The sequence below is a fragment of the Hypanus sabinus genome, chromosome 18 (assembly GCF_030144855.1).
Source record: "Hypanus sabinus isolate sHypSab1 chromosome 18, sHypSab1.hap1, whole genome shotgun sequence".
Taxonomy (NCBI): domain Eukaryota; kingdom Metazoa; phylum Chordata; class Chondrichthyes; order Myliobatiformes; family Dasyatidae; genus Hypanus; species Hypanus sabinus.
Genome location: NC_082723.1, coordinates 35,956,008 through 36,087,509, shown reverse-complemented (window position 1 = coordinate 36,087,509; position 131,502 = coordinate 35,956,008). Strand labels below are relative to the sequence as shown.

Genomic DNA, 131,502 nt, shown 5'->3' with positions numbered 1-131,502 from the left:
CAGTCAACCCCCATCTCCCTCTATCTCAGTCACAGCAATGTGCTGCAAACACTTTAAACCATTGTCTATACATTAATCTCTAACTTATTTTTATATAATTCTTCATTCTTTATGATTGTTAAATGTTGTTGGCTTTGTTACATGCCGTGCAGTATTCCTGATACAAGTACATGTGTAAAATAAATTGATCATTCATAGAATAACTAGGAGGATATCCATAGATTTACCTGTCCATCAGTGGCTGTTTGGTAAAGGTAAGCCCTGGCCTTTGTTTTTCACAGTGTCACAACCAACAATGGCCAAAATTGTTAAGCTAGTTATGGATATATGTAGATACGGAAATAGACTATTCTGTAAAATGAACCCCACTGCACTTTCCCACTCTATCCTTGCATCCCTTGATACGTATTCTGCCCAGAGTTCTAAGTTCTTCTGGGATAGAAAATTCCAGACACCCAGCCCACAGTGAGGAGTTTTCACCCAATCTCAACACTGAACACCTGATACTTTATGGGGAAATTGTGACTGTGTATGAATGCAAGAGTAAAGATATCCCGAGGTGAAATGTGGATTTGTAATATAAAGTTTCTTCCCCCCCACCCATTTTCATCTGTAATAAACTAATAGCACACAAAGCAGGTGCCACTGATCTGGTCCCCCTCAGAATTTGGAGGAGCTAAAATTAACCTTGGCTTCAGAACTGGTCTCAACATGCATCCCAGCTGTAAGCTAATTTTGGAAGTGAAATGTCTCCCTGGCCTATTGCTTGTCCTTGGGAACAGAGCCACCGTATACTAGGAATTTGTTACACACAGATCCCTAATGTGCAAGTGCAGCAAGGGCACTATTAGATGTTAGCTGATCGCAACGTTCCAGAGACACTATCTTCAGAGAGGTCCAGCAGAGGGAATCAGACACAGAGATTCTTCCACTGTCATGGTTTCAAGTTAGTGAATAGAATTAGGTCAGATTTGATTATATCAGTTTGAAATACACGTAGTAAATGAGGGCATTGGGTAACTTTATGAATTTGTGTGTCAGCTCTTTTGAGGTGCTTAAAAAAGCACAATATGCAGCAGATTTAAGAAGGTTATTTAACCAACTAAGTTCTTGCCTGGTCTTTCGAAGTTAATCACACAGCTCTCCGTGCTCGTCATGACCACCTCTGTTTCAACTTGTTATGCACATTATTTTTCATTCATGATGGTCTGTTCCTCAAAGTATCAGTAGAATATTGCAAGAACACAATATGAATATACTTCATCTCCACTCAGTTTAGCCATATTTTAAATAGATAATTCTTTATCCTAGATTTACCACGCCAAATTCCAAAATTCTAAAGCCCCATCACTGAACATTTCTTTCTGAACCAGCAACTCGTTATTTTACTTTTCTCTCTGGAGTTGCCAGTGTTGTGATCCCAAATCCAGGGACTGATTGTGGATAGGACTTATGAGTCCAGTCCTCCCAGTCTTGGCCTGAAACATTAACTGTTTATTCCTCTCATAGATGCTGCCTGACCTGCTGAATTCCTCCAGCATCTTGAGTTTGTTGTTCAAGATTTCCAGCATCTGCAGAATCTCTTGTGTTTAGGACTTATGGGTAAGGTTTAACCTCGATAAATCCTGTCAATTTATCCAATGCACATTTTTTTTTGTTCGGCTTCAGAGGATTATTTTGTATGTTTAGTGTTTCACTCATCACCAGAACTATCTGAGATTAAAACTGGGTGTTGCTCTGTCTGGCCACTTCTCCAGACTGCTGAGAACCCAGTTGTTCACTTGCAGTATTTTGGTCTGGGAAATTTGGTCCTTGGATCCGTTTTTTATAAAAGCTTGCACATGAGTTGGCCAGTAACTCCCAAACCTTTCAATTTACTATGTCCCAGCATCTCATCTCCCCTTTCTTCTTCTTTCTGCCATCCTCCTCCTTACACTGTTGTCACTCCTCAAGTCTATCTACCTGTCACAAGAATTTCTGCCATCCCCTAGATCAGATGGCAGCATCATAGCATCCACCTCTAAATGGCACACCTCTTGCTTTTTCCGGTGGATACTGCACATGACTATCATGATGCCACCAACCTTTCTATGAGCTACTGGAAAAAGAACAGAATATTTCTTAACTAATTAATTAAAACATAGTTATCAATGAAAGAGTCTTTTACTGCACATCACAATTCCAATGTTTTTAAACATTTGGTCAAAAGTGTAAGTATGCAAATTCATTTTTCATTTACTCTTTGACCTTTACTAACTAAAGAATGATTTTTTTGGAGAATTCTATTGCTGAGAATTGGGAGGCGATTCTCCAGCAAAAAGGGCATAGTATTGCAACTGTTCCATTTGTTAATCAATTGTCACAGACTATGTGCAACTTTGATTGCTCCCTTCTTGTTCTCTTCTGTCCATTCTGGAGAATTCTACCCAAGGAATTTCTGCAGGAAACTTACAGAGCAGGACTACTTACAGCTGACTTAGAACTTTTGTTTCTCTGTGCCCTTGGGATGAAATGAGTGTCTGACAAGGCTAACTTTCATTGCCTTTTCTCCTGCCACTGCACACCTGCCCCTGGTTCCCCTTGAGAAGCTAGAAGTGAAAGTCATGCAAGAAACTGCTTCCCCAAGTGGTGTTGGAGCAGAGGTTCCAAGACTCTTTTTTAGCAATGCTGCTGTGAAGCACTTTGAATCAGTTTACTACAATCAATGACCCTATTTAATAATAATATTAATAACTTTATTTTATAGAGTACATACAACAATATAGTTCAAAGTGCTTTACAATGTGATAAAATGCAAACATGAAAATAAGGTAAGTTGTCATTTGACTAGAGATCGTGGCTAGTATACACTCTGTGGCCACTTTATTAGATCTTTCGCTGCTATAGTCCATCCACTTCAAGGTTTGACATGTTGTGCATCAGAGATGCTATTCTGCACACCACTGTTGCAATTCATGGTTATTTGAGTTGCTCTCACCTGGCTGTCAGCTTGAACCAGTCTGGCCATTCTCCTCTGGCCTCTCTCATTAACAAGGCATTTTCGTCTACAGAACTGAGGCTCACTAGGTGTTCTTTTTTGCTTCTTGCACCATTCTCTACAAACCCTAGAGACAGTTGTGTGTAAAAATCCCAGGAGATCAGCAGTTTCTCAGAGATCAGATACTCATACCACCTTGTCTGGCACCGACAATCATTCTGCCGTCAAAGTCATTTAGGTTATATTTCTTCCCCATTCTGATGTTTGGTCTGAACAACAGCAAACCTCTGAACCATGTCTGCATTGATTTGCTGCCACATTATTGGCTGGTTAGATATTTGCATTGACAAGCAGGTGTATAAATGTACCAAATAAAGTGGCCACTGACTATAATGTACATATGTCAGTTTGATTGTTTCTGTCACTTGGAAAGGAACATCGTTTTTTACCATCCGCTTGCTTATGTTGCACTTCTAAGTAGAGAAGGTTGCAAATCTGTGAAGTGCCTTGACACGTTTCTCCAGTGGACCTGTGAATAGAACACAGTGGATCTATTGAAAAACTAAGTTCTTCACAACATCAAGTAGCTTTTCTGGAAATCTGTGAAAATTTGATGGAAACCTGAAGGTGCTGTGGTCTTTGAGCCTTCTGTTCCTGCAACTTTGTTTTTCCACTGGAGTCTGGGTTACAGTTATCAGACTGGAAAGGGGTGACACAGTGGCCCAACTAGTAGAGCTGCTGTCTTAACACTCCAGTGACCTGGGTTCAGTCCTGATCCCCAGGGCTTTCTGTGTGGAGCATGTCCTCTCAGAGATCAGCTGAGCTTCCTCTGAATACTAGGTTTTCTTCCCACAGCTCATAGACATACAGGTTGATAGGATTAAATGCCCATTGTAAGTTGCCCCTTGTGGCCATGTAAGTGGGAGAAATTGAGGGTGGTTCATGGGAATGTGAGGATGTGTTTATTGTAGGATTAATATGACTGGGTGCTTAATGGTCAATCTAAACACAATGTTGTTCCACTGTTTAAGAAAGGCTCTGAGAATAAATCAGGAAGTTTTAGGCTGGTGAACCTGATATCTGTATTGGGAAAGTTATTGGAAGGTAGTCTAAGAGACCAGATGTGAGTGTTTGAATAGAGAGGGATTGACTGGGGATAGCATGCCCTTGTGCATGGTAGGTTGTGTCTAACCAATCCTACAGAGCTTGTCAAAGATGCTATCAGGAAAGTTGATGAAGGCAATGTAGTGGATGTTGTCTACATTGCCTTTAGCAAGGTATTTTGACAAGGTCTGGCATGGTCAAGAGCTTTAATCGCTTGGTATTCAAGATGAGGTAGTAAATTGGATTAGACATTGGCTCAGCAGGAGAAGCCAGACATGATTGCCTCACTGACTGGAGGTCTGTGACTAGAGGACTTCTGCAGGGATTGATGCTGTATCCATTATTGTTCATCATCTATATCAACGATCTCGATGATAATGTGGTCAACTGGATCAGCAAGGTTGGGAGTGCTGTGGACAGGGAGGAAGACCATCAAAACTTGCAGCAGAACCTGGACCAATTGGAAAAATGGGCTTAAAAATGGCAGATGGGATTTAATGCAGACAAGCACTTTGGGAGGACCAACCAGGGTAGATTTTACTGAGTGAGAAGCAGGGCACTGAGGAATACAGTAGAACAAAGGGATCCGGGAATACAGGTTCATAATACATTGAAAGTGGCATCCCAGGTAGATAGGGTCATAAAGAAAGTTTTTGGAACATTGGTCTTCATAGATAAAAGTACTGAGTACTGGAGTTAGAAAGTTACATTGAAATTGTATGGGACGTTGGTGAAGCCTAATTTGGAGTATTATGTGCAGTTTTGGTCATCTACCAATAGGAAAAATGTAAATAAGATTGAAAGAGTGCAAAGAAAATTTACAAGGATGTTGCTGTGTCTGGAGGAATGACTTAATAGTAGAAGATTGAGGGGAAATTTAATAGAGGTATGCAAAATAATGAGGGGTATAGCTAGTGTGAATGCAAACAAGCTTTTTCCACTGAGGTTGGGCGAGACAGCATCTTAGAGTTCATGGGTTAGGGGTGAAAGGTGAAATATCTAGGCGGAACACGAGGGAGAACTTCATTCAGAGGGTGGTGAGAGTATGGGCAGTACAGCCAGTGCAGGTTTAAATGTCAACGTGTAAGAGAAGTTTGAATTGATACATGGATGGGAGAGGTATGGAGGACTAGGTAGGTCAATGGGACTCGTCGTCATTTGGTCGCATCTGGAATTTCCAGTTGGCAGACGATTTCCCTCCACACCACTCTGACATATTGGGAAATCATACACGCAGCAGGTTACAGCAGTGGTTTAAAGAGATCACCAGGACATCTAAGTGCCTTGTCATGCTCTTAGTGCTCCACTAACGCCTGTTAGCCTGCCTTCTAGACCATTGGACCATTAATCAGTCTCCTCCGCTCTATCTGCCGGGGTCAGACTTCACACAGTGGGATAGGCAGATCCCCTACCTCATCGAGGGCCGAAGACCCGTCAGCTATCCTCACCTGGTTTGGCCTGTCTGCTGAGATGAATTTACTGGGGTGTGGCTGCTGCGCGTGTTACAGCTGCTTAGAGCCACAGGTGAGAGCTGAGTGCCAGGTGGGGACCAAAGGTGGACGAGCTGTCCTAAAAAGAGTATAAATGGTATAGCACTGATTAGATGGGCCAAAGGGCCTGTTTCTGTGCTATAGTTTTCTATGGCTGGAGGACCTGTTTCCATGCTCTAAAAACCATCTTATGGTGTCCTGCTGACTCCACCCAACCCAGCAGTCACCTGTTCACCAATCTGCCCTCAGGGGACACGACAGATCCATTGGCTGCACATCATCTCTGAAGCTTCTTTCCTGTAGCTATCCAGCTTCTTAACAAAATTCACTCTGATGTAATACCCTAACTGTCCCTGCACAACATCCTTTAACGGTCTTCCCTGCTCTCCTTGTTCTGTTGATAATTATTGAGTCTTCATATGTTCACATTTATTTAAGTTTGATTATTGACATCTGTGCACGTGACTGTTCTGCTGATTGTTGATTGCTTGTGGCTATTTACACGATTGTCTTGTAGAATTGTTGGTTGTTATTGTGTTGTCCTTTATGGTATTGTCCTGTTTTATGCTTGGCACCAAATCACAATTTGCCAGTTTCACATACTGGCAATAAAGTGATTCTGATTATGGGTGAATGAAATGAATGTACACTCCAGTGCGAGTTCTGACTGGCACAGAGTAGAAAGTGAATGTAAACTTCCCTCCAGTACTAATATGTGACTGCACCCAATTCCTTTGTCCTACAATATTCAGAAGTATTTCATTGGCCATAAAATATTTTGAAATGCTTAGCAACACACACACAATGCTGGAGGAACTCAACAGGTCAGACAGCATCTATGGAAAATGAAATGTTTCCAGATCATGAGAAGAACTATAGAAAAAAATTTGAGCTGCATTTTCTATAGTACAGTAATTACATGATGCAAGTTGTTAAATTGAATATCGATCGGATATGCCGGAACTATTAATTTGCTACTAAACAGGGTGGCCTGTTCAAGGTTGGGTTTATAGTTTAGTGTCCGAATGAATATTAAATTGGAAATGTGTCACAAACCAGAAAAAGAGGGAAGAATTCCACTCTCACTTTGAGCATTAGAAATGGTTACATCTCCAAAAGATAATAAAGGCAGAATTGGGGGGAGGTGTGCGGGTGGAGATGGTGGCGTTGTGAATCTGTGATTACACATTCTTGGGAAATGTTATAGATTTGTCTTGGAATAAAGGATCTTTCATTCCCGTTGTATTTTTCACAATTCGAGGTCATTCCCCTGTCCTACACAATGACATGTTTCTGAAGTGTAATCAGGGCAAGAAAGGAGGATGCACAATTAAAGTATTGCCCACTCAGTATCAGTATTTTTCAGAGTTGAACATTGTCCAGGACACCTTGGAGAATGTCTCTGGTTTTCTTTGAATTCCTAAAAGTCTACCTGAGTAGGCAGCGTGGATGTCACCTGACCTAATAGTCTACCTGAGTAGGCAGCGTGGATGTCACGTTCTCCTGACAGTCCAGCATCCCTGGTTTGTTTGGTGTATCAGTGGATAAGCCTCTGGCATAAGACACGAACACAACCTTGTGATTCAGAAATGGGAAAGAAACTTGTTTGGCTACCAACTGACTGAATCTGTGATGACAAATGGATAATTCCTTCCCTTGACAACAGACTGATCAGTCACTTTATTTCTTGCTCAGCAGCTGCCAGTGATAATTAAAAGCATGATGTTTGATCAGTTTTCTGTAATCTCTTACCATCTTTCATTTTGGTGCCATATGCCCTCTTTCAGCTGATTTCAGCTACACAATACTGCAATTAACCAATTCAGCAATTAATATAATTATGATTTAGGATGTGGATAATCATTAATTGGCAGTGTTCTTTACAGTTGTATGAAATGTTTTCAGAATTATTCTCCAATATTACTCATTAAAGATGAAATGTTTGACAGCACTTGGATATCCCTGCTTTTCATTGAATTGAAGTGAATGCAACTGACAGAAATTAATAGTCAAGTTCTCAGAAGGATGTTGTTATTCACCAAAAAAAACATTGATAGCATTTCAATATAATCATATCATAAGCCATTTCGGGGTAGCACAGTAGCATAACACTATCTCGGCCCGAAACATTGACTGTACTCTTTACCATAGATGCTGCCTGGCCTGCTGAGTTCCTCCAGCATTTTGTGTGTGTTGCTTGGATTTCCAGCATCTGTAGATTTTCTCTTGCCTGTGACTATTCCAATGCCATCTTTCACCTATTACAGAGCCCGGCTTCACCTGTCACCCACCTCCCTGTACGTCTGCCTCCCCTCGCCTCCACCTTCTCCCTCCCCTTGCCCCCACTTTCTCCCTGCCCCTGCCCCCACTTTCTGACTTCTCCCCTTCCTTCCCAGTCCTGATGAAGGTTCTTGGCCTGAAACGTTGACTGTGTACTCTTCCTCATAGATGCTGACTGGCCTGCTGAGTTCCTCCAGCATTTTGTGTGTGTTACAGTGCCAGCGACCTGGGTTCAATTCCCGTTCTGTCTGTAAGGAGTTTGTACATTCTCATCATAACCGCATGGCTTTGCTCTGGGTCCCCGGGTTTCCTTTCACATTCCAAAGACGTGGGGGGGGGCGGGGGGAGGTGGGGTTAGTAGGCTAATTGGTCACGTGGTGTAATTGGGTAGCAGGGGCTTGTGGACCAGAAAGACCTGATGCTGTGCTGAATCCCTACATAAATGAGTGAATACGCCCTTGTACGAAGGTGGTGCACTCCTTCAAGATTATTGCAATTGAAATTAAAGCAGATCAGTACCAATTTTTCATGCGTCTACCTTCATAACTGTTGTTCTGAAGGTGGATTTGAGAGGAGTGGGCTGTGGCTGGATTTGTTGAGTGATGCTCTATGAAGAATTCCTCACTTTAGATGCTGTTACTTTGTATTCCTTTGAGCTGGTAAAAATGTCCAAGGGTGCAATGTGGGAGCATTAGTAGACAAACTTCTAGCAAGCCAAAGTGGTTGTAATTGATAACCAATTGAAGGGGTGGGGGGGGGGGTAGTGTAGAATCTTAATGGCATGTTGCAAGATTCTATGGGCAGTGGAGGGTGATTAGAAGAAGCAGCTAATTAAATTTTTCTTGATCTATGAAGACTGATTGTTGATTAAGATACCAGGAAAACATCCATACACTTAAAAAATACACTGGGAATTTTAATATCTGCCTGAAAAATATTTTTATACATGGATTTACACCTCCAACTATGCAGCACTTCAGTTTTCTTTTGGTTTTCAACCAGTTCTGTGTGCTCAGGATTCCAGTATGAATCCAAACCCACGGCTTTCTGACTCGGGGAAATCCGCTTCCCTTTGTGCTACAGCTGTGTATGAGAATGAGAACTTGAATGACATCATTAATACCCTTCTGCACATACCCTTCTGTTTTCTGACCCATTTTAACCTGTACTCCAACAATACTTATTTTTAAAGTTCTCATCTTGAAACCTCTCTGCATTCTAGCTGTCTCCAGCTGTATAACCCACAAATTTCTCCACTTCTCCAGTTTGCCTGCCTGAACATCCTCTAGTTCATTGCTTCATTTATTGGTGACTGTGTCTTCAACTTTGTGACCTGAAATTCAGGTGTTTCCTCTTTCAACTTAGCCATCTCTCTTCTCTGTATAACAGTTTTTAAAACTATCACTACTAATTAAGTTTTTGGTTATTGGCAACAGTGCAATTTTGTTTGATAACTCCTCTATGAAAAGCCTTTGGACATTTTATAATGTTAAAGGGGCTTCATAAATACAAGACACAGTGGCTCAGTTGGACAAGGCTCCTCCAGGTTACAAACGCCTGGGTTAAGGACAAGTCCAATGTACAAACAAGCTCCCATTATGTAAAATTCAAGAGTCTGACATACTATACATAGGTATGTTCTCTTCCCCCCCCCCCCCCCATTAGTCCTATGTGTCATGTTTTGTAACTCCAAAATGAATCGAAAGACACAGGAGCCTGAGGATCGTGTATGCTTTTTGTTTTTAACTTTTGGTGAAGCGTGCGCCTATGACATGGTGGCATGATGTCATATGCCATTCCTATACTTTTACAGGAAACCCATTATGAATTATGTACAATAAACAATGCTTAATCAAACAGTATATTTACAATATTACTCAAATATTAAATGCACACCACTCTTTCCTACTTGGAAATAAATCCAACTCAATGCATCTCAACTCAAATATGTAACATTGCTTTCTAGTCATCTAATATATACACACAGTATACTGTACAATACAACTATTACATAGCTGTCCACAGTATAGTAAATTTTAAATTGTCCCATTTAGGCCTAAAGGTGTAATTGCTGTGGAGGATTTCTTCCTTTTGTGGGATAATGTCTTCCTTGACCAGGGAGGTCACACTGCTTGGCAGGTGAGGCTTGTGTCTGTGAACTAGTCTTAGGTTTTGGGACCTGCTCCATGGTGGTTCTGGGACTGCAGGAAGTGGTTCTGACAGTTCTGAATACCTTTCTTCTGGACATGTTGGCGTCCCCAACAGTGCTTTGAGCCAATGCTTTCATCTGGACCACACCTACTTGACCGAGATGTAGCTCCTCCAACACTTTAGCTCTCAGCTTGGGTGGTAAGGCTCTCAATCCCCACATAAGACAACCTCCATCAAGGGCAAGTTCACCCCAGCACTGGTAAAAATAGGGGAACTGGAAGTTCTGCTGCACATTCCAGCCACGTTGAGTTGCTATGAAGACCTGGACAGTGTGAGATCTTTTGTGGTTTCCCTTTGGATCATCTCCCTATGGGGAGACTTTCGATTTGTGTTAGGAAGAATACATCAAGAGCAGTGTCCTCTTTTGTTAATTTTTCATGTATTTCCTTTTCCAAGGATAAATGGGACAATCCATCAGCATTTTCATGATTCATTGTCCTCTTGAATTCGACCTTGTACTTGTACCCTCCAAGAAACAGAGCCCTTCTCTGCATTTGTGCCGCGCCGCTGCGGTTAGTGGAACACCCTTCTATAGACTGAAAATGAACACCAGTGGTTAATGGTCAGTAATGAGGGTATAAACTTTCTCTCATACAATTCTGGTTAAAATGTTGTATGTCCCAAGCAAGACTCAAGGCCTCTCTGTCAGTCTGAGTGTAATTTTTCTCTGCACCGGTAAGGGAACATGATGCAGAGTTGTTACTACTAGTATTATCATCATCATCATCATCATCCGGTGCTCACTGTTTATGAACTGGTGAATTTCATCTGTTTTCTGTCTTTTTTTAAAAAAACTATCTCGCTGTGCTTCTGAAGGGGGAGAAAACCATGCTGCGCTTCAACAGGTAGGTAGTCATCTTGGATTTGTTTTAAAGCTTGCTCATCACTACTGTTAAGTTCTGAACTCCGAAACTAATTGAAAGAAAAACACGGGAGCCCAGGAATTGCGTGTGTACTTTGTTTTACTTTTAGTGAGGCGTGCACCAATGACTTGGTGGCTTAATGACGTTTGCCATTCACATACTTTTACATATAACCCGTAATGAATTATGTAAACAATGAAGAATACTTAATCAAATAATATTTACTATGTTACTCAAATATTAAATACACAGCACTGTGTACTTTTGATTCCATTCACTAACATACCTTGGAGGTATGGTTCCCAGATCGTGTGTATTTTCAATCTGAAGGACATTTGTAGAAGTAAACCCATTTGTTACCCAGGAACAGCCTATAGTTAATCCTAACTCCTCATTTCCACACAAGGGTGTAAATGCAGAGAATAATGGGGACAACAAGTTGAGAGGACAAGTACACAATTTCACTTTTTTAATTGTATTTTTCAAGCTTTTTTTCTTTTGTAGCCTTCACAACTTCAGCAAAAAAAAACAGATCCATTTTAGATTCAGTTGTCAGGGTGCAAATGTTGCAATGTTTCACAATAATAGCAACATCATCAAGTTTACATAATTTCCAAAAACCTTACAGCCGAGTAGTTCAATAAATTAACATTGCAGGCTTGGTTGCCCTTAACACGTTCTCTTTCATGCTGATTAATAAGTTAAGGGGCACATAGTCTTAACGTACTAAATTATTATCGGCACCTCAGTCTGACATAGAGGATGCCACCATTTTCTAAACAAATACCCTGATTGTCATATGGATTACATCAAACCATTTTACAGCTATTCCCCTGTGATCTGAGAGATGGCTTTAACATGTTGATAAAGTTCAATGTGGAGACACTGTTTCACGTGATGCAGGAGGCAGAATGACGCAAAACTACAGGCAATGAACATAAAATTGTCACTAATAAATCTACTGTGGTGTTCAGGAGAAATGCAGGTTTTCCCAGAGTGATGAAAATGCAAAGCTCAGTAGCTCATGGACTGATTCAACAACAAAGATATATTTAAGGGTAAACTAGAAAAACCTATGAGACTGGAAGAAGTAGAAGGGTATAGTAAAAGTGTTGGATAAAGTCCTACAAAGGGGACTTAAACATTATCACAAACCAGTTAGATTCAAATGGGTTTCTGTGTTGTAAATTCTCTACAGTTCTGTGATAGGAGTTGTTGAAAAGGAAATACAAACACATGAACAACTGTAATAACCCTTGTGGTAAACACATCAGAAACCCATCTTACTGTATGATCACCTACCTAGTGCTGGAAGGTTTAGTCTTTCAGGTCTTCACAACAAACATTAACATAGGATTTGAAGCAGCCTATTCAAGCCTGACCCTGTTGATCCATGGTACTAGATTAATAATATGCATTGGATCTACATTGTCTATGAAATCTTTTCCATGAAAATTGAAAGAATGGTATAAAACATCTTGGTAATCTACCGAGATATTGGTGGTTCTCAGGGTCTTGGATATTGGAATATTGTGGTCTACTTCGGTTTGTTCTAAGTTGACCATTACTTGAAATCACCCCATTCTGGACAGTACCACATCCCCATTCATATTCTTGACTATCAATGAATAGACTTTAAGGTTGGTTAATTAGATCCCACTTGAAAATTCACTTTCAGGGCCTCACCACAAAATGAAACGTGTTATTTATGAAGAAACATTATTCACAGATCAAGAGCAGGCTGGTTTACAATCGCATATTGCAGTCATAATGAAACAGCATTCAGTTTGACATTTTAAGGCAAATACTTGCAATGAGATGCTTTTGCTAACTTAAGGCAGCATGGTCAGGAGATAGTTTTTTTTCTAGTACAAAAACAAAATTTTGCAAAAATTGTTCATTGTGCAATTGCATTCCAGTTTTGACCAACATTCAATAAAATTTCTTTGACTTGTGCGATGCGTCAACAGAGGACCAGAAGCCAAAGCTAAAGTCTTTAAGATGAGATGATCCCACAGTGTGATGGCCTTTAGCTCAGCAAACAAATCAGATTTCAGCACAGTGATGTTGTTCTCTACTGTTTTGGTTTAAGGTAGAGCAGTTGTTATATGATTAGTGCACAGGTTGGTTTTGAACATCCAGTGCTGTGTTGTATTTCAGGAGCATCAACACATTGCTAGTGATTTTGTTCTTTCAGTTCTTCGGAGGGATGACTACCTGCGATTCCCCAAAAGTCGGCCGCCACATCAGCACCTGAGCATCATTTGCGTTGGGTTTTTTTAACACATTTTGTGGAATTGGCTCGTTCTTGGTGAGAATCACAGGATGTTCTTGACTGATGGGCTCCATCAGAACAGCACGCCGTCCCAGGCTTTCTGTCGGATCCACAGCAATGTGAAGCTTCATTCTCCATTTGATTGTTTGCAAGATGATTATCTCACCTGTATCTTGATTGGCGGCGACCAGCCAAGTGGTGAAGCTTTGGTCTCTCTTTATACTGGATAGTTGGGGTATGTTGGACTTGCTGACAGGGATGGCCCAGGTGACGCTTGGGTAGAAGTTGTCATTCATGCTGACGGTAAAGCGCACTTCCCTTCTGGTGGGCCCCACTATTGTGTGGGTTTCGGTTGTGTTACCGTACCAAGGATAATTCACTCCATCAGAGTCACTTATTGCACTGATCTTTCCATCTCTGAGATCCGGCAGCTCCCAGCTGGACCTATGTTTTTAAGAGAAATAGTCATAAAATTCAGTCACATTCAAAACCAATTCTCAATGAACAGAAATCTAATTTCAATTCCTTTCCCGCTTTTATTATTACTATTAAAATATATTTTTAATTAAAATGGTTATTAAAAAATAATTAAACAGAATATAACAATCCTCTCTTTGGTTCAAGATGCCTAACATCCTCATCAACAACTCATCAACTCAGCTAAGTTCAAATGACACCTCTGCTAACAGGATGCTTACTAACCACAAACTGCTTAACTGTAATGCAAATGAAATTGTGTTGGCTGTTAAACTGCTGAAGGGTCAAAGAAGATCATGGAAACATTTCTTTGATATATTTGGCGACCTGCAGTTTCAATGGTTTGATAATTTTTCCGGTTGTGAGCTGTAAACGTAGATGAAGAACAGGAGCAAAGAACAAAAAATTTCAAAAATGGATAGACATTCGTTAAAGAATCTTTATTGCTTGTAATATGAGTACATCGATCACACTATAATAGAGTGTCTTGCTGAATATATCTGCAGACTAAAGCTGTTTCTGATGTCTGCCAGTGTTCTTACCAGCCTCCAGAAGGGGGATTGCTAGAGGATAGAATGAATAGAGGGGAGTGGTTGGGATGTCTAAAGTACCCATTAGTACAGCTCCACTTTTGACTTGATTTGTCTGGAGAAGAACGATGGCAATGATATTTATACTTCTAAAGTATTTAATTGGCGATAAGGAGTTTTTAAACAATCTGAGCCCATGAAAAGTTCTGTAAAATGCATCTGGATCGATAGTTGGAAACAAGAGAAACACCAACAATACGAGTAGGAGAAGTGCAGTCATTTATGTGGCCACACCTTTAGCTGTTTAAGCCCAAAGTTATTCAATTTCTTCTCAATCACAGTAGCACTAATATCTCCTCGAAGATCAAACTATTGAACTGTTAAATAAATTATTCTGAGCAAGCATGCATTTTAGTTAATTTTTCCAAACTCTAACAATCTAAATACGTTTGAGATGCTCTACAAATGAAGTGTTGCAATGTGTGGTTGAGGATGAGAATGGGATCAGTGCTTGAGCTCTGTAAGGGTACAGGAGGAACCATTGAAATTTGAGTGGTGAGTCCAATGGGCTAGTACCCTGCTGAGCTACGGCTATATAACTGTGCAAAAGTGTTAGGCACATATACTGTATAGCTCGGGTGACTAAACTACTCTTGCACAGTACTGTATTTGTCGACGTGGAGCGGAGACCACATTTGTAAATCTTGCTGGAGCAAAGGATGTTGGGAATGGTGAGGGAGGAGCACCATGGGAGGGGTATGGGTTAGGTGGCAGAGAAGGACTGCCAGTGGTGGAGGGTGGTGCAGATGCAAACACTTCTCACCCTGAGACACCCAGCAAGGTCTTTGATTCCAAACAACAAGTTTATTGATCGTTATAGAATATCTCTCTGGTGCTTCCCACTCCCTTCCCTCACTCTTCCCCCATTCCCAACTATGATTCCCTTCTCCCTGCTCCCTTCCCGCTCCCAGTCACAATAGAGACCCATATCAGAACCAGGTTTATCATCATTGACATATGTCATGAAATCTTTTTTATTGTGGCAGCAGTACAGTGCAATACATAAAATGACTACAGTAATGTGCGAAAGGTCTAGCTATATATGTGCACTTAAGCCTTCAGCACCTCAGCTATTTTGCACAGTACAGATGGATGACAATACTTAAGGTGGGAAAAGAATGGCCAAGGAGAATGAAAAGTGACAGAAAATCCTGGGACTTCCTCGCATCAGATGTTACCAGTGACCTGATCAAATTAATCCCCAGTGCACGAAAAGGCACCAGAAAAGGTGCAAATGAAGGTATGGAATGATGCCTACAATCAGAGGTGGAAACTAAAAGGAGAGATTGAACAGGCTGCAACTCTTCTCCAAGGAAAGTAAAAACAAAATGATGTGACAGAGGGCTTAGAAAATTAGGAAAGCTTTTGCAAGTTGTTGTTTCACATGTGGGGGAGACAAAGTACTTGTAAAGTTATGGACAACTTGTTGCCCCGTGGTGCCTCGTCAACTCAGTGGCTATTAGGAATAGGCAAAAAATTCCATCAAAAATTGTACCCTGTGAATAAAGCAAGAAATGTAGATGTTAGTCAATAGTATAATGAGAAGCTTGATGAATTTGCATGGGAAAAGGGAAGAAAATTTGTGCTGATAGGACATAAAGAAGCAGAGAGAGCAAGAAGTGCTTGTGAGTAGCGTAAATTAGCTGGTCAGAATGGCATGATCCTGAGTTTTACAGTTTACATAATTCTACTTCTGCGTTGAGAATTGGGTGGTAACTGAATGACAAAGAACTCAGTGTGTCAGAGGATGTCACTAAGAATCTGTCACAGTCAAAGACAGGTCTCTATTTTCATAAGCCTGTCAGAAAATTGTGGCTACAAGTCTTAATCCAGGGATTTAACCACAAAAATCTAGGCTGACAAGCTATTCAGCACTAAGGTAAATAAATATGTGAAATGAGAAGTTAATTTGAGGCCTCTCTGGTAATAAAAGGGACCCCGTAGCATCGTTTTGAAAAAGATCATGGACTTATGACCAATAACTTGGCCAATTTCATCTCTCAATCTGCATATTCACATATGATCTAGTCATTGATATACTTGTGTTCAGGAAAATGAGCCCGGCCAGGTAGAGCAAGAATAATTTAGGAAATAACGATCATAAGACTTAAGCTTTACAGATCTTATACAAAAGATAGAGCAGAGAAAAGAGCAAACAGAGACTATTAATTTGTACAAGTGGGAACCAGGCTGAATACAGTAAGTTCGGGTGTGGCAGGGAAAGGGGAAATAATTAAGTTGAAGGCTGGCAACAAACATTAAAGGAAACCCAAAAAATACCTTCTGGGCAGATAAACAGAAAAAAGGTTGGAAGAGGAGAGGTGGGGCTGATCAGAACTAAACGGGAAAGTTTATTCAGGGAGACTCGGGGTTTGGCTGAGTGCTTTCTATCAAAGCTCAAAGTACATGTATTATCAATGCATGTATACATTTTACAATCTTGAGATTCATTTCCTAACAGGCAGCCACAAAACACAGAAACCCAAAAGAACCCATTAAAAAATAGAAGACAAATGTGCAGAAGAGAAAAAAAAGCAGATCATGCAAACAATAAACACAAGCAAGCAGCATTCTGAACTGAAATTCGCGATCCGTCCATGGTTCAGCGCAGAGTGGAGCAGCGAGCTGAACTGGCCCATCCCTCACCTCAGGGACCTTTTCAGGACTCATCAAGGAAAATGCTGCTGTTAAAGTCTCAGAAAGGGCAAGTGCAGTTTCTGAAAGGGGTAAAAAGGAAGTGCAAGAGGGGTTATCTATACAAAGAGGATAAATCACCCGGATCCAGAGGGCGGTGTTCTTGGTTGTTGAGGGTTGGGGATTGCACAGATCCTGGCTATTGTCTTCCTAACACCTATAGATTCATCAATGGTGTTTGAGGATTAGAAAACTACAAATGTAACAACCTCAGGCAAAGAACCTGCAGAAACAAACCCAGCAACCACAAACCCGTATGCTTGGTAAAGTTCCAGGTGGGGGGGGGGGGGTTGGTATTAGCAGTCATTTGGTTAAGCATGGATTTGTTAAAAGCAAATTGTGACTAATGAACTTCATGAAGATTTTTGATTAAGTTACAGAGGGTTGATAAGAGGACTAGAGTTTATATAATATGGCTGATCTTCCGGAAAGTATTTGATGGAATAATACACTCATCATGCATCAGATTTCCAAATGGACATTGACCCCATGAATACTACCTCATTTTGAAAAAGGATCTGGTGCTTTCCCAGCATATATGACGAATAAACTCTTGTCGGGCTTCCAACTGGGTATGGGTATTGATTTTAACCAATATTTCGATGACAAACTCTGATGAAGATGACAGTTGTCATTGAAACGTCAGTTAAAATCAATACCCATACCCAGCTGGAAGCATGAGAAGTTTATTTGACTACCTCACTTTTAGTTATTATTTCTTATTTTGCACTGCCATTTTTAATTTAACTATTTAATATACATATATACATACTGTAATTCATTTTTTAATGTTTTTATATACTGCTGCTGCTAAGTTAACAGGTTTCATGACATATGCCAGTGATAGTAAACCTGATTCTGATTCTGACATTGGATTGAAGGCCGTTGAATAAGAGACATATAGTGTAGTCACCTGGATAGAAAGTAGTCTAAATAATGGAAAAGAGGGTAATAGTGACAGGTTGTTTAGACTGAATAGAAATGAAGAATAAAGTTTCCAATGTCTCATACTGGGACCACTGTTTTTAGAGAGAGAGAGAGAGAGAGAGAGAGACACACACACACACACACACACACACACACACATTTTGAACTTGGGCCTACAGTTTCCAAATTTGCAGGTGACACTTGGAGGTGCAATGGAACTGTGAGGAATGTAATAATAGACGTCAATATGTTGACAGATTGGTGGAAGTGACAGATGAATATTAATGGTGAGAAATGTTACCTGGGAGGAATGTTAAGAAATAATATAAATAAGAGGACACTTTCTATTAGCAGTTTTAAAAAAATGTATGAAGGGAATTACCATTTATAATTTTCTTTGTTTTAAAAGCACTGGGAAATTATCGATAGACCACGAAACAGGTGAGTGACATTCAGTCTGTTGTGCTCATGCTGGCTCTTTGTAGTACAAACTAATTTGCTACATTGCCCCCACCCTCTGGCCATAGCTGCAGTGTTTCCTGTTTTACAACACTGACTACACTTGGAAAGTATTTCATTAGTTTGAAACAGAACAGGACATTCTAAATTGGAAATCAACAAATAAGAATGTTAAGTTCTTTCTCTGTGCCTTCATAGTACTTGGCTTCTTGGCTTTAAAATATCCCACTATGTTAAGTAAATGTTATTGTCATAAATTTATGGAACCTGATAATTACAGTATTGTAGAGTAACTGAAGATGTATATCTTAAGATGGTATTTTCTTTTTTCTCCAGTGAAAATTTTAAAAACCATCTTTTTCGGAAACTGAATTACTAAAACTCATGGGCTTGGCAAAACTACAAAGAAAGACTGACTTCTAATGTGTTTTCTTTCTGATGTGAAGAGACACTGCAGCTCTTTGCTGCCCTGTTAATTTTAGAGGCCAGGTTTTTACTCATAGTTTTGGCCCAGAAATAGAAAAGTAAACTCCTTAAAGCACAACCCACAACTTTAATTGGAGCCTTTGTGCAGGCTGGTTACCTCATACCGCTTTATATTAACAAACAGCAGACAAAGAAAGGATTGCATTGCTGCAACATCTTTCACAGCATAAAGGCATCTCAAATCCAACACCCATTTTGTGCACTGCAGCCTCCCACAAGCAACAAAGCAATTCATTGATATTTGTCCATTTGTAGATGTTCGTCTCTCCTGTTAGCACTTCTGTGGGGCAAATACTACCTCCCACTTAGAGTATCTTTTCAAATGTTTCATGGATTTGCTATACTCAGGTGTGGTCTACCTATTTTACTGAAAAGTTGAGAATGGAATTCAGCATATTGCATTTGTCAGCGAACATATCCCTCCCTCTTAATCTAATGACAGAAGGAAGGCTATTCACAATGCAGCTGAAGACTGATGGACCTAGGACACAGCTTGGAAAACCTCCAGCAGGGTGTCCTGAGCTGGGATGGATGACCTCCAAAATCTATCTTCCTTTGTGCAAATGTGTTTTCTCCCAGATGACCGTTGATTTCAGTTTTACCGGGGCTCCTCGATGCCACACTCAGTCAAATGCTAGCTGGACACCTCACCTCAATTTCGGAGTTCAGATCTTGGCCCGAAGGAATTGGTCGTTGGCGAACAAATTATTAATGAGTATGTTCCAAGTAATTGAAATGTTGTTATATTCCATCACTTCAGTGACTGAGGAATCAGAATTAGTCAGATTGGTATGTCAGGCTTTTTTGTGAAGGGGATGAATTTAGGCAGCCTTCGGCATGGCTGAGCGTCTGTGAACATTTTGGCTAAAATCAAGTCTAGTTCTGGAGCATGTTTCTGTCTGGTCCCATGCCCTTTGCCACATCCAGTGCTTTATATTGAGTAAAGTGCACTGAAATAGCAACAGATTGTCTTCCCTGAAGGTGGGGATTTCAGCAGGAAGCTGAGGTGGATCACCTGCTCCCTTCTTCCTACCACCAAGATGTGGTTGAACATGATTGCCTTTTGCACTCACTTGTTGGGACTGGGAACAAGGATGGGAAGGCACTTGGAGCCAGCACCTTCTTTTGGCTGTTTAATCGTCTACAGCTAATGTGATACACCTCTGCAGCTTTGATCTGGCCTACTCTTTCTGCCTCAGCTGTCATGCCAAACAGCATAATAGAGGATTTCAGTGGGAAGAAGACTTTGTTTTCATAAGCCTGTGAAGTGGTCAATACACGGGACCTTTACAGGCCTGACAAACTGTTGTTCCATTTGAGCAAGACACTTGATGCCAGATGTTTGAAACAGATGTGAATTATGTTCATTGTGGCTGCATTCTTTATTCAACTCAGTAGAGTGGTGATTTGAACACACTACCGTACAAACTCACAGCCAAGCATGCTAACCCACTGAGCTATGACTCACGCATAAAGCTTTGGAGGAAGTCCAGATTGCTGAATTAAAAGTGTCCTGAATTTAACCCGCAGGTTAAATGATAAAATGGCAATCAGCTCAACAACTCTGGGGCAATAAAGCATCAAAGTACAGGGATTTTAGAAAGTTTGGGAATGGAAATTGCATCTTTCTTCAGATTAAAATAAAATTAGAAGGGTAAAGGGTAATTCTATCTCCTTTACCATAGCATTGGAGAGGGATAGGAATAGACAAATTAAGGAAACGTTTAATTGGAGTAAGGAGAACTATGTGGCTGTCAGGCAGGAATATGGAAGCATAAACTGGAAACAGATGTTCTCAGGGAAACATACCGAAGAAATGTGGCAAATATTCAGGGGATATTTGTGTGGAGTTCTGCATAGGTACATTCCAATGAGACATGGAAAGGATGGTAAGGTACAGGAACCATGGTGTACAAAGGCTGTTATAAATCTAATCAAGGAGAAAAGAAGAGCTTCCGAAAGGTTCAAAAAACTAGGTAATGATAGGAATCTAGAAGATTATAAGGCTAGCAGGAAGGAGCTTAAGAATGAAATTAGGAGAGCCAGAAGGGGCCATGAGAAGGCCTCGGCAGACAGGATGAAAGAAAACCCCAAGGCTTTCTACAAATATGTGAAGAACAAAAGGATAAGACATGAGAGAATAGGACCAATCAAGTGTGACAGTGGAAAAGTGTGTATGGAACCAGAGGAAATAGCGGAGGTACTTGATGAATACTTTGCTTCAGTATTAACTACAGAAAAGGATCTTGGCAATTGTAGAAGTGACTTTGATGCTTTAATGGACTGAAAAGCTTGAGAAAGTAGATATTAAGAAAGAGGATGTGCTGGAGCTTTTGGAAAGCAACAAGTTGGATAAATCACTGGGACCGGACAGGATTTACCCCAGGCTACTGTGGGAAGTGAGGGAGGAGATTACTGAGCCTCTGGCAATGATCTTTGTATCATCAATGAGGACAAAAGAGGTTCTGGAGGATTAGAGGGTTGTGAATGTTGTTCCTTTATTCAAGAAAGGGAATAGGGATATCCCAGGAAATTATAGACCAGTGAGTCTTACTTCAGTGGTTGGCAAGTTGATGGAGAAGATCCTGAGAGGCAGGATTTATGAACATTTGGAGAGGCATAATATGATTAGGAATAGTCAACATGGCTTTGTCAAAGGCAGGTCATTCCTTATGAGACTGATTGAATTTTTTTGAGGATGTGACTAAGCACATTGAGAGCCGTAGATGTTGTGTATATGGATTTCAGCAAGGCATTTGATAAGGTACCCCATGCAAGGCTTATTGAGAAAGTAAGGAGGCATGGGATCCAAGGGGACATTGCTTTGTGGATCCAGAACTGGCTTGCCCACAGAAGACAAAGAGTGGTTGTAGACGGGTCATATTCTGCATGGAGGTCGGTGACCAGTGGTGTGCCTCAGGGATCTGTTTTGGGAGCCCTGCTCTTTGTAATTTTTATAAATGACATGGATGAGGAAGTGGAGGGATGGGTTAGTAAATTTGCTGATGGCACAAAGGTTGGGTGTGTTGTGGATAGTGTGGAAGGCTGTTAGAGGTTATAACAGGACAGTGATAGGATGCAAAATGGATTGAGAAGTGGCTGATGGAGTTCAGAAGCCATACGGTGCACTGGCCTTCATCAATCATGGAACTGAATTTAGGAGCCGAGAAGTAATGTTGCAGCTATACAGGACCCTGGTCAGACCCCACTTGGAGTACTGTGCTCAATTCTGGTTGCCTCACTATAGGAAGGACGTGGAAACTATTGAAAGGGTGCAGAGGAGATTTACAAGGATGTTGCCTGGATTGGGGAGCATGCCTTATGAGAATAGGTTGAGTGCACTCAGCTTTTTCTCCTTGGAGCGACGGAGGATGAGAGGTGATTTAATAGAGGTGTACAAGATAATGAAAGTCATTGATCATGTAGATAGTCAGAGGCTTTTCCCCAGGGCTGAAAAGGCTAGCCGAGAGGGCATAGTTTTAAGGTGATTGGAAGTAGGTACAGAAGGGATATCAGGGGTAAGTTTTTTACGCAGAGAGTGGTGAGAGCATGGAATGGGCTGCCAGCAGCAGTGGTGGAGGCAGAAACGATAGATCTTTTAAGAGACTCCTGGATGGCTACATAGAGGGCTATGGGTAAAGCCTAGGTAGTTCTAAGGTAGAGACTTGTTCAGCACAACTTTGTGGGCCAAAGGGCCTGGATTGTGCTGTATATGGTTCTGTGTTTCTTTCTGTGTAAATTGTTCACAGAAGCTAAGGATAACCTTTCTTAAAAAATTAAATAATAATGAAGGCAGGTGACAAAATATCAAGCAGCTATAATCAGCAAACAAGTTTGCTGCAATATTTCCTAATAGAACATGGGATGAAATGGTTAAAATTGTTTGGGCTATTAAGCACACTTTTTGTGTAATGCTAATGCAGTCGTGTACTCTTTCTCCATTCTTCCCACAAGCAAGACCTGGACCAGAGCTCTATATGAATCACGCCAATACACTTCCTTTCTCTTTTAGTCCTTGCTTAAAGCTTGCTTGAATTCTGTAATGTTCAGGTGTGGATTCTTCTTCAAGAAGAATTTGACTAAATTGATCTCTCTGCTCATCTTAAGTGTAATGGAATTTCTCAGTGTACTGTCATTAATTGTGCAAACTGTACTGAAGAGACAACATTCAAACTCAGCACACATGATTTGAGAGTTGCTATGAAATGTGACACCCGTTAAGTTGATTGATCTGCTCCCTAAATCTTCTCTAATCAAAGAGACTACAAATAGAAAATAGATCCTGTAGGGAACTGGGAGAATTATTTTTCACAACACAAAGCAGTTGAGGCCAATTGCAGGGGTATTCAAAGTGAAGCCTAATAATGCCAGTTGGAGGGAATGCATAGAAAAGTACAGCACAGGAACAGGCCAGGCCTACAAGCCACAATAATTAATAATCAAATGCCCAATTGAACTAATCACTTCTGCCTACACAATATCCATATCCTTCTATTTGGTATGCATTCATGTGCACCTAGAATGCCCCTATTGTATTTGCTGTGTAGTCCAGGCATCCACCACTTTCTGTAAAACAAACTTGCCCTGCCCATCTCCTTTGAACTTCCCCTTCTCATCTTAAAAGCACGCCCTAGGGAAAAGGTAGTGGTTGTCTACTCTCTATGCTTCTGATAACCTCTATCAGATCTTCTCTCAGCTTCTGCCACTCCAGAGAAAGCAACCCTCTAATCCAGGCAGCATCCCAGGAAACTTCTGCAACCTGCACCCTCTACAAAACCTCAACATCCTTTTTATAATGGAGCAAGTGGAACTGAATGTAATAACCCAGATATGGCCTAACTAGAGTTTTATAAAGTTGCAACATAGCTTTCTGATTCTTGAACGCAATTCTTCGACTACTAAAGGCAAGCTTGCCTTTTTCTTTAACCATTTCATCAACCTGCGTTACCACGTTGAGGGAACTATGGACTTGGACCTCAAGAGCCTCCTTCTCATCAGCTCTTTTAAAGGTCTTGCCATTTCTTTACATTTGATCTTCCAAGATGCAAAACTTCACATGCCATTTCTCCACCAATTTCTGCATCTGATCTATATCCTACTGTATCCTTTGCTCGCTCTGTGCTACCCTCAACACCAATCTTTGTATCCATCTGTAAACTTAGTAACCCACCCATCTGCATTTTCATCCAGATCATCGATATTTATAACAACAAAGATCCCAGATTAGTCACAGACTTCCAGCCAGACTGAGGTCCATCAACCACTACCCTCATTTCTATAGACAAGACAATTCTGAATTCTTAATCTTCTGGATGAGCCACCCATGAGGGACCATTTCACTAAAATCCATGTAAACAACATCCACAGCACTATCTTCATCAGATTCCTTCATAACCTCCTCAAAAAACACAAGTTAGTGAGACATGACTTGCCTCACATGAAGTCAAGTTGATTGTCCTGGCCATAGTTTTCCAATTGTTCATGAGTTCCATTCCTAAGAATCCTCTCCAGTAACTTCCCTGCCAATGACGTGAGATTCACTGGTCTATAGTTTCCAGGATTACCTTGTTTCTCTCTTTGAATAATGCAATAACATTAGCTACTCACCAGTCCTCTGTCTGTGGCTAAAGAGGACACTGAGGATAAAGAGGATACTGGTCAAGGCCCCAGCAATGCCTCTCTGAAGTGGTTAACATAAAACTATTACAGAGCCAACAACCCCGGATTTAATTTCGCTGCTGTCAGTAAGGAGTTTGTATGTTCTCTCCATGACTATGTGAGGTTTCCTCTGGATGCTCTGGTGTCCTCCCATTTTCCAAGGATGTTTGGGTTACTAGGTCCACGGACAGCATGGGCTTGTATGGCCAGATGTGCCTGTTGCTGAGCTGTAACCTAAGTAAGTTAGTAAATAAATAAATAAAGTTTACCCTGTGGGCAATAAGTCTTTTGCACATGGTAGTTCAAAGATATAACATAGGATATAGAAACTTACAGTGCATCACAGGCCCTTCGGCTCACAACATTGTGCTGACCACGTAACCTACTCAAGAGACTGCCTAAAATTTCCCTAATGCATAGCTATCTATTTTTCTAAGATCCATGTACCTATCTAACAGGCTCTTAAAAGACCCTATTGTATCCACTTCCATCACTACCACCGAAAGTGCATTCCATGCACCCACCACTCTCTGTGTGAAAAACGTATCCCTGACTTCTCCTCTGTCCCCATTTCCAAATACCTTAAACTATGCCCCCTTATGTTAGCCACTTCAGCCCTGGGAAAAAGGTTTTGGCTGTCCACACGATCAACGTCCCTTATTATCTTACACACCTCTATCAGGTCACCTCTTCTCCTCTGTCGCTCTAAGGAGAAAAGGCCAAGTACACATAACGTATTCTCATAAGGTACGCCCTCCAATCCAGGCAACATCCTTGTAAGTGTCCTCTGCGCTCTCTCTATAATATCCACATCCTTCCTGTAGTGAGGTGACCAGAACTGAACACAGTATCCAAATGAGGTCTGACCAAGGTCTTATATAGGCGTAACATTACCTCACTGCTCTTGAACTCAATCCCATGGTTGATGAACGCCAGCACACCATATGTCTTCTTAGCGACACTGTCAATCTGCGCAGCAGCTTTGAGTGTCCTATAGACACAGAACCCAAGATCTCTCAGATCCTCCACACTGCCAAGAGTCTTACCATTTATATTATATTCTGTCTTCAAATTTGACCTACCAAAATAAACCACTTCATACTTGTCAGGGTTGAAGTCCATCTGCCACTTCTCAGCCCAGTTCTGCATCCTATTGATGTCACGCTGTGACCTCTGACAACCCTCCACACTATCCACAACATCCCCAACCTTTGTGTCATCAGCAAACTTACTAACCCATCCTTCTACTTATTCATACAGGACATTTATAAAAATCACAAAGAGGAAGTGTCCCAGAACAGATCCCTGCAGAACACCACTGGTCATTGACCTCCGTGCAGAATATGAACCATCTACAACACCACCCTTTACCTTCTGTGAGCAAGCCAATTCTGGATCCACAAAGCAAGATCTCCTTGGATCCCATGCCTCCTTACTTTCTGAAGGAGCCTTGCATGGGGAAATCCTGAAATCCATATATCCTACATCCACTGCTCTACCTTCATCAATGTGTTTGTTACTTCCTCAAAGAATTCAATCAGGATTGTAAAGCACAACCTGTCCTCGACAAAGCCATGCCGACTATCCCTAATCAGATTATGTCTCTCCAAATGCTCATAAATCTTGCCTGTCGGGATCTTCTCCAACAACTTGCCCACCACTGACTTGCTAGTCTATAATTTCCTGGGTTAACTCCCTTTCTTGAACAAGGGAACAACATTTGCAACCCTCCAATCCTCCATACCTCTCCCATCCTTATTGATGATGCAAAGATCATTGCAAGAGGCTCAGCAATCTCCTCCCTTGCTTCCCACAGCAGCCTGGGGTACATCTCATCTGGTCTCAATGACTTATCTAACTTAAAGCTTTTCAAAAGCTCCAGCACATCCTCCTTCTTAATATCTATATGCTCAAGTGCTTCAGTCCATTGTAAGTCATCTCCACAATTGCCAAGGTATTTTTCCCTGGTGAATTCTAAAGCAAAGTTTTCATTAAGTACCTCCACTACCTTCTCCAATTCTATGCACACATTTCCACTATCGCACCTAATTGGTACTATTCTCACATGGCTCATCCTATTGATCTTTACATATTCTTAAGCTCCTCCCTAGCAACCTTATAATTTCCTAGAGCTCTGACAGAACCTATTTTCTTGAATCTTTTGTAAGCTTTTCTTTTCTTCTTAACTAGATTTTCTACGAACTGTGTACACCATGGTTCTTTTACTCTTCCATCCTTTCCCTGCTTCAATGGAACATACCAATGACATTTCAAAAGAAACAGGGCGTTAGATCAAACAAGAGAAACTCTGCAGATGCTGGAAATCAAAGTAATACACACAAAATGCTAGTGGAACTTAGCAGGCCAAGCAGGATCTATGGAAAAACGTAAACAGCTGACGTTTCGGGCTGAGACCCTTCTTCAGCAATCCAAGTCCTGATGAAGGATCTCAGTCAGAAACATGGACTGTTTACTCCTGTTTACTCTTTTCCATAGATGCTGCCAGGCCTGCTGAGCTCCTCCAGCACTCTGTACGTGTGATGTTACATCAAAGCCAATATTCTCAACATGGGCCAATTTCAGAGCAAATTGGAACAATTAAATCATTTTTTTAATCATCTGAAGTTGACTGCTGGACTGTTTTATCATAAAGCCTTTAAAAAAAAGTTGATTTAAAATCCTTCGACGTGACATGCAATTCAACAGTACTTCAATAACGAAGGATAATGTGTACTAATAGAATTGAGCAATGTGCCAGGGACACTGCCCCACACTTGAAACGTGATAATAATTATCTCTGTAGCACTCCCAGAATCTGATTGAACCAGTGCCAGTGGAGGCTCTGGTTAGAATCACTACTTGTTTGTGAGCAATTCTTGTTCATAAACGAGCGCTGTAATGTGTGTGACTCGCACACCCCTGGTTAACTTCACAGAGCCCACACATAACCTGTTCCTGGTTTTCATATCTTTCAAAGTGTAGAACCTCCCACTGTAACTAACTCACATTTTAGGTCTTCTCCCATCTTCCATCCTATTTTTTTTTCTCTTCGCACATAGCTATTGTGCTGAGAACGGATCAGGAGGTAGTGGCATGTTCTTTGTGTGGCATGTGGGAACTCTGGGAGACCTCCAGTCTCCTTGATAACTACATCTGCGTGAAGTACGTCAAGCTGCAGCTCCTCTGGTATAATGAGAAGGTGACACATCGGAGCTACTGAGAGTAAGTCACTCCAAAGTTGCAGGAGTCAGGTACCCTGGTAACCGTCAGGAAACAGAAAGGGAACAGCCAGCCTGTGCAGGACTACCCCTGTGGCTGTTGCCCTCAATAATGTGCACCGCATTGGGTACTGTTGGAGGAGATGGCCTACCAAGAGGAAGCCGCAGCAAGCCCATCTCTTGCACGGAGTCTGGCTGTGTGGCTCAGAAGGGGAGGGGGGAGAAGAAGAGTGCGGTAGTGATAGGGGATTCTATAATCGGAGGAGCAGAAAGCAGATTCTGTGGATGTGAAAGAGACACCCGGATGGTATACACGAGGAAATCTGCAGATGCTGGAGATCCAAACACACACAAAATGCTGATGGAACGCAGCAGGCCAGGCAGCATCTATAAGGAGAAGCACTGTCGACGTTTCGGGCCGAGACCCTTCGTCAGGATAGTATGCTGCCTCCCAGGTGCCAGGATCAGTGTTGTCTCGGATCAATACCATGGTATTCTAAAGCAGGAAGGTGAAAGAAGTTGTGATACCAATGACATAGGTAGAAAAAGGGAGGAGGTCCTGAAGCGAGAATACAGGGAGTGAGGCAGAAAGTTGAAAAGCAGATGTCCAAGGTAGTAATCTCTGGATTGCTGTCTGTGCCATGCACCAGTGTGGGTAAGAAGAGGATGAACGCTTGGTTGAAGAATTGGTGCAGGGGGCAGGGTTTCAGATTTCCAGATCTTTGGCCTTTCTTTTGGGGAAGGTATGACCTGTACGAAGGGATGAGTCCCAGAGGATGCAAATATCCTTGTGGGCAGGTTTGCTCGAGCAGTGAAGGAGGGTTTAAGCTAATTTGGCAGGGTGATGGGAACTGGAGTGATCGGCCTGAGGATGGATGTGTAGATGCAGTGTGTCAAGAGACTGTGAAGAAGGACTGGCAGATGGTAGGGCAAATTTGCAGTCAGTGGGATTGTTAGAGTGTAACAGGGGGCCAAAATATAAAGAGTGATGATATATTGTTGAAATATGATCATAGTTGTGAGCTTCACTTCAAAGGATACACATTGTATCGAAAGTTCAGACAAATAGGCAGAGGAAGTGGGGTGTTTCTGTTGGTAAAAAATGAAATCAAATCATTAGAAAGAAGTGACATAGGATTGGAAGAGTTAAGAAACTACAATGGTAAAAAGACCCTGATGGGAGTTGTATATAGGCCTTCAAACAGTAGCCATGATATGAGCTACAAATTACAATAGGAGACAGAAATGGCATTTAAAAGCACAATGTTATGATAGGCATGAGGGATTTCAATATACAGGTAGATTGGGAAAATCAGGTTGGTGCTGAATACCAAGAGAGGGAATTTGTAGAATGCCTACGAGATGTCTTTTTTTAGAGCATTGTGTGGTTGAGCCCACCAAAGGAACAACAATTCTAGATTGGGTACTATGTAATAACCCAGTTATGATTAAGGAAAAGGAACCTTTAGAGGACAGTGATCATAATACATTAGAATTCACCCTGTGGTTTGAAAAGGAGAAGCTAAAATCAGATGCATCAGTATCACAGTGGAGTAAAGGGAATTACAGAGACATGAGAGAGGAGTTGGCAAAGGTTGATTGGAAGGGGACACCGACAGGGATGATGGCAGAACAGCAACAGCTGGTGTTTATGGGGGAAATCTGGAAGGTGCAGGAAAAATACATCCCAAAGATGAATGTATTCTGAAGGGAGACTGAGGCAACCATGGCTGACGAGGGAAGTGAAAAACAGCATAAAAGCAAAACAGAAGGCAAAGATTAGAGGGAAGTTAGAGGATTGGAAAGCTTTTAACAACCAACAAAAGGCAACTAAAAAAAAAACATAAAGGGAGAAAAGATGAAATATGAAGGTAAGCTAGCCAATAATATAAAAGAGGATACGAAAAGTTTTTTCCCAGATATATAATGAGTAAAAGAGAGCTGAGCGTGAATAACAGACCACTGGAAAGTGATGCTGGGGAAGTAGTAATGGGGGACAAATAAATGTAGACAAACTTAATAAGTATTTTGTGTCAGTGTTCACTGTGGAAGACACTAGCAGAATGGCAGAAATTTGAGAGTGCCATTGCTGTTACTGATGCGAAGGTGTTTGGGAAGCTGAAAGGTCAGAGGTCACCTGAACCAGATGGACTACACTCCAAGGTACTGAAAGAGGTAATTGAAGAGATTGTGGAGGTATTAAAAATAATCTTTCAAGAATCACTAGATTCTGGAATAGTCCCTCAGGACTGGAAAATTGCAAATACCATTCCACTCTTTAATAATAGAGGGAGGCAGAAGAAATTGTAGGCCAGTTAGCCTACCTTCAGTGGTTGAGAAGATGCTGAATTAGTTTAATGTTTTTGAGTTATTAAACATAGCAGGTACAAAAATAGTGGAGGGGCAGGTTGTGTTGAGGGAGCAAAGTGTCTGCAGAAGGACTTGGACAGATTGGGGGAAGTGGCCAATGGAATATAGAGCAGCAAAGTGTATGGTCATGCACTTGGGCAGAAGGAATAAAGGGGAGAAAATTCAAAACTCAGGTGCAAAGGGACTCAGGAGGTCCTCATGCAAGATTCACTAAAGGTTAACTTGCAGGTTGAGTCGGTGGTGAGGAAGGCAAATGCAACGTTAGCATTCATTTCGAGAGGACTAGAATACGAAGCAAGGATGTAATGCTGAGGCTGTATAAGGCATTGGAGAAGGTTCAGAGGGGCTTAAGGAGAATGGTCCCAGGAAAGCAAGGGTTAACATATAAGGAGTTTTTGATGGCTCTGGGCCTGTACTTGCTGGAGTTTAGAATGGGCGGGGGGGGGGGGGGTGGAATCTCATTGAAACCTATCAAATACTGAAAGGCCGAGATGTGGAGAGGATGTTTCCTATACTGGAGGAGCCTAGAACCAGAGGGTGCAGCCTCAGGATACACTTAGAACAGAGATGTGAAGGATTTTCTGTAACCAGAGGGTAGTGAATCTTTGAAATTCATTGCCAAAGACGGCTGTGAGGGCTAAACCATTGGGCATATTTAAGGTGGAGGTTGATAGTTTCTTCATTAATAGGGCATGGAAGATGGAGTTGAGAGGGATAATAAATCAGCCATGATGGAATTGGAGAGCAGACTCGATGCTCCAAATGGCTTAATTCTGCTCAAGTGTCTTATGGTCTTAATTCTGTGAGATAATGACACATGTTCAAAAGGGAAGTTTAGTTGTATGACAAAATGAAGAAGTTAAAGAATGATGATATCCGATAACATGAGCAGAACAAGGAGGAAGAGGCTAAGTAGCATTGACTACCCTGTTATCAGATGTTCCTGTAAAGACTTGCAAGAAGCTGTTGATAAGTCCTCTCGGTTTTCATTGCAGCCTTGAGCCAACCGGACATGAACCGGAAATTGTGGGGGCAGGTGTGACTGTCTCAACAACAAGTAAATGTGGCAGCAAAGAGCTTTGGGCAAGCCAAAGTCAGTTTGGCTATTTGAAAACAGTAACTGAAATCAGACATGTTAATGCGACAACTGGACAGGGGTTAAACCTTCTGCTGCAAATTACTCATTTCTTGACTTGCCAAAGCCTCACCGGTATGACTGAAATGATACATTACTCGATTAGTTCATGTATACCCTGGGCAGGGTTGGCATGAGTGTTGGCCTTAAAAACAAATCCTCTCCATCACTGATATACAGTGGGTGCAGATGGTATTCTCTGTTGCCCAGGGATTCACAGAATGTCAGAATTTGTGAAAAATCCTGGAGTCCCTGTCATTATTTACAGAGGTCAGTGAGAGGGTGTCAGTATTTACAGACTCTCTCCAAAAACATGCGTGAGCATATGGGATTTGGAATGGTTGGAATAAAGCAGATGCCTGAAAGGTGGCCAGAATTTCTAAGGAGTTCCTCAGAATTTATTAATATTCCTAGAAATACTCCTGCAGAGAGAAACGAGCTGGTGTAATTGATGTTTTGCTGGCCTTGAATCAGTTGTTGTAAATGTTTTGATGCAGTATTTATTATTGATACAGTATTTTGTCAGGAGATAACCAAAGGGCAATCATTATTGAACTTAAGGCGCTACACAGAAGATCACATTGACTGTGGCTATTTCCAGTGCTTCAGCATCGTTCCAGTTTCAACAGAGCTTCCAAAAGGTAGATTGAACTTTGAGAGGCTGAGCTATCTCACATTAGCTGTGTAAATGTAATATTATATCTTGGAATCATTGCCAAAGACCAAATTGAATCTCAGCTCCTCCACCGCTATTTAACTGATTGTAGACAACCTTGAGCAGCAGTAACAGTGGAACGCCGTGACTGTGTGGAAGACCTTTTGAATTGGTCAGCTCAGCACTCTACAACTGGTGGATATTCTACACCTGGATCACTGTCAGATGTCGCTCAGTGGGCAGAATTATCACCTCAGTGTCAGCAGGTTGTTTGTTTTCCACCTCCGGAGACTCAAGGACAGAACTGAGGCTGATATTTTTTCTTGGATCCGAAGGTATTAGGAATACACATTAAACCATTGCCCTATCTGCTGCTGGATTGGTCTGTTTAATTCTTAGATTAGACTTTAATTGTCATTATCATTGCATTTTAACAATTTATTCCTGCTAGTATTTTTATTTGTCTACTAGTATACACGTAACTGTTTAGTATGTTTCCCAGTGATCATAGTATGTATGTATGTATGTATATGTACTGTAGTTGTTCAGTGTGTGCCCTTGTAGTTACAGTTTTTGTGTCATTATGGAAAGCTCTGGAAGTTTCTCTGGTGCTGTGTTATTGGAATAGGAGCTACCTGATTGGTTAACTCTTATCTGCAACTTTAAATGGAATGCTTCTTTTCTGTGGAATATAAGAGCTGACCACACAGTGATGCCATCTTTTTCTTCTTTTGCTTCTTCTCTACCTTCTGCTACTAGCCTCTATTACTGTCCACTTTTCAATAGTCTTTGTTCTGTTAGTGCTTAATAAAGCAATCGTAAAGCAACAGGTTTTGTGCCTCTTTCCTGACTTCCGAAAGAAGCCCGGATTAAAAACATCAGAATCTAACATTGCCCTCAAGGCACCGTTTTGACAAAGATCAAGTGTATCCTCTCTTATTTATCCTTCCACCAATATAGTCTTATCCGTCACTATCATGCTACTGTTTGCTTAAGCTTGCCTTGTGGAAAGTGACACACAGAAAATGCTGGAGGAACTCAGCAGGCCGGGCAGCATCTATGGAAAAGAGTGAACTGTTCATCAGGACTGGGGATAAAAAGAGAAGTCGGTGTAAGAAAACGGCTGGAGGGGAAGAAGAATTACACGGTCTCAGATGATAGATGAAACTGGGAGGGAGGAGGGAATGAAGTAAGGAGCTGGGAAATAGATAAAGGTCTGGAGAAGGGATAATCTGATAGAAGAGGAGAGAAGACCTTGGAAGGGGAGGAGCATCAGAGGGAGCTGAAGGGCAGGTAAGGAGATGAGGTGAGAGAGGGAAACAGGAATGGGGAATGAAGGAGTTGGGGGGGGGGGGCGGACATTACCAGAATTTCAAGAAATACATATTCATGCCATCTGGTTGGAGGCTACCCAGATGGAATATGAAGGTGTATGTGACTTCATTGGGCCAGTAGAGGAGGGAATTGAAATGGTTGGCCACCGGGAGATCCCACTTCTTCTGGCGTAGGTGCTCAGTGAAATGGTCTCCCAATCTACATCAGGTCTCTCTGATATTATGGAGGCTACACTGGGAGCACTGTATACAGAGTGCCTAATGGCTCTGGGCCTGTATTCACTAGAATTTGGAAGAATGAGGGGTGACCTCATTGAAACCTATCGAATGGTGAAAGGCAAACACAAGGAAATCTGCAGATGCTGGAAATTCAAACAACAACACACACAAAGTGCTGGTGGAACGCAGCAGGCCAGGCAGCATCTATAGGGAGAAGCACTGTCGACGTTTCGGGCCGAGTCCTGACGAAGGGTCTCGGCCTGAAACATCCACAGTGCTTCTCCTTATAGGTGCTGCCTGGCCTGCTGTGTTCCACCAGCATTTTGTGTGTGTTGTTGAATGGTGAAAGGCTTTGGTGAAAGGATGTGGAGAGGATGTCTCCTATGGTGGGAGAGTTTAAGAGCAGAGGGCACAACCTCTGGGGGGACTCCTTTTAGAGTGGAGATGAGGAGGAATTTCTTTAGCCAGAGAGTGGTGAGTTTGTAGAATTCCTTGCCACAGGCAGCTGTGGAGGCCAAGTCTTTATGTATATTTAAGGCAGAAGTCGATAGATTCTTGATTGCTCAGGGCTTGAAGGGATTTGGGGAGAAGGCAGCAAATTGGGGCTGAGAGGAAAATCAGATCAGCCATGATGAAATGGTGGAGCAGATTCCTTGGGCCAAACGGCCCAAATGGTCTTATGACTCCAATGGACTCGCAGGTGAAGTGTTGCCTCATCTGGAAGGATTGTTTGGGGCCCTGAATGTTCATGAGGGAGGAGGTGTGGGGCAGGTGTGGCACTTGTTCCACTTGCAAAGATAATTTTGCTTGGTGTAATCTGGCAGCTTTACTGGCAAATTGTTATTCTGCTGCGTCCCACGGACACTCACCTGGACCATACCCCTCCCCTCCATGTACTTAACTAAATTTCTCTTAAATATTGAAATTGGTCCTGCATCCAGCACTTCTGCCTGCAGCTCATTCTGTCCTCTGAGTGAAGTTGTTCCCGCTCAGTATTTCACCTTTCACCCTTAACCATTGACCTCCACTTCTAGTCTCACCCGAGCCTTCGAACATTCGCCTTGGATGTAGCCCTCATATTTTTGTACACCTCTCTGAAATCTCCCATCATTCTCCTGCGCTCCAGGGAATAAAGTTTTAATTCTTATCAAACAGGAAACAGGCAGCGTTCTGTGATTCCCCGCTGTCAGACCTGTATGCAGATCCTCAGATGGAAACATACAGTATTGTATGTTATTCAGCACAACCTGCTGCGCTGGTTCTGAAATAATTATTTAGTTTTTAAGGTGCTGTACTTACTTCTCTCATCTTTTCACATGGCCCTGCACTCTTCCCTCCCTTTCAGGTATTTATGCCAACTGATGGTTGATTGTACGTCCACCAGCTTTTTAGGCTGGGTAAAACAGACCAGAGCAAAATAAAAATCTCCTCTAAGCTGCACATATCCTTTTCCAAAATGATGAGGTAGGGAGACGGTTACACCAGCTCCTGATTACAGGCAATGGATTACCTGGCTACCATCTCACTGCTGTTCATTGGAAGGGTGCCGTAGTGGTTAGCACAACGCTTTACGGGGTTCAAATCCCGCCACTGCCTGTGAGGAGTTTATACGTTCTCCTGGTGACAGCTTGGGTTTCCTCCGGGTGCTCCAGTTTCCAACCGTAGTGCAAAGACGTACAGGTTGGTCATTGTAAATTGTCTGTTGATTACATTGGAGGTTGCTGGCCAGCGGGGCTCAAAAGGCGGGAAGAGCCTAGTCTGCCCTGTATCTCAATAAAGCTCTGCACAAATTGACTTCCATCTTTACTATATTACAACAGTGACTCCAGTTCCAGAATATATCTCATTGGCTGTTCAGTATGTTAGGATTTCCCAGGATGCAAGTCTTTCTTTCCCAGCTAGACTAATGCCGGTACACTAAAATTCTTCTTCATTGCCTTTTCTACCTGTTCACGTTAGCAACTTTGCTTAAATTGTTGTGCATAAAACTGGCCACCAAGGTTCATATCGAGGTGGTAGATCTTGTATGCTGCCTGCAGCAGTTTTGATAACCAGACAAATAGTGATGGTTTACATTTGTAATCAGTCTCAATATCATGCCTGTGAGCATCTATCGAGAGATCTCCCAAATGATTCACAACGGTGTAAATTAAACAAAATCTGACACCGGATCACATAAGTAGCTATTACGACAGGAAACACAAAGTTTGGTCAAAGAGGGAGTTTTTGTTAAGAAGCATCTTAACAGAGGGGTTGAGAATGGACAAATTTAGAGGGGGAAGTCCAGATCTCAAGACAAAAGTAGTTGAAGGTACAATTACAATTCAGATTTGAAAATCTTTCTAATACATTCACTCTAAGACCTTTCAGGTATAGGCTTCAATTGGTGCATGAGTAACCCCCAGACCGGGGAATTTTCATAAAATGCCAGACACTTAAACCCAGTGGAAATTTAGGGATGCATTGAATGCTTGCGGGGGTGGGGGGGTGAGGTGTTGTAGGACAGGAGAGGATAGAGGAAGGAGTGGGTAAGATGAAGCAGTGATCAGGGTTGTTAATTTTACAACTGAGTGCCTTATAAATTCAGCGTGGGGGTTGAGAAAGTTATTTTTGTTCCTTCCTTTGTGGTACTTGTGATGCAACGTTACAAAAACCCAGTCAACCTTTCTCATTGGTAAGTTCACCACATCTTTCTCTCTACAGTATTATAACTTAAAGCAGTAAATTTGGTTCTGAAGCTGCTGTACTTCAGCTGGAGAGCAAAATTTCAAAGTTTTATAGGTGTCTGAGTCCTGCAATCGTTGCACATTTTTTATCATCTACATATTTCCTATGATCTGAACTAAGATAAATCAAACACATTTAAAGTTAAGAGTGTCTCCTCTGATCCTCACCATGGGAAGACTGGCTTTTCTAAAAGGCAGTAGAATTTTTTGGAACCTTCATAGAATAGTGATGAAGGGGACTTCAGTAATGATTCAACGGTTCAGTTTAATCTCAGAGAATTTATACAGTATGCAACCTGAAATTCTTACATTTATAACCATATAACATAGAACAATTACAGGCCATCTTGGAAACAGGCCATCGCAGCCCTTCTAGTCCGTGCCGAACGCTTACTCTCACCTAGTCCCACTGACCCACACTCAGCCCATAACCCTCTATTCCTTTCCTGTCCATATACCTATCCAATTTTACTTTAAAAGGCAATACCGAACCTGCCTCTACCACTTCTACTGGAAGCTCATTCCACACAGCTACCACTCTCTGAGTAAAGAAACTCCCCCTTGTGTTACCCTTAAACTTTTGCCCCTTAACTCTCAACTCATGTCCTTTTGTTTGAATCTTCCCCTACTCTCAATGGAAAAAGCCTATCCACGTCAACTCTATCTATCCCCTTCATAATTTTAATTACCTCTATCAAGTCCCCCCTCAACCTTCTACGCTCCAAAGAATAAAGACCTAATTTGTTCAACCTTTCACTGTAACTTAGGTGCTAAAACCCAGGTAACATTCTAGTAAATCTCCTCTGTACTCTCTCTATTTTGTTGACATCTTTCCTATAATTCGGCAACCAGAACTGTACACAATAAATTTCACAGACATCCATGCAGCAGAACGAACCCACAGTATGAATAATATAAGCATCAGAACCCCAAAGCCCTTTCTCCCCCTTTCCATGCACAAAAGCTTCAACCACAACTGAACCATTCAAAAAGCCAAAACAAACTACTAATGGTGGAACTCCAAAATAAAAATACTGGAAATCCTTAGCAGGTCAGGCAGCATCTGCAGAGCAAGAGAGAAGAGTTAATATTTTGGTTGATGCTCTTTAACTGAATTGTTTGTGGTCAGATGCAGCCCTGCACCCTGCTTTACTTTTAGTTCAGGTACAACTCTTAGTTGCCATCCAACCTGGAGCTTTATGAGGTCAAGAAGATGTCATCAGGGAAAACCTAAGAGCAATAAATAAAATATTGAGGAGATCATCAGGCCCCTTGCACTTGCTCCACTGTTTGAGTATCAAATAGTTTCAGAAAAGGATGTAGGAAAGAGAGACTTGGTTTACTTCAACCCTATTCTAAATAAAGTAACAGAATTCTCCCAGGAGTAGCTTGTTGCTATGGTTTTCGAGTGCTAGTCACCCCTTCAGTTACGTTACAATTAATTAGGAGTCAGGGATCAATGCTATCTGATCAGACACAACAGAACTGTGATATGCCAAGTTTGGGTCTGTCCTGTCGTCACACACCCTTACGGTCCTCATGAATTATCTCTCTGCTATGACATCCTCACTAGGCACATGTAATTTTTGTCAAATTCATGCCGTTTACACAAGTTTCAAGGGCTGTTTTATCCACTCCAGTTTAACCTCTTGCTTTAGTATTTCTGAACCATGTGCATTTCAATAGTTTTGTTTCTCTTGGGAAATCACTTTGCAAAATAAAGGCAAGAAATGCAATGTAATTTTGCTACTGAGAAGGTTAATAGACCTTTGCTTTATATTCATTATTCAGGTGCAAGTATAAAACTTGATTAGAAATGAGCTGCCAACGTGCTACAAAGATGGATGTGCCTTAATTTACAATATATTCATTCCACCTTTAACAAATAACAAAAATGCAGGAGCTCTTCATGATGCTATCGTCACCTTATGTGTCCCAGAGGACCCAAAGATATTGACATTAGCCAGTAACTTGCAGTCGGCATGCTTAATAGATCCGATGGGAATTTTGTGACAAACTTCATACTGTAGACTGTACTTTAGACTGTAGAATTTACCACAGTGAGTAGCTGAATCTCAAGTGTGTACATTTAAGTCGAAGCCAAATGAAAACAGTGAAAGCACATTCAGTGGGATCTTTCCGAAGGGAAGGGGATAAACACGTGAAGGTGCTTGCCAGGCCTTGGAGAAGGAAAATGGACAGAGACAGAGCTTTGATAGCTTTTGCCAGGATGGGACTAATTACCTCCTGTTGTGTCTGCTTCATTGTGATTCTGTGAGAGAGAAAGAAGTACAGGCATGTTGACGGGGTGAAATGAAGAGTGGATAATAGGAGGCTCCAATGGAACATAAACACTGTGTGGACCTGCCTGCAGGAATAAATGACCCTAGTCCTGTGTGTTGTAACTTTGAGGAATGTTTACATATAGCCATCAAACATTAACTATTTTTAAAAAAAACAAAATATAACATCATAAGAAGCAGAGACAGGACTAAACCATTCTGTCCATTACGTCTGGTCTGCCATTCAATGGGATCATGCTAATCCAACATTCTTAATCCACATTTCTGCTCTTACCCTATTACCTCTGCTTCACTTATTGATTAGAAATCTATTTTCAAACTCATCTGTCTGAAGTGAATACCTCTTATTCTGAGACCATACCCTCCGAAGGCCATTCGGCTGAAATGATATCACTGAAAAGGACCAGCTTCTTTGGTAAAGCATTCATGTTCCACTGCTGTAGCTGGCAAAATCTGTTTTTCAAGACTGATACTGATGGTTCTGTTGACGTCTCATTAAGTGACAGAACAGGCTTGAAGAGTTAAATAGCAATTTCTGTTTTTGCTTCATTACTGGATCGATCCAAAATATAATTGTAGTTTTAGGATAAAGGAGAAGGTGATGTTGAAGAAATTGCTTTTGAACGTCATTCACATTGCATTGACGTAACCGATGGTGAAAATATTTTGACTGCCTTTGTAATGTACTTACAGAACAGAATATGGATGGCTGGAATGTGCTGCCTAGTACAGTGGTCGAGGCAAATGTATTAAAGGCTTCCAAGAGCACATGGTTATAAGGAGAGTGGAGGGATATGGACATGGTGTAGGTAGGAGGAATTAATGTTTGGGTATTTTTTGATTTGCTTTTTAGCTGGTCCAGCACAACATTGTGGGCCAAATGGCCTGTTCCTTTGAGGTACTGTTCTATGTTTAATATATTTGTCTCCCCTGAGACTCTCTGTTACTAACCAAAATCACCATATGTAGATATTTTTGGCAGATCCAATATTTAATGTCTCCAGGAAGGAAGTGATGGAACTACTAGCTTCAACTACAGCAGTTCTTCTGGTGCCTGTTTTCCCAGGCCTCATTCCCTGCCTGAGCTAATTTTATCCCTCAGCCTTTATAGACACCACTTGGGGATGGGACAGCTGCCTCTGTATCCCCATATGTGAGTCGAAGGTCGGGACAGTCAGGCATATAGAGAGTTGGTGCAGATCAGCGTTAGGACTTTGAATTAAACTAGAATCTACCGCCGAAAGCTCCAAGTTCATTAGTATGCCAGGCTTCCCTCCTAATAAACCCTGCTCTGATCCACTATTTCCACTGTTACTTCTCTGACACTGTGTTATGTGGCTGACTATTAGGGGCATCTCTTGCTGCTCCGATTGGGATCAGTAGGAAGGACTTGTGTCCTCCCACCACAAAGCAGTCACGTTGGATGATATTTTTAGTGTGCCACAAACTTGCAGTCTCCGTACAGACCCCGCTATCGTGAAGTGTCAGCCAGGAAGCACTGTGTCAAAGCTATCTGATCGGGCAGATGTGACTGAATCCTCACTGGTGCTGCAGGACGATTCTGCTGAGCTGAGTTTCTACCACAGTGCACGTATCAAGTTGCATTCTACTGCCAGCTCCGTGTGTGACAGCAGTAAGGGAGCAGCACAGATGGGTAAGATAGTCATGACCAGTAGAGCAGAATAGAAATTGGTCATACCACTTTCATAAGGACTAAACTGTGAATATTATACAGTGACTATATTCTCTCCATATGTATATCACATGGCTGTTCCTCTGCCTATAAATGTGATGTGACTTATACAAGATCTGTTCTTGTATGTATCCCATTAGTTGTACAGGGACTCTGCTACCCCCGCCTCTATCTCTCCACTCAGGACTATATTTGTTCCCTTTTATTGGTTATTGAAGGATTGACCTTGCTTGTATGTATGATGCTGTAAATTCCAGGTCCTCTGTCACCTTCCATCACCACCCACCTCCATCAAACCTGCTGCTGCCACACTTCCTCAAAAAGCCTACCGTTGACTCCACTTTCCTCACAAACAGCTGCCCCATTTCTTCCCAATCCAATTCCTGGAAAATGCTGCCATCTCCAATCTTCTCTAGAACTCCTTGTTTGAATGCTTCCCGTTTATTCTTCTTCCTCTGACAGTGGCATAGCAGTCACAATTAAAGGTAACGTGTCCCTTCTCATACTTCTCCACCTGTTTGAAGTCCATGGAGTGTTTGATCACACCAATGCTTTTGACTCCAGTCCTTCCACTAACAATTTCTCATCTACGTGTTACTCATGGTAATATCACTGGAAAATACAGCATCGGTTTCTACATTCACAGTGATGACACTTGACTCTGTTCTCACCAACTATCTCCAATTTCTAACAAAATGCTGGAGGAACTTCGCAGATCTGGCAACATCAATGGAGGGAAACGAAATGTCAAAGTTCTGGGCAAAGACCCTTCTTCAGGATTATTGAAGGGTCTTGGTCCAAAACATCAACTGTTTATTTCTTCCATAGATGCTGCCTGACCTGCTGAGTTCCTCCCGCATTTTGTGTGTGTGTGTGTGTGTGTGTGTGTGTTGCTCTGGATTTCCAGCATCTGTGCAATCTCTTATGTCCCCAATTTGTAGACAGTTTTCTTAACTTCTGATGTTCTCCCAATGTATAATGGGAATATTAAAGATACCATCTTCAGTCCCTTCTGCAAACACCATTCCCTAGCTGCTGACTCTATCCGTCTGCCTAGCAAGTGTCTGAAGCTGAACTATACTTTTAAAACAGCGGGACCACGTTTAACCCCAACATTAAAACGACCTGTTTCCTGGCTGGGAGTGGTCCCAGCTCGGCTGTTGCTGGAATTCTCCTCCATGCATTCGCCACCTCCAGTTGTGAGTGTTCCTGTCTGCTCTCAAAGGCTGCACGCTCCAGAAAGTCGGGGTTATTCAGCACCCCGCTGGTCAATCCTTCCCTGCACTAAATTCATTTCCCTCGTCACTCCTGTGGTCGCCGAGATACAAAGGATAAACGACGCCTGGACTTTAAAAATCTCTCGTCCTTGCTCTCAAATCGTACCATGGCTGCCTCCCAGCCCCCTCTCTCCTGCAGACCAGAAGACCACCGGATCGCTGCGCGTCTCCAATTCCGGCTGAACACCGCCGATGTTAGACCAAGCCACCGGGAACTCCCTCCACAAAAACATACCCTACATTTTAAATCTCTCACTCTCCCTTTCTTATTCTAAAATACCCCCAAAAGCCCACTTCTATTGGTAGTTTGATGACCTACCCTCACACCCATGTTCGGCTTTGCTTAACACGTTGACGATGATCTTCTTGCCAAGGCCTCTCAATCAAGATGCTCTGTTAATACTAGTTCCTCCGAATATCCCGCACCTTGCAAAATGATTACATTCTGACCAAGACAGCTTAGTTATTCCAGATTTGTGTTGCAACTGTATTTCTCACCCTGACTGTATGGCTCTTTATAGTCGAGTTAAAACATGGTGTAAGATAAATTCCGATGCTTAGTCGCTCCTCACGGTCACTGCGAGAATAGAGTGGGTGCTACTTTAGCCTGAACTGTTTCGTTAAACATATCTGCACATAGCTGTGAATCTATTCCAGCCACCCCTTCTTCACCCTCTCGCCCAGCTACAGTCGAATAGCGCGGAATTGAAAGCGGAACAGGGCCACGCTCGCTGCGTGAAGCAGTCAGAGGTGTTGGAAATACCCTAACAGCAACTCCGATCCCCAGGGGCCAGTGCTGATGCGGGCCCAGACCCCGGCTTCGATCGGGGCACTCCGTGTCACCGCCCGGTGGCTCACCCCGCTGGCATTTCTAAAGCACTTGTCCAGCCCCTGACATTACCAGCACACTGTCACGCACAGACTCACACTCACACACACACAGTAGGTGCATTACGCCGCCACAAACGGTAATGCTCACATCACGTACAAAGCACGGAGTCACACACAATGTCAGATCCGCGCCTCCACCTGTCAGCGGCCGCTCTCGGTTGAAACTCCTTCGCTCAGTCGCGCACAAGCTCATTACTCACATGCCCACATCGCCGTACGCGTTGTGAAACTCCATGTAGTTGCACGCCTGAATCCAGCCGACCACCCAGGTGTCCGCCTTGAGGATCGGGGGCACGCAGACCCGCGCCGAGGCTCGGAAGTAGGGAGTCCGGTAGCGCAGCACGATGTCAGACGACTCGTCGATGCTGGTGGGGTTACTGTCGATGCTGGCCGACACCTCCTGCAGGGAGATGGAGTCCCGGCACACTCTCGGCTTGCAGGCGAGGCTGTTGATACAACCCATGGCACTTTGTAGGAAGACGAGGAGAGCGAGAGACGCGAGTCCCCAAGTCACCAGGCGCACCATTGACATCTGCACCGCGGGAAGAACTCGGTCAACAAGCTCCCATAGCAGACGTTCATTCAACCTTCTACTGAAGGCTGGAGAGAAATCGGCTCCTGACAGGCCTTATGCTTTTGTGTTTTAAAACACACTGTAAGTAAATAACACCGCTTTCGTGTAGAAAATCCTTAACCCTTTTTTTTGGTGAGGGGGAAGGGTTTCTGTGGAGAGATTTGAATGGGAGAGCCGATGACTCCTCGTCCCTTTTTCTCGTTGAGTCCCGAAGCGAGGAGCGAACTAATTCTCATTCAGGTGAGAAGGACATAAAACCCGGTTCCCAGTGCACGGTCGCTGGGTTGCAGCTTCCTGGGCTCGGGCTCGCCTGCTCCGGGCCATGTCCCAGCAAGGAAGTGAAGCTGGGACTGCCGCCGTCTCTCTCTCCCTCTCTCTCTTGTCCTGTCCAGAGTGTCCTACCAGCTCGACTCAGCGGCAGAATAGAAGGTGGACGCCGAAACTCCCGCCTGAGTGTGTGTGCGTGCGCCCTGGGGCTGCCGGTAACAGTTTTGAGGATGTTGCTGACTTCCTATCGCTTTCTCTCTCTGAACCCACCCTCCTGCGGCTGCTGACTGTAGTCATCGCCCGGCCGGCCAGCAGCTTCGCACTGTCGCTACCGCTCACAATACTTCACATTATTTGCCCATTACAACACCGCGTTGCCGTTGGGTCACTGCTTGGGATAAATTAATGTCCCTGAGCTGCACCGCGTCAGTTTCTCGTCCCTGTGTCGGTATCAGTAACGTAACAAATATTATAACCGCTCCCCGTCCCCTCGCTCCACTGTCACTCCCCAGACTAGTTTCTCTTTGACGTGGAATGAATGACCTCCTGGGTTGAAGGTGATTTGAAATAGGATCTCCGTATCTCACCGAATTGCTGGACCCTTTATCTTCATTCAGGGCGATTTCCGGGATTTACGATCTTCAGGCATTGTGGGAGATGTAGTTTATTGTCCCACCCCGCCCTCGATTATTCTACCTCGGTTGTCATTCTTCACTCAGTGTTCGTGCTGCTTAAATTCGTGTCCTGTTCTTTCTACAGCACTGAGTTTTTTTAAATACATACATATATGTGCTATTTATTTATCTTTCCGTCGGTGGTTTTCAAGGTGCAAACTTTTAATATTTGGCACGACCCATGAAAATATAGACGTACTTTCCTGGGACTTTGAGGAAATGTAACACCTAGTCTCCCTGACCTCCTTCCCATCCCCTCAAAACGTTAACTCTCTCCTGGAATACCTGTGAGTATTAACACTGTCGAGGCAGCTCCCGTAACTATGAACACAATCTCTTGGGGTTCCCTAGAACATTACAACGCACTCTCAGAGACATCCTGTAAGTTTCAACACGCCCCAGAGGAACATCTTGAAGTATCAACACACGCTTTGAGGGTATTTGTAAATAGGAACACATAGACCATACCATCTTTCCCACACACCCTTACCCCCCCCCACCAGCCTCACTCCTCAGAAATGTCACAATGTTTCTCTTCAAGTCTTGTTAACAGTCAGTACACTCTAAAGGAATTCCCAGTGAACACTTTCTCCAGGGAATCTCCTATAAATATCAATGCACTTATAAAATTGCATACAGTATCCCTGAAGTTCACCTTTGAAATTCAAGACTACCTCCCCTTCATAATTGTTCATATTCTTCCTGGGAACCCCTCAATCTGAAGCACTCCAGGGGAGAACCACTTCCCCCAAATCCCATCCTGGAAAAAATGATGACAAGGTCAATACTGTAACTTCCCCAGTAGCAACACCTGTGTTTTCCCCACAGCTATCATCATCGTTACGTAACGTGTTGTGTGATGTAGGCGACCATAGTGACTGTGATTGTTCTTGGCAAATTTTTCTACAGAAGTGGTTTGCCATTGCCTTCTTCTGGGCAGTGTCTTCACAAGATGGGTGACCCTAGCCATGGTCAATAGTCTTCAGAGATTGTCAGTGATTGCAAAACCAGGACGTGATATGCACCAGGTGCTCATACAACCGTCTACCACCTGCTCCTATGGCTTCATGTGACCCTGATCTTGGGGGGGGGAGGAGAATGGGGGGGGCTAAGCAGGGTAACCTGCCCAAGGGTAACCTCTGGGGTAGCAAAGGGAAGGAGTTCCTTACACCTCTTTTGGTAGAGGCGTATCTCAAATTCAAAAGACCTTGTTCCTGCCCACACTGGGCTCCACCTACCAAAGTCTGACTCCTTAAGTTCTCTGATTATTCCAACGCATACCTGGTTGGTTACCTTGTTAGGAAGAAGTCATCATACATTCTGCTGTCCATTTCCCAATTTGCACAAATTCCTTTTACCCTATCTAAAATTATTTGAAGTCCTTGTCTGTCCCTACCTCTGTAGCTCCCCCAACCCTGAAACGATTCAGTATTTGATAAGATGTTCCTTGTAACACACTTCTTTGATCAATTGCATTTTTTACAGCTCAGTATCAAATTTTGTTCCTCACAATTCCTCTCTCATCTATACCCCATGTAAATAATAGAACACTCCCTGTGCATGTTGATGTATTACTAATCACTTCTCACAACTCTGAACCCCAATAAATAACATACTATACCAGAAAATGTCAATCTTCTTTTTAAACAGCATAGGACCCCATTTAAATTCAGATTTATTTCCAGCCGGACCCTTATAAATATCAACACATATCGAGTTTGAGAGTCTTTGGGTCCTGAGGTATTTACTCACTCTGGGTGACCCCAAATATTTTCTGCTTCCCAAACACATCCATCTTCAGGGACCTTGCTGTTACTGACAAATTCCTGGAGACCCCACGTGCTGACGTTCCTCAATACTCAATACTCAAAACCCCTGCAATACTGGCATATTCCCTGAAATATCTATGCTTAATACCAAAGGAATCTTATAGCACAATAATTGTTAAAATCCCAAAGCACTTCATAGAATACAGAAACATGAGGAGCAAAATTTGATACTCAGCTGTAAGAAAAAATGTCATTGATCAAAGAAGTGTGTTTTACTAACCATCTTATCAATTGTTGAACAGTTAAAATCGGGGATGAAGCAAGAGCCAGGATTCGTGCTGAGTTTCAGGGTCGAGAGGAGCTTACAGGGATAGGGACAGACAAGAGCCTTAAGTACTTTTAGATGAGTAAAAATGAACGAGTGCAAATTAGTAAACAGACAGCAGAATATATGATGCCTTCTTTCTTACAAGGAAACCAACCAGTTATGTGTCAGAAAAATCAGAGAAATAGGGTGTCAGAGTAAAAGAAACCTAGAGCGGGTGGAGTCCAATGTGGACAGGAACAAGGTCTTTTGAAATTGAAAAAGAGAAATCAGAAAATTTTCTCAATGTGGAGAGACAATACACCGTTGAGTAGCAAAGGGATTGATATGCTTATAAACATATAAAGTTTGATATGTAAAACTTATTTAAAGATGAAACACAGGTACTAGAGACAATTGGGAGTTGAAATACAGAAGTGAGGAAGGAACTGCCTTGTTAGTTCTTACGACTACTGGCCAGGATCCAGCTACAGATCGAGGTTCAGTTTTGTTATATTGGTCTTGGTAGGTTCACCAGATATGATACCAGGATTAAAAAACACATCATGTAAACATGCTCTTTATTCACTTGTTCAGAAGGTTGAGAGATATCTAATCAAAATATTTTAAATCATAAAAAATTTTGAAACACTGATTCAATCTGGTTTTTTTTACTTTGATGGTTCTAAATCATCAAAGATCAGTTACAGAATCCTTCACTGTATTAAACAAATTATTTCAGCATGTCTTCATTTTCCAGTCACCCAGGTGTCATACGTTAACTCTGTTGCTGCTTTGATACAGAATCTGAGATGGGTAGGTTGGCAGGACAGAAAGAAAAACATCTTTTGAAGCTTCTACAATGTCAAGCTTTCATAGTGGCTAACAGCCAAGAGCCTTTAAAGTATTTTTGTCACTGTTGATGTTGGAAATGTAACAGCCAATTTGTGTTGCAGATGGTCCTGCAAAATGCAAAGTTGTAATGACCTTATTATCATAGCAATGTTGGATGATGGATGAGCCTCAACCCCAGTAAAGGAATCAAGGGTTACATACCAGGAAGATTTGAGATATAGACCAGCAGTAATCAAATTTAATGTTGGAATAGATCTGAGGAGATTAACAGTCTCCTACTCTTTCTATGGACTTATGAAGGTATGGATAAATTAAGTAGAGAAATAGATTAAACAGTTAATGATCCCTCCGAAGTATATTTCAAAAGAAACCATCCATCTTTTGAAGAATGTTATTGTTGAAAGAACCACTGGGATAATGTTGTTGCTTAGTTCATCTGTCCCGCTTGTGACTAGGAATCTACAGCAGCCTCTAGGGATCCCATTAAATTGCCCTAAGCTGCTGCCTTTGATTAACACCAATATACTGCTGACTTTCACCGCGGGCAGACTGCTCTTCTCTCTCCTAAGTAAAGTTTCCAATTTTGTGGATTACTTTAAGCTCCAGGAATTAAACAAAAAAAAATGGACAAGAGAAGGCTGTAATCTCAAAATCAAAAACTGCAGCAGGAATAATATAATGGAGTTTTGTTTTTTTTCCCTTAGAACTTAGTTGGTCTTGGGGATAAAGGCTGCATAATAAACCGTTAAATATCATTCAGTCCAGCAGAGTCTCTGACTTCCTGATTCCTATAGGAAAGCCGGACAGTATTGAGATGGGTATGTTGAAGAAGCAATCGCAGAAATGTGGGATGGTTTATATCCTGAAAGACATGCATCCCAACAGCCAAGATACACTTAACAAACATGAACAAATTTAATAACCTAATAAAACTAAAGTGCTACTTACTGATGTTATATAGTTATTCTTGTTATACTAAAGTCCACGTTTGTAATGCTGAACGAGAAACAAAGTGCAAGTGCTTTCGTGCCTTCAAGGTGTGCCAAACCTTTGACACTGAGGGAAATACTTTTGAAGCCTAGTCACTGTTGAAATGAAAGGAACAGCCAATAAGTACACAGCAAGATTCCACGACCTGCATTTTGATACGAGTAGGTAAATCTTTTTCTAGTGTAGTTAGTGAAGGATAAATATTGATAAGGACACCAGGAACGAGTCTTCTCTTTGTGTCTAAAAGTCTACTTTTTTCCTTCTCATATTCAGCACTTGATGAACCCCACTGTGTAGAGTAGTCCACTATTCACCACCCTCTGAGAGAAGAAATGTCTTCTCATCTCAGTACTAAGTGTCTTATCCTCTGTCATCGGGCCAAGACCCTTTGTTCTAAGCCCTCCAGCTGGGGGTGGGCAGCCATCTCCCTATATCCAGTCTTTCGGGCTCTGTCACGATTTTGTACGCGTCATTGACAACTCCTGTCAGTCCCATAAACTGCAGTGGATCTGCGCCTATTCAACGCAGCTGCTCTTTGTATGACTGCCCCATTATTACAGGCTCAGCCTGGGAATCTTTGTGGCACTTCCTCTGCGGCTGGGGCAACCCTTCTCAGCTCTAGAGAACAGCACGTAGGATGAGATCTCTCCAAGGTCCTGCCCAGTTGTAGCTAAGTATCCTTGCACTCGTACTCAAAGCCACCAACAAAAGTCAACCTACCACTCGCAGCACACACAGACTGCTGGAGGAACTCAGCAGGTCAAGCGGCATCGATGGAAAAGAGTTCGCAATCAACATTTCGGACTGAGACCCTTCGTCAGGACTTGCCATTCGCCTTCTTGACCTCCTGTTGAACCTGCATGTTTGCTTTTCATGGCTGTGTGAAAATGCAATCAAGTGTTCCCAGTTTATCACTGTTTGAACAACTTTCTGTCTTTGTGGTAAGCCTAACTTCACTTTTAACCGTGTAATACTGTTTGCCATGTATTTGCCCGCTCTCTGCTTCCTAAATTACATTGAAGCCACTTCGCATTCTCCTCGCAACTCACGGTCCCAGCTAGTTTTGTGTCATCAGCTTACTCTGAAATACTACATTTGGTTCTCTCATCCAAACCATGGATATACACTCAGTGGCCATTTTATTAGGTATACCTGTACACCAGCTCACTATTGCACATATATAATCAAACAATCATGTGGCAGAAACTCAATACATAAAAGCATGCAAACATGGTCAAGAGGTTCAGTTGTTGTTCAGAATGGGGAAGAAATGTGATCTAAATGACCTTTGATTGAAACATCACTTTTTCAATGATTGTCAGTGCCAGACAGGGTAATTTGAGTATCTCAGAAACTATTGATCTCTGATTTTCATGTACACCTGTCTCCAGAGTTTACAGAGAATAGTTCAAAACAACAAATAAAACATCCAGAAGGAGGCAGTTCTGTGGACAAAAAGGCCTTGTTAATGAGAGGGATCAGAGGAGAATGGACAGACTGGTTCAGCTGACAGTAACTCCAACAACCATGCATTGACAACAGTGGTGTGCAGAAGAGCATCTCTGAATGCACAACGCATTGAACCTTGAAGTGGATGAGCTACAGCAGCAGAAGATCATGAACATACACTCAGCGGCCACTTTATTATGTACTTTACACTAATGAAGTGGCCACTGAGTGTCTGAGTCCCAAACAGCACAGATTTCAATCCATCTTGTCAAGGATGCATCTCACCCTAACCATGGACTTTTTACTCTCCTCTGTCTGGTAGGCGCTACAAGAGCCTCCGCTCCCACACCAGCAGGCACAGTAAGAGCTTCTTCCCTGAGGCTGTGACCCTGCTAAACCTCACATCACAGCGCTAAGCAGTATTGCACCCGTATTGTACTGTCTCAGTACTTTTATATCTGTATGCTGTAGTACTTACTTTTTATTTGCAGTTATTTTGTAAATACACTATTCTTTTACACTTCTGGTTAGATGCTAACCATTGGCTTTGTATCTGTACTCGGCACAATGACAATAAAGTTGAATCTAATCTAATCTAATCTAATATGGCCCCCAATCCCCTGTGCATTGAGTTTGCACATGTGTGGGACTTCATTCAGATGCCTTCTGAGAAATCTAAATACATCACATCTACTGGTTCGCCGTTATCTATTTGACCAATATATCCTCAAACACAATTTTTCTTTCATAATTCTGTGTTGATATTGTCTAATCCATTGATCTTTCCTTAGGGTCTTATTTTCACTTCCTTGATAATAGATTCTGTCTTTTTTACACTCGACAGGATTGATCCCAGAATATTATTGAAAGCGAGGGAAGAGATTTCTGGGAGCACTAACAGAGATCATTGCACCTTAGTTACTGACAAATGATGTACTAGAAGACTGAAGGATAGCTGATGTTGTTCCCTTACTCAAGACAAAAGGCAGTAGGGTTAAGCCATGGTGTATTTCCAGTGTCAAAATGGTTGTGATGCATCTAGTGTGGTATTGTGGTGGGTAGTGCTTGACGCTCTTGCTTTCAGCTTCCGCTGCTGGCCAGCAGTCTTGTAAAATGGAGAGTTGAATGTGCAAGACTTTCCCTGCCAGTACAGAGCCTCTCCAACAGCAAGCCTCGTGTAGTGCTTCTTTGCCAGCGATACATGGAAACTGAACTCCATGTGGCCTCAGGCTGAACTACAGAGGACAGGGAGGAGGTGTACCCCCTGCCCATGTAGCATGCAGGCCCACCGGCATGTGAACACACCCTGGTGCTTGTGAACCAGATCCCCAGCTATGCGTAAATAGCCCCACTGCCTTGTGGGCAGTCTTGGGAGAGACGAAGGCTATGGCAGTAAATCCAGAGAGCAAATCCGGAGTGGATCCCCTAAGGCAGCTGGACGTCATTGAACATCCTTCCAGCAGCTCCTGCAGCCAAGCTGGTGGCAAATGTATTGCTTCTTAAACTTTCCTTTGGACTACACTGGTGAGGCCAAGAGGGAAATCTTGATGACTGGGCATCTCAGGATCTCCATAGCTTCCACCCAGGCTTGTGATGATGATCTTATAGATAGCGGGGTCAAGGGATATGGGGAGAGGGCAGGAACTGGGTACCGATTGTGTATGATCAGCCATGATCACAGTGAATGGCGGTGCTGGCTAGAAGGGCCGAATGGCCTACTCCTGCACCTACTGTCTATTGTCTATTATCACTCATTGTCCTTTGAGACAGATGGATGTCAACAAGTTCCAGTGAGTTCTAGTTACATCAAAAGCAGGGAAATTACCAGAAAAAGTTTTAAGGGACAAGATCTAAGGTCACTTGGAAATGGAAGGATTGTTTAAAAGGAGTCAACATGGTTCTGTGCAACTCACAAATCTGATTGAGGTAACTGAAACAATTGGTGCAGGCAGTGTGGTTAACTTGGGAACTTTCCCAAGGCTTTTGACAAAGTTCTACATGGTAGGTTGGTCCAGAGAGTTAATACACATGGGATCCAGGGTGCACAGGCATAATGGATTCAAAATGGGCTTTGTGATGCGAGGCAGAGGATATTGGTCAATTAGGTGTTCTTCTGATTGCAAGCCTGTATCCAATGGCACAGCACAGGAGTTTTAGTGTTAAGACCATTGCCATTGGAAAATTAAATGGAGCGGTGGCAGATGGAATTTAATCCAGTTAAGTGTGAGGTATTGTATTTTGAAACTTCAGTTACTAAAAGGACAAATGCAAATAGTAGGCAAAGCGTTGACATACAGAGAGACATTGGAGTTCAAGTTCATGGCTCCCTGAAATGGTGAATGGAGTAGCGAAGGAGGCTTCAACAGGTTTGCCTTAATGAGCTGTGAGCAGAAGAAGCGGCAGGCCGTGTTGCAGTTATAGTGTAGACTCGCCAGGCCGCTCCCGGGGTGCTGTGTCTTCCGCTCTGATCATATCACAGAGGAAGGATGCAGTACAAAATGGACAGAGTACAGAAGAGATTCAGCAGGAAGTTGCCTGGAATGGAGGGGTCTAAAACTAGAGACTGCAGGTTTAAGGTGAGAGGGGAGCAATTTATTGGATGATCTGAGGGGCAAAATTTTCACACAGAAGGTGATGACAGACAATCTGCTGGAGGAAGTGATAGAGGTAGGCACAATTGCAGTATTTGAAAAAGCATCTAGGCATGTTGCTGGATAAGTAAGGGGGGAAGGATAGGGATCCAATGCAGGCACATGGGATGAGTGCAGATAGGTATCACGGTCGGCAGAGAGAGAGTAGGCCAAAGAGCAATGCTTGAATTCTTTCAGCTTCATGATTTTATAACAACTAATGTCAATGGTGTTTTGCTTCCCTAGCATTTCTGGATGCTTTAATGTCCCACCCGAGCAAACAGAAGGCACCTCCTACAGGAACGTCAGCCTTTGTTTTTAAGTTTCTAGCACCGACTTACACCTGTAGACTTTTACCTCAATCGAGGGGGCTACGCAGTGAGCAGTGGCATTGAAGTAGGGCTGTTTTCACGAAGATGAACACTTCATCTTGGTCACGGATTTGGGAAGCCCCAGGTGACAAGAGATGGATTATGGCTATTGCATGTCCCAACTTGCATAGATCCACCTTTGGTAGCTGTGGCTTCAGCTAGACCCTAAACCCTCTCAACTCTCTGTGCCTCTCTAGATCTGTCCTTCCTTTAAGACAGCTGTAAATTCCACCTATTTCACCAAGCTGCTATTCACCTGCTGTAATAGGCCCATTTATGGTTGGGTCTTAAAATTTGTTCACTCCTGTGAGGAAAGTGGTGGCAGTTCATGGCCTTACCGATACCATTCATGTTGTTATCTTCCTTTATGAACTCCCTCTCTCACTGCCAGGGTGAGACACAGAGTGGACCTGGGAGGGTACAGTTGTGCGATGAGGTAGTGCAACATTTTAAAATACCAGCTCTAAGAGATTTGTACGTTCTCCCCGTGACCACATGGGTTTCCTCTGGGTGCTCTGGTTTCCTCCCACAGTCAGTTAGAGTTACAGGTTAGGCATGGTATGTCGGCACCGTAACCGTGGCAACACTTGAGGACTGCCAGTCTATTCCTCACAGATTTAATTTGATGCAGAGCAACACGTTTCACTGTAAGTTTTATGTCCATATAACAAATGAAGCTAATCCTTACCTCCAAGTAACTTCTCCAAGTTACTGCACAACTACCTCCAGTTCTAGCCCCTTGGGCAGGTCCGGTTTTACCTGCCTTATCAGTCGATTCAAAATCACTCAGATGCTATTTAATGGCATGGTTTTGTCTTACAAATACAAATTATTTTAATTTGGCTTGACCTGGTTTTGCATGGTTTCACAGCTGAGACTCCACTCAACATAACCTAGTTCCCCGCGGTATCTACAGATTTTCTGTGAGCATAAGGTAACAGAAAAGCCCAGGAAGTCAACTAAGTTCACATCTTTCTCCCCGAGCAATGAAGAGAGCACTGGGATAAAAGCGATTGCAGACTTACCAAACTCATTCAGGAGAAGAGGACCTGCTCAAAACCAAATCCTGGGGGGCGACAGGTGGAGAAAGGGTCTTCTTGATTTACTTTGATTCTGCCTAATTATATTTGATCCAAAAGGAAGATTCTCAAATTAATTTCGGTTTCCTGGGATAAGGGATATATATAACATACTCCTGGGCTTTGGAGCCACCTCTAATCAGAACATCGCAAAGGACACACGGCATAAGGAGCTGTATTCAGTCTGACTCGCCTTTCTAATCTTTGGAGAAACAAAAACATAGTAAAATGGTAACAACAAGCTATTCATCTTTATTCATACAATTGACTGTACGATGCCACCACCTACATATGAGTAAAGCAGGGAAAGGCTCAGAGAAAAGTTTACAGAGGCGTTCCAAAGTTTGAGAGGTTTGGGGGAGGGGGAAGGTGAAATGTCAGTAAGCTGACATTGCAGATTTTAGATGAGTGATGGGGTGTGTGGGTGTGGTGGGGGTGAGGTGCGGGAGATTTCATTTTATTCAGCCAGTTATTCTGCTGTGAGCTTTCCTGCCTGAGATTCAATTATAACTTTCAAAGTAATTGTATGCACATTCATCTTTATTGATAAGAATCGAACCCTTTTCAACCAGATGGGATAACTTCACTCGCCCCCATCACTGAATTGTTCCCACAACCGATGGACTCATTTTCAAGGACGTTTTATGTCCTGTTCTCGATAACTTTTGCTTATTTGTTTATTGTTATTATTATTTTTTAATTTCTTTTGTTTTTGCGCAGTTTGTTGTCTTTTGCACCTGTTCACCCTGTTGAGTGAGGTCTTTCATTGATTCTTTTAGGTTTAATGGATTTATTGAGTATGCCCGCAAGAAAACGTATCTCAGGATTGTATATGGTGACACATATATATATATATATATTTTGATGACAAATTTACTTGGAGGACATAAAACCTCCACATCTCATCCCCACTACCACCTACACACCCCAACACTCACCTTAAATCTGTAACATCAGCTGACTAGCATTCCCTCCTTTCAAATCCCTCCTTGTTTGGAATAGCTCTGTTAAGACTCCTCAGAGCGGTTCTCTGCTTTACTCATGTGTAGGTGGTGGCATCAAGCATCCAATTTTATTAAAAAAGGTGAATAAATATACAATTACTTTTGAAAGGTAGAAAGCTGCAGACTTGAGAAAATATGAAACAGAACTGAAGGCCATTCAGCCCACAGTCACAATGTCGACCCTTTTAAAGAGCTTATCAGTTAATCCCAATTCTTCCCCGTCCCTCCATGCCTGCTCTTCTCCCTTCTACCACAGAATTTCCTGGTGCATAGGGAGCTGAGAAGGTGAAGTCGCGCGATGGAAGCAGATATAAAACCAGGCAGTTGTGCTCCCGAGTTCAGGGGAAGCATCACAGACGCGAGAAAACCTGAAGATGCTGGGAACTACAAAGCAAGGCACACAAAATGCTGGAGCCCTTTATCTCTTTAACCAATCAACTCCCCAGCTCTTTACTTCACTCCTTCCCCCTCTCCACCTATCACCTGCCAGCTTCCTCCTCCCCTCCCTCCACCTTCTTGCCCTGACTTCTCCCCGTTTTTTCCAGTCCTGAAGAAGGGTCCTGGCCCTAAACGCTGACTGTTTACTCTTTTCCGTAGATGCCGAGGTCCTCTAGCTTTTTGCATGTGTTGCTCGGATGTGGGGTGGGGGGAGCAAAATAAAATTTGTCTTGTTCCCTTTCTTCATATTCATAATTATAAAAGCATCTTAGGGTAGGAATAAGAGCAGAGCTGCTATTAATACCGATAACATGAGTTCAATCTGTTTGGACCAATTGTTTTTAATCTGCAGTCTTTCTCTATTTATAGATGAGAAGATGGGGGAAGTGCAGTCTCTGCATTTTGTATCCTGTAATTGCTGTACAACGTGAATGTGATTTCTCCCTTTAACTTGGACAGAACTGCGCATCAATGGAACTGGAGTGTTACAGCCTTGTTGTTAACAAGTTTAAAATGCACCTGAAAATTGAAAATATACTTTGTAAATGCCACAAGGGAAAAGGTAATTACAGAGGTACGGATAAAGAGTGGACAGATGTGGCATTCATTGGATAACTCTTTACATGGGTAGGCAGAGGCATAATGGGTCAAAATGGTTCTGTGCCTAGTGATAACAGCTGTGGCTAGTGGGTATGACAGGTTCAACTTCCATCCATAAGAAGGCATTCAGGAAGTTTGCTTATCGTTCTATATGAACGTCAGCACATTGGCTGCAGGATTTCCTCACAGCCGGTACTGGAAACTCAGCTTTGGTCGTTTCCGCAGCCTCCATGACCATTAGTGTTTAGGTGGGTGCACTGTGAGCATCTGTGGCTCTGAGTTGTACCCTTTGCTTTTACTCCAATTAAAAACCTAAGGAGGAAAGATCATCAGAGCATGAACCCTTGATAGACGTGTTCAGAAAACAATCATGTAATCGCCAGATTTTATGTACTGGTACTCTCCAGTTTCTATTGTTAGGAATGCAACAAGCTGTGATACATTCTAAGACATAGTATAGTTACATGGTAATCTTGGATGAAAGAATTGCCTGTTTTGATCCATTACTCTGGATCAGTTATGATGGCACTAAACGATGACTCCTTTGCTTGCATCTTTGGAAACAGCTCTATTTCCATCTTTAATATTTTTATTTTTCCCTTTCAGGGTTCTTTTGAAAACCCTGGCCTGGAGTTACACGCAGACTTCGGTTCTTTGCGGGAATGGGACCCGCTCTCGGGGCTTCAGGACTGACCGTTGTTCGGCACACCAAGGGATCGGCCTGAGAGTCCAGCTCGAATTCAGAAGCCTAAGATTTTGAGTGTCTGGACACGGGCAGATCGAGAGCCAGTGTCACGACAGGAGATCTGTGTGTTGTCGGGGAAGTCAGGGTATCTGCTGTGGACCCAAAGACCCTGGATCTTTGTGATCAAAAAAAGCGACATAACGGACTCTTTAACATTGTAAACTGGCGAGTTGTTTGTTATGTCTCCCCGCTCACTGGGAAAATGGAGACACCTTTTTCTCCCTATTAGGGAGAGAGAATCTGCGGAATGTTGAATGCCGGGTATAACATCAAGTCTTTGGAGTAACTGCAAGCCTATGTCTTTGCTATTGCTTTGCTCACACTTGAGTGCTCAGTGATGGTGCCAACACTTGCTCTTCTTTCCCGGTGAGGGGAGTGGGGGTTGTTTACTGCCGCTTATGCACAGGAGAGAGGGCAGTTGGGGGGGCCTGTGGGGTTCTTACGTTTATCTGTCATTCATACTTTGGGGACTTCTCTGTTTTCATGGATGTTCCTGAAGAAAAAGCATTTCAGGATGTATATTGTATACATCTCTCTGACATTAAATTGGACCTTTGAACCTTTGAAACATAGTGCGTAGTCCCCAAATATGGTTCTCTTTCCAAAACATTTAAGCATACAAAGCTACAAAAGTGACTTACAAGAGTGAGAAGGCCTGCAGATGCAGGAAATCCAAAGCAACACACACAGAATGCTGGAGGAACTCAGCAGGTCAGGCAGCAGCTATCAAAATGAACGAATAGTCGACGTTTCGGGCCGAGACTCTTCTTCCAGATTGAGAAGGAAGGGGGAAGATGCCGGAATGAACAGGTGGGTTGAGGGAGGGGAAGGAGGCCAGCTGGAAGGTGGGTGGGGAAGGTCAAGGGCTGGAGAAGAAAGAATTTGATAGGAGAGGTGAGTGAACCATAGAAGAGAGGGAAGAGAAGGGGTACCCGGGAGAAGTTATAGGCAGGTGAGAAAAAGTGGAAGGTTAGAGTGGGGAAAAGGGCGGGGGTAAATTTTGTTCACCAGAAGGAGAAATCGTTATTCATACCATCAGGTTGGAGGGTACCCAGATGGAATATAAGGTGAGGCTGCTTCACCCTGCATTCAGGAAACCCAATGACATATTCCTCGACATGGAACCTGTTGAGGTGGCCCCTTCCCAGGACTATGCCGTTTCAAGAACAAAATCAGGGAATTTTCTTGAGATTATTCCTACACTGCAGGATTACTTTGATACATAACGCGGGCACTGAGGTTTACGACTGGTGGTCAGGAGCACAGTGAGTTTGAATGCCAGCTTGCTGTTACATCCATCATGCATGTTCTTTGATAATTTATCCCTGTGCCTTAAATTTTAAAATATAATTGAATCCTAACCCTTCCGTGGCCTAAATTTTCTTCATCTATCTAATCTCCTCCAGGCCCATTCCTCTTCCAAACATCTGATTCTTTCGAATATGACAATGTACATCCCAGTCTCCCTTGACTCCCACATTCAGATTCAGGAATTATTTTTCTAACTCTTTACCCTACTCTTTCTTTAATACTACCTACAACCAAAGGGCAGAGTAAGAAACCTTTCATGTACATAGCCAGCTGTCTGTCAGTTCTCCAGCTCACCTGGAATCACCAGGCTCTGCTAACGTTTCACTAACAAGAAACACACAAATCTTGCTCTAGGCTTACGAGTGGAACCGAAGTGCAGAAAGGAACCTGGCAGGGCGCCAAGCCGAGAGCAAGCACACATTCTTGATGCGACTGGGGATTGATTTTTCTGCTCTGTGGCAATATGAAGAGCTGGAATAAGATCAGTCACTGTTCTCTTATGACAATTCACATACCATGAAAGGGTAAGCACTGCGACCGAGGAAACTAGATGGAAAACAGGTCCTCTCAGAAGAGCTTTCGGCTCATGCGCAGACAAAATTCCATTCCTGCCTTGAGTGGAGATGTTGCTTCAGGGAAGCCATCACTTTGACTCTGTCCATATGATTAACACACACTTCAACCTCGTTCACGATCTTACCATGGATGAGTGGAACTTACAACCAAAATGTACGTGTAAATTGCAATTATTGTGGCAAAATAAGAACTGCAACAGCCAATTTGTGTGCAGCAAGCTCCACTAAATGTAATTTGATAATGATCAGATATTGTTGTTTTTTGTTGTTGTTTAGGAGACTGGGGGTAATTAACCTGTTCCCGCTCCCTTCAAAGCACCATAGAATTGTTTCTCCCCTCCTGAGAGAGTGGGCACAGCTTGCTATTTTATCAGAGGGGCAGCACTGCACTGGGTAAGTTTGTCTGTATTGTGTGCTCAAGATTGGGAGACCGGTAGATAGAATTATTTTTAATTTATTGAGATACACCGCGGAATAGGCCCTTCCAGACCTTTGAGCCGCACTTTCCGGTGATTCCCTGGAATTAATCCCAGCCTAATGAACAATGACAAATTAGCCTACCAACCAACATGCCTTTGGACTGTGGGAGGAAACCAGAGCATCCGGAGGAAACCCATGCAGTCACGGGGAGAATGTACAAACTCCTTACAGGCAGTGGTGGGTATTGAACCCAGGTCACTGATACTGTAAAGCGTTGTGCTCACTAGTGCTCTGTCGTGCCACCATCTATGATGTCTTGAATTCCTCTGAGTTTCGTATTCCACAGATAGCTCGATGTGGGCTTAGATTTCTGATTGCCATCAGATGCCATTAAGCATCATATGCCAGAAGAAACAAAATAGAAATATAACTGTTTCCATTTCAGTATAATTCAAAATCCCAATATCCAACCATGAACAGTAATCTGTCTTATGATGTCAATGTGGCAGATAAGATGGCAAATCGATTACAACCCTGCTTTGGGTAAGGTAATGCATACATTATTGGATATAACCAGGAAGCGGGCTGGAGGTACGTCTCTACCAAAGGAGGCGTAAGGGACACCTTCCCTCCGCTAGCCTGCAGGTCATCCTAGGGCAGGTGTAGCACCTGCTCAGCCCCCCGATCAGGGTCACGTGAAGCCACAGGAGCCTGCGGTGGACGGTCGTATGAGCCGTTGGTGCATATAACAAGTCCTGGTGATGCAACCACCGACGCCTGGCAGACAATCTCTGAAGAGTATTGACCATGGCTAGGGTCACCCGTCTTGTGAAGACTCTGCCCAGAAGAAGGCAATGACAAACCACTTCTGCAGAAAAAGTTGCCAAGAACAATCATGTTGGGAGAATGGTGCTAATCTTCTTGCAAGAGGGTTCCTGATTGAGGGCTGAAAGTTTTATAAGGAGTTCTTTGTTGCCCTGCTGGCTGTGTTCTTGGATATCCCAAACCAAAACACTTTAGATACTGTCAGAGGCAATTCATTTCCACACATCCAGGTACCAGCAATGCCAATTGAGACGTATTGATTTTATTTCAAGACACAGCAGGGTCGCAAGGCCTGCTGGTCAATGAGCCCCCACCGCCCAATTACATCCATGTGACCAATTCACCTACTAACCCATACATCTTTACAATTTAGGAGGAAACCAAAGCATTCAAAGCTAACTCATGTGACCACGGGTGGAATGTACAAACCCCTTACAGACAGCAGTGGAACGGACATAAAATAGCCTTCTGCTAACCACTGCACTATGAATGACACTTAATTGTTTGTAATTTTGTAGTGTTGTTGAGGGAGGACCATTGACCCAGAACTTTGAGAAAATTTGTTACACTTCTGCGAATTATCCCAAAGACAGTAGGACATAGGAGCTAAATTGGGCCATTTTGCCCATCGAGCCTGCTCCCCCCATTCACTCCATGGCTGACTTATTTTCCCTCTTAACCCTAAAGGGTCGTCCACTTCCAGCTGAACTCGAAACATCTTGTCCAAGCCTGGCATTAATACCTCATGGTACTGTGACAGATTGTGAAACAACATTACAAACTTGGTCATTTGCGGGTAAAAATAACCACGTTTGGTGCTGTATTTTTGTTAAAACTCAAATGCTTCAAAATGATCTTCAGAGACAGTAGGTTTCTATATCTCTCGGGACATATAACAACGGTCACAGCAAGTGATTGATGTTTATCACCTTGGTGCCTTTCTTCATCTCGAAAAAAAGAGATGCTTAAAAAAAAAAGCAAGCCTTGGGATTTTTCTGAGCAGAGCAAAAATCAACTCTTGCAGTGCATTAGCTGCTGTAATGTGGAAAATAGGGAGGCTTTATGGGTTTTCTCGTAGGCTACTTGCTGCAGTGCTGCGACGTTCAAGTTGCTGAACAAGTCCAGCCAATGTTGTCAATCTGGCAACTCTATTATACTTCGTTTAAATTGTTGCCTATGTCACTTAACCACCCATGTTAAATATAACTATAAGTAATCGTCCCGCATTTTTCCAAAAATAGTGTTTCCAAATCTTTAATAAGGAACGTGCTCAAATTCTATTGTTGTCGTCCCTGTTGTATTTGGGAACTACACAACCCATAAGGCACTGCCAACCCAGCCAATGAAGGAGCAACTATAAACCGAAGTACCAACCCTCGCTGTTATAGGCTTTGAGCTGCCAAAGGTGGATGGAATTGCTGATTGGCTGGGCCTAATGTCAATCAGTTGCAGCATGTGCAGCTGTCAGGCTAGGATGAGCTGCACAGAAAATAGGTTTTGAATTCTTCTCGTCTAATTTTAACCGGTGCAGGAGCCTGAAAGGAGCAGTGCTAACAAATCTCAATTCCCCGCATCTTAGATTCTACCCCCCCCCCCCGGCTATTTGGGTTTAAAAGTGGATAGTCTGCAATGCCAGCTCAGCATAACAGATCTAGGGCCAAGGAGAGAAACAATGTTCTGAACAGACCCGAGTTCATGTCTCTCAATCAGCCCCTGAGGAGCGCTCATGAGGGGAGAAGTTCGCCGAGGAAGTCCAGCGGACAGACGGGGCATCCGCAGCAGGCTCCCGGAGACAGCAGGGAGTCCGCCCCGCTACCAGAGGAGGACTGCATGCAGCTCAACCCTTCCTTCAAAGGAATTGCTATTAACTCCTTGTTGGCTATTGATATCTGCCTGTCCAAAAGGATGGGAGTCTGTGCCAGAAGCTCCTCGACCTGGAGCAGCGCCAGGCCCATTGTCAACCTTATTGGAATCACGGGTCATGGCATCCCCTGGATTGGCGGCACAGTCTTCTGCCTGACCAAAAGTAACACGCAGGCCGGGCAAGAGGTCCTTCTAAATCTTTTAATGGGTGAGTTGTTCTCTTCAGAAACAGAGTGTATTTCTCAATCACTTACTTTCCACAGATTTGACTGCAGCAGATGCCACTGGAGCTCAGCCGAGCGCTTTTGCCACGAGAAGGGCGAAATGCAAAGGGAATTGGGTCAGTGGTCACTCTCTGGGATAATAGCAGGTTCTGGGTTTGGAGTATATGTTGAAGGCTTCGCTCAGAGGCGTTTGCTTCTGCATGTCCCATGATGTTGTGTGCAAACTCCAGCCCATAGGCTCTCCCAAGCATCCTCTTGCCCCACCAGCCCTTCCTACCATCTGGAGATGTGGACCACAACCTTGTATTCACTCAGAATTGTAGACTAGTCCATGGGCTACTGATTTGAGCAGAATATAGGGGGTGGCGAATCACTGGGAGTTTCGGTAAGGTCTTGGAGAGGGGAAAGAGCTTTTACCCAGGCTGGACACTGAGAGGACAAACCCCTGGAATACATCTAACCAAAGCTGGCACCTCTGCTATGCGTTCTGTGACCATGATTATTTGATATTACACTTTGAATGTAATAGACTGGGGAGTCTGGGAAAACGTTTCTTAATGTGGTTGCCTTATTGGAAAATGAATCACTAAGTCAGAGCTTTGAGCCTGTCAGTAATAACAAATTGAATTATATGCAAATGAGCATTTTGTTACACTTTGAATATGTAAATGAGTATTTTATTCTGTCCCTGATACCTTGCTGTGTATTCCTATTGGTTCATGAAGCTGGAACAGTTCTAATGCAATCCATTCTGGATGTTGGTCACGATGTAATAACAGTGGTGTTTGCATTTATAAAGAATCGCTAATGTACTGAGACACAAATAAATCTGAGGAAGACGTGACACTGAGCAACAGGATGAAGTGTGAGAGCAAGCATACAAAAATTGGTCCAAGAGTCAGATTTTAAAGAGTGTCTTAAAGAAGGATGGAGAGATCTTGGGAGGGAACTCCAGTCCTCCCAGAGTGAGGAATGAGTACAATTAACCTCAACACCAGGGAGAAATCCACTGCTCTTTTTCAAAACATTGGCTCTGTGAACTTACAGTCGTCCAAGGAGGCAGTGAAGAAATTGGCCGAAAAGAGCCTTCTGACTGGGCTGTCCTCCTCAGGATGACAGGGAGCATTGGCCTGGATTTAGTCCTTAAGTCTCTGATGGAGACTTAAATCCAGTTTGCATCCACAGATCAAAGCAGCCCTTGTGACTTTCTGCAGTTTATTCTCTGTGCTGCTGGAGCTGACGACGTGGGTACGTAATGAAGAGCATGGTGCTGGGGTAAGTTGCAGGAACAGTGTTGGAGCAATTGTGTATACCTGACACAGGGGGGTGTTGTAGGCCACGGGACCTGTAATGTCGGGCTGGTGTCACCACCTCACCCACTGACCTCCAGTTCGGCCTGAGCAGAGTCCGCATGTTCCCTGGGTGACCTCATGGCACTCCGCTTCCCAAAGGCAGTGAGTTAGATGATGAACTGGCCATCCTGAACTTCTGCTTGTGCTGCAGATGAGTGGAAGGACCTTGGGGGAGGTGAGAGGAATGTAGGGAATTGATGTGAATGGGTGCAGACTGGTAAGCTCAATGGCCTCTGTTAATGAACCCTGGCGTAGGTGGAAAGAGGATCAAGTTGGAGTTCGTGTCGTTGTGACACTGAGTAAGTTACAAGGAAACAGAACTAATGGGATGCTCCTAGACCTGAAGGGCCAAGTGGTCTCTTAAGTTATAAGAAATATGAGAACTGACTTTGACAGGGGACAGCGACTGACACTAACATCAGGAGCACTGACTGACAGTGACACCATTAGTAGTAGCTGACAACAGGGGATAGCTACTGACAACAGAACAGTAATGGTCTCCGACAATGAGCACAACTGGTAGCAGGAGCAGCAAGTGACATGGTGAACAGTTGATACTGGGACCGGGAACAGTTATCGTGATGGGAAGCAGTAACTCGTGGATTGAACCCGGCCCGACTGCCCACTGAATCCAGGGACATTGACTGGCTCTGGGATCAGGAACCGAGAGCGGGAGTTTGAGCTGATACCTATGTAGTGGCAGCAATTGAAAGAATTAATAATTAACATTGGGAGCAGGAGCTGACATTGATACCCAGAACAATGGCTGATGGTGGTAGCAATCAGCAACTGTATGATTAGTACTTGCTCTGGGATCAGCAACTGATACCCAGCGCAGTAACTGACACCAACATTGGGAACCAAATATGGCACTGGTGGCAACTGAGGCCTTCCGTTGGTTGGGGTCAACCATGAATGTTGCGCCCTAACAGTCTACACGATATGCAAGCCATGCTGTGGAGAGCGAGCTGTTGCCCGTGTAGCAGGCTCCCCCTCTCCGCACAGCTGATGAACCCAAAGGAATGGCAGAGACTGATACAATTTGGCACCAGTGCTGTCACAGAGTTGCTAGTCAGTGTTTAACTCAACGTAGGACTGCCTTAGGGACTCCAGCTTCGGATCTTTCCTCAGGGTTTGCTCCTGGAGCCTCCCCCACATAAGTGGGTACAGCCGCAAGGCAGCGGAGGTTTGAGATCAGAGTTTGCCTTCTCCTAGATGAGCTGCCAACCATGGCTAATGAGCCTCATCTGCCCAAAGTGACTGGTTTTAATGCACCAAGAACCCGGCATTGCCCCTTCCACTGCCAGTAGAAACAGCTCTGCCGGGCTTATTAGCTCATCCATGCATGAAGGCCTGGAGCTGGTCTTGGTTGTCAGAGATACAAGCCATTGGGAGAATTTAGTAGGTAGCAGAAACTCATCCCCACTACCTCCCTCGGCTATATTGATCTTAAGCAACCTGGTAGCAACTAAATCGAGGAATAATAAATGTAACACTAAACTTAACCCTTGCCTACACACCCTCACACCTGAGCACTCATTCCCAACAATCCAACATCACCCCCTTCCACACCAACTGTAAGTAATAACTCCCCCCACTCACCTTAGCATATTCATAACCATAAACCTGAAAATTTGGGCAAGAAGGAGGAAGTTCCCAATAAAGGAAAGTGTTGAACCAGGTTAACGAAGGCTGGGCCGGGTTGAAGTGGCAGGGTCACATGACACTGAATCTCCAGGAATGTAAGAGGGATAAATCTCCCACTGCCCGCATAATCATGAAAGATAACAAATTGCACGATGTGTGCCGGTGATATTAAATCTGATTCTGATTCTGACAAGCATGAGTAACAACTGATACTGAGAGCAGTAATTAAGACCAACGCTGAGAGTAATAACTTAAACCAGGAGCAGAGATCAACGCTGGGAGTAATAACTGACACCAGGAGCAGAGACCAACACTGGGATTTGAGAAGAGATAACTTCAGACATCATATTGCTATGGTCTGGATTTTTGCATCCAAAGTAGATTCATTAATTACTCACAAAAAAACAATGAATAAATACTTGATAGTGATATATTTAATAACACTTGCGTAAAAGTGGAAGAGCTCTTTCAGAACACAGACTCTGACCTATTTGAATGGTTTATTGTTCCAATGTGATTGTTCTGGTTTTGTTCATTTCTGCTTTTGTGAAGCATTAGAAACCTAATGACCTGTGTTTAATTTGCACTCTTGATGTTTTCCTTTGATTGCACTTTTGCTAAACTGTTTCCATCTCCCAGCTATCTAGAGCTGGTCAGGATATGGACTATAGGCTGTTCCTGGTACTGACAGCACCTGGTCCAAAACTTGACTGACCAAATCTTGACAGGTCACATTTCCTTTCCATTGAGCTCCCACAACATAACGTGATAAACAGGAATAATATTGAGATCCAAAGACTGTTACCAGCTGGGCTACCTTGTAAACATGCTGAAGCAACCCGATATGGTACAGAGTTCAAGTGTCTTTTAATAGACCTGCTGTCGCTGCATTAGGGTGGAAAAGAGAAATGAAAGATCTCTGTGACTGAGCAGTAGGTTCTTGATGCATTATACAGCTTTAAGCTAAAATAAGTAGACTAATATACCATGTTAATGTTATGTTTCTATTGTTGGAAGCAAATGATTTTGTGGCACTAATTTTAAAGAAGAGCCAGGAAGTTATCCCTTGATTCTTGACTAATATTTATCTCAACATGAGCCATTTCTAAAACAGATCATTTGGTGTTTATGACCTTCTGTATGTGGGTTTTGCAATGCAGAAATTACATGTTACTTATATTGCAGTCCTACAGAAAAGTTCCATTGGCCATTAAATATTCTGCAGAACCTTGAAAACAGCCCTAGAAATGTTTCCTTGCTACTTTGACGAGACCATTTCAGAAGACAATGGGAAGTACAACTTAACACAAAAGGGTAAAAGAGATGTAGAAAAGGGGCAACAGAAAGTTGTTGAGGGTCAGAGGGTCAACTGAAAGTTTAGAATTGAGATTGATGTTTTTGTCATCATTGGTATGATGTGGTAAGAATTACAGAACCAAGACAGGGAATGAGATGGTGATCAGATATGATCCTTGAATGGTGTAAAACTTCCACAGTGAACAGACAACATCTGTTGTTCTTATTAACCGAGGCTTGGGAATAACTTTGAATGATTTCACTTTTTCTGCTGAGCTCCCAATTTTTGTGCAAGCAGTATTGATCATTCTAATCTGGGAAGCATATTTGACAACTATTTAACAATCTCTGCATAGTGAAGCCTAGTGTGGGCCAAAGCATTACTTTAACGTGTGCTTTTGATGTCATGGGCCCCAGAAATAACTTCATCAATGGGGCACAAAAGGACACAGAGTACTTAGTATTACGTGGAAGCTACAGGCTATTTGCCCCACTTTCCATCATGTGTTGTAGACCACAAAATTTAAAGTACCTCAGACAAAGCACCCAGAACTGACAATAGCTTAGCCAGTGTTACTTTACTGATTGGCCGGTCAGACTGCTACACCCATGAGATCTAGAGATGAAGACCTATGTAAGAGTTTGTGTTTTTATATTACCAACTCTGGGTGGCAGGTATACCTGAATGATTTCTCACACTACCTGTCTTACAGCTTCCGTGACTGGTCTCCTAACTTTAAGGGATGTTAGTGAATTAATCTGCCATAGCTTCTTGGCCATTTATACTAATACCAATGATGCAAGAATAACTCGTGTCATTCTGGATTATTAGATTGGTCCCCTGGATTACTAGTCTAAAATTTTAACTATGTCCCATCTAACTCATGAAATTGGAAGCCAACTAAACTGGTGACAGTTGGTGTTATACCAATTAACAGCCCAAACTTTGTTATAATGGAATTTCCTTAAGGACACTGGGGTTATAAAATCTGGTTGGATGTAATTCTAAAGTCTTCATTTCATCACATGAGTTCATCTCGCCAATAATTCCTTCCTCCCACCTCAATGCTAACAGCCAGTTGTTACCCATCCCTGTGATGCAGTCTTCCCACACCACTGCACCAGAGATTTTTCCTTGGCCAACTCTAACATTTTGAGATAAATACATGAAATGTTTGAAGGAACCTAGAAATTTTACCATGAAGTTGCCCTGAAAATTAATCTTGAGTTTCTGGAGACCAGGACCACCGTAGAGAACTGGCAATCTATGGATTTGTGAAACCAAGTTGTAGGTAAAACCTGTGGAAGGATGTAGGTAATGCAAATGTTCATGGATCTTAATTTTTTTTGTGCAATTTGTGTTTAAGGCAGGACCATTGAATGTGTGTTTATTCCCCTGCAGGAGTCAAAAACAATTTTGTAAATAAGTCCAAGAAAGATCGAGAGGAAGTTCAAATTATTACCAAAGCATAGTAATATAGTCGCTGGCTGGTGGCATAGTGGCATCAGCGCTGGACTTTGGGGCGGAAGGTCCCGAGTTCGAATCCAGCCGGCTCCCGTGCATACTTTCCATCTGTGCTGGGTTGAGCGTCGAGCTAGCAACTCAACCTCGTAAAAATGAAATTGCCTGCTACAAAAAAAGAGTGTAGACCATTCAGCCCCACGCAGTTACTCTGCTTACTAATGTAGAGCGATTGAAACAAATGACAAAGATATACACTGGATTCCAATTATTGGGCTGTCAGTTAATTGGGACAACTCTTAACCAATAAAAGCTAATCAAGAAAAGAGCCGGGATTCCCTTCATTTATCTGGGACACTATGCCACTTAATTGGGACAGGAGAGTGTTGCCAAACAGTTTCTAACTAGCGTAAATCTTGTACACTTGGCTGTTAGACTCAACACCGTGCTTCGAGTGAAGAGTTTTTAAATAGCGTCAATTGTTTGTGTTCAGAAAGAAGAGTTTTTTTTGCCACTGACATTTGGTGCGAAATAAGTAGTGAGACAATTCAGAACTGTCCTGCTTACTGTGGTTTCAAGCATTCAGGCTTGGAGATGCAAGAAACGGCCGTGAGTGAAAATGAAACAATTTCACTACTTCAACAAGTTAGGAATTAGGCAGAATCTGAAGGCATCAACAATCATCTTGAACATCACAATGAAAATGAAAACTTGGACAGTGCACTTGTCAACTTCACCGTATCAAGGCAGTTCATTATCTGAACTGGGTGTCTGCACAGATTTTGTTCATTTACAGTCAAAAGAATGCGACACGGATGAATTCTTCCAACGGTAACTATTAGGAATTAATACACAGTTTTATAGTACTGCAGTAGCATTGGTAGTGTTCCAATATGTTACTCAGTTTTCCTTTTTTTATACCTGGTTAACTATTTCCACGAAACTTCAGCTAATTAGGACAGTGGCTTAATTGGGCCAGAATATATCGGTCCTGCTGTGTCCCGATTAACCAAAATCCACTGTATTTAAATACTTGAGGGTGAAAGGAACAGGGAATGATGACTATGTAGGGGGTTCCCAACCTAGCGTTCATGGACCCCTTGCTTAATGGTTTTGGTCCATGGCATAATAAATGGGATTAAGCAATGCAAGATGTGAGGACAGTTGAATGGAGCATACACTTGTCAAATGGTTGTAGATTGTAATTTACCTGCATGAATTTACCTGGTTTTGACCCATATTCTTTAATGCTTATACCTAACAAAGTTCACCCAGTTTTGGACCTGGAGGTTCCAATTATTGTTCAGCATTTGGATTCATAGTATGTACAGTGCTTCCTGATTTCACTGTTAAAAGGCCTGATGTCCTGATCAGAAGGTGTAGATACCCCATAACTACTCAATCTAATCAATTAAATATTTGATCATATCATATGCCAGAGGCAGTCTGACTTTAATTTCCTTGAGAATATAATGAGCGGCTAATTGAGAACCCCACCTTTCTGTGTAGACTGTCCATTTGTGAATTATTGGTGGCATCTATTCGTCTCATGAGACCATGGATCTGCACCTGGAAAGTCTATGTCCTCACCAGGACACAGGCCTGGGCAAGGTTGTATGGAAGACTGACAGTTGTCCATGCCACAAGTCTCCCCACTCCATGATGTTGTCCAAGGGAAGGGTAAGGGTTGATACAGCCTGGTACCAGTGTCATCGCAGGAGTTGCCAGAGCGAGGTTGAAGGCAACGTCGGACTGCCTTAGGGACTCCAGTTCCGGATTTGTCCTCGGGGTTTACTCCTGAAGCCTTTCCCATGAGTGGGTATGGCCGCAAGGCAGCGGAGGTTTGAAATCAGAGTTTTCCCTCTCTTAGATGGACTGCCTTCCCAGGCTGACGAGCTCCATCTACCTGAAATTGGTGAATTAAGATAGGAAAAAGGTAGGGAAAACTGCATTTTTATAAATGGTACAGTATATAGTAAAGAAGAATGCCATTTGGACCGTTTGCCCATGTCAGCTGTCTGAAGAACCTCTAAACAACCCACCCTGCATTTCTCCCATCTCTCTGAAAAGGTCCTTCTTCAACTATTTTTCCTGCTGCCCTTTGAAAATTATTGTTGAGTCTGTATCCAACAGCCTTTCAAGCAGTTCTTTCTGGATATAAAATCCATGATATAAAAAAAAGGCAAGCAACACACACAAAATAGAGGAGCTCAGCAGGTCAGGCAGCATCCATGGAGGCACATAAACATTTTTGGGCTGAGACCCTTCATTAGGCCTGGAAAGGAAGGGAACATAAAGTGGGGAGGAGGAGGAGGAGGAGGAGGAGTGGGAGCCCAAGCTGGCAAGTGATGGGTAACTCCAGGTGGGTAAGTAGGGAAGCGGGGATGAAAGGAAAAGATGTGAGAAGCTGGGAGGAGACAGGTGGAAGAGGCAAAAGGCTGAAGAAGAAGGAAAGGAGAGGATAGTAGCCAATGAAATAGGAGGAGGTGGGGAACAAGAGGGAGGTGGTGGGCAGGTTGTGAGGGCAGGGAGGAGAAGAGGACGGGTGAGAGGATCAAGGAATGAGGGGGAACAAGGAACACAGAAGGGTGTGGTTATCAGAAGTTGGAGAAATTGCTGTTGATGGCTACACAGATGGAATGAGGTGTTACCCCACCAACCTGCATTTGACATCATCGTGGTAGTCAAGGAGGCTGTGGACAGACATGCCTGCGTGGGAATGGGAAGTGGAATTGAAATGGGTGTAACAGGGAGATATTGCATGTTGCAGTGGATGAAACAAAGGTGCTTCCTTCTATTTGCTCCGAAACTTTGGCCAACTAACAAAACCTTCTGCCTGTGGAAACTGCTTTGCCTTATTTCAAATCCCTCATAATTTTGAATACGGTATATCCATTAAATTTTCTTGTAACTTATCCTGATGTAGAGAGAATGATCCAGCTTTTCCGGTCTGACCTCATTATTCATTCATCCTCTCTAAGGCTTTAACGTTCATCCAAGTATGTAGTGCCTACATTAGTCACAAACTTCAGCTGTGGCTCAGCCAGTGTGCCATGGAGGGTTAGTATAGCTTTCTCGTTCCTTTACTTCACTTCTAATGTTAAGGATTATATTTGTCTCTTTAATAAACCTATGAGATCATGACACTCTCAAAAATTCCTGCCATATATCTATGATGCTGCGTCTCCATTAAATCTGCATCATTTAGTTTCTGTCGCTTTTCTTCAGATTTCCTTCCAAAATGGTCATTTCTATGCCAAATCTTGTCTGTTATGGATGTGTGCATGTGTCCATTTCAGTACTGTGTCCTTCACAATTCCAAGTTACAATTCCTTCGATGAACAGTGCATTATTATTATATATCAAAAAGAGCAGTCACCCAATGCTGACTCTTAGGGAACAGCACTGCACACTTTCCTCTTAAGTAAATGACCTATATTCTCTGCTTACTGGCATTTGGCCAATTTCCTTACTTACACGGTCACAATTCGTTCAATTTTGCTGTCACATTTATTACATCGTACATTGTCAGTGTCTGTCTGCACAGCACTATCTGCACCACCTTCACAATCCTCCACCAAATGACTCCGTTAAATCTGTTAAACACCATTATGTTCAACAAGTCAATGACCTCAATTATTAATTCATACTTTACCAAATAATTTGGTCTCTTCCACTATTAGGTTCCCTGCCCAGTGCTGGTTGTCACTCTCATTCAATCCCATAATCCCACAATTCTGATTGAGAAGTTACAGAACTTGGGCCTCTGTTCCTCCCACTGCAATTGGATCCTCAACTTCCTAAATGGAAGACCACAATCTGTACAGATTGGTGATAATATCTCCTCCTCACTTGACGATCAACGCTGGTGCACCTTAGAGGTGTGGGCTTAGCCCACTGCTCTACTCTTTCTATACCCATGAATGTGATTCAGGAACTGCTTCTTCCCCTCTGCCATCTAATTCCTAAATGGACATAGAATCTGTGAACACTACTTCACTTTTTTAATATATTATTTCTGTTCTTTATATTCTTAAATTTATACCATCTATAAATTTGCAGATGATACAACCATTGTTGGTGGAATCTCAGATGGAGACAAGGGGGTGTATAAGAGTGAGATATGCCAACTAGTGGAGTGGTGTCACTGCAACAATCTTGCACTTAACATCAGTAAGACGAAAGAGCTGACTGTGGACTTCAGGAAAGGCAAGACAAAGGAACACATACCAATCCTCATAGAGAGATCTAAGTGGAGAGAGTGAGCAGCTTCAAGTTCCTGAGTGTTAAGATCTCTGAGGATCTAACCTGGTCCCAACATATCGATGCAGTTATAAAGAAGGCAAGACGGTGACTATAGTTCATTAGGAGTTTGTAGAGATTTGGTATGTCAATAAAACACTCAAAAACTTCTATAGATGTACTGTGGAGAGCATTCTGACAGGCTGCATCACCGTTTGGTATGGAGGAGCTACTGCACTGGAACGAAAGAAGCTGCAGAAGGTTGTAAATCTAGTCAGCTCCATCTTGGGCACTAACCTACAAAGTACCCAGGACATCTTTAGGGAGCAGAGTCTCAGAAAGGGAGTAGTGTCTCGGAAAGGCAGTGTCCATTATTAAGGGACCTCCAGCACCCAGGGCATGCCCTTTTCTCACTGTTACCGTCGGGAAGGAGGTACAGAAGCCTGAAGGCACACACTCAGCGATTCAGGAACTGCTTCTTCCCCTCTGCCATCTAATTCCTAAATGGACATTGAATCCGTGAACACTACTTCACTTTTTTAATATATTATTTCTGTTCTTTGCACAATTTTAAAGCTATTCAATATATGTATAGTGTACTTGATTTACTTATTTAATTATTAATGTTATTTTTTTTTCTTCTTCTAAATTACGTATTGCATTGAACTACTGCTGCTAAGTTAACAAATTTCATGATACATGCCAGTGATAATAAACCGGATTCTGATTCTCGCTCACTCTCTCAGTCTCTCTCCTTCTGGAGGCAAAACGTAATATCTGTAATTGTTCAGTCCCTCTCACATCTTACCAACTAATTGATGTATTTATTGTTTTCCCTGTGGTTATTACGCATAGCATTGTACTGCTGCCGCTAAGTTAACAAATTCTACGACACAGGCAGGTGATGTTAAACCTGATTCTGATCTGACATCTCGGAGAAGGATGGGAAGATGGAGACCCACCACCCTCCACCAGCATCCTTAGGTTCATTGCATCTGGATTGTATGACTTATTTCACTTGGGGTGTTGGCAACCTTTCAAAGACCACCTTCTATTTTTATTCTGCCTAATTTATCGACCAACTTCTGCATTATGTTGGTGTTAGCAGGATATCCTGTTTTCCATTTGCTGAATTGTTCACATCTGCTTGTGTGTGTGTGGGAGAGGGATAGATCTTTAATGTTCCTTCCAGCAGACAGCATGTTCAGCAGTGCAGTGCTCTTTCATTACCTCACTCTGTTCAGGGATTTAGGACCCACACCCTTCTGATACAGGGGCAAGGCAGCCACTACTGAGCCATGGCTGACAGCCTTGCATTCACACCTCATTTAAGTTGTCAAACTGTACCACTGGAGTACAGTCGACGTTTCTCAGCCTAATACTCCGTGATGTGCATTGCCAAAATAATGGCCCACATTTTGCTGGAGCCGGGCTGTTTGTGGTATGCCTCATTACCTAATCTGGTTTGAGCACAATTAAATTTCAACAAGAAATTGCCCAGCTGGCTGTTGAACAAGCAGTAGGACATCTGGGACCTTGATGAATCACAAAACCAACAAATTATTCTCTTAATCAGTGGAATTTGAGAATTGGCTATTAAGGAATGGAAGAACTGAGAAGGAGTGAGTAAAGGCAATGGCAAGTCAGAAATAAAAACAGAGTGAGAAAGGGAACTCGGGTCAAGAGAGAAGAAAGGGGAAATAGAAAAAAAATTAAATATAAAATGTACTTTCTGAAAAATATCCACAGAAATGGCTATCTGAAGACAAAAAAGTCCTCACTTGCAATTATTTAATTTTTGGCTAAGTGAGTTTGATTGGAAGTCATCAAGAGTTATCATGTTGACAGATTAAAGTGATCCAAAATGTGGCAACTCCCAGCCCACAGAGTACTTCCTCCCCAACATTTGCAGGATACTTGGGACAATACTGTGGATTATTCTCATTTTCAACTAGATCAAGCCCTTCATATTTATAACATTAACAATTGAAATCAGTTAAGAGATTGTCTGGATTGGACTTTCCAGACACTGAACAATTGATAGTGAAGGAACAGATGCAAAGTTGCTGTATAAATAGCAGCCCGGGGCCTCTCAACAGCCTGCAACTCCTTTGCCAGTGCAGCTTCCAAGCCTCAGATAAAAACATTGTACTCAGACGCATACACAGCACAGGAAATGATTTATAACTGAAGGGATGTAACTGCATACAAACTATATTATGAATAGGAGTGGAAAATAACAAATTTATCATTCTCTATGGTTTCTGGCACAACACCCCCACAACTCTTCCACTTAACCCACAATCTGTAAGCTATTTCAGAGATAGCCATGAGAGAGCAGTGACATCATTAGAATATATTGCCCTTTTTTCCCCATTTTCAGCTAGATATTATTTTAATTTTATAACATAAATGCGTATACGCCTCTGTGGCTGGGGTTTCTTTCCTTTGTGATGCCGTGGCCCAAATACCATTAAGCAAGGGGTGCCTGGACTCTAGCTTGGGATCCCCTGCTCCATGGTATTGCGGAGTTAAGGCTTCCTGCTCATGGAGAACTTATCATCTTGGCAGAGTTACAAAGTTACTACACGCGGATTATGGCAGAAGGAGGAAGGTTTCTATCTGAAAAGTCTTAAAATTGAATGACAATTAGATCATTATTGATACACAGCCTGGCCTTTGGAACGAGAATGAGGAAGTGGCAATGAGTCATTTTGTTCTGGCAGTTACAGAAAAATGTCCTGTTGAACACCTTCTCCTTGCTTTTCACATTGCTATCTTCCTTCCTCTCTCACAATTTCCACCCCCTTTTCCCTTCCCGTTCCTCTTTCTGGGTCTACGTACCCTTCTGGACCTCAAACCATAAAAAACAAAGAATGGTTTAGAGAGGCTGTGGGTTTAGTGTTCGCTCAGGACCCCATGAGTGCCTCGCTATCCCGTAGCGCACCGTGTCTGACTGTGACTTTGGTGCGATATTCAGACTCTTCTTCTTTTGCAGGAGCCTTGTAAAATTTAAAGCGCACAGGAATGGAGTCTGGTTCCTCCATCTTGATTTTGGAACACAGAACCCTCTTAAGCCTGTAGCCACCTAAGCCCCAAATAGCCATTTCTCGATTACTCCACTGCTGGGCAGTAGGTTACATACCTGCCCTAAAGATTAGGTACTCCTTCTCTAATCAACTATTAATTTCTGCAGTCCCAGTCAGTCACAAAGCTATCATGTGACCTTTTAAAGGTGTTTAAATATTTACGTATTTGATCCCTGACATTGAGAACACACAGGAAAGAGGCACTACAAACAGAACACAATCATTTATATTGTAGTACACTGTGTTCAACAAATACAAGTATATCCTCAGCCCCTGACAAAGAATTCTGCTGCTTTGATAAATTTTCTATTTAATTTACACTGTACCATGGAAAAGGATTATATCAATTTGATCAATCTAGTGGAACCTTGTCAAAATCTCAGTTCCACCCCACTTTTGTACAAGGATCCTATGATCATAACCAACCAATCACCGGACCTTAGAACATTTGTTGGGCTTCATAACCAACCGTTGATAACCACAAGGCTTCTAGACAATTAATATCCATCACTGAACTTCGTAACCTATCAGGTACAAACATTAAGAAAAATCATTGTGCTAAGCATCAGCATCACCTCCAGAAGCCAACAAAAAGATTTTTAAAGAAACTTATTTCATTTTTAAGCCATCTTTCACCAAGATGCTCCAAAGCACTTTAGTGGCAGAGCGGGGGGCGCTGAGTAGGCTACGGTCGATCATGGAAAACCCTGAACATCCTCTGCACAGCACCATCCAGAGACAGAGAAGCAGCTTCAGCGGCAGGTTGCTGTCAATGCAATGCTCCTCAGACAGGATGAAGAGATCATTACTCCCCAACGCCATTCGGCTCTACAATTCAACCTCCAGGGGCAAGACATGTTAAAGTGCCGGGGTTAGGACTGAGCTTAAGTTACCACTCAATGCACTTTAGTAAACTATTTAAGAACTTTTTAAAAGCTATTTATTAATGCATTTTGGGAGGGTGATTTTAGATGCATATATTTATACTGAGTTAAATACTGTATGTAATTAGTTTTGCTACAATAAGTGTATGGGACACTGGAAAAATGTTGAATTTCCCCTTGGGGATGAATAAAGTATCTATCTATCTATCTGGAGTGATCACCCACATCATTCAGGGAAACAAGGTTCCCAATTCGTGCAAAGCCCCATCTCACATGCAATCGTGGCCAGATCATCTATTCTAGTGATGGTGGAGGAATCTGTAGGGAAAATGTAGATGCCCACCTAGGACATCTGTTTCTAGGTGGGGACAGTGCTGACACCACCACTGGCTCTGATTATTAGAAACATAGCTGCACAATTGACTAAAATCAGAAATTAAATAACAGGTGATGGATTTTGAGAAATGAAGGAGCCAATCCTGCAGACAGAGGGCTAGAGTAGAATGGTCAGATAGTATTCGAGAACACACACAAGATGCTGGAGCAACTCAGCAGGCCAGGCAGCATATATGGAAGAGTACAGTTGACGTTTTGGGTCAGCACCCAGATGGTATTCATATGCCATTTTGTATATACTTACAAATAATGTATCTCATAAGAGAAAGGAAATGAAAAGGATATATAGTATTTTCAAAACCTCAAGACTTCTCAATGTGTTCTACAACAAATGCAGTGCTATGCTAGTGTTAGAGACTCCCACAGAAGCAATGTGATTACAGCCATTGTTTTGGTGACAATCAGTGCTACCTAAACACAGGCCAGAACACCTTACTGCTCTGCAACGTAGACCCGCCTGAAAGCAGAGGGAGGGGAAGTTAACTTAAGCCTCATTTGGAGCAGAGTCAGTATGAAATTTTGTCAAGTCTCTGGAACAGAATAAATATTGACATTGAGATGAGGAAATCTTTATTAGCAAAGAGATCTTTAATTCAAAATAAACTTATTCCTTTTACAATGGACAATCAACTTTTATACAACTGGTTTCAAAAAGGGATTAGATATATAGGAGATTGTTTTGAAGGAGGCATTTTAATGTCATTTGTTCAATTAAAGAATAAATACAAAATATCAAATAACACTCTTTTTTGTTATTTCTTCTGAATTCATTGAAAACTCAATAAAAATAAGTCTCTGGAACAGGACTTGGGCTCACACCCTTCTGACTCAAAGGCAAGAATGTCAATCAAGTCCAGATGACAGTAGGAAGTGAGTAAGCACTTTGCAAGAGTTGGGTCATGAAGGTCTGAGCAAACACCAGACTTCCTCAATCCAACTCTTTACAGATAAACGAGGCTGGACAATCAAACTGCCTTCAGCACAACAATGCAAGTTGTTGTTAATTTTTTAAAAAAGCTTATTCTCAGGATAAATGAAACACTGGCATTTGTTGACCTTGCTGGGTTTCCCCTTGAGGAGCTGATGGCTGGCCCCAGAGTACTGAAGGTTCTTTGTTGGGAGTTTCAGTGTTGGTGATGCATGGTGGGAGCTAATGGTGTTCCGGAGCGGCTGCTGACCAAGTTGGTCCAGATAGAGGAGGTGGTAGATTTGGGAGGAGCTGTGTGAATATAAAAAGTAGGCAAAAGACAAATTTGAGCAAAGACTTTGGGTCTAAGACTGTGAGAACAGTACCTAATATTCATTCTAGCAGGCATTGTAAATATGTGTGTGGTCTGGGTGCTAGGATCATCTTGCACTAGGAACAACCCTGTGCAGTTGTAATAGGATCACTGCATAGTCTCAGCTGTCCTACCCTTGGCTTGTTTTTCAGTTCCTCAAACATTTTAATTAAATGAGTTTCCACTTGATAATACTCTCTGTATCTTTTCCATCACAGTCACTTGGCTGTGGCAGCATGAAGCCAGTTACCACAGAGCAAACATCTAATGTTCAAATTCCAGAGTAAATTTATTATCGAAGTACGCATACGTCACCACATACGAGGCGGAGATCCATTTTCTTGCAGGCATTCACAGTAGAACAAAGAAATGCAGCAGAATTGATGAGAAAACCACACACAAATACTGTCAAGCAACCAAAGTGCTAAAGAAGACAAACTGTGTAAATACGAAATAATAATGATAATAATAAATAAATAATTCTGAGAACGTGAGTTGTAAAGTCCTTGAAAAGTGAGTCCATAGGTTGGGTTCAGTGATCAGTGTTGAAGTGAATCAGAATTAGGTTTAATATCACTGGTATATGCCGTGAAATTTATTGTTTTGTGGCAGCAGTGCGATGCAATACAAAATAATAAAAATTACATTCACACTCATTAAATTAAAGAGATAGTGCAAAAGGTTGGAAAAATACAGACGTAGTGTTCATGGGTTCGTTGTCCTTTCAGAAATCTGATGGCTGAGGGGATGAAGCCTTTCCTGAAATGTTGAGTGTACCTCCTCCTTGATGGTAGCAATGAGAAGAGGGCGCGACCTATGTGGTGGGGGTCCTTACTGATGGATGTTGCCTTTTTGTGGCATCACCTTTCGAAGGTTTCTCGATGCTGGGGAGGCTGGTGCCCATGATGGTGCTGGCTGTGTTGACAATTTTCTGCAGCTTTTTCCAATCCTGTGCAGTGACCCCTCTACACCAGAAGGTGATGCCACAACTTGCCTGCTCAGCACAGTACTTCTGAGGAAATTTGTGACATTAGAGGAGTGATTGATAAGTTCATGGCCTAAGGTAGAAGGAGTCAATTTTAGAAAACCTAGCTCATTTATTTTTCAACATAGACCCCTCCTACATTTACACACTTAGTCCTGTGGTCGTGGAGCATACGGATCTTGGACCTCCAGAAAGTGTCCACGGTGGGGGTGATTGATAAGTTCATGGTCTAAGGTAGAAGGAGATGAGTTATACAGCTCTCATTACATGCACATGCAGTTCAACTCTTTGCGTTATTATGCAGAAAGTTTGAAGTTAATAGTTCATCTCCTTCTACCTTAGGCCATGAACTTATCGATCACCCATTGTACATCGTGTCTTTAGTGACATACCAAATCTCTTCAAACTCCTAATGAAATATAGCTGCTGTCATGCCTTCTTTGTAACTGCACCAATATGTTGGGCCCAGGATAGATCCTTAGAGATGTTAACAGCCAGAAACTTGAAACTGCTCACCCTTTTCACTTCTGAATCCCTTGAAGAGGACTAGTGTGTGTTCCCTCAAGTTCCCCTTCCTGGTCCACACTGAGTGAAAGGTTGTTGCTGCGACGCCCCTCAACTTCGCTCCTATACACACCCTCGTCACTGTCTGAAATCCTGCCAATAGTACATGTGTCATCAACAAATTTATAGATGGCATTTCAGCTGTGCCTAGCCACACAGTCATGGGTGTCAGTGAGGAGGAGGTGTTATTTCCAATCTACTCAAGCTATGAGTGAAGTTGTCCATGCTGGTTCAGGAGCCTGGTAGTTGTAGGGTAATAACTGTTCCTGAACCTGTAGGTGTGGGACCTAAGGCTCCTGTACCTCCTTCCTGATGGCTGCAGCGAGAGTAGAGCAGGTCCTAGATGGTGGGAGTTCCTGTGAATTGCTTGAATTTGTAGCATCTGCAGATTTCCTCATGTTTGCTTCATGACCAACTTCACAAAGCATGTCATCACTGTGGATGCAAGTGCCACTGGACGATGTGACCACCATACTTTGCTTCTGCCCAGACCCGACTAGCTGCGGATAAATGCTGGAAGTGTAGCTTAGAATGGCCCAGACCTGTGCACAATACTCCTATATAACTGCAGCAACACTTCTCTGCTCTTGCAGTGAAGGCCAACGTACCTCTTGCCCTCCTAATTGCTCGTTGATTTTTATTGCTCCAGGTGATAATTCACAGAAATAATTTTGCAGAGGACTGAAGTTAATCAGCTGCCTCAGTAAGTCATAAATGCAAAAAATACTACAGATGCTGGAAATCCAAAGCAACAGGGACAAAATGCTGGAGGAACTCAGCAGGTCAGACAGCATCTATGGAAATGAATAAAGAGTAGATGCTTTGGGCTGAGATCCTTCTTCAGGATTGGAAAGGAAGGGGGAAGACGACAGAATAAAAAGGTGGGGACGGGGAAAGAGGACTAGCTAGGTGATAGGTGAAGGCAGGTGGGTAGGAAAGGTAAAGGGCTAAGAGGAAGGTATCTGATGAGGAGAGGAGAGTGGACCATGGAGAAAGGGAAGGAAGAGGGGCCCCAGGGAAAGGTGATAGGTGGGTGAGAAGAGGTAAGAGGGCCAGGGTGTGGAGTAGAAGAAGATGGGAGGGGGAGGGAATTTTTTTTCCAGAAAGAGAAGTCGATACTCATGCCATCAGTTTGGAGGCTACCCAGACAGAATATAAGGTGTTGCTCCTCCACCCTGAGGGTGGCCAAGAGGAGGTCATGGACCGGCATGTTGGAATGGGGATTAACATGCTTGGCCGCCAGGAAGGTAGTTTTTGCTTTTGGCAGTTGGAGCTGAGGTGCTCAATTTACGATGGGTCACAGCAATGCCTAGGAGGCTGCATCAGGGGTAGCGAACACAAAAGGTGGCCCCACTCGGAGGTGAAGCGTCGCCTCGTTTGGAAGGACTGTTTGGGGCACTGAATGGAGGTGAGGGATAAGGTGTATGAGCAGGTGTAGCATTTTGGCTGCTTGCAGGGGTAAATGCCGGGAGGGAGATCAGTGGGGAGGGATGAATGGACAGGGAGTCACAGAGGGAACGATCCCTGTGGAAAACAGAGAAAGTGGGGAAGTATGTGTCAACTCAAGTCACTCTTTATTGTCATTTTGACATTTTGCTGGTACAGTACACAGTAAAAATGAGACAACGTTTTTCAGGACCATGGTGCTACATGAAACAGTACAAAAACTACACTGAACTACGTAAAAACAACACAGAAAAGAAACTACACAAGACTGAAGACCTACCCAGGACTGCGTAAAATGCACAAAACAGTGCAGGCATTACAATAAATAATAAACAAGACAATAGGCACAGTAGAGGGCAGTAAGTTGGTGTCAGTCCAGGCTCTGGGTATTGTGGAGTTTGATGGCTTGGATGAAGAAACTGTTACAAAGTCCAGTCGTGAGAGCCCAAATGCTTTGGTGCCTTTTCCCAGATGGCAGGAGGGAGAAGAGTTTGTAAGAGGGGTGCATGGGGTCCTTTATAATGCTGTTTGCTTTGTGGATGCAGCGTGTAGTGTAAATGTCTGTAATGGTGGGAGGAGAGACCCGGATGATCTTCTCAGCTGACCTCACTATCTGCTGCAGGGTCATGTGATCCGAGATGGTGCAATTTCCGAACCAGGCAGTGATGCAGCTGCTCAGGATGCTCTCAATACAACCCCTGTAGAATGTGATGAGGATGGGGGTGGTGGGAGATGGACTTTCCTTAGCTTTCGCGGAAAGTAGAGATGCTGCTGGGCTTTCTTTGCTATGGAGCTGGTGTTGAGGGACTAGGTGAGATTCTCCACTGGGTGAACCCCAAGAAATTTGGTGCTGTTAAGAGTGGTGGTATCCCTTTGGAGATGGTGAAAATTGTGAGAATGATGCATTGGATGCAGGGGCTCATGTGGCAATAGGTGAGGACGAGAGTAGCTCTAACCCCATTAAGCTGGTGGAAAGAAGGGATGAGTGTGGATGTCTGAGAAATGGAGAAGATATGGATGAGGACAACATCGATGGTGGAGAAAGGAAACTCCTGTTCTTTGAAGAAGGAGAACATCTCTGATGTCCTGTTAAGGGACAGGTTCCCCCTGGGAACAGATGTGGGGGAATGAAGGAACTGAGAAAATGGAATAGCATTTTTACAGGAGACAGGATAGGAAGAGGCCAAGATGGTCTTGGGAGTCAGTAGGTTTATAAAAGAGGTCGGCCGACAGATGTCTCCAGATCGAGAAAATGAATAGAGGAGTCAGAGGCAGACCAAGTGAATTTAAGGGCAGGGTGGAATTTCCAGGCAACTTAATGAAATTGACAGGCTCAGCATTGGTGCATGAAGCAGTACCAATGCAGTCGTCAGTGTCGCAGAGAAAGAGTTGGGGCGCATTAGTGGGGAAGGCTTGGGACACGGACCATTCTACATAGCCAACCAAAAGGCAGGCATAGCTGCAGCCCACGCAGGTACCCATGGCTACCCCTCGAGCCTGGAGAAAGTGAGAGGAGCTGGAAGAAAAATTGTTGAGGGTGAGAACCAGGTCTGCCAGATAGAGGAACGTTGTTGTTAACTGTAGGAACCTGTAGATTTATAAAAGATAGCAGAATAAGTGCTGAAGAGCATTACCTCAATAAATTTAATGCAACCTTATGATATGTAAATGCTAGCATGTTTTTGAATGTTTATCAGGATATCAGACCACAGCTTTGAACCCCGACTGCTGTTGATGCAATTGAAAGTAAAGAATGATCTGGAGTGTTCAATTTCTCCACATGGCCTTTGACTGAAGTTGTGGGTTCCCTCTGTGGGTGTTTGAACTTCAATCTCATGATCATCTTATGATCGTCTCTCATGTCTGCAGAGTCCCAGCAACTTCAGAGTAGGAATTGATCTGAAATGCAGATTTGAAAGTAACATCCAGTCTATCTCAGCATCAGATCTCTGTTGAGTGATGTTTGGGTCAGTTGTTTTTTCTGGTGAAAAGTTTCCATCTCATGTTGCAGCTGAAACCTGGCTGCTCTGCATTAGTGGGTGGAATGTTTGTGTGAAAGGATTGTTTTTTTTCATATGTTACTGACGTGACATTTAAAGCCAACTTCTGTTCTTAAATGATTCATTCATTAGATGACTGAGCTACATTGGCTTCAGAGATAAGGGCAACAGGAAGGTGGTCACAGGAGGCCGAGGAGCGGCTACGGGATTGCTTTGAGTCAGTAGACTGGGGTACGTTCAAGGACTCATCAGAGGGTCTGAGTGAAAACGCCACAGTTCTCACAGACTTTATAAAGTCAAGCATGGATGAGTATGTCCCTACCAAATCATTCAGAGTCATTCACTCAACTTCATGAACCACAACGCTGAACTGATTGCACAACCAATGGACTCACTTCAAGAACTCTACAATTCATTTTCTTTCTGTCTGTCTGTCTTTCTTCTTTTGCACATTGGTTGTTAGTCTGTCTTTGTTGTGTGTGGTTTTCATTAATGCTGTTATGTATCTTTGTACTTACTGTGGAAGCTGACAAAATGAATCTCAGAGTAGTGTATGGTGACATGATAATAAATTTACTTTGAACTTTGAAAACCTGCATTTTAACTTTCTTCTCTTCATACCCAACACCCTAGGAGCTCTCTGACGATCCAGCACTGTGCCTCATTCCCTTTGACCCACTAGCTTTCACTGTCACACTTCCTGATCCACAGTTCTCTGTTACTTCCTTTTCTTCTCGAACTGTCCTCCTGCTTCACCAAAGATCTCCTTTGGCTCTATAAATATTTATGCCTTATTACACATTGAGTCATTTTCCAGCTTAGTAATACTGCACTAGTCAAACTCTTAATGATTTCATCAGTATTCGTGGCTGAAGCCTATGAAACTGATTGCGGTATTTGCAAAGAGCTGCTTTCATCTGCACTGTCCATAAACAGTGGATGCAGAATGATATATTGGCTAAATTATTAACTTAGAAGGATCATTTACCTTTTCTCCTCGAGGTGTCGGAAGCTAAATTGTGATCATACTATAGAAGTTAACATGATTGATGGAGTTGAGGGGTACTTGGGGAGAAATTAACCTTAAAGTTAATGTCAGATTATTCAAGGTGATGTTAGAAGCACTTTTTCAGCACAAAGATAAATGAAAATTTGTCTCAGAATGCTGTTGAGGCTTGAGGCAAGTTGAAAATGTCAAATGAGAATTCTGAAAGGACAGCAGATGAACCAAAAACACAAAAAGATCTGGTCGAGCTGCTGCCTTGTAACCCCAGCAAACATGTTCAATCCAAACCACCGATGCTGTCTGAGTGGAGTTTGCATGTTCCCTCTGTCACCACGTGGAATACCTCCCACATAGGGGTTTGGAGGGTTAATTTAGCCATTGTAAGTTATTTCTTATGTGTAGATGAGGGAGAATATCGAGGGAGGTGATGGGAATGCGGAGAACAAAATGGGATTGATACAGCTGTGTACTCTGAACAGGGAGTGAATTCAGAAGTTGGAGGTGCAAAGGGACTTAGGAGTGTGGGATTCCCTAAAGGTTAACTTGCAGGTTGAGTTGGTGGTGAGGAAGGCAAATGCAATGTTAGCATTCATTTCAAGAGGACTAGAATAAACTGTGAAAGCAAAGACGTAATATTGAGGCTTTATAATGCATTACTTAGATTGCATTTGGAGTACTTTGAGCAGTTTTGTGCCTGTATCTAACAAAGGATGTGCCAGAATTGGTAAGGATCCGGAGGAGGTGTATGAGACTGATCCCAGAAATGTAAGGGTTAACATATGAGGAGCACTTGATGGCTCTGGGCGTGTACTCACTGGAGGATCTCATTGAAACCGTCTGAACATTGAAAGGGCGAGGTAGAGTGGACGTTAGGAGGATGTTTCCAATAGTGGGAGAGTGCTGGACTGGGGGGAACAGCCTCAGAAGGACATTGCTTTCGCCAGAGGGCAGTGGATCTGTGGATCTCATTGCCGCAGACGGCTGTGGTGGCCAGGTCACTGGGTATATTTAAAACACAGGTTGTGAGGTTCACGATTAGTAAGGGCATCAAAGGTTATGGGGAGAGAGCAGGAGAATGGGATTGAGAGGGAAAATAAATCAGCCACGTTTAAAAGGCAGAGCAAACTTGATGGGCTGAATGGCCTAATTCTGAACCTTTGCCTTACTGTTTTATGGACCTGTTGTTGCTGGGAGGAAACTTAGTGGGCTGTATCACCTGAAACATTAACTCTGTTTCTCTTTCTGCAGATGCTACCTGACCTGATCAGCATTTTCTCTTTTGCTGAAAATGTCAAAGCTCACATTCTGAGTGCTGAGGCTGCACTCTGGCCCAAACAAATGTACCAACGTTAGAGAGAGAGAGAGAGAAGTAGGAGAGCAAAGACTAAAAGGAGTTGAGAGGCTGATCAGCTGTCATCTCCGCGAACGATAGAGTAGGTTCGGGCTGCTTCTTTTCCAACTTCGCTAATTGAATTTGCAATCTTCTGCAATTTGTTGATTAATCTGTCCGTACAAATTAGCTGTAATATTAAATATTCATTTGGTTTACCATTAATGGGCAGCATTAGGAATGTTGATCCATTACAGGTGGGAGAGGATTGGCGCTCTCCCTTGCCTCCTCCTGTGTCTGTCTGGTCCCGGAGGCAGCAATAGTCGAGATGTGGGTCAGCTGCAGCTGTAGACTGTGAGGGGCAGGATTTAACTGATGTTTGTGGCTCTTGCTGCCCATCCCTGGCTCTGAGTGGAGGCAGGCCATGTCGGCAAGCTGCCCCCTAAGCTCCCAGACCCCGGGGGCTAGGGTTTAGCGACCTGCAAGAGCTTGCTTCAGTTATTTTAGGATGACGACCATCTCGCACCCGCAAACTGAATGGGGAAGAAAAGATTTCTCTGCAGCCGGCGCAGATCAGCTGCTGGAACCTTATTCCCTTGTTACTGCTTTCCCAAAGCCTGGTGCCCTTGATGCCAAATTTCTAAACATATGCCTCCATTCTCTTCTATTTGCGTACATACGAGTCTCTCACTCACTGCTACATACAATATCTTGACCTCTCACTGATAGGTGGACATCACCTGCGCTCGTGGCCTGCATCAGAGCAGCCCTGTTGTAAATGAATGCTGATTCTGTCCTCTTTCCACATGCCTCCCCGACACACCGCAGACCCACACTTCCCCCTCATGCTCAAACACCCACTAGAACTAGGGGACATAGCCTCAAGATTCAGGTAGCAGATTCAGGATGGAGATGAGGAGGAACTCCTCCATAGAGTGGTGAATCTGGGGAATTCTCTGCCCAATGAAGCAGTGGAGGCTACCTCAGTAGATATATTTAAGACAAGCTTGGATAGGTTTTTGCACAGTAGGGGAATAAGGGGTTGTGAGGAAAAGGCAGACAGGTGGAGATGAGTCCATAGCTAGATCAGCCATGATCTTGTTGAATGGCGGAGCAGGCTCGATGGGCCGGATGGCCGACTCCTGCTCCTATTTCTTATGTTTCATATGTTTACTTCTTCACACACGGATCCATCTCTCACATATCCTGTCTCTGGAACAATATAGTCTTAAAATTTTGTTCCTATTTTCTCATCCACTTGTTCCCTCTCACACACCACTCCTTGCTTCATGCATACCATCACAGCCTTCCTAGTTTTCACATTATCAAACCTTTCATACTTTTCCATTTCGTACATCTATTTTTCTTCCCTCACATTTATAACAACATGGTTCTTCTCACTCTCCTGTGCTAATTTTTTCCAAAAATATACCCTACACATAAAATTTGCAAATATGTAATACAAGATATTTGTATGTTGCTAATCACAGTGCTAGGCATGTTATTTAATTGGCTTATAAATCTCATAATTACTAGTTAAATCTGAATCGGCTGACATGGCCGATCTGTTCCTCTACAGCAAAATACAGTTCCGGGATTCTCCGGCTTGTCAACTGTTGTACTTGGCTCTGTGAGAAGGCCCAGACTGGCTGCAAGTATAAAATTCCATGGATCCAGCTGTAGGCTTGTTAGAATCGCATGAAAGGGCACCATCACCCTCAAGCATCAACTGTGACAAGGTTCTGTCCAAACTCAGCCTGCTCCTGGTGCTGATGATCGACCTGGATTGGAGCTGTACTGTAGTCAGCAGAAAGATCTTCAACCACCTTGCATTACCCGTGGTTCAGTTTCTGTGTGGTCAGAGCTTGAGAAGATGGCTTCCTGTACCTCTATTGGACTCACATTTCTCTCTCAAAGTCACCTCTCTGATAAATACACATACAAATGACACTATTTCTCTCTTTCGCTACCTTCTACTTGCGTCATACTTGCTGCATTGCTTTCTCATTCTCTGTCGTTTGAGCAAATATGAATACTTATGAATCTAGGTAGTGATTTTTAAACAACTCAATTCACTGATGAGGTAGATTAGCATAGTGTGTGTGCTTTTGCATTTGAATATATCTCCTTTGGGTAGATACAGGGTTTGATAATGCCAAGCAGAGCACTATTACAGTGCAGGCACCCCAGTTTCAATTCTGCCCTGTCTGTAAGGAGTTTGTTCTCTCTCCCCGTAACTGGGTGGGTTTCCTCTGCTTTGGATTCCTCCCACTTCCCACAGGTGTACAGGTTGGGTGGGGGGGGGGGGGGTTAATTGGTCACATGGGTGTAATTGGGAGATGCCGGACCATTGGACCAGAAGGACTTGTGACAGTTCTGCATCTCTAAATAAGTAAATAGATAGAGATTGATAGATAAACTATAAGAAGATATTGTTGTGTAAGAAATATGTAGAGTTGACGAGGAGCAAATTTGACTTAGATCAGAGTGTGTGGGTGATGTTTAAATTTGGGGGTGGTGTATTTACGGTCAATTAAGAAAATAGATGAAGTGCATTTAATTAAGCTGAGTTATCAATTTGGCAGAAAATAGAAGTGCGGAACTGGCCCTAAATATATCAGGAGTGTTGATACACTTCCCAATTTCAACAGCAACAGCTTGTATTTATATAACGCTTTTATCAGAGTTAAAAGTTCCAAGGCACTTCACAGAAATGTGTTTAGAAAATATTTGACACTGATCCACAGGGAATCATAGAAACTTCGTGACACTTGGTCTATCATGTGTAGACCCTTTGAAAAAGGACTACTTACCATCCCTTAGTCTGTAGTCCCTCTTGTCAGGGCTATGTAAGCACATGTTCACATCCCTTTTAATAATGATTAAATTTCTGCTTCCACCAAGATTTCGGATATTAATCTCCAGACCTTAACATCCTTTGGTTAAAATCCTCATCTTTCCTCATATCTTTCTATGAGTTTGTCCCTTGCTTTATCTTTACCCCTCTGCCAAGGCAGATAATTCTTCCCTATTTATTGAGCCTTTTGTAATTTTGCACACCTCAGTTAAGTCTCCCCTCTGATCCAAAGAAAACAACAGCAGCCTATCCAAACTTAATTTCCAGTCATGTAATCTCTTCTCAGCGACATCTTTTCTGCATTGTAGTGATCAGAACAATGTAGGCTAAATATTGTTGTTGTATAATAAACTTCTTGCCTTCATGTCCAATGCCTTGGCTGGCCAAGGAAAGCCCTTTGGATGTTCTGCATAACCATCCTATTGATATTTCTGCCACTTTTAGTTATCTCTGTACAATCCTTGGCCCTTCTTTGTCTCTACACCACACAATACAGACCCATTCATTGCACGAGTTCTTGCATTGCTGCACCTCATTAAAAAGTCTTGCATTACGCTGGTGCAAAAGGTGAAACTTCAGGCATCTCATCTCCTGTGGCATCAAGGATGGAGAAATTGTTGGGGGTGGAAAAGTGGACCAGCAAGTTGTGAAGGGAAAGAGAGAGATCCCTCCAAAATGGCATTAGGGAAAGGTTGGACAAAACTGGGTTATTCTCCCTAGAGTGTCGAGGCCAACAGGAGATCTGATAGAGGTGTTTAGGCATCGATAAGGTGGGCAGGAATGACCTTTTCCTTCGGATAGAAGTGTCAAACACCAGCGGCCATTCTTTTAAGGATGAGGGGGGATGTTTAAAGGCAATGTGAGGGGCATATTTTTTCCACAGAGCCCGATACGCTCTGGAATGAGTTAAAAGATTAATGTAACAAGCTGTAAGGTTTCACTGCTAATGTAATGGCTTCTCTGTAATGTTCCACTCCTGAGGTAATGGTTTCTCTGTAGCAGCAATGTTTGGGTTATGACTAGAGATAATGGGGCATGTTAGCCAATGAGCGATTCTTGTTCTTACTTCTGTCTCTGGGAGCTGGGATTTCACGGTCTTTTGCCAGGGAGAGAAGAGGAGAGAAGATGCGAATGGAGAGTTGGTAGACCTTGGACAGAGAGGACTTGGAGCGAGGGTCCGAAGGTCAGTGACGATTGGAGGAGGTTGATGGCAAATGTACAGCCTTATCAGTGAGCTCCAACGTTTGTGCATTAGATTGTTTCATGAGAATGGACCCTTTTTCTTCTTTTTGTTTTCTTTACTAACCATATAGTCAAATTAAGAATTATAAAGCTCAATCGTTTAATCGCATATTGTGTACTGTTTGTTATTTTGTGGTACTGATTTGTAACAGGGGACACATCGTGCAGCATCCACCCAAACGAGATTTCTTAAGTTTGGCCGGGCAGAGGGAAAGGAGGGGCAGGATTGAGCGGTGGATCAATTGGGAGCTTCTGATTACGCCATTTCCCAAGTTTACTGTAACCTGACTGCCCCGAAGGTCGGTATGGGGGTGACGTGACCTGGAATTGAGTTCTGGGGAAGTGGCAGCTGCTCAGCGAGATGATCCGGGCAGAGGTCGAAAAGGGAGACATGGCTCAAGTGGAGAAGACAAGGTCGGTCTGGGGTAATGTGACCCGGTATGAGATCTGATTCTTCAACTCCAGCCTAGGCCATTCTCACAGTAATGGAAGCACAGACATATGTTTTGTCTTCTGCCAACTCTCTCCATTTGCATCTTCTCTCCTCATCTCTCCCTGGCAAAAGACCACAAAATCCCAGCTCCCAGACACACAAGCAAGAACAACATCCGCTCATTGGCTAACTTGCCCCGTTATCCCTAGTCATAACCCAAACATTGCTGCTGCCGAGAAACCATTTCCTTAGCAGTGGAACATTACAGAGAAGCCATTACGTTAGCAGTGAAACCTTACAGCGTGTTACGTTAAAGATTAGTTTTATTTGTTACACGTACATCAGGACATTTAGTGAAATGCACGCTTGTGTCAACAGTTAACACTCTGAGGAATGCCCTAGAGAGGAGGCCCACCTTTGGCAACAACTTAACAGGCCAACAACTCGCTAACCCTAAACCATGCATCTTTAGAATGTGGGAGGAAAGTCACAGAGCAAACATATAAGCTCCTTACAGACAGTGGCGGAAGTTGAATCTGGGTCACTGGCACAGTAAACCAACCGCTCTGCTATCATGCCACCCCAGTGGTTACCAGGGGTAGTTTGAAGTTGAGGCTTTTAGATGACCCTCCAATCCCTTCATATTCATGTGGCTATGGAGACACACAGGAATTGGACATTTAGTGTAAATTTGCAGTCAAGATTGGCACAACATGGGCTGAATGGGCTGTCCCATGCTGTACTGTCATAAACTGCCGAAAGGTGGGGGGAGGGAAACGTGTCAGGTGGTGGAGTCTCGTTGGAACCAACAGAAATTAAATGTGATATTAGGTGTAAGGTGAGGACCCAGAGGAACTCGCTCCAGGAGCACAGGCAGAGAGAGCATAAGAGTGGGAAATAGAAAAGATGTGGTCAAATGCGCTGTTGGCAGTGTTCGAGGAAAAGCCCTGGTGAACTTCAGAGGTTCCTCTGGAAAGTCTCATCTTTGGAGCAAGTAAAACAAAGGCACAGATTCACTTCTGCTTCTTCCCATTTCATGGACTGCATCTGCTGCTCACAATGAGGTCTCCTCAGTCTGGGTGAAATCAAACACAGGTTGGGTGACTGCTTTGTAGAGTATTTCTATTCAGTCCATGAGAGCAATCCCAACCTATCTGTTGCCTCCCGGATTAATTCTCCCACCCACTCTGACTCCAGAAACACAAGAGGCTGGAATCTGGAGCAGCAACCAAACTGCCAGAGGATCTCAGCGAGTTGAGCATCATCTGTGGGAGGACAGAACTGTCGACCTTTTTTTTCGAGTTGATAGCCTGCAACAGGACTGAGTGGGAGAGGCACGACGGCCTGTATAGAGCCGAGTAGTGGAGTGATGAGAGAGGAGTCCACGTTGACGGTGGACTGAGGAGGGGGGTCAGGTGATGAATGTCTTGGTTAGAAAGTGTTTAAAAAGCTGGACAGCAGCAGAGGAGAAGCAATGAGAGATACCTTGAAGAAACTTTGTACAATGAAGACACAAGACACTGTAGGTGTGAGAATCTGAAGCAACAACCTATCTGCTAGAGGAACTCAGTGGGTTAGGCAGTATCTGTGGGAGGAAAGGAATTGTCCTATCCAAGCTACCTGTCTGTGGCATCCTGTACTGTCACAACAAGAACCAATACAGATTCATGGAACAATATCTTATCTTACAACTGGGCATAGACTCAATAACAACTTCTCCAACTTAAGGGATTTCATTTTCTTTGTGTGTATCAGAACTGGCCGTTTCTATTGAAGGTCAGCCATTTGTGACAATGGCTGAGGTTGTCTCTCTCCATTGGCATAGTCTGGCCTCCTGGAATGTGCTTCAGTCCACTAATAGTAAAGCAAAAGAAGCATAAATAACTTCAACGTCTGTTAACCCTTTGACCAAATCATTTATCTCCATGGCAGTCCTGGCCTCACTTTTTCACATGAGTTCCGTTTGACCTATTCATCCCTCCCATCACCTTCTCTGCAATTTGAAACTACTCTTTTATCTCTCTTTCCAAATTCTGATGCATGTTTAACTCTGTGCCTGTTTCTATAGATGCTGCCTGGCCTGCTGAATCTTTCCAGCATTTTCTGCTTTTATTTCATTTACTGTCAAATTCACTGCAACTTCCAAGAATGCCAACCTTTGAAGAGTTCTCCTCCATTCTCCGATGGGACTTCCATCTGTCTCTTTTGCCTCGTTCACCTTCAATGCTCTGAGTCCTCTGTAGCCTTGAATAAGATATTGACCGAAACTCGCTTGTACAGTCATGCCTCTTGCATTAACAAATGTCTTTGGTTTTAGATTATCCTCCTTGAGTTTCATCTCAAGTCCCACCTTCACAATTCAGACCCACCCAGGATGACGGGAAAATTCAAACTATTCAGCGTTTCTTGAGGCACTATTCTCATCGCACCTGAGAACCGCAGATAATGCCCTGCTCTTGATCTGTGTCAGCTCACCCTATCTCACTCTGGGCGTTTCCCCTTCTTTCTCTGCAACAGACAACTCTTTCCTTCCTTTCAGACATCAGCTGCTTCCGTGAAATGAGGCTCTCCACCACTCTTAGACTTGAGGGAATTTGCCCCCCATTAAGCAACTCCTCTCTCATTGTCTAGGTCAAAGGTGTGGCTGTGGGGGCTCGCATGAGCTCATTATCGAAGTCTTTTTGTTGGATGTGTGGAACAGTCTCTTTCAGCCCTCCACTGGCTTTGTCCCTTAACACCTCAACCAATACATCAGTGGCTGCACTTAGTTACTTCTGCATTCACATAGAACTCAACAATGTCACTACCTTGGCTGCCAGTTTCCTTCCCACTTTCACAACGCCCATCTCCATCCCAGGCAGGGGTCTCCAGCCTGGGGTCCACAAACCACTCGGTAAGGCTTCAAGGTTCGGAACTGCTGGTCTCAGGCAACAGACAGCCGCAGGCACCCGCTGCCATCTTAGACTCCCACGCTCCCTTGGCTATATTTTCTCCAACCATACTTGCTGTGAGGACTCGATTCCATTCCCTCAGTTCATCCTTCTCCATTACATTCACTTTGATAGCGAGAGTTTCCACACAGGTGCCTCTGATGTGTCCTTGTTTTCCCTTCACCGAACATAGATTGGTTGATCAGATTGTGAAACACCTGCATTCATTCCACTGGAGTGACCCCGACGTTTCTGCTACTTTAATTTTCCATCACATTCCCACTCCGACCCGTCTGCTCATAGCCTCCCATGGCCCAATGCAAGCCTGAGAAATGACCCCTCATTTCCAATTGCACACCTTCCAGACTCCATATTGCATTTCACAATTTTAAGTAGCCTGCCTTTTCAGACACTGCTAGCAGTCATCCATCTGAAATATTGGCTCAGATTTTCTCTCTCCATTCATATAACCTGACTAATTGGGCATGTCCCATGGTTCTGCTATAAACACAATACGTACTGGTTGGTGGGTTGATTGGTCATTGTCCTGTGGCTCGGCTAGTGTTAAATTGGGAGATCACTACACAGCTTGCCTTGACATTCTGCACTGTATCTCAATAAAATAAACTAAAATAATCACCTTCTAACTACCCTCATTAACACTTATGATCAGACAACTCATTCCTTCCTCACTCGTCACAAACGTTCCCTTTGTCCTATCCATCCTTTCTGCCACTTACTTTGCAACTTAAAACTTTACAATCTGTTTTTATTCCCCCAGTTCTGGTGAGGAGCCATTCACCTAAAACATTGACTGTTTCTCCTTTCCACAGATACTGCCTCGCCTGCAGCATTTCCAGCATTTTTAAAATTTTTTGTTTCAGATTTCTTGCATCTGCAAGTTTTTTAGGGGTGGGGGAGAGAAATTGAAATTGTTTCAGTATTTATTTAAACAAAATAGAATTAAAGGATTTGTGAGTAGAAAATGCTTAAGCTCGTCATCCCACTAATGTGGTGATCAATGGCAATGGTTTTTGATTTACCTCCTAAACAATATTTATGAGTTATTCTGCAACAGGCCCAGGTATGAGATTAGTAATCTCCTGTGGTGGACAATTTTGGGAAAAGCATTGTTATCTATTCTTCATGAACATAATTTGGTATTGTGCAGGAGCATTAATCATTGAGGACTAATGAATCATTAACATTTTGGCATGATTTAAAAACACAATATAGCCTAACAGTCAGCAAATCTTACCTTTCACTTAGTATTAGTTTAATATTTGGTGATTGGCCAACAATTTCAATCTCACATAGCATCACCAAAATAGCTGATCTATCTGGTCATGTATGTATATCATTGCTGTATGGGAGATATTTTGCTGTGCAAATTGGCTGCCATGTCTCCTTATGATGCAATACTTCAGAAGTATTTAATTGGCTGGAAAAGCACTTCGAGATGCCCCAAGATTGTGAGAGTTCACTTAGACGTATGCATAGAAGAATTTAAATTTGAAAATTATGCTGAGGAAATGGACGAGTTTAAAAAAAGAACTGACTTTAGTGGGAGGGAGATGCATTGGTGATGGTTCTTTTGTCAAATAGTTTCAGTCCCATTAGTAAAATGATTCCAGCCTGTTTCCATTCAGAATGTCTTGTATAAATACCGGAAATTTGCTGTGCCTAAAAGGATAAGGTGGTTAATGTTTCTGCCAAGATCTGAGCTAAGGAATGTATGTTCTGTGAAAATTACCAGTCATATTTTTGGTATCCGAAGTCAGCCAAACTCAAAATTCGACATGTCTTGTTGACACAATATAAATCATATAAAACCAATAGTGAAGCCCCTGCTGGAGGATTGTGTCCAAATTTGGCTATTATGCTTCAGGAAGAATGTCAAGAGATTTATTCAGAGTTTTATCCGGGATGAGGCACTTAAATTGTCTGGAGAGATCGGTGTTCTCCTTTGAGCAAAGAGGGTTAGGGTGGGATTTAGTAGAGACAAGCAAAGACAAAAAAACCAGTAGTCAGAGGACATAACTTTATAAGATTTGGCAAAAGAACAAGGGGAAAATATCAGAAGATGGCCGTACCCATGGTTGCAGTGGCTCCCATCAGAGGTAAAATTTCTCATCTTATTCGTCTTTACTATGATCAAAAAACAGTGCTGATCATAAGAAACACTGAAGTCCACCTCACAGGATAATGAAGGCATTGCACAGTAACGGTTTAACGCATGGAGTGGGCCCTCTCTCTATGCTGCCGCCTACTACAGCTACTCGAGGAAGTGGCCATTGGAAGTGGTGTGTAGGGACGTAGAAGTGTGAGCAAGTCATTAAAGCGGATCCTGGCAGACCCGTGCTCCTGACGATTCTGCTCCTGCATGTCCGATCACCAGAAAATTAGCTGAATTACCTGCGTCTGAACCAGCAGGAGATGAGGGGCTGCTACACAACTTGTCCTGACAGAAACATGGCTTCAGGTCTCCCATTCAGCTAGAAGGCCTAATCTCCTTTTGGGGAGACATAAAGGCTGGGACTTCCAGTAAGAACCGCGGAGTAGGTCTGTGTGTCTATGTCATTAAGAACTGTTGCGAGGATACCTCGATAATAATGACCCACTGCACGCCATAGATAAAATGGTGAAGTGCAGGACCTTCTACTTACTCAGTGAGTTCACTGCCATCGTGATTGCTGCTGTTTACACCCCCCCCCCCCCGCCACCGACCGTGCTTGTGTTGGAGAAGCACTGCAGGAGTGGAATTGCGCCATTCCGCGATGTTGAAGGCATTCACCCGGATGGTGTGTTCATTGTTGCTAATGTTTCAATCATGCCAACTCAAAAACTTCTTCCAGAGTTCTACTGGAAGGTCAACTTTGCAGCTTGGGGAGAGAATATATTATACCTGGTTTATACCAATGTTCATGGAGCCTACAAGGCTGCCCCCCCCCCCAACCCTTCACCCTCTTCTTGGATACACAGACAACATGTCAATTTTCCTAATCCCTGCATACAGACCACTGGTTTAACGAGTCAAACCATTTTGGGGGAAGATCAGGACCTGGTCAGAAGGTGCCACCTTGGTGTTGCAGGACTGTTTTGAGAGCACAGACTGGAGCATGCTCAGGAAGGAGGCTACCTACGATCATCACATCAACATTGATGAATATAACACCATAAGACATAGGAGTAGAATTAGGCCATTTGGCCCATTGAGTCTGCTCCGCCATTCAAACATGGCTGATCCTTTTTTCCCCTCCTCAACCCCATTCCTCGGCCTTCTCCCCGTAGCCTTTGATGCCGTGTCCAACCAAGAACCTATCAATCTCCTCCTTAAATATACCCAACGACCTGGCCTCCACAGCTGCCTGAGGTAACAAAGTCCACAAATTCACCACACTCTAGCTAAAGAAATTTCTCCGCAACTTTGTCTTAAATGGACGCCCCTCTATCCTGAGGCTGTGTTCCCTTGTCCTAGACCTCCCCCACCATGGGAAACATCCTTTCCACATCTACTCTGTCTAGTCCTTTCAACATTGGAAAGGTTTCAATGAGATCACCTCTCATCCTTCTGAATTCTAGCGAGTACAGACCCAGAGCCATCAAGCATTCCTTTTATGATAACCTTTTCATTCCCAGAATCATCCTTGTTAACCGTCTCTGAACCCTCTCCAATGCCAGCACATCTTTTGTTAAATGAGGAGCCTGATACTGTTCCCAGTAAAGGTGAGACCTCACAGTGCCTTATAAAGCCTCAGGATCACATCCCTGCTTTTGTATTCTAGACCTCTCGAAATGAATGCTAACGTTGCATTTGCCTTCCTCACCACTGACTCAACCTGCAAGTTAACCTTTAGGGTGTTCTGCACAAGAAGTCCCAAGTCACTCTGCATCTCAGATTTTTGGATTTTCTCCCCATTTAGAAAATAGTCTGCACATTTATTTTCCAAACATTATATTTCATTTGTCACTTTCTTGCCTATTCTCCTAATCTGTCTAAGTCCTTCCGCAGCCCAGCTGTTTCCTCAACACTACCTGCTCCTCCACCTACCTTCATATCATCTGCAAACTTGGTAACAAAGCCATCTATTCCATCATCCAAATCATTGATATACAGCATAAAAAAAGCAGTCCAAACACCAACCCCTGTAGAACAGCACTAGTCACTGGCAGCCAACCAGACAAGGATCCTTTTATTCCCACGGGTTTGATGACATCGGAAAATGCATTGAGGACGTTTCTGTGGTTAAACACTACACTGCCAGGGCAAATCAGAAACCATAGCTGACTGCAGAGGTTTGTGTACTGCTTTGGGATCAGGACACTGCCTTCAGTTTAGGCTATAGGGCACCTCTAAGGTCAGCAAGGGCTATGCTCTCCCAATCCAACAGGAAGGCAAAGGGTGAAGCCGCACAGAAAATCCAGAGACACCATTGTGACGCGAGGGAGATTTGGTGTATGCAGCAAGGTGTACATACCATAACCAACTATACGTCCACGCTGCACGCCAATGACAGAGACACCTCCCTTCCTGATGGGCTGAATGCCTTCCATGGACGATTTGAAGCGATGAGTGATGTGACATTGGGGAAAGCTCCCTCTCCCCTTGGCCGCAGCCGAGGTGAGGGGAATCCTAGCCAGGGTAAGTCCCCACAAAGCTGCGGGGCTGGACAACGCACCTGGTCAGGTGCTGAGGGATTGTGAGGCACAGGTAACAGAAGTCTTAATGGACATTTTTAATATCTCTCTGAGACAGTCTACAGCAGCCTTCAAGGCAGACACCATCATTCAGGTACCCAAGAGAGCGACGGTAACTGGCCTAAATGATTACCGCCCAGTGGCACATACTTCAACAATCATGAAGTGCTTTGAGCAGCTGGTAATAGATCATATAAAATCCCACCTTCCAGCTACACTGGACCCTTCCCCGTTTTTACCCACCATTCAAACCGGCCCATTGACGATGCCACAGCCTCGGCCCCCCCACTCCATCCTGTCCCACCTGGAAGGACAATGCCTCATATGCCAGGATGTTGTTCAACGACATCAGCTCGGTACTTAATACAATCATTCTCGGAGGCTGGTGGGTAAACTGTCTTTGTTGGGACTCAACAGCCCTTTCTGTAACTGGATCTCGGACTTCTTGATGGAAAGACCCCGGTTAGTCTGAGTTGGCAGCAGCATCTCAAGCTCCATCACACTGAGCACTGGTGTCCCCCGGGGTTGTGTGATCAGCCCAATGCTGCTTACCCTGCTGACTCACGCATCCACTGTCAGTTTCACTGACGATACAACGATACAACGATAGTTGGCCTCTTCAGAACAATAATGAGTCGGCAAGCAGAGAGGAGGAAAAGAGGCTTGTAAAAAGGTGTGAGAACAACAACCTGAGTTTCAACATGGACAAGACAAAAGAGATGATTGTGGACTTCATGAAGGTACACATCAACCACTGTTCATTGCAGATCAATGACTCTGCCACGGAGAGTGAAAAGCATCAAGTTCCTTGGTGTGCATGTAACAGACGATCTAACCTACAACACCTCATCATTAATTAGGAAGGTACAGCAGCGCCCACATTTTCTGAGGAGATTGGGGTTTGCAAGGCTCCCCGCCCCCGTTCTAGCAACTTTCTACAGGAGTACCATTGAGAGAGTCCTGTCTGGCTGCATCATTGTATATGGAACACCAGACCCTACAGAGGACAGTAAATACCACCGGGAGCGTCACTGGAGTCGCCCTACCCTCCATTAGTGACATTTACTGTGAACGTTGTAGACGAAAGGCCCATAGCTTTGTTGAGGATCCCTGCCACCCATTCCACATCTCTTTAACCCATGACCGTCAGGGAGGAAGTACAGGAAGATCAGGACCAGGCCTGTCAGAATGAGTAACAATTTCTTCCCTCAGACTGTGAACTAGTGAATACCCTGCCACCACCAAGGTCTCATCATTAGGACAGCGAGCTGTTTACTCTACTGTTTACCAGTGCTGTGCTTTACTACATGTATTTTTAAATTATATTTTATTAACTTATTTATGGTAATGTTTTGTTTTATGTGCTGTGTGTGGTACACGTTTTGTGGGTGCACTGCGGTCCGGAGGAATGTTGTTTCATTTGGTTGTATATAGGTACTAGTCAGATGACAATAAACTTGAACTTGAAAAAAGTATACTGTGTACATAGGTTATCTGGATTGCGCTGTAAGGGTGGGAAAGCAGGTGAAGTAATAACTTTAAAATGGGAAATGGATATTACTTGGAAGGGAAAGGTTTACAGGACTTTGGGGAAAGGTAGGAGGAGTGGGATATTGCTTAAAACTCTCAAAGATCCAGCACAGAACAATGGCATGGTTGTAAGACAGGAAAGCAGCATCCATCATCAGAGATCCTCACCACACCTCCCCCCCACCGGGCCATGCTCTTTTCTCGCTGCTGCCATCAGGTAAAAGGTACAAGAACCTCAGGATTCGCACCCCCAGGTTCAAGAACAGTTACTATCCCTCACCCATTAGGCTCTTGAAATACCCTTTTACTCACTCACTTGCGCCATCATTGAAATGTTCCTACAACCAACGATCTCACTTTAAGGACTCTCTATCACTTTATCTCAGGTTCTCGTTATTTATTGCTGTTTATATTTGCATTTGCACAGTTTGTTGTCTTCTGCACTCTGGCTGATCCTTCGCTGTTATATTAGTTGAGATTGCCCATAGGAAAATGAATCTTGGTTGTATATGGTGACATGGATGTACTTTGATCTTCTGAATAACATCTAGCTTTACTGTTGGCTGAAGATAAATGTGTTGGCCTACCAGACAGCTTAAGTTGTTAGTTGCTTTACCCATTGCCCAAATATCAATACGTTTAAGTTGTTAGCTGCTTTACCCATTGCCCAAATATCAATATGTTTGAATTGTAAAGTAAGGACTTACGCTACAAGTTTTGTAAATGAGTTATTACTGTAAAAATAAACAAAACAAAATTAATGAAATAATGTTTATGTGCACATCTCAGGTTATTAACTGATTCTTTTGCATTGACAATTATTCACGTCCAGTGCAGATGTTGGCACCAGGATATCCAATCCTTCACACCAGTTAAACTCTTTAAGCTTTCAGACCAGCTCTGCCCTCTTCCTGCCATTCGGACAGATTCCATCTGAACACAAGAAATTCAGATGCTGGAAGCCCAGAGAAACTTGCACAAAATGCTGGAGGAACCCAGCGGGTCAGGCAGCATCCGTGGTATGATCAAACAGTCGACATTTTGGGCCGAGACCCTTCTTCAGGACTGGGAAGCAAGGGGAAAAGATGCCGGGGGGGTGGGGGGGGGGGAAGGAGGATAGCTAGAACGTGATAGGTGAAGCCAGCTGGATAGGAAAGATAAAGGGCTGGGGAGAAAGGAATCTGATTGGACAGGAGGGTGGGCCATGGGAGGAAGGGAAGGTGAAGACACCCCAGGGGAGGTGATAGGCAGATGAGAAGAGTTAAAAGGCCAGGAGAGAGGGATTTTTTTTACTGGAAGGGAAAATCGATATTCATGCTATCAGATTGGAGGTTACCCAGATGGGATACAAGGCATTGCTCCTCCACCCTGAGGTTGGCCTCATCTGGGCACCTGGACTGACATGTCAGAATGGGAATTCCATCTGAACTTCTAGCTAAACTCTTCATTCCTGCATTTACCTTATCTTCCTTAATTCTCTTGGTATCTAAGAGCCTGAATGGAAGTAGAAAAACAGAAGGCATGTGTGAGGGAGGAGAAAGGGAAAAAAACTGCAAAAAGACACTTTGGCAACTTCAATCCTAAAGTATCAATAAAATGGTGCCACAGCTCAGCATTTCTACAAATGCCTACAGCCAATGATTATATTTATGAAGTGTCATCACTGTTGAAGGACATACAGGCAGTGATTTGCTCATAGCAAGAACCCACACTGGGGATAATTTCGATGGTGAATAAGCATTGGCTGGGATACTCGTGAAAACTGCTTTGGTCTTTTTGGAATGAGTCCCCAGGAGATGACATCAGGAGGCCTGGTGTAGATTTGCATGTTAGTCTTGGGGTGGAAGATAAACAGATGACAAAAAGGCATGTGTAGGGTAGCTATAGAGGAGAAGACATGGGCTCCTTATAGAAGTTTGGCAATGCTTTATATGTACTGACCTACAATGAACTGGAAGGTAAACTGGCTTAGTGTCAGATGAAGGTGAGCCCATGGGCCACCTCGGGGGGCTATATGATATGTGGACCCCTTCAGCACATTGCCAACATCTAGTGCCACACTGCAGCCAGCTGTTGAGTTGAGGTCAAGATGACTTTACCTCCATTTTAGTCCTGTGAGTTCAACAAGGCCAAAGTGAGATCCACACAGAGGCGAAGCGTGAGATGTTTGATGGGCCAAGTGGTTGGGCAGTATGGAAGGTGCTGCCTTAAACTATTTCATTATAATATATTTGAAGGCTTGAGGAGCAAAGTTTCACCTTTCATGTGCGGGAAGGGGCTAATAGGAATGTGTGGTCTGTGGGTAGAGGAGCTCCATGTGTCTGTATTCTGGTTTGGTTCACTTCCACATACCTAGTGAAAACATGAAATATTTTGTAACATTCTTCCATTGTTGTCTGGCGATTCTCCCTCCTGGAGGAGACCATTCCTGTCACTCCTGCCAAACACTTTTTGTTTGTCCACTTGGGATTGTTGCCCATTTGTCCCCACCCCCAACTCGAGCACATAGCATTTTGCTTGTGGCTTTATCTCACTTACAAAAGTCCTGGAACTGTCTCCATTTCCTCAGCTCCCTCTCCACGGCGGCTATAATACAAGCTGTTACCTTGGGGAAGTTGTCCTCTTCTCCGATGCTTGTCCAGCAGGCAGTCAGCTGCATTGAGCACGGTCCTGTTGGAAACTGCAAGTCATATATAGTATTTTTCTCTGTGTTTAACTCACCCTAAAGCTATTTCAAATGCCTTTTTGACTAATTCTGTTTGCCTTTTTGCAGGGTTATCTGATTTGGCACAATTCTGAGCTGCCCAAAAACTGGTAAAATACAATTGCTAGAAAGTTAATGCATCTCATAAAAACCCCAACCCAAGGCATCCTTCTAAGGATATATAGCAGTAGTTATCTGAAAATAGCTTTATGTGCTATATACAAGTCATGGGAAAAGCCAGACATTCTAAAATATCGGGTTCATCAGAATCTGATCTGATGAAGCTGGTAATATTAGAGTGAGGTCACAGAATATTTTTTAAAACCTCAACTTTCCGTCCAACATTTTGGTATTGCTGTAGTCTTTCAAAGCTGCAGCAATTTCCACCATCATTCAGTCAAACTCCAGGCCAGTATCATATGAGCTTACAAAAAGAAGAACTACCCGTTCTAGATCTGTTCAATTGACAGTGGTAGAGTGTAGATTGTCCATCTTCCACTTTATCAGATATATTGGACCAATCAGCTAAATACACCACAAACTTCCTCTACTCTGTGTATCTCATGACACCCTAATGACATTTTGTTTATTCCTTTCCTTATTGGTTACCTCTTCAATGTCTCGAACTTTCTTGTTATTCTTACTGGAAGCTTGTTTCTCCATGAACGATGCTGAAGCAGTTCCATGAATAAAGCATTCCAACATTGCAGAATTACCCTGGAACCTCCAGCAATTAAAGGTCAGTTTCCAGATCTCCAACACAAATACAGAAGTTTTTGTAATCACGTAAGGAGAACTGCCTGAAGAAAGATAGACATTTTAACTTTCTGCAGTATACATTGAAAGACAGATATAAAACTTTACCATATATAAACCCAGCATCCTCACGCAGCTGTCCTGCCTTCAGACTATTATTATGCTAATAGGTCTATATAATGATGTTTTTAACATCTGGATAAGTTGTTTCCTCTCGTGTTTTGACAAAAGGTTTTTGACCGTGTGACTGCTTGCTTTTCCAGCCTTGATCCTCGACATGCTGGTGGGGGCAGGAGTACAGAAGCTAGTGAAGAGGAAAGGGCCTTCTGAGGTGACTCGGGGGATTTTGGATTACGTCGTCATGGATGTGTTTGCTTTCCCAGCTGCTCAGGCCAGCAGAGCGGTGATGGTGACGCGATTCTTCCTCAACCACCTGGTCCTAGCGGTGCCCTTGCGAATCCTGCTCGTTATCTGGGCTGGCGTCATCGGCCTCTCTCGTGTGATGATTGGGCGACACCACCTGACTGACGTCTTCTGCGGGTTTCTCATTGGCTATTTACAGTTCAACTTTGTGGAGTTGCTATGGTTACCATCTGGTACCTGCCAATTACTGGCATCAGTGATTCCAATATGATAGACACTGGAGCTGCACGGATGAAGCAGATAAAAGATGGGTATGGGGTACTGGATGTTGGGGTGGACATCAGCACCCGCATTGGTGAAATGGTGGAACTAGAATTTGCAATGCCTCCTGTAGCCCTTCAATAGTGCATTTTTGGAAAAGTGGAAGACATTTCTGCCTTTTAGATTCTTTAGAAGATAGAACTCTTCAAAATTGCATTTGAAAAATTCAAAATATTTGCTTGTAATGAAGGTAAGCTGGGTTGTGGGGAAGGGTGGGTGGGACATTGCATTGGCTGCCAATATCACAATACCTTCAACTTATCAAAATACCATGAATGAGACTTTTAATAACAGTGAAGGATGCCAGAGTCTGTTCAATAGGAAATGCTGGAACGGTCAACTGGTAGAAATGTGGGAAGGGTGCTATCATTTCCGACCGACGTCAAAAACTGGCTGTTCTTGCCATCCTTTCATCTATATCTTACTGACAACGTGGCCTGCTGTTGCAAAGTAACTTGCAGGTGAATAAATGAATACTCATCATGGATTTAAAACCTCGTGGGCTTGAATGGGTGTTGGCTTCCCATTGACCATCTGCTTCCAAACCACCGGCCACACGAAGACAGCTGGAAGAAGCCCACTGGCCGTCACAAGCCAGCTGTGACCCAAAAGCCATAAAGTGATGTGAACGAGCCTTGTTCATGCAGTTCGCTGTTTCTGATGGGGGGAGCTGCACGTCAGTGGTACAACTATGACTGGGATTTGTGGGAAGACTGCAATTATGTAACCCTTTGGAATAAGCATGACTATTTTCTTGTTTATAGCCTGGATGCATTAAACGTGTTTGTATTCTGTAGTGATATTGGGTGGATTATTTCCGAGTAAAGCTTTGATTGCAGTCGTATACTTGTGTGCCTCAGAAAGTTCTCAAGTGCCTGGCAAGGGATTGCCATTAAGAACAGATATTGCCACTGCCCAAGCAGAGTCCACGCAGTAAACTGAAATTCCATTTAGTCTACCTGTGGTGGTGAGGGAAAGGATACTGGCCCAGGACACAGAAAGAACTTCCTGCTACTGAAGGAAGAAAGAGCTCACACTTTGAAAGCACTTTCCACCACCGCGTCAAAGCCTTTAGCACTTCACAAAAGAGGTCATTTCTAAAACGGGCTCAACAGCACTGAAAGTAGCAGCCATTTCTCCACAGCCTACCCCCAACAAACTTCAGGACAGTAATTTGTTTTCTGGGAATAACTCTCTGCTGCTATTCAAAACAGTGACCTCAGACTGCAGACATTTGATTGGAGTTGAGTAAACCCAGCCTTCTAATATTCATTTGTAGAGAAATACTGTCACGTACAGGATTTTCTACAGCCACACAACATCCCAATTTGGAAAAATATCACTATTCCTTCATTGCCATTGGATCAGAGTCCTTGTAGTCACTGGCCAGCAGCATCACAAAACTCTTCTCACTCCACTTCCATGGCCGGGGCAAGAAGATGGCTTACTCAGGATAACAAAAGCTAATCTCACAAACTAATACTTCAGTTCAAAACTTACTTTATAGAATCCATTTCAGCTCAATATTGAGTCATTAATCCCAGTTTGAACAATCTACACAAGAGTTTCGTGTACAGACTTCAGAAAAGTCTAAGGCTATGAAATGTTTTTTTTTAAATAAGAGATCTCAAACTATTTCTGAAACAGTTTATTATGAAACATAATTGCCTCCCTTGCCCGAACAGTAAATTACAGCTTTCATTGATTACTATTATAACTGTACAGTGTGATCAAAACAAAACACTGGATATAAAAATTAAAACAGCCAAGTCAGCCAGTGCCCAGTGGAAATGCTCTACAAGGTGGCTCAAATTTCGGTTAAGTGCAGCTAAAATTATCTTAAAGCACTCCCACCCACCATAAACAGGAGCTACTCTGACATGCTTTTGCCCTTAATCTGACAAAGACTAGTTTACTGCCACGCCTGCAGGTACAGACCTATGTTCCCCCCAGATTCCAATTCACCTGTTCAAATTCCTCCAGCATTTGGCCTTCACCATTTTTAATCCTCTAAGGTCTCTGAACTCTTTGATGCACCATCAATAACTCTCTGAGACGTGAGGCGAGATATCGGCTTTTATTGACTGGAAGAAAGAACAAGCAGCAATTAACCACCATGCTACATCCTGGAGTCTGAGAGGCAGGGCTCAGGCCCCAATCACCTTTATACCGGGGTCTGTGGGAGGAGCCACGGTCAGTGGGAGGAGCCACAGGAGCAGTCAGTGGGGGGGGGGGGGGCGTGTCCAGACAGGTATATGTAGTTCACCACACTCTTGTACATCCCTGTATTTCCTCACTGTACCACTGGTAGCCGTGGAGTCCTCTTTCCGCTTTCCAACTCTCCTTTCTCATCGAAAATCATTTAAAACAAACTTGCTTCTCCAAGTTTTTGGTCATCTGATGTGATACCTCTATGTCTGCTTGGTCACATTTTAAAGCCGCTGTATAAAGGCCATGTCTCAAGTTGGGTTATATTGACATCAACATAGAAGAAGATGGGGACTAGTTGTCCAGTTCTTCTGCTGTAAGATTCCCCTTCAGGTTTGGCTTTCTATAATCAAGTGACCATATTTTGCAGGATGGGGCGCTGTTGCCTTTACAGTCCCTCCTTTAGGGACTGCCCAATAGCGCGGCTGATAACGCCACTGCCTCATAGCACCAGACACCCTGGTTCAATCCTGACCTTGGATGCTGTCTGCATAGAGGAACCACACAGATTTTGTCCAGGTGCTCCAGTTAACTTGGTCACAGCAATGAGAAATACGTTGAGGAGAATAAAAAAGTTTGCTTGACTCAAGGTTTGTCAGTTAACAGTTCTAGTCATCCTCTGGCTGATATGAAAGATGCAAATGGACATGTTAGCTGACCGATGGCTGGAACGGGAATTCATATGTCAAAAGCTCTCACAGATCATCCAACTGCAGTTGGCAAGTCATCCACGTGGTCACTGGTTGATTTCATTTGGCTCATCACGGGCCTAGAACAGGGTAAGACATTCCCCCACAGGAAGGACATGCAGATAGGTGGGCCAGAGGAGCAGTCGGCCTAGAAGTGCAGCATCTTGCACTGGTCAGTCCAGCATTGATAGAACTCCAGAGGTTCCCTTCCTCAGGTAGGTGTGGGGGAGCCTCAGGCACACCAATGAGGTGCAGAAATTGTCACTGATTTGTTGTCTCTTTCTGTGCCGAGGAGTTTCGACGTTATTGTTAGTGGGAGGTTGCTGGGCAAATATTGGCTTCGGTCTTTCCGTAGTGACCACATTTAAAAAGTATTTCACTGATCGTAAAGTGTCTGGGACATTCTGAGGACACATATAAATGTGAGTCTTTTTTTAAGATGCTCAGATTTATTTTTAAGCACAAGATTTTTTTCAAAATAGACATATACTGTCTTCTAAATCTTTAATGGTAGTGGGTTAAATTACATCGATAGTTTTCAGGCATGACCAGACTTCCTTCTGGCTAGTGGGCAATGTTGAAAAGGCATTACCTGTTCAGTGACTGAGTATGACTTGAATTGTATACACAATGAAAGGTCAACTTTGGCCAATTTTTTCTACCTGCCATTGTTCTTCACCAGGCGATGTTATTAATCACATTTCCCAGAAGATTGTGGTTGACTAGTTACTTACCGTTTTCTAGACAGAGCTAGCAGGATGAAGCTTCATGGTCTTTGGTGTCCCACTTTCATTGGCCCTGATGTTGACAAGGAAGTGAGGAGGGAATAGGAAAGCTGGAGGCCTCTCACCGTTGTAACATCAGGATAGTGTTTGAAGAATTCTTGACTGATCCTCTGCCTACCTGGCCGAAAGTTGGAAGGAGGAATATGGTAACTGGCAAGAGCATCTGTGGGAAAGGAAGCTTTACCTTGGTGAGCTGGTATCTCCTACCACATTACAACTCCTCTGTCATCCATATAAGTCTGTGTGGTGGCTGCACGTATGTCATCATCACCAAGCTGGCCAGGAGGATTAAACCAAGATTAAACAGAAGAATGGAGCAGTTCTGAAGGTAAAGTAATTTCAGTGTGTCAACCAGCCCTCTTCAAACCACATCAAAGATTTCCTTCACTTAAAAGGTACCAAGGCAGCAAGTGCATGTAAACACCAGCACCTCCATCTGATTTCCCACCAGCTTACACACGGTGCCTGATTAGACAGCCATTGACCACTTGTCACTGGGTCAAAATCCCAGAACGCCCTCTCTAACAAAACTGTATTTGTTTCTTCACCTCTGATCGCAACGTTCCTGAACAGGGTACAAGGGGTTTCCAATCTCACGTCTGAAATGGATTTGCAACTCTTGTGTTTAACATGTTGTTGATTTGTCCAATGTCTTTGAGAAATAGTGGTTTGTGTTTCCTGGGAGAGTTGTTGTTATCCTTAAGTCTTCTGTTATTCATCTCTGTAAGTCATGAAAGGAAGCTTAAAATGTCTCTGGGCCTCTAGCTGTGAGTGTAGTGTCCAATATGATTCATTATGTCCTGGTATAGTTATTCAGAACAAAACATCCCAGCAATGAGGCAGTTGCTATAAAGCACCAGACGATGACTCATTTATCATCCCAAAATGAATCCAGTCATCACATTCACTGTGCTGCTTTCCAGCATTTGTCCCTGGCTTATCTCATTTCACAAATTCTGACTATCTTTATTCAGACAGTTTTGCTTTAAGCAGAAGTTAACACTTGCAGAGCTATGTTTTTCACTGACCCTTAAGTTCTGGACCATTGTTATGTTTGGTCATAGTTTAAATTCACAATTGTGTTAGAAAAATACCCTTCTAATCCAGCATGTACTTTCTCACAAAGGCCCAACATAAAGGACGAGAAGTGACGGCCAAAACCTGTCAGCCTTCCAGTGACGCATGAAAACTGGCAATTATTCAAAGGAACACTTCAAATTTTATAATTCTTAATTCATACAATCAAGAACCATACAGAATGCATGGCTGTTGCTGAACCATCCCTTATCCCTATTATTCTTGATACTTATTGCAACACAGGAGCTGTCAGTCTGGTGGGTCCATGCCATCTCCCAGCAGAGCAATCCCATCTATTCCACTGCCCTCCTTGTCAACATATTCCCTGCAACTAATGCCCATCAACTTGATTATTTATTTCCCAGATAGCTGCACCAAGGGGTAATTTGCAATGGCTAATTAATCTACTAGCACATCTTTGGTGAAATAGAAAGAAACCTATGAGGCCTCAGAGAGAACATACAAACTCCACTCTGACAGCATAATTGAACCCAGCTCCCTGAAACTCTGAGGGAGTTTGCAACCAATGCAACCAATATTTATGTATTTCCCCGATGAAAATTATAATGAATCTAAAGTATTGCCCTTTCCAGATCATAACCACCCATTGAGTGATTGTTTAAATAAAAATCTTCCTGGAGCCTTTTTCACCATAAGATAAATCTGTGGCATCATGATACTAACCCTTCTACTTGTTTCTAAATCCCAACTCGTCTTCAAAAGACTTTGCCTGTATTAAATATTCCCTGGTCCCAACATTCCTTACCTCTGGTATCATTCCCATAAATCACCTTTGCAGACTTCCACAGACCTTACAACCCTTCTATCGGGGTGGAATTAAGCTGGACAGACATCTCCAGCCATTGTCAGAGCTAAGGATGGGGAACCCCGTGGCACGTGTGCCAAAGGTGGTACATGCAAAAATTCTGTTGGCACTCAGCATGCAGTGATGCCCCTTGATTCTTTAAACCCTAAGAAGATATAAAATGATTAATGCTAAATGATGCAGCAAATGATGTTATACAACTCAAGAGCAGTGATGTTTTTACATGAAATGCTCATGCTGGTTTGGCGTCAGCTAGACATTCTGATAGCACAAGACATTTGATGATACGTTTTGCAGACCTGGTGAACACATCAGCATTTGGACAGAAAATGGCCACATAAAATTGTTATTTTTAAGTTGTCTCTTTGAAAGATTCATATCAATTATTTTTGAACTGCTTTTCTAAAATGCTTCTTTTATTTCAATCTGTGTCTGTTCTGCTGTTACTAATAGTAAAATGATGATACAAGTAAGTAAACAACAGGACTCATCTTTTTTTCCCTTTAAGTACATAATTATTGTTACTAATTCATTAATCAGTGATAGTCTTGTCACAAAATTAATATAGAATACAAGAGATTTTCTAGAAGATTATCGCTGATTTGGGCACACTCTCAAAAAGATTCTGCACTTCTGATCTCACCAATGATTCATTAACTACATTGCTTAATTCACACAGTTCTTCCTGAATTGTGTATACCATTATGATAATAATTATGCTTTAATAATTATCATATCTCAGGAACCAACTCTTGGTGAAGGCAGACAGCACCAGCATAGACATTGTGGTCTGAGGAAAGGATGGCTTGAAGATTATCACCTCACAGTCCAGAAGTCATTCATAGAAACATAAAAAATAGGTGCAGGAGTAGGCCATTCGGCCCTTTGAGCCTACACCGCCATTCAGTATGATCATGGCTGATCATCCAACTCAGAACCCTGTACCTGCTTTCTCTCCATACCCCCTGATCCTTTTAGCCACAAGGGCCATATCTAACTTCCTCTTAAATATAGCCAATGAACCGGCCTCAACTGTTTCCTGTGGCAGAGAATTCCACAGATTCACCACTCTCTGTGTGAAGAAGTTTTTCCTCATCTCAGTCCTAAAAGGCTTCCCCTTTATCCTTAAACTGTGACCCCTCATTCTGGACTTCCCCGACATCGGAAACAATCTTCCTGCATCTAGCTTGTCCAATCCTTTTAGAATTTTATATATTTCAATAAGAACCCCCCTCAATCTTCTAAATTCCAGAGAGTATAAGCCTAGTCGATCCAATCTTTCTTCATATGAAAGTCCTGACATCCCAGGAATCAATCTGGTGAACCTTCTCTGTACTCCCTCTATGGCAAGAATGTCTTTCCTCAAAATAGGGGACCAAAACTGTACACAATATTTTAGGTGCGGTCTCACCAAGGCCTTGTACAACTGCAGTAGAACCTCCCTTTTGCTATGAATGCCAACATACCATTCAAATCCTTTTGCTATGAATGCCAACATACCATTTGGCTTTTTCACCATCTGCTGTACCTGCATGCCCACCTTCAATGACTGGTGTACAATGACACCCAGGTCTTGTTGCATCTCCCCTTTTCCTAATCGGCCACCGTTCAGATAATAATCTGTTTTCCTGTTCTTGCAACCAAAGTGGATAACCTCACACTTATCCACATTAAATTGCATCTGCCATGAATTTGCCCACTCACCTAACCTACCCAAGTCACCCTGCATCCTCTTAGCATCCTCCTCACAGATAATGCCGCCACCCAGCTTCGTGTCATCCACAAACTTGGAGTGTATTGAATATTACATTAATATTTGAGCAATATTATAAGCATATTGTTTGATGAAGCATTCTTTGGTGTTTACATTTTCTTTCTTTCTTTTTCAATCTTTTTATTATTATTAATAATATGAACAAAATACAATTGATATATAGGTAACGGGATTACAAACATACACATTTCCATTGCACATGAAAGAATACATAAGCAATGATTACAGTATAAATGAGTATTCCCAAATCATGAACGATACAGTATATATATATGAACAAGGTAAATCTGGGTATATCATAATATATAATATAAAAAAAACAGAAAAAAGAAAAAAATATATTATGCAAAAAAAAAACTAAACTAATAATCTAATGGCTAATAAAGAAAAAAAAGCAAAAAAAGTAAAAGAGAGAAAGAAAAACTGGAAAAAGAATAAAAAGGGCTGTTTATAATATCTCACAAGAATACAAAATCATCAGTGTCGTCAACTCCAATCCTCTCAACATATATAAAACTAAAGCTGGAAAATCAAATAGGCTTGAAACAGGGTCATATTACATCATATGAAAATATTGAATAAATGGTCTCCATATCTTTTCAAATTTAATAGAAGTATCATTTTCATTACAGGCTATATGTAAAAGTATGTGAATGCCATACGTCATCAATTCCACCATGACATAAGCCCATGCCTCACTAAAAGCAACACTAAGAAGCGTACACGTTATTCTGGGCTGCGTGTTCTTTCGATTAGTTTTATGCTTTGGAGTTACAAAACATAACAGTGGCAACAAGGAAGTTTTAAAATGAACCTGTTGAAGCACAACACTTCTTTTCTTCACAAGAATTGAGAGACAGATTGAGATTTTAAAAATAGTGCAACATGTGTCTCTTCAGAAAAGGGGAGAGACAGTCGAGTAAAAAAAAAGAAGCAGAAAACGGACAAGATTCACAGGTTCAGAAACAGTGAGTACCAGCTGATAACAACAATACACTCTTTTTTAAAAAGCAGAAGTGGCTGGTACATCAGAAAGATAGACACGTCTGATTGCAGAGCTGGGTGATGTATATTGAACAATCTGAGCAGTATTTTAAAACAAATGGAATGCCTGATAAGATATGAGTGCCAGTTTTGCTGAATATAATACAATTTGCTGAAAAGTTTAACTGCTCCAACAAACCAGCTGATACGAGCTTTGCTGATGTCATTAACATAATACAGGAACATTTAGAACCAAAACCACTGATGATTGCAGAACAATTTAGCTTTCATAAGTGGAATCAAAAGGAAGGGGAGTCCATTTCAGTGTATGTGGCTGAATTGAAGAAATTGTCCATGCATCGTCACTTCAGTAATGGGCTTAATGATGCGCTGAAAAATGAGCTGAGTCATATGGAGACTGAGGGAATTTTTCCCAAGGTTGAGTGGAGTCCAGTGGTCACAGTAGATAAGAAGAATAGGTCAGTAAGGATCTGCAGTGATCTTTAAGGTCACCATCAACCCAGTACTGAGAGTAGATCAATACCCTCTGCCCAGGGTAGAAGATACCTTTGCAAAGCATTCTGGAGGAAAACACTTCAGCAAAGTGGACTTAGCTGAGGCCCACCTAGATAAGCTAGAAGCTTATCTCACTGTAAACACTCGCAAGTGGCTTTATCACTATAATGGGCTTATTTCTGAAGCAGTATCCGCATTTGCACTCTGTCTGAATGCCAAGGAGCAGGTGCTGCAAGGCTCCCCAGGCACTCACTATTACTGGTTAGGATAACAAGGAACATCTACAAAATCTCAAGACAGTTTTAAAAAGACTAGAAGATTGTGGGCTCAGAGCATGACACAATAAGTGTAAATTCTTTAAACCAAGTATTACTTACTGTGGTCACACCATCGATGCACAAGAATTACACAAGTGTGCTGAGATGTGCTAAGCAGCTCAAGGCCAAAGGACGTGTCGCATTTGGGGTCCTTTTTAGGATTTGTCAATCACTACCGAGGTGATCGAAAGCGGGTGCTTGGAAAGATTAAGGACCAAACTGGACCACTTTCCTACACGGTGGAGATTGCGTCAGATGTCAGCTGGAGATGACACACCAATCAGTTGAGGAGAGCAGCGTCAATTGTTAGAGAAGAAAGGTGCCCAGAGCTGTCTCTGAGTCCTCTCCTACAGCCACCATGGAGGAGGCCCCAGATCATGAGATTGTTTCACAGCCACAAGTCTCACCTGCCAAGCAGAGTAACCCTTCAACCCTTGTCAGGAAAGATGTTATCCCACAAGAGTAAGAAATCCTCTACAGCAATTGAATCTCTACAAATTAAAATTTACTATGCAGTGGATGTCTGTATAGTAGATATATATAACTAAGCAGTTAGTTATATATAACTAAGTTTATAACTAAGCACGGAGGAGTGTAGTGTATTTAATATTTCAATAATATTTGAGAAATATTGTAAATATATTGTTTGATTATGCATTCCTTGTTGTTTACATAATTCATTATGGGTTATATGTAAAAGTATGTGAATGGCATACGTTATCACACCACCATGTCATCTCACTAAAACTGAGACTAAGAAGTATACACGTTATTCCCGATTCTGTGCTTTTCTTTCAAAGTTACAAAACATAACATCATGCTCTATTGATCAGCAGTGATCCCTGACTTCCTGCAAGCATCTTAGGCTATCCACAAAAGGCACTACTGTCATGAAAATTGTTGTTTTGCAGCAGCAGTACAGTGCAATAGGTGAAAAATCACTACAAGCTACAACAAGAAATATTTAAAAAAATAAGTAGTGCAGAAAGAGAGCAAAATAGTGAGGCAGGGTTCATGGACTGTTCAGAAATCTGATGGTGGAGGGAGAAGAAGTTGTTTCTGAAATGTTGAGTGTGTGGCTTCAGGCTCCTGATGCAAGTACTGAAAAAAGGGCATGTCCTAGGAGATGAGGGTCCTTAATGATGGATGCTGCCTTCTTGAGACATCGCCTTATGAAGGTGTCCTCAGTGGTGGGAAGGCTAGTGCCTTTGCTGGAGCTGGCTGGGTTTACAAACACCCGCAGCTTTCCCTGATCCTCTGCATTAGTTCTTCCATACCAGACGATAGCGCAAACATTCAGAAGGCCCTCCAAAAGGCCGCAGGAGAGTGCAAAGTCCTAAAAATGCCCACCTGTCCCAGTTCCGGTTGCTCCTTTCATCTCGTTGCTACTTTTGGGCGACTTCTGAGTCGGGACAGACAGCCTGCGGATGAGCAATGAGCCGAGCTTAAATATGCCTCTTGAGTTTGTGCTTTATATTCCGTGTTTTTGCTCCTTTTTCTTTTGTTGCAGTTTGCACACAGAGGTGGGGGGGGGGTTGGTGTTTTTTCTTTGAACGGGTTGGTTCTGTGTCTCTTTGTTTATTGGCTGTCTGTGGGGAAGACAAATCTCGGGGTTGTGAACTGCATACGTACTTTAATGATAAATGTAATTTGAAGCTTCGCTCCGCAAGTGTTTACTGCTCAACAGCCACAGAATATGTGGGACCTACATTGACCTTAGAGCCCATGGAATGGAATGGAAGTAAATCGTCCTGTGCGAGGGTCCCTCGGCAGATACCGATAGAAATGCAAGGAATTTTGCTTTATGCTGTGGAATAATGGATGTATCTGTCAAATGTCACATCCCCCCCCCACCCACCTGCCCTGTGTTAATTAGTTTGGGGGGGGAATAAAGAAAGAAAGACAGATTTCCAATTTTGTATTTATGGTGTGAGTTTCATAGTCTGGAAAGAGAAAAGTCTTTTGAGGTGTTAGCATACAAAAACAGTGCACATTCACTTCATTGTAGAGTTTCAGGATTTGCCATAAGGAAGATTTAATGGAAAATGTATGCAGTCATTAAATGCTCCTTCTATAACAACAGATTTTTTATTTGCATAACACTTTGCACATGCCATTAAATCCTAAAGCACTTAGCAGCCATGAAGTACTTTTGGAGGACAGTTATTAGCATGGATTTGTGGCACTTAACTCCAGTGGGAGTAGCTGTGCTCATGTTAATAGCCAGATGATCTGTTCTGTGGGTGGTAGATGAGGAATAAATATTGACCTCTGGACAATGGGGAGACCTCTCATGCACTTCCTCAGTCTAGTGTCGAGGGATGTTTCACTTGTGTCAAGAGCAGGTTGAAAATGGCACCTTCAGCAGTGTGGCACACTCTTTGTACTGTATTTGGATTTTCAGCTGGGGATGGTTCTGCTCAAGTGGGAACTGAACCCACAAACTTCCAACTCTGAGGTGGACAGGTCCTTGATCAGTCAGGGCATCAAAGGTTACGGGCAGAAGGCAGGAGAATGGGATTAAGATGGATAATAAATCAGTCATGATGGAATGGCAAAGCAGACTCAATGGGCTGAATGGCCTAATTCTGCTCCTATGTTTTAAGATTGAACGACAAAGTATCTGAGGGAGAGAGGCTGGTGATAGGAGAGGAATGGCCCTTCTGGACCAGCAATTTGTGCAGGGAAGAGAAGAGATTATCCAGGATTCCACTGTGGGATAAAGCAGGTTTATATTTTAAATACTTTGAGGAACACGTTTGGTTGGAAACAGGAAACCAGCCTTTGAGTGACTGTGCTTTGAAGAGAGCCAGATCTCTGTTTGAAGGAGAGGAATATTTAGACAGGTCACACTGTCTTCCGACATCTTGCTGAGAGCCTAGAAGATTTTCACATCAATTGGCCCCACACTGATCAAAATTTTAAAATGTACATGCTTACATAACATTCTCGGGAAGTTATTCATCTGGACAGTGGAGACACCCTCAGGTAATAAAACATCATGCACTTTTGATGGCTACAGAGCCCAATTTTCCTGTTTGGAGACACAGACGCATCATCCATATCAGTTTTATAAATTAAAACTCAGCCAGCTGTGTCGTGTGGCTTAACTCTCGAGTCTGTGCTGAGGTGACTGTGGAAGTGCTTTAGAAACTGTCATTGACCTGGTTTCCTTGGGCTAATAAGCAGCAGTCTCATTCCTGCCCACTCCCACCTACACGTGGCAGTGGGGGGGGGGGGGGGGGTTGGTGCAGAGTTTTGATTTCAGGCTCGGGAACAAATGCAGTGTACCTTAACAGTGGAACAGTAAACCCCACACATTTCAGAACTGTCCCCGAGACCTGCTAATCGTGAATACTAATGTGGCATGGTCTGAAAAGTTTTCGCACTTTCTGAGAGTCAAATGCAAGGACGCTGGGGTTCGAGAAGTGTTGGTGGAGGAGGCTGCTCTTTTTGTAATTTATTTTATTATTGAAGTTCATCATGAAACAAACATTTCCATAAGATGTATTTCAGACATTGTACATATATAATCATATATATCACAAATCTCCACAAAGTATTTATCTGGGGTATACACTTATAGAAAAGAGTGGAAAGAAAAAACAAGCAAAAGGAAAGAACTATGTACAAGTAGGGAGTGATCTTTTCTTTACAACAGATTCATTGATTTGTGAGAATAAAACCAGGCCTATGAGGCATTATGTAGTTAAACCATTTTTCCCAGTATGAATCAAATTGTTCCAAATTGGATAAAATTCTCTTATGTTTGATTGGATTTAATAGCCCATTGACATTAAAAGAAATGAATTTTACCTTGTCCTTAGCCATCTGTATTTATCTGTAAATGTATCACTGAAATTAGAATAAAACTTAATCAATCTACTCCCTGAACAAATAAGAACCAAGAAACGCAAATAATAACAAAAATGGCAACGAACGTGTGATTCCAAGGCTGAGGTCTCTAGTAGGTGACCCTGCGTTGAGCTAGAGGAAATGTCTAGCTGTGGGGGATAACCCCTCCTACTTGTGAGTTGAGGGCCCCCATTGCAGTATTCATAAAAGTCAGTGAACAAATCCATTACACAGAAAAGATTTCCCTGTGTACTCCTCATATATATACACCCACACACATCACATACGTATATATATACATATATATTCTCATTTTGGTGGAGAAAAAGGAGTAAGTGAGTGAATAAAGAATAACAACTAAGTAATATAAAATCCACATTATAATAAGTATTTCTCGAGATAGGTATATCACTGTCTACTTTTGCTTCGTTTAGCTTCTCAACATTTTTAAAGTTAGCTAAACCTTATGGCTCTTCTGAAGGGGGTGAGGACTGTCTTTGGGAAACTCCCGGTCTCTTCCTGATACATTTCTCTCGGCTTCCTCCCGTCTCCTGCCTTCTCGATTCTCGCACTATTTCCCAAGCGGAGCGGGATAATTCCTCAGTCAGGCTTTGGAGGAGGCTGCTGTAAATACTGATATCCTAAAGATCAAACGTGACCCAGCCACAGTGAAGCCAAACCTGATCTGATCTTTTACCCTCCTGCACTTAAACTCTATTCCATTATTCATTTGAAAACTCACTGCTTTGAATACATCGAGTCTGCACAGCACTCTCAGGCAGAGGTTTCCTGAGGCACCACACCTTTCGTCTGTTGAAAGGCTGATGCTTTAATTTAAGGATAGACACACCACTCAGGGGAAACAATATCCTACATCTACCCTTTCAAGCCCTTGAAGAATTGTGTACATTTCACCGAGGTCAACTCACACCTCTGAAACTCTGTAGAATATAGGCTAGGCATCAGAGACAGGAGATGCTGGAGGAACTCAGGCAGTATCTTTGGAAAAGAGTGCAGTGGGCGTTTCGGGTTGAGTCCTCTCTTCCATAGATGCTGCCTGGCCTGCTGAGTTCCTCCAGTGTTTTGAGTGTGTTGCTGTGGATTTCCAGTATCTGCAGATATTCTCTTGTTTGTGATTAGGATATAGGCTTAGTTGGTTTAATCTCTCCTCACAAGACAATCCCTCCCACCCCAGGAAACTATAAGATGAACCTTTGTTTTCCTATATAAAGCATCTCCACCCTTGGGTGAGGAGACCAGACTGGTAACGTATGTCAAGCACGGCTTCTCCAGCGCCTGTCCCTCATGGCCTTCTCCCAGGGCATCTACACTTGTACATTTCTGTTCTCCTCTAACATACCACTTGCTTCCTAAATGCTTGTTGCACTGACATGTTAACTTCAGGAGTGATTTGTGTAAAAGAACAGCCACCCACCCCTCCTCCCCAGCACTAAAACTTTTAAATACCTCACCACTTAACTTAAGGTCCATTTTTCACCTTTTTCCACCAAAGCATGACCCCACATTATTTTCCACAGCCTCATTAAATCACTCTCCTCCCCTTGAAGTCTCTTTGCATCCTCCCCACACTGCCACTCCACTCAGGAGCATCACCAAACCCGCATGTATTAATTCACTGATATAGGTGATGAACAGATGGGCCCCAGTAGAAATGCCTGGAGCAATCACCAGTCACAGCCTCCCAGTCTGAAAATAAGCCACATATCCTTACTTTCTATTTCAAAGTTCAAAGTAAAAGTTATTATCAAAGTACATACTCTGCAGCACCTATAAAAAGTATTCCCCGCCACCCCCCCCCGGAAATGTTTGTGTTTTAATTGTTTTACAACATTTAATGTGGCTTTTTTTGACACTGATCAACAGAAAAAGACTTTTGTGTCAAAGTGAAAACAGATCTCTACAAAGTTATCTAAATGAAAACACAAAATAATTGATTGCGTAAGTATTCACAATCCCCCTTTAATATGGCACACCAAATCATCACTGGTTCAGCCAATTGGTTTTAGAAGTCACCTAATTAGATAAATCAAGATCACCTGTGTGCAGTCAAGGTGTTTCGATTGACTGTGGTAAAAATACACCTGTATCTGGAATGTCTAACTGCTGGTGAGTCAGTATCCTGGCAAAAACTACACCATGAAGACACTCCAAGCAACTCTGAGAAAAGGTTATTGAAAGTTAAGTCAATCATTGACCATCCTCAAAAACTGAGTGTGCAAGAAGGGGACTAGTGAGGGAGGCCACCAGGAAACCTATGACAACTCTGGAGGAGTTACAAGCTTCAGTGGCTGAGATGGGAGAGACTGTGCGTACAACAACTGTTGCCCGGGTGCTTCACCAGTCACAGCTCAATGGGAGAGTGGCAAAGAGAAAGCCACTGTTGTGAAAAAAAAATCACATGAAATCTCAGCTAGAGTTTGCCAGAAGGCACGTGGGAGACTCTGAAGTCAGCTGGAAGAAGGTTCTCTGGTCTGATGAAACCAAAACTGAGCTTTTTGACCATCAGACTAAACGCTATGTTTGGCATAAGCCAACACTGCACATCATCAAAAACACACCGTCCCTACCGAGAGGCACTGTGTTGTGGCTGCATCGTGCTGTGGGGATGCTTCACTGCAACAGGCCCTGGAAGGTTTGTGAAGGTAGAGGGTAAAATGAATGCAGCAAAATACAGGGAAATCCTGGGGGAAAACCTGATGCAGTCTGCAAGAGAACTGCAACTTGGGAGCTGATTTGTTTTGCAGCAAGACAATGACACCAAGAATAAAGTAAAAGCTACACAGGAATGGCTTAAAAACAAAGATAGTGTCCTGAAGTGGCCAAGTCAGAGTCCAGACCTCAGTCCAATTAAGAATTTGTGGCTGGACTTGAAAAGAGTTGTTCACTTGCAATCTGAGTGAGCTTGAGCAGTATGGTAAAGAAGAATGGGGCAAAATTGCAGTGTCCAGATGTGCAAAGCTGATGGAGACCTATCCACACAGAGTCAAGGTGGTAATTGCTGCCAAAGGTGCATCTACTAAATACTAACTTAAAGGGGGTGAGTAATTATGCAATCAATTATTTTGTTTAATGTTAGTAATAAATTTAGACCAATTTGTAGAAATTTGTTTTCACTTTTCTATTGATCAATGTCAAAAAAGGGAAATTAAATCCACTGTGATTCAATGTTGTAAAACAATAAAACATGAAAACTTCTGGGGGGGGGGGTTGAATACTTTATATAATATGTTACCATATACTAAGTTGAGGTACATTTTCTTGCGGGCACATACAGGTAAGGAATAGAATTTTATGAAAGAACTATACGTAAATGGATGAAGACTGACAAATATTAATGTGCTCTGTATTTTCTGACAATTAACCAACCCTCAGTCCAGAACCAGAATCCAGTTTAATATCATTGATGTATGTCTTGAAATTTGTTGTTTTGCAGTAGCAGTACATAAAAATACTATAAATTGCAATAGGAAATGTATACTAAAATAAATTAATGCAAAAGCAAGCAAAGACCACACCAGTATATTACTAATAATATACATATTGTAGGGAATATTTGTAAATAATTTGCTTCTAGGGACATTCTGCAAATAGTGTCTGTCTCTCTCTCTCTGTCTCACTTAAAATGTAAACTGTGCTAAGATCCCTCGCGATTCCCTGAAGGTGCAGTTACTAACTCTGTTGAATTAAGGTCTTGGGGAACATATTTGAAAATCATTTTTACATTCATTTGTGTTGCGGTCCAGCTCCCAGTGTCCAATCTTTTCAACCTCATTCAATCCATTAAATTCATCAATCATACTAAAGTGAACGCTGTGGAATGAAAAGTGAAGTCTAGCAGCTTCACTTTTCATTTTCTGCTAGATTAGCTGATTATACGGCAGCCAGCAAATCAGCTGGGCCCATAAAACGGAGTGCAGGAACAGAGAGTTACCAGTAAATATGGCCTGAGTTCAACCTGAGAGAATTTGAATCAAATTCTAGCCAGGCTGGGGTAGAACAACTTTTAACCCTATATAAGAAGAAAATTAACTTAACGAGCTGTATTGGGTGAGCTTCTCCTTTAGAGAGGATTATAATAAGAGCACAAAGAGACTGACAATAGCAGACAAGGGAGATCATTTGATCTACCCAGCCTGTTGTTGATGCACATGGACGTTATTTGGTTTTGAAAGGTCACTCCCTGAAGGGGAACAGAGTCACAGGGATAAGTGGAAAATAAAGCAAATCCATCACCGGCAAAGAAAGCTGCCACCCACATTTGTAGTATCTTCAATGTAAATACAAATTCCATTTCTATGCCCTTCACTGGTGAGATTTCACATGATGAGGGTTGTCTCCGCAAGATTCACTGTGGAAGCTGAGTATTAGAACCAGAGGAAAAGATGTGCTGACATCCAAGAATACTAAAAAGACAAACTTGCATCAGTACAATGTTTTCACAACCTCAAATAGTCCTGAGACGTTTCACAGCCAACTACACTTTTCAATGTAAATACAAGAGTCGAGTATAAAGCAGGCAGCAAGCTCCAATAAACAGCAGGGTGACGAAAACCAGATCATGTGTCTTCAACACAGTACGTTTAGACACAGGAGAATACTTCTGTTCTTCTCTAAATTAGTACCTTGGGATTTCTTCTGCTTCTACCTGAGATCAACGTCTTTTACGCTCACTTCGAAAGGGAGAATAAAACTACAGCTATGAGGCAGTGGAGGCTACCTCAGGATAGATAGGGAAATTGAGGGTTAGGGGGATAAGGCAGCAGGGTGGAGAGGAGTCCATGGCCAGATCGGCCATGATCTTATTGAATGGCGGGGCAGGCTCGACTGGCCAGGTGGCCAACTCCCGCTCCTATTTCTTATGACCCCTGCAGCGTCTGGTGACCCTGTGATCTCTGTCTCAGAGGCCAACGTCAGTGTCTTTCAAGAGGGTGAACCCTTTGCTAGGCAACAGGCCCTCTGAAAACCTGTGCCAACCAACAGGTGGGTGTGTTCCTTTCCAACCTCTCCTTGCTTCAGAGGGAAGTTCCCAACAATCTTACCAGTGCCCAGGAAGAGCAGGGTGAGCTGCCTTAGTGACTAATGTCCAGTAGCAGTCACGTCTATGGTGAGAAAGTGCTTTGAGATATTGATCATGGCTAGATTGAGAACATCTACCATAAACACTGCCTGGGCAGGGTGAAAAGCATTATCAAGGATACACCTCATGGACTTTTTACTCTCCTCCTATCCGGTAGGCGCTACAGGAGCCTCCGCTCCCGCACCAGCAGGCACAGTAAGAGCTTCTTCCCTGAGGCTGTGACCCTGCTGAACCTCACATCACAGCGCTGAACAATATTGCACCCGTATTGTACTGTATCGGTACTTTTATATTTGTGGGTTGTAGCACTTTTAATTTGCAGTTATTTTGTAAACAACACCATTCTTTGCATTTCTGGTTAGATGCTAACTGCATTCCATTTGGTTTTGTATCTGTACTCAGCACAATGACAATGAAGTTGAATCCAATCTGATCTAATTTAACTCCTGTCTCAGCAAGGACCTGGAGCCACTGAAATTTGCCGGTCCCCGAGGCCTTGGAGCACCTGGACAATATAAACACCTGTGTCAGGGTGTTGTTTATTGACCATAACTCGGTGTTTAATACAATCATTCCTACAGTTCTGATCGAAAAGCTCCACAATCTGTGTGGATCGGAAACGACATCTCCACCTCGCTGACAATCAATGCGAATGAATGCGTGCTTGGCCCACTGCTCTACTCTCTACTCCCATGACCGTGCGGCTAGGCACAGCTCAAATACCATCTACAACCTTGCACTCAACGTCATTAAGACCAAATATCGGATTGTGAACTTCAGAAAGGGTAAGTCGAGGGAACACAAACCAAACCTCGGGGTGGAAAGAGTGAGAAGTTTCAGGTTCCTGGGTGTCAAGATCTCTAAGGATCGAACCTGGTCCCAACATATCGATGCGGCTACAAAGAAGGTATGACAGAGGCTGTATTTCATTAGGAGTTTGAGGAGAGTTGGCATGTCACCAATGATGCTCACTAGTTTCTGCAGATGTACCACGGAGAGCATTTTAACTGGCTGCATCAACGTCTGTGGGGTAGGGCTACTACGCAGGATTGGAATAAGCTACGGAGAGTTGCAAACTTAGTCCGCTCCATCGTGGGCACCAGCCCCTCGTGTGACAGAGACCGATACAGTTTGACACCAGCGGCGTTGCAGGAATTGCCAGTACACATAGGACTGCCTCAGGGACTCTAGCTCCAGACTTTCCCCTCGGGGTTCACTCCCGAAGCCTTCCCCATGAGTGGGTATAACCACCAGGCAGCAGAGGTTTGAGTTCAGAGACTTCCTTCTCTTTGAGCTGTCAAACCCCATCCACCCGAAGCAGCTGATTTTAAGGCACCAGTAACCCTAAAACTATCTGAGATACACGCACCATTGGGAGCATCCAATGGATAGTGAGCTTATCCCCACTGTCTCCACCCCCCCCCCCCCACCCACCTACGACACCTTATGGAACCTGGACGTATTCTTGGGTTTTCCATTTCCATCAATTTATTCCTGTCATTGGTCACCTAACCTGTCAATCATCATAGCTTGCCCTTCCAAGCCAATGAGGTTGTCTCTTTGCATCACAACTAGATTATGGTCTAACTATGGTGTTGCTCAGCGTAGTGATCTGGAGAACAATCTTTGATCCCGAGAGACTCTAGGCGGTCCTGCAGGTTTGGCTGCTGAGGTCTGGGGGAGATGATTCTGCACGGCAGCCAATGGCAGAAGATGAGGGCTCCTTCACTGAGGCTGGTTTCAAAGACCAGCGGGCACAGGCAAAATGCCCAGCCGGTTCGAGATGCCGGGGCAAAGGGGTGGAACCCTCAGCAGACTCTCCCTCACACCTTCCTGTTTACTCCGGCCGTTGCCCAGCCTGCATGATGCTTGTTTGTAAGTTAGACTTGAGAGGCGGAGAAGAAATGATAAACCAGAGGTCAGGGGGAGGAGGGGAAGGCCGACGTCTGAAATTACAATTCAGGTGCCAGCTCCTCGCATCTGCCCGATGTATAATTAATGACCATGGGCAGCAGCCTGCACAAGCTCTGAACTCACTCAAACTTATGCAGTTATGGGCTCCTGTCAATCAAACAGGACAAAAGCAGCAAATTGAAAGCATCAAAGACAACGGGGAGCATCATCAGAAGTACCAGAACTGGGAACACTGGACATATTAATACCAGGTTGGCCTAATTCTGCTCCTATGATGAGAACACTAACAATGCGAACACCCGCTCAGGAATTGAGATAACATTGCTGTTACTACCGATCCTGCAACATCCATTGAATAAAAATAAACAATGTCATCATTTTCCCACTCTGGATCGTTTTGCTGCCCGTGCAACCTCCCCATCTGCTCCTAAACCACGTGCAGAGATCTGATTGTCAACACATACAAAAAGGCTGAAGGAACTCAGCAGGTCGGGCAGCACCCGTTGAAATGAGCAGTCAACGTTTCGGGCTGAGACCCTTCGTCAGGAGATCTGATTGTGCTGGCTATCCGCACTCCAGAGGCCGCTAGGCCTGGGGTCGTTGCCTCTGACAACCTGCTCCAGGAACGATCTGGACTGCAGCACCATCTCCCGCTGAAACAGCGGTTCACAACCTTTTCTATGCCATGGACCAATACCTTTAGACAAGGGGTCTGTGGACCCCAGGCTGGGAAAGGCTTTTTACACTTTAAATATCTGATGCTCAATAACATTTATTAATTAAGAACATTGAAGTAATTCTTTTTTTAAAAAACTACAAAAATATAAAGTTATTGAAAGTCATGAACACACACACACCAATAAAATATTAAATAAAATTAAAATACTCTAATATTACCAACCTATCCCATTTCCCAGGCTGAAGTGAATGGGGTTTTCAGTCTCATCCCAACTCTGGTGGTGAAGGATCAGGGGAACCTGTTAGTCAGTTTATCTGGGATGCACAGAAATCTAGGACTTGCTTGTGTAGGCAAAGTTAACTATCGGTGGCTCAACAAGCTCCCCACAGTCACAGCCAGCAAGATTAGTCCAAGGATTCTATTAATAGGATCATACAAATCTGGATTCCATAATGGGAGGAAAATTATACAAGGAAATATGCAAAAATAAAAGATTAACACCAAAATGGCAGCATCTTTGGAGAGAGAATCAGTCACCATTTCAGATCGAAGGCCCTTCAGACACTTAAAACATTAACTCTGTTTATTTTTCTACAGATGCTGCATGACTTGTTAATTATTTCTAATATTTTTCTCACTTTATTCAGACCTCCAGCATTTTCAGTTTTTATATCTATGATTTATAGCAAGCCCCAATGAAGCCATTAATAAGGTCCTGTCAGGACGCTGCAGCAGGGATTCAATCGCAGACCCAGTACTGTGCACGCAGTGATTTTGAGTAACAAATCCCAAGGAATAAACAAAATCAGTGTTGAAGTCCAGGCAGAGATCAAAACATCCAGAGAAATCCAAAAACCAGGACAGGCAGAGTCGATATTCAGACAGACAGAGTACAGATATGAATGCTGGAAAAGGCTCAGATAAATTCACTGGCACAATCTGGCAACAAACAGGTGAAAACACAGGACTGAAATACACTGAGCAATAAACAGAGAGGCAGATGATAGGTGGAGCACAATGAGACACAAGTGGCAGTAATACAGGTAATAATGAGAAACAGGTGAGAGGCGGAGTACTCAGTAATACAGGGGCTGGAGTAGAGCAGGAATGAGACAGAAGCACATGGGACATGAAAACAAACAGGAGCACATGGCAATACAAAACCACAGACTGACAGCTAGGGGGAAACACACAAAAAGACGAAGTTCAACTGCAGTTACTGACAGGTACTGGTTGAATATTGTGTGTGGCCTGGTTTTGTGTGGTTTTATGAGAATCTTATGGTCTAAGATAGATGCAGCTTGGTTCTGGGTATGAAACTTGAGTTGAGAAGGGGAACAGGACACAGAATTAACCAATGCTGGTCCTCAGCAGCAGAAACCACAGAGCTGCAGAATTGGGGAGGGGGAGGCATGCATGGGTATGTCACTGTAGTGTTCTCGCACAGGTGTAAAAGAACTCTGAATTAAACACCAAGCATAAACCAGTCAATGAGGAGGTCCCAGTAAGATTAACCGTTTACTGTTCACTCTTCCACATTAACATATGGTGAAAACTGTTGATAAAACAATATAAAATATATACAGTATTTGTTTCCTTCTTGACATCACATTTACATAATAAATACTTGCAATGAATTTATTTTAAACCACCTTAACTAACTAGAAAACGATTACAAACGAATTACTAAAGCGAGAACATAAATATAATAAACTAAACAAATGCCTTAAAGGCAACACAGTCACCATATACGACCAGCGCCGTTTCACAACTGCAGCCTTCAACATGAGCAGATTGGTTTCCCTGCGGTAAACTTCCTGCATTGCCTTCAGCTCCTGCCTAGCGCTGTTCCCTAGATGCAGGTCATTCTAATTTTTTAATGGCGCTCTGGAGCGATTATAAATAATGGAAAATATTAACTAACGGAATTTTTGGTTCGAGAGTGTCTACGTCAAAAGCAAAACAAATGTTAATGATGAGAACTACCACAATCCGCAGATTAGCCACTAGGTGCCGCCATGGCGCCGTTTGCCGGCTGCGGTTCCGTGTACCTCCAGCAGGCGCCGCCCTGATGCCATTTCCTTACTGATGTTCCCTGTGCCTCCAGTAGGTGCCGCCAAGCGCCATTTCTCGCTGCAGTTTCCTGCGTCTCCTGCAAGTGCCGCTGTGGCATAGTTTCCCAGCTGCAGTCCCTTGCTTCTCCAGCAGGTGCCGCCCCCATACCATACGCCGTAGGGTGACGTGCGCTTTTCTCTCTCAGCTACGCCGTACATACGCCGTAGGGTGACGTGCACCTTTCTCAAAAAGATTATACTACTGCACCTCATCTACACCATAGGTACGTATACCATATGTGGTAGGATGATGTGCACCTCCCCCAAAAACGCACACATTGCGGCGACGCAGACTGCAACAGCTGTGATTGGTCCGCTTGGTAGCACCGCATTTCCAGTTGCTTCTTCTCCGCCATGTCTGTACACCGATGTGAAGTAAGTTAACCAAATCGTGTGAAAATGTTTGAAATGCATTTCCTCGACCGTGTCTCTCATGAAGAAATTCAACACAGTGGCATAGAAACCCCACCGCCAACTAGCGTTTTGGCGCACACCAACGCATGCTCGCTATGGTGTACAATGACGCAGAAGTGAAAATCAGGCCTACAGCATAGCCGGTACACACAACTATAAATCAGCCTTAAAGAAACGGCAAAGCTGTCACCCGTTGCGCCAAATGAGGTGCAGGAGGAACCTTAACCTTTACCTCTCCCGTATTCTTTAAGCAAGCACCCAATTAGTGCTAACTGTGGTCTAGTTTTGAGAATGTCATGTCTTGTAGTGTCGCTCGGCCCAGCCACAGATGTTTTCTTGGAACTCTTAAACTTCAGTCACTGACTCTACCTTGGAGTCTGTCTTTCCTCCGCACTAGGGTTCTGACATTGCCAGCGCACATCGTGACAAAAGGTGCTGGACAAAGTGCTCCCCCCGCTCTGTGACGGAGGCTGCACCGGGAGATGTAGATGACACCAATGGATTCATGGTGCAAGTCTCCTGCCTCTCCTGAAAGGGCTGTTTAGAGCTCTGACTGGTGCTGAGGGAGGAGTGAGATTGTTAGGGAGGCCTTGTGGAGACAGAGATCCCTGTGGAAAGTGGAGAAGGGTGTGAACACATACCAATCCTCACAGAGGGATCAGAAATGAAGAGAGTGAGCAGCTTGAAGTTCCTGGGTGTCAACATCTCTGAGGATCTGACCTGGTCCCAACATATCGATGTAGTCATGAAGAAGGCAAGATGGGGGCTATATTAATTAGGAGTTTGAAGAGATTTGGCATGTCAACAAATACAATCAAAAACTTCTACAGATGTACCGTGGAGAGCATTCTGACAGGCTGCATCACTGTCTGGTATGGAGGAGCTACTGCACAGGAACGAAAGAAACTGCAGAATGTTGTAAACCTAGTCAGCTCCATCTTGGGTACTAGCCTACAAAGTACCCAGGACATCTTCAGGGAGTGGTGTCTCAGAAAGGCAGCGTCCATTATTAAGGACCCCCAGCACCCAGGGCATGCCCTTTTCTCACTGTTACCATCAGGTAGGAGGTACAGAAGCCTGAAGGCACACACTCAGCGATTCAGGAACAGCTTCTTCCCCTCTGCCATCTGATTCATAAATGGACTTTGAACCCCTGGGCACTACCTCACTTTTTTTTAATATACAGTATTTTTGTCTTTACATGTTTTTTTAATCTATTCAATGTACAGGCGTTTCCCCCCCCCCCCTTTACAAAGGTAGAGTGTTTGTATGAAACCTTTCTTAAACTGAAATGGCGTAAAGCGAAGAACCATTAACTTATATGGGAAAAATATTAGTAAAAGCGAAAATCCTCTTTGTAATGGGTTCAGGGCTATTTGCTCGGCCCACTGCTGATGCATGACTGTACCGCTAGATCCGCTTCAAACCGAATCAAGATGGTCTCATTAACAATGACAACGAGACGACTAACAGAGCTGAGATAGAGGGTCCAGCAGACTGGTCCGAGCAGAACTTGAGTCTGAACGTCGACAGGACTAAAGAGATGATTGTGGACTTTGGAGAGGTGCAGGCTTGCCACTCACTGCTCATAAACGCTTCCTCCATGGTGAGCGTTAGGAGCACCAAGTTCCTGGGAGGGCACGTAACCAACAATATCAGCTAGTCCCTCAACACCACCTCTTTAGTTGAGAAAGCTCAGCAGTATTTCCATTTCCTGAGGAGATTGAGGCGAGCGAGGCTCCCTGCCCAACCGTGCTAACCAACTTTTGCAGGAGCACCATTGACAGGGTCCTGACCAAGACCCTACAAAGGATAATGAGGTCTGCTGAGGGGATCCTTGGGGTCGCTCTTCCCCCATCCAAGGTATTTATCAGGAGCACTGCTCACTCAGCTCTCAGCATTGACATCCCTCCCATCGTCCAATAATCACCGTCAGGCAGGAGGAACCGTAGTGTTAGGACAAGAGCAGTCAGAATAGGGAACAGCCTCCCCTCCCCCAGACCGGACCAGACGACTGGACTCCCCGCAACCAGCCAGGTCTCACCACTTATGAAGCGCCAGTAGCATTATGCTGTTTACTTTCAGAACCAGAACCAGGTTTAATATCACTGGCATATGTCCTGAAATTACTTCTGAATTTGTGTTGCAGATGCACCTCATTATTTGTTAATTTATTTGTGGTTATATGAATTTATGTGTTGTGTGTGATGTGCTGTGCACCTTGGTCGGAAGGAATGTTGTTTCATTTGGTGGTAGACACGTCTACAGTTAAAAGGACAATAAACTTGATCATCTGTCTTCCGAGAGAGGGAGAGAGGTGCTGGAGATAAGCCAAGTAGGATGTAATTCTCCATCCCTACGGATGGAAATGGAATGAATTTATAACGGGAGAATAAGGAGAAAGCAGAGGCATTACACAGACAGATAGAGACTTTATTGATCCCAGAGGAAATTACAGTGTCACAGTAGCATTACAAGTGCACAGATATACAAAAATACAAATATTAGAAAAGAAGTAAGAAAGAAAACAAAATATTACTTCAAACAGTCTAACAGGAGAGGTCATCACTTCCCCAGCTCTCGGCTGACTCATTATGGCGCCTAATGGCCGAGGGTAAGAATGACCTCATATAGCACTCTTTGGAGTAGCGCAGTTGTCTATTGCTGTAAGTGCTCCTCTGTTCAGCCAAGGTGGCATGCAGAGGTTGAGAAACATTGTCCAGAATTGCCAGGATTTTCCATAGGGTCCTTTGTTCTGCCACAGCCTCCAGAGTGTCTGGTTTGACTCCGATAACAGAGCCAGCCTTTCTCATCAGTTAATGAGCCTGTTGGCATCACCCGTGTTGATGCCATTGCCCCAGCACACCATCGCATAGAAGATTGTACTGACGACAACAGACTGGTAGAACGTGTGAAGGAGAGGCCTGCATACTCCAAAGGACCTCAGTCTCCTCAGGAAGCAGAAGCAACTCTGACCCTGCTTGTACACAGCCTCTGTGTTGGTGTTCCACTCAAGTCTGTCATCCAGGTGTACTCCCCAGATACTTGTAGGTCCTCACCACATCCACGTCCTCGCCATCAGTGTGTCTGTCCTCATGGGAAATGACATTAAAAAATACTTTCAGAAATACTGAAGAATAAAGCATCCACACAAATAAGCAATATAAAGAAATTAATGTCAATAAAGTGGTATTATAGACAAGATAACAAGTCTGAAACTGACACTTTGATAGTAAAATTATCATTGATCAAATCCAATGTTGATTGATGAATGGGAAATGGGCTATTCTACCAGAGTTCTTTGAATTTACCAGGTAGAGTAGATGGGAACCGGGGGATTTGAAGCATTTGGATTTTCTTTAGCTTATTCATGAAGTCCCATTGCTGAACAAAGTGAGACATGTGATTAACATACCAACACGGGATGAATGTTGGTTATAACAGTCAGAAAACAATGAACAGGAAAAATTGGATCTTCACATGTGACAAGTTGTTAACAACAATCAGTTCTTGGGCTCCAGTATTCAGAAGTCAATATGGCTGAAATGTGAATCATTACGAAGCTTCATGCTCTGATTCCATCTCAGGGCCTATTTTTCCCACTTTTAACACACTTGCAGACACTTTCACTTTGATACATAGTCAGACATAGATGTTCCCGTGTTTTCATCCACCCCACCCACCTTCTCTGCTACTGAAGTCTAACTTGTTTTCTCTCTTTCCCAGTTCTGACCAAATGTCTCAGACCTGTCACATTTTAAACACAAGAGATTCTGCCGATGCTGGAAATCCAGAGTAACATGCGTACAAAATGTCGGAGGAACTCAGCAGGCCAGGCAGCATCTAAGGAGAGGAACAAGTATCTGATGTGTTGGGCCATGGAGTCTCATTGGGACTAAGGAAGGGTGAAGAAGCCAGAATCAGAAGGGAAAGAGGACTTTATAGGAGGAAAAGGTTAAGGGCCGTGAAGAAGAAGAAGGCATCTGATAGGAGAGGAGAGCGGTCCATGGGAGAAAGTGAAGTAAGGAGAGCACCAGAGGGAGGCAATGGGCAGGAGAGGAGAAGGGTAGGGATAAAAGGAAGGCCAAAGTGGGGAATGAGAGACAAGGGAATGAGGAAGGGGAGAAATGACTGGGTGTTAGAGACCAATGTTCATCCCATCAGTTTGGAGGCAATAGGAAGAGTTTCTCCTCCAACCTGAGTTTGGCCTCATCGGTAGAGGAGCCATGAACTGACGTGAGAGACTGGGAATGAGGATTGGATGTAAAATGGTCGGGTACCGGGAAATCCTGCTCGTTACAGACAGAGCAAAGGAGCTCGATCAAACCGTTCCCTGATTAGAGGAGGTTGCACTGGGAGCACCCGACAGACTCACAGGTACCTCACCCAGACGGACTGTTCAGGGCCCTAAATGGAGGTGAGGGAGGAGTTGAGCGGGCAGGTATAACACTTCTTCCGCTTGCAGGGATAGGTGCTGGGAGAGAGATGCGTGGGGAGGGGTGAAAGGACAAGATAGTCACGGAGAGAGCAATTCCTGCAGAAAGCCAAGAGTACGGGGAGGGGTTAAAGATGTGTTTGGTGGTGGGATCCTGTTGAAGACTGCAGAAGTTGTGGAGAATGATGTGCTGGATGTGGAGGTTCATGGGGTGGTAGGTAAGACCATTAGTTATAGGAGTACAATTAGAACATTGAGTCTGCTCTGCCATTTCAGCACCAGCTGATCCAAATTTTCTCTTGGCCCCCAACCTCCTGCCTTCTCCCCGAATCCCTTCATGTCCCCAACCAATCAAGAATCTATCAATCTCTACCTTAAACATACATAAAGGCATGATCTCCACAACTGTCTGTGGCAAGGAATTCCACAGATTCACCACTCGCTGGCTAAAGAAATTCCTCCTCTTCTCTGTTCTAAAAGGACTCCCCTTTATTCAGAGATTATCTCCTCTGGTCTGAGACTCTCCCACATTGGAAACATCCACTCTATCACGGCCATTCACCATTTAATACATTTCAACGAGGTCACCCCTCATTCTTCTGAATTCCAGTGAATACGGACCCAGAGACTTCAAATGCTCTTCATATGACAAGCCATTCAATCCTGGAATCATTTTCATGAACCTCCTTTGAACCCTCTCCAGTTTCAGCGCATCCTTTCTAAGATAAGGGGGCCAAAACTGCTCACAATACTTCAAGTGATGCCTCACCAGTGCTTTATAAAGTTTCAACATTACATCCTTGTTTTTATATTCCTGTCCTCTTGAAATGAATGCCAACATTGCATTTGTCTTCCTCACCACAGACTCAACCTGCGAATTAACCTTTAGGGAATCCTGCACAAGAATTCCCTTTGCACCTCTGCTTTTTTTTGTATTTTCTCTCCATTTAGGAAACAGGCAACCGTTTCATTTCTTCTACCAAAGTACATGACCATACACTACCCGGCACTGTATTCCATCTGCTGTTTCTTTGCCCATTCTCCCAAAGTCTTTCTGTAGCCTCTCTACTTCCTCAAAACGACCTGCCCCTCCACCTTTCTTCATATTGTCTGCAAACTTTGCAACAAAACCATCAATTCCATCGTCCAAATCATTAACATGCAACATAAATGGAATCAGTCCCAGCACAGACTCCTGAGGAACACCACTGGTCATTGGCTGCCAACCAGAAAAGGCCCCCTTTATTCCCACTCTTTGTCTCCTGTCAATCAGCCACTGCTCTATTCATGCTAGAATCTTTCCTGTAATACCATGGTCACATAGCTTGTGTGGCACCTTGTCAGAGGCCTTCTGAAAATCCAAGTATATAACATCAACCTATTCTCCTTTGTCTATCCTACTTGTTATTTCTTCAAAGAATTCCAACAGATTTGTCAGGCAAGATTTTTCCTTGAAGAAACCATGCTGACTATGGCTTATTTTATCATGCACCTCCGAATACCCTGAGACCTCATCTTTAATAATCGACTCCAACATCCTCCCAACCACTGAGGTCAGACTAACCAGCCTATAGTTTCCTTCCTTCTGTCTCTCTCCCTTCTTGAAGAGCCAAGTGACATTTGCAACTTTCCAGTCTTCTGAACCATTCCAGAATCTAATGATTCTTGAAAGATGATTACTAGTGCCTGGCTAACTCCTATTGACACCAATGGATCTGCGGCTGA

General features: G+C 43.1%; 2 protein-coding genes and 1 long non-coding RNA gene across 3 annotated transcripts; 2 read left to right on the top strand and 1 right to left on the bottom strand.

Moving 5' to 3' along the window:
- Positions 1-10,999: 10,999 nt before the first annotated feature.
- fam78ab (family with sequence similarity 78 member Ab) lies at positions 11,000-43,703 on the bottom strand. The gene is made up of 2 exons (XM_059994094.1): positions 42,513-43,703; positions 11,000-13,644 (listed from the first exon to the last, which is right to left on the bottom strand). Exons 1-2 carry the CDS (start codon positions 42,842-42,844, stop codon positions 13,119-13,121), a joined length of 858 nt encoding a protein of 285 aa, XP_059850077.1. The 5' UTR covers positions 42,845-43,703; the 3' UTR covers positions 11,000-13,118.
- Positions 42,864-56,814, top strand: LOC132407485 (uncharacterized). Its single transcript, XR_009516489.1, has 3 exons — positions 42,864-42,967; positions 55,086-55,278; positions 55,923-56,814. It is a non-coding gene; the product is annotated as an uncharacterized LOC132407485 (long non-coding RNA).
- A 3,920-nt stretch (positions 56,815-60,734) lies between these two features.
- On the top strand, positions 60,735-102,287 carry LOC132377503 (inactive phospholipid phosphatase 7). The gene is made up of 2 exons (XM_059943781.1): positions 60,735-61,263; positions 101,672-102,287. Exons 1-2 carry the CDS (start codon positions 60,822-60,824, stop codon positions 102,040-102,042), a joined length of 813 nt encoding a protein of 270 aa, XP_059799764.1. The 5' UTR covers positions 60,735-60,821; the 3' UTR covers positions 102,043-102,287.
- The last annotated feature ends 29,215 nt before the right edge of the window (positions 102,288-131,502 follow it).

Bases quoted from the DNA above. Each gene is read 5' to 3' on its own strand.
- fam78ab (XM_059994094.1), bottom strand. From the start codon at position 42,844: ATGTCAATGGTGCGCCTGGTGACTTGGGGACTCGCGTCTCTCGCTCTC. The intron at 13,645-42,512 runs GTGAGTAATGAG...TTAAAAACATAG, and splicing joins GCGTACGGCGATGTGGGCAT to GTCCAGCTGGGAGCTGCCGG.
- LOC132377503 (XM_059943781.1), top strand. From the start codon at position 60,822: ATGCCAGCTCAGCATAACAGATCTAGGGCCAAGGAGAGAAACAATGTT. The intron at 61,264-101,671 runs GTGAGTTGTTCT...TTGCTTTTCCAG, and splicing joins CCTTCTAAATCTTTTAATGG to CCTTGATCCTCGACATGCTG.